The sequence below is a fragment of the Seriola dumerili genome, unplaced genomic scaffold (assembly GCF_002260705.1).
Source record: "Seriola dumerili isolate Sdu_G_001 unplaced genomic scaffold, Sdu_1.0 BDQW01000468.1, whole genome shotgun sequence".
NCBI classification, from domain to species: domain Eukaryota; kingdom Metazoa; phylum Chordata; class Actinopteri; order Carangiformes; family Carangidae; genus Seriola; species Seriola dumerili.
Window position 1 is genome coordinate 718,628 of NW_019174723.1, and position 117,476 is coordinate 836,103.

The following is a 117,476-nucleotide window of genomic DNA, read 5'->3' on the forward strand; positions in this document are numbered from 1 at the left end:
TGGGAGTAGTTCATCCCATAGTAATGATAAGAAGCCTATGTATAGTATAATATGTACATTCAGGTTTATACAGTACAATCTATTCAATAAGTGCAGATATATTCATGCAAGAAGAGTCAAAATGGACAACATAAAAAGAAAAGGCTAGCCAACATATACTTATAAAATCTTCATTTGACATTCACAACTCTCTCCAAATCTCTGGAAAATCCTTATTCTTGAGGATTCAGATCTTCTTGAATTTCTTCATCTCTTTCAGTAGCTTGTTCCATAGATTTCTTTACTTTGTCCTCAGCGATTCATCCTTTCCTGAATCCGAATCTATGAAGTTTTCCCCTGTTAATCAATGGCACTGGAGGTAAACCACATCAGTGCTTCATTTCAACTTCAAAAATTGCAGTAGCAAAAGAAATAACACTTACACAAGGCCCACAGAAAAAAAAGAAAAAGAAAGGGAAATACAGTATGTACCTGTAGGCTATGTTACATTCTTGACTCTTGTTATATTTTTTAAACAAGGAGCCCTCAGCTGGATGCCAAGGCATCAGAAAATATAATAAGCAATTTCTAAAAGTGGGAGGAGAGGGAGGATTAGAAGAAGGCCATTTCTGACTTAAGACATCACGTGTGCAAAACCACAAAACCTCATGTAAAAGCGTGCTTCTTCAAAACATAGAAAAACATAGAATGACTAAATCTGATGACTGCGAGGAAATGAGCATAGGTGACCTGTATAAACACGAGGGAATGGCATCTTCTAAAATCCAGGTCTTTTTAAACCAGCCATGTTTTTTTTTCTTTACTGGGAGCCTCCTCATTAAAAAAAATACATCAAAAATCAATCTTTAGCTCAGATCCATTCTGTAAGTTCAAGTTTTGTTAACCACCCCATTTGAGAAATTGTGCCCCTGTTTGTTCGCATCAAACAAAACAGAAAAGGAGGAATATTGTCGGTGTTCAAATGAATTTGAACAAAACTAAACCTCATTCATTATTTTCAACAATCAATAACACTAATTATTAAAAAAGATGAACTCAATGGAAACCATGGTACTATGGAAATAAATCACACTTCACATATCAGAACACCCTTTAGTCATTATGGCAAACAGAGGGAATTTATATGTGCATATACTCTCTATAACCATGTACAAACATCTGCTGATATAATTAATCACTGATCAAAACAATTATTGGACAATATTCATCATACTCATAGCAGGTATATTATAATATCAATAAAACAGCAAGAAGCTTCAGAAACATTCAAAATATATTATTGATTGTATCATTAATTCCCATACCCCACAAGGAATGCATTACAAAGCCAGGTGGCTCCTGTTGACATGTAAAAGACCATTAAGCAAAAGACTGTCAGGAAACCGTGCACTGGTTTTAAAGTTTAAGACAAAGCAACATATCTGAGGTCTTCTTCTTTAGAAAAAAAAAGATGCCTGTCAGCAAAGCGGAACCCGCAAGATTGGACGGAGACATCATGAAGCCAAGTAAATTATTGCAAGGTCAAGGGACATTTTTTTTTGCAACTCTCTGCTGTTTTTAATGCCAAACTCCGCTGGAATGCATTTGGTGGTTGAGTCTTTATTTACATCCCCATGTAAGCAGCTGTTTTTATATGGTGTCTCCATGTTTTCCAGTGTCACATTATCACATCTTGGTACTATACATGTAAATGGTCTTGTACAGACTCAACTAGACTTCAGACAATTAAAACTGAGGCAAAAATACCAAGATATAGATGTAGCTTCATCTTAGATTATATGGCTATAGACTGTTTTGACATTGTGTGTGGAAATGTGAGGGCTGTTTGTTCCTGTGCATGTGTGTGTTTCTCTGTGTGCAGGTTTCAAGGATGTGTGCACATGCTGTTTAGCTTTAGCTGTGCTTTTTATCTCCACCTACATATGTGGGAAACGGAGGTGAAAGTAACAGAGACGAAGCAAACTGCGTTTCCTCTTGTCACTAGCGCTGCTGCTGTTACTTTCTGTCCTGGCAGACTTGGTTCTAGCCCTAGCTCTGCCCACCTCCCCGACTCTATCATCTGACCTCTGACCCCGGGGGCCCCACATCCTGCTCACACCACGGTACTTATCCGGTTGATAGGCTTGGATTTGGAGCTGCCCCCTGTACCTGTCGCTCCAGCCCCCGTCACCTGCGGCCCCTGCTGAGGCTGCCCGGGGTGCTGGGGGGGGTGAGGGGAGAGAGGTGTAAGAGGGGTAAGGGGGGACGAAGGGGGGGGTAAAGGGGAGTGTGGTGGGGGAGGGGGGATAGAAGAGAGAGGAGGGTACTGGGGCAGATACGGGCCGGCGGAGGCTGCGTGATGCGCATTGACGGAGGCGGATGGTAGGTTGTGGGGCAGAGTGCCGAATATGAAGTGTGTTTGGTGGGTAGAGTGGCTGGCTGGGTGTGGTGTGTGCACGTGTCCGGGGTGGGTTTGGGAGTGTGCGTGGGGGTGCGGGTGGGAGTGTGACAAGGTTAGTGGAGGTTTGGTACCAGGGCCGCCGCCCCCTCTGACAGAGTGTGTGGGCTGCACGTGGTAGAGGGCGAACTGTGGGTTCTGGGAATGTTGGGAGAGAGGAGAAAGGGGGGGGGGACATCCCACCACCATGTTGGCGTAGCGACCCGGAAGCCCATGCTGGGAGAGCTGGGAGAGATGGGCCAGCTGTGGGTGCTGGGCGTGCGGTGGGCCAAGCACAGGACGACAGGGTAGTGGGCCTCTCTGTATAGTATGAGGGGGCACACCTTGCAAAGGAGGAGGGACAGTTTGGATGTGGTAGCGATGGTGATGGTAGTAAGGTGGTGGGGGCTGCACGGTGGCCGCGTGACAGTACTGTGCGTGCAGCGCCTGGATTTTGGAAGGCCCCCCCTCCAACTGGCACAGAGATGAAGGGGAGTGAGGAGGGGGCCCTCCCGTAGTCAGTGGGGGTACAGGTGCGGGGTAGGGTGGCCCCGGTGGAATAAGGGGCCCTGGTGGTTTGGCGCGTTTGCTGCCGAAAAGGGAGCCCAGGAAGGAGCCACTGTTGTTGTTGCTGCTCCCCCCAGGGCCGCTCCCCGCTCCTGCTCTCTCTACACTGCTGGAGACTCCCCCAACTCCTGTCCCAGCAGTGGTATGTTGCTGCCCCGGCCCACCCCCCACCCCCGTTCCGGGGCTCAGGATGGGGCGGTGAGGCCGGAAGTCTTCTGTTCCGTAGCAGCCAGGAACCACACCTGGCACTGGATAGCGCTGGTGAGGCTGTGGGCTGCTAATGATGGAGCCCTGGGAGGATAAAGTATCATCATAATCACTGGAGGATCCCAGTGTAGCCCCTGTTCCCACTTACATCAACATACACAAGACATACCTGTATCTGGAGAGGAAAGACGTGCTCAGGGAAACACGAACGCTCACAGCCATGCAAAGGAGGTCAGTGCAGGACACACGCACATGCATGTACATGCGCACACATCTATATGCACACTGTACACACACTGAGCATGCCTGGGAAGATAAAGCACCACTAAGGGGAAATGGGGGAGGGGGTACTAAAGGTTACAAGTCTACATCTAGTCTTACTGAGACTTACTTCCATGGTACTGTCCAGAGAACCAACACTGTTCCTGCGACCACGTTTCCCTGCACCCCGCCAGGAAGAGTAAGGTTAGCAAAGAGAGGAAAGCCGGGATGTTGGTTCACATGTTTTGTTTTTTTCTTTTTTGAAAAAGATAAGAACTGCATAAGCTGTGTCTGAGTGTCAGTGAGAAAGAAGCACAGGATGTAGCAATAGAAACAGAGAACAAATCATCGTAGGAGTTCTGCCACCAAATTCAAATCAGCTGACAGGAAAGCAAATGGAATTGACCCTGTCTCTGAGGTTCTCTGAGGTTCTGTTGTCTCACCTGTCTCTGATAGGTCCCTGAGAGATGAGCTGAGCGCTGTGCGTTTCAGACCCTCACCCACCGAGCAGTTGTCATCAAAACTTGTCCTTCCCATGGTGCCATTCACAACATCGCTCTTCACACCTACGCCTCCTCCAACCACACCTCCAGTCAGCAAGCTTGGCCGCATCACACCTTTCTGTTTCTCCAGCTCCGCTGTAAATAAACACAGACGACACAGGGGAATTTAAAAGGGGGGTGGGGGGGGTGGGGGGGTGCGCTAAGCCATAAACCAGGAACAACAAACAATTCCGCACCACAACGCCTCTCCAGTTCCTCATAAACAGGCCCATACAGAACAATGATTGCGCCTTCTAAAAGTTATAGTTCACAGTAATGACCAGCAGATGGGGTACTTACATTCAACTCTATATTTTTCCATCTCTTGCACTTCAGCAATACTCTCCCTGAGGTCACTAACAAAGCGGGTGCGGTCTTGCTGACTGGGTGCCATAAAGACGATAAGAACCTTCCTCTCCCCACCCAGGACTGCTGAGGTCAGGCGGACTCCATGAGAGTAGTCTAAATGATGCAAAAACAGAGAAACGAAGGCCTTAATAATCATAAAGGGTTAATTAAGAATAGTTGAAATGCGCAAAAGGACAAATGGTTTCTTACATGAGTTCTGGAACATGTGCACTTGCATCTCAACCAAAGGGAAAGATTGTCTGAAACTATAAGTCACTGAGGTTTTCTTCTTCTGGAAGATTTTGGTCACCTGGTGCACAACATAGATAGATTTTTTAACTGAAGTGCATTATGAAAGTATCTGTATCTTCAAAAGTGATGAGTGTGAGTCTTACCACCAGAAGGTCATTAAAGAGGAAGACCTCTCGTTGGTGTACTCCTGTCCTCTGAGGTCTGTTGGGGTCAGGCACCTCATAGAGCTGGCAGCAACACACCAGCCTACGATGGGGAAGGGACAGCACCTAAATAGACAAAGAATTGAACTTTTAACTAGTATTGACAACATATCACAACAACCTTTATGTTGTCTTATTCAGGTACAAACTGGGTTATAACTCCACACCGTCTTGTCGCAAAAACTGTTATAAATTCACAGTTTGTCCCTGGAAACTTACAGGCTTCTTGCCCACAATGACTCTTTCCACTGCCTGCACTTGGGATACGTGGTCATCATTGGTCCGTAGCTCCCATTTCTGTATCCGCTGGTAGATCCCAACAAGCAGGTCCCTGGGTATATCCTGACCATTGTCTACGCCTTGGGTGGAGACAGGGAAAAGGGAGGGCTTTAGGAAATGATGTTTACCAAAACTGCTTTGTGCAGGTCACAAATTATACAATTAATCTAATGGTGTGTTATTTACAGTTTTCCCACACAAGAGGGAGCAAGACTTACTATAGAACTGATAAAAAAGAAAAACACTACTTACTAACCAAATGCATGCAAATGCATTTCTCTGTAATGACATATATTGTCATTTTTCCAGGTTACCCAGATATCATGTTTAAAAATCCCATTACACACTGAGTAAAACTGTATGATGCATGTTAAAAGGGACATTTACAATAGGTTACATCATTTATACGGCCTGATATGTGTCTCATAAAATTATGTATCAAGTGTATGTGTGTGTTTTTTTCCGTCCAGCAGCACCTCTCAAATTCTTGATGAAATCCTCTAGTTTCATCTTCCTCTCGGCTTTGACGTTGGGACTGTACATGTCTGTGTTCAGGAGGATTATGGCAAAGGCCAAGATGAAGATGGTGTCCGGGTTCTGGAACTGCCGAACCAGGGTTGGATTACACACACAGTATCTCTGACTGCATGAGAGACAGAAACGACATGTTCAAACATTTACGCTTTTCATCCTTCAACCACAGTGGCTGAAACTCAGTGTATCAGTCAGCGATCACCTGGGCTTCTCGCTACAGTTAAACCAATCGTATCCAGCACGGACAAACCTGAAAGCCTCTATGAGCCGCTCCACTTTTTGGGCTTCTCCCTGGACTTTAATCTGAGCCTGGAATTTCCTCAGAGCGTCATCCAGGTCCATACCTGAGAAGTCCATCTCATCCACCACACAGCTGAAACACACACAGCACAGGTCACAGTCTAACCTCTCATATGCCATCAACCTGGAGAGGAGTAATATTCAACCATCCATGCAAGACCGTGAGTCATGTTAAGGTCGATCCATTTAGAGTTGGAATGAAATATGTGAGCTGAAATGTGGTGTGTGTACTCCCATACTCACTCTAAAACATCTTTGTTGAATTGTTTCTGTCTGTTTCCCAGGAACTCTCCGATCATCTGCCTGCTGAGGCCTTTCCTCTCTAGGATGAAGCGAGCAATCCCGACTGGAGTGTCAGATACAAACCCTCTCTCAATCAGGTACTGGATTCCTTTCTCTGGCTTCCTACAGTCAATGAAAAGTTAACACAGACTTCAGACCACCACAGTTTTATTAGTTTAATTGTATGACCACCATCAAAACAGTTCCTCACAGGCTCTTTTGTTTATTAGTGTTTCAACTTACTTGTTGAAGAGGTTGAGACCTATGCGGTACTGGCGTCTCTGCACCACATCACTGTTGAAGGGCGGAGAGTCCCAGCTATGGCGACTCTCTCTCTGGTAGGTCTGCTTGCCCAGAGGAGGCAGAGGCTCCCGCAGGCTGTCCTGAGAGGAGGAGCCCGAGCTGCAGTTGACTGTCTCATTGGAATTGGTTGTGGAGTTGAGTGAGTCATTGTCTCCATCGGAGCAGCACGGCTGCTCCAGACCTCCGGGGGGTAGAGCTGTGGAGGAGGAGGAGGAGAGCGGGGTGGTGGGGGGCTGCTGCGGGGACGAGGAGGATGAAGGTGTGTCAGGGTACTGATGGTGGTGGATAGGATGGTGGTGGTGGTGGTGGTGAGCTGCCACCTGGTGAGGGATGTGTGTTGGTATGGGTCTGCCCGGGGCCCGAGTCTGACCCTGGGCAGCTGCTGTGGAGGACGGGCGGGCGCCTGTGTTGGGGGAGTGTTTTAGGGTTCCCTGAGGGGAGCCAGCTCCTACCCCAGGCTCCTGCTCATAGACCAGCTGTCTGCTCAGAGAGCCCCGGTCTGAACGGTCACTCATGTCCACTGAGCTGTCACTGGGCGGCTCAATAGTGAGAAGGGGCAGATGTGCGCCCCTCAGACGATAGTCCCTGCACTCGGTGCATGGGGTGCTGCGCCGACTGTTACTGCTACCCCCTCCCTCGGTGTCCCTGCTGTCCTCACGTCCTCCGACGCCACCACCGGGGCCCCAGTACTCTGTATCCGTGCTGCTGGGCGCTCGGTCAAGGGACAAGGGCGAGGACGGCATGCCATCATCCATGTAAAGAGTGACGTCACTGTACGAGGTGGCCGTACTGTCGCCGTGCATACTGAGTCCTCCTCCAGCTCCTCTGGCTCTTTCTCCCAAACCTCTTTGGGAGGATGGGTTGCTGCTGCTGCTCCACACACACTCCCCAAAGTCTTCACTTATCCCTCCACCCTCCCTGCTGCCCTCCTGGGAGTCATCGCGACCCGCGCGGCAGGTAAGGGCATCATCTATTGAGTCAGCTAAGGACTTGACCTAGAGGAAACACAAAGTGGGATAGCAGTTAGAAGGACTGAAGACACAGGTGCACTCACTGCTCCTTCCTCCTTCAGCATCTCATGTGTCAGGAAGTAAAACAAATGCACTGTAATACCTACAGTGCATTTGTTACATGTCTGAAATAGATGAGTAACGCAGCAAATCTACACAAACACTTTCTATGTCAGCAGCACGCTTTGGGTCTGAGGTCTCTGTCTGTTTCTCTAAATAAAAACCTTTCAGACTTTCATTGTAACTTTCACATAGGAAAAAGAAAACCCACAACAGTGTTACCTGTTTGGAGAAGGAGTCCTCTAAGTGGGTGTAGTCTCCTGGGCGGTCTGTGTCGGGGGAATGAGGAGGCCCTATGGCCACACTGTGGGTGAAGTTGGTCTGTGTCTGGGCCTGCTGCTGAGGCTGTCGCTCATCAAAGGAATACTGCAGTCTCATGTTGGACAGGATGATGCGCCGTGTCATGCGGCTCTCTGACGCCGAGCTTCTGAGGCGCTCAAAGTTCTTGTTCATGCGATACTGTCTGAAAGCTGTCTGAATGGTCCTCGCTGCTCTGCGACTTACAAAGGAGCCACCGTACTTTCTCTCCAGCATCTCCACCTGGCACAGGTCGGGTGGAGGGGGAAGGGGGAGAAAACAAGGAAGAACTCAGATTACATATTCACTATCTGGATGTTTTGCACCCGTGATTCCTCACTGAAAGGAATCCATTATCTACGCGTATGCTCATGCTCATGGGCTTCTAGGAAACAAACACAAACATTTACAACACAAACCCTCTGGCCAACAGCATCCTCAGCACTGATACCTTCTTATCCTGCAGATCTGTCGAGAGCTCGTAGCTGTCTGAAAGGGCCTTGCACCTCTTGTTCTCCTCTTCCTCTTGCTTGCGGAGGGCCAAACTCGCAGGCTGGTGGCGTGTTCGTAGCGCCCAGGCCAAGCTGGCTGAGCTGGAGGCAGCCACACATGAAGGGCCCCTGCTACCAGAGGGTGCGCTGCTGCTGCTGTCACTGTAGCGTTCTGAGCCGCGCAGGTAAGGTGTCTGGCTGAAAGGGTTGTCTTTGTGGGTGCCCGTCTCTGGACACTGGGACTCCCCTTCCACACTGCAGAGGAAAAGAAGCAGAGGGTATTACAACGAGTCAAATGAGTCATATGTCACCTTGAAGTGTGTTAAGAGCAAACTAGAGAATAAATAATAGAGTAAGTACTGAAGACTTTACATATAAGGACTTACATGTAGAGTTTAGAGCGGCGTGGAACTAGCCATCTCTTAGTGGAACTCATGGTGGACTTATATCAGCAGTAAACTCCTATTGCATCAAGGCAGTGAGACCTGACAACATTCCTTGTCTATATTATGCACTGATGATCCAATAGACTTAAAGGTCTCTGCCCTCTATCTCCTTCCTTTAATGAGTCCAGAGGATGGGTTAATATACTACTACCTTTAGCCTCGTAGTGTCTTCTCACTAGCTAGTTCCTGTCTGTAGCTGTCTGTTTCTCTGTCTATAGCTTGTCTGACAAATGCAGCTGTGATCGTACATTTTGAGGAACCATCAGCCGCTAAAACACACACCTTCACTGTCACATAGCAACAACACCATACTGACAGGAAAGACCAGGTTGTTATATATTCAGAGCAGGTGTAAAACATGCACCTGCAGCTCAGTGTGAAATATCATGAGACAAAACACACGTAATTAACATCCCCTCCCAAATTCTCTCTCTCACGCAGTTTTTTGCAGAGATGTAACAGCAGGCAGCTAAGATTTGCAACCAAATCAACAATTATCGTTTTGTCTGGATACAGAGGGAATCCATCCCAATTGTCAGTCAGTCAGCGTAGTCAGGATTCAAGTAAGTCCAGAAATCCTCCAGCGTCCTGTTGAGCACTTTTGCCCAGGCAAAATCCACACTGAACCAAAAACTCTGGTGAGTGAGTGTCTGGGAGAGCAGTTACAGTCACATGCTCCGGCCTACATTTCCTGCTTGTGTTAGCCGCACCCCCTTCTGTCAGCTGTGCCCTGTCGCATAACAAGGCAGAGAGAAGAGAACTAGGGTCTGGGATGTGTGGGGGCGTTACATTCAGCACATGAAATTGGCAAATGTTGTTTGATAAAGCATTGTGTGTGTGGTTTCTACCTTTTGCATAGTTTAAGCTCTGCATCACTGCTTAATTGGGATTTAAAAAAAAAAAAAAAAAAAAAAAAGACTGAAATGGTGCCCTGTTGACTCTGACCATTGTGGCTTTGAGTGGGTCAGCTAATGTCTGCTTCCGTCCCGCCTTGAGTTGTTGCTGCTCCGTTGGATTGCAGAGATTTCCTGTCCTAGTGTTTAGTCGGTGAAAACAAGACAAGGAAAAAAAAAAAGCCTTCTCCGGGAACAAGGAAATAACTTGTAGGTATTTTAATTATTAGTTTTGATCTTGTAAGTAATAATACTGGAACACAAATGCCAAAGTCAGTTCCTACACCAGCACAAGAGGGGAAAATGTTGTACAATGCAGGGTCTTTCAGCAGGACATCCTGTGCCTTCAAGCAACACATGACCCAGCTAAATTATTGTTGATTCTAACAATAACACTGAGGATAGCTCCATTATGTTGCATAACACGAGTCATGCAAAAGCCCAGTAATAAAGAGACACAATTCTGACATCTGCAGGAAAGCGCATATCACCACAGGCAAGCTAAGTTGTATATTCAACAGCAAATCCATATATTTATATTTATACTATTTGCAAGGAATTCATCATTCAAGGATAACAAGTTGTGCCTTGTTTCCTTTTTAAGCAAATCAGTTAAAATTAACAAGTTTTTGTGCACAAATCCATCTCCCCCGTTTTTTTTTTTTGTTGTTGTTTTTTTTTTCGTAGTTTTTTTTTGTGCAGCATCATTTATCATTCCTCCTCCTCTGCTCCTTAAATAGAGAAACTGAGAAGAGGGAGGGGGTTGCCTGGTGACGGTTGCTGTGGGACCTTTGTGGGCGGTGAGGCAGTTGTTAGGATGAGAAACGTAGTTGCCATGACAATGTATTGACTGTTATCACCACTGAGGTGGGTGTTGAAGATGCTCCACAGGTTGTGAATGACAGTCTACATAATACATGTCTTGTTATGAAAACAGTTAAAACAACAAAATATAACAGTGCAGAGCGAGTCATGCAAATGCAGTATTGTCTGAACTTGTTAGCTTATCAAACAGTTTAAGTCTGAATTCGTTATCTTGCTTTTAGTGGCTCTTTACATATTGTGTTGAATAAACTGTGGGAATAGAAAATTCTTCTGCAGAGGCTGCCTGAAACTGCTCCTTTTAAGGAATGGAAACTAGCCACATGAGCGCCTCTGCACGGAGCCAACAGGTAGACTCAGGCAGGGACACAGCCGCTCTGTTCCTGCCATCCACATCAGCAGGCACAGATGGTATTTTCATTCAACTGAGTCACAGTATCCGAAAATACATGCAACACAATTCACAAGTCTGGTTTCGTAAATTTTTATCTTGAAAATGTATCATTGATTCTTGGACTGATTTTACTTCTACATCCTTGTAAAATTTCAGCTGTCATCTGTTCACCTCTCATAAAGAGGGAAAATCAATAAAGAAAAAATACTTCAGACAAGAGTGGCATTTTCTCTAGAGGCTCAACTACCACTGAATCAGAGATCAACTCTATGGATTATGTGACAGTATCCACAGTGATTTTTTTTTTTTTTTTTTATCTCCAGTCTCTGTGCATATATCACAGATCTGAATTCCTTCTTCTGAGCACTGGGAGACAGATTTTCACATTGAGAGATACCTATTAAAGCTCTCCGACTCTAGTGAAATATAAATTAATTCTTTTTCAGCATTGATTTATTATTTTTTTTCCTATGCAAGGCCCATGCAACCCACTTTCAAGCATGCATGTATTAAACAGGACTTTCAATTGGTTTTGCCTGCAGCAAGAGCCAGGCAGTAATATGCGGTGAGACAAGGTGAGGATGATATCCAGTAAAAAGTTTGTTGTATAAAACATGAGCGTGGCCATATCGCAGCTGACATCTGCACCTCATTACTTATGTAAGAAACCCTGTATTCCTGTTACAGTGCCAGAGAGAGGTGCTCTCCAGAGAGCTCCCTCATAAAGACCAGCCCAGTAGTTTCACTACCTCCAACCATTTAATTGGAGCTGAAACAGATGGTTGGAATCTAATAAACAGGAGAGTGATCGCTGATAGTGTTAAAAGGAAGGAAAAGAAGTGGGCAGAAATCGACAAGGCGAGGGGGTAAACTGAAATGGGTGCAGTAAAGTACAATGTCAACTCCATGCGGTCCTCTGACTCCTGTCCCTCGCTCATATAATATTGATGCGCTGGCAGTGTGTGCGCGTGAGTTTGTGTATGTGCGTGTATGAAGAGAGCAGCAGTAGGTCTAACAGTGCCATCGAACCCCCAGCGGGACATGGAGACTGGGGGATTAACTTCTCTGCCGCCTCATGCCAATAATCGCATCGATCTGTCTGCTGACTCATTTCCACCTGAGAATTGACCCAGCGTCGTTATCTCATATGCTTTCTAATTGCTTCACCGACTGTTCAGTCAATTTTGCCAATTGTTCCAAAGCTTATAATCAAATAGACAGAACTGCAGTGACTCAAATGTGGACTATAAGTGATGAAAGAGGCAGAAAAGCCCTCAGGAAGTTCCCAGCCAATTACTTTGGCCACGTGTGATCTGATAATATTTACCATTAACTTCAGGGCTTGCTGTAAATTTCAGGGGGAAGAGATTGAAAACAAAACCTGAGAAATGTTCTCTCCATCATGAAAATAAAATCTACAACCGGAACAGTCTGGGATCTCTTTGTCACATGTGATCCCACTCTTTCAAACGGCCAAACTGAAAGGAGACAATCAAAATCATTCATGGGTCAGAACGGAGCATTCCTCGACCGCCAACACTCTCCGGCCACTTCAGTGTCTCAAGCTGTGAGCTTCCCATCATACAGTGACACACACACACACACACACACAAACACTGTTCACTTCTTTGCGTGACCCAGACCCTCCAGTTTAAAGCGCAATCAGACTCTGTGGTTTCATCAGCTGATGATGCAGCTTTATGTTAAACAGAAGTACTGAATTAACATTTAAAAGTCATGTAAAACCAACTTGTTTGAAGAGTGATGCAGTTTAAAAAATGGCAGTGTTTTGTAATCGCAAGCTTATCAGACAATCTCTGGCACTGCAGCGAGAAAGAACGAGGAGATAAGTCTTGTGTTTACAGGCGGGTAGAGAAAATAGAGTAAACTTTCATTACAAGTGGACTCCTCCTTCATCCTTTCTTAGGATAGTGATATTTTTGTCTGTATTTGACATCTGCTGCAACTATCTCAATCTCATCAATGACAATCTTTTTTTTTTTGTTGTTGACTGATTCACTTCCAGAGTTTGTTCCCACCTATCAAAACACATGTCCACTGTAGGGGACAAATTCTCCAATCTGACATTCAAACATGACAACCCCTCTGTACTCTGTAGCAGCGTTTGTAATTTGAACTAATGTACATAAGAGTTTAAATCGTTTTTCAAGAAGTGGCTATGGTATTTGTTCTACAGCTGAATGATGTATATGCATTTTCTCAAGACTGACAGCCATGACATGTTGGCAGATTAGCAAGACTTTGAAAGGTATGCGACCTGTCACCTGAACAGCATGTACACTCTGTCACACAGGCACCTGTCATCTATCACTACTTATGTAATTAGTTTCTTTGCAAAAAAAGGTTTTCTTTTCTTTTTCTTTTAAAAACACACGACCTGTTGTACTGCTGGTCGCTTCAGTTACATTGTACCTACACACAGCGCAAACACTGAAGGTATTCTTCTGTTGAAACCACATGACATGTCACTGCAGCGGAGGACGTCGTACAAACACACCAGAGTAACAAGTAACAACATCTTTCAGTGGTGCTGAACTTAATACACTTTTGTAACAGTTTTACAAGTGAAAGAAAAGTGGGAAAAAAAAAAGAAAAAAAAAAAACCAAAAGCTGAGTTCTTACCATGCTGCTACTGTCAGAGGAAGGTCCCACACTAAATGGGGCAGCGTAATAACAAACACACCCTCTCTCTCTCTCTCTCTGTCTCTCTTTCTCTCTCTCTCGCTCACTTCTTTCATACACACTCTTTCACTTTGGCTCTCGTTCGCCCTGCAGAGCCGTACAGGCTACATTCTTGACAGTCTTTTGACAGCTATGAACTTCCCTCACCGTGCCCAGCTTTCCCCCCCCTCCGCCCTCCCTGCACCACATTACTGGCACATTTATTACACAACACCAAACAACAAAAAAACAAAACAAAACACGTCACAACAAAACAGCTTACAGGGATAGACAAAGACACATAGCAGTGCATCATTTATTGAACACAGGGGAGGAGAGATATAACAAATGTGATGTTTCTTCTGTTGCTTCTATGTCTCATTTCTGAGATAAAAAAAAAAAGTATGACAGGACGCATCAGTGGTTCACCTTGATGGACTGTCTGACATAAATGCAGATGAAAGCAAGAACACGTGGGTAGTGTGTTGAAGCAGCTGAGATGGACAACACAGCTTTTAGTCGGAAACAGTTGTTTTTTTTTGGTTTTTTTTAAATGCAATCTAAAATTCATGAGAATATTGTTAAATAATGATTTTCTTATTAGTATTATAGACTGGATCTAAGTCAATTATGTTCTCTGTGGTTCAGTACCTCATATTGCTGCAGTGAAGCCTACACAGAAAATACATGTGCTGAGGAACAACTACAAAAAGTATGCATGATTTACATTCAAATGAAAAATGACACGCTGCTGTGGAAGTTTAGTTTTGGCTGAAAACAAAGCAGATTTTCATCCAAAGTTGGGAGATTTTTGCAAACTGTTAATCAGGTTACCAACAATAATGGGGTATGCGCTGTTGTCGTCTGCAGGGGAAAGCATTAACATTCAGAGATTATACGCACCACACAATCAATATATCGTCGAAAATAGAACGTCTATAATTAATTGTTGTGTGTGGATGAGTACACTGTGCTCGAGGTGCAGATGAGTGAGGTGGGTGTGTACGAGCGGCATTCCAGCGTGACTGAGGCAGCACAGAGCAATTACATTGACAGATATTTCACCTGCACATGCTTTTAAAAGAATGGAATGAAGTGTCTTCAGGAAATAGAATATATCTTTATTTTGCTCAGAGTTAAATCAACAGGATAAATCTCTTCAAGGTGATGAATAAATATGATAATAGACGAGAGAATATTTATCAGATGTGAGGGAACAGGCAAATGCACATGTTAAACAAACATTTGTAATCACACAGGAGGCTATAGCTCTGACTTTGCATAATGGCTGGGGACAGGACTGTATAGTAATTTGCACAGATAACAAATAGTGACTACTGAGCACATCCAAACTGACATGAGTCAACTAGTGGATCTAAAGATAAGCATGAGTGTGACAGTAATGAGCAGACACAGGTGATGCGTTCTGACAGCTTGATATGGCTGCAAGTAAAGAATTAAATAGCAAAGAATACAGAGAGAAGAAGACAACATCAAGATTCCTTAAAACGTAAATTAGCTCACAAACCATATGATACATGAATAAATCAGTGATAGCACACATACAAACTGTCACAAAGACTACAAGATTCATGCATTTCTATTTTTTTTTCCTGCTAAAATGCAGCAAGACTTTCGTCTTTTGTCTTTTTTTTTTGTTGTTTTTTGGTACACAGTGAGGTCTCCGTTTTTCTGGCAGCATAAAGTGTGATAGTCTTTTCACAGGTAAATTGCGAACGAGTCGTTGTGCGGTCAGTTCACACCTCAGCTCAGCGAGAGGAGGGGCTACTGCAGCCCGAGGCAGAGCAACAGAATTGATGGGCACCCTCATCCTCACCCTCCTCTCTTAGAAAGCAACATGGGGCAAGTCACAAAAACACAGAAATATACACAAGGTAGGTGGACAGACAGGACGAGACAGAGAGAAAAGAAAGGAGGACAGAGAGCGAAAAACAGCATGAGACACAAAAAAAAAAAAGCAGAGAGAGCAGAAAGAAAATACTCTAGATGGACACTAGAAAAGGCTACAAATAATGTCTTCTATACATTGGGTATATGGACATCACAGTGGTCTAATGCCATTAGATGGCAGTGTTGGAGCATCATGCACTGATGTGTCTGAAAACAGCATCAGTTGGAGGATAGATGAGGGAAGGAGAGGATAGGCCACTGTTGGAGGAAGAGCTGGAGGTTGTTGACAGGCTTTGGGAGAGTTGCAGGTGGCTTCTTATGGGGTTGGAGGGGTTTTCTTTTATTTTTACTTTTATTTTGTGTCGTACTCACTGTACTCAGGCCCCGCGGCGGCCCTTACCTGTCCTCCTGCTGCGAGCTTTGGTCAGTGGAGGGGCAGCAGTACTGATGGAGACTGACGAAGCTGTGAACGGTCAGACTGGCGGGGAACAGAGCGGCATAGGCAGCGCTGCCCGCTGCTGTGGGAGTAGTGGGAGCCGAGATGGGCTGCCCTGAGATAGACGACGGCTGGACACTGACAGGAAGGACCAGAGACAGACAACACATACATACACACACACACACACACACACACACACACACACACAAACACAGAGAGAGAGAGAGAGAGAGACACACACAGAGACATGGAGAAAAGCAGAGAAACAGACACACAAACAGTCAGCGCCAAAGCGAAGAGGGAGACAGAAAGAGAGAGAGAGAGAGAGAGCATTGATTTGAAGCTGCACATTGATAGTGACAAATCATAGAGTGGCAATGGTTATACAAGGAATGGCACGTTTAAATGGAGAAAAAGATGGCAGTTTGTACAGACTCTGACAACAGCAAGGTGACATATCTGCAAGAGATGGATCCTCACAAACACCACAGCTTTTGTTGAAATCAACTCCCAGCTGATAGGTCACAGGTGGTTTATAGAGTAACATGAAGAAGACAAGGAGAATCGAGCTGAAGGTCAGACAAAAAGAGACCATCTAAAAATTCTCATAGCCAAAGCTGTTTTCTTCCATCCACTGATGGATTATATAAAGCTCCATCGCAGCCTACAGCAGAGTTCTACTGTGGATCATCCTGCATGAAAATGGGAAACCACTTTCTGTAATGCATGCAAAAGTGCACATGTAACACAAAAGCCTCTCTGATACCCCTCTACTGTGGCAGGAATTAGAGATGTTCCATCTGCAGATAGTGAGTGAGCAGCTGAAGAGTGAGCAGTGGTTAAGATTAGCATGTAAATGGCTGGTTTCTCACTGGGGCCAGCTGCTGTCAAGGACACGCAGTCCCTGTCATTTAGCATGGAACAATCTCAGAGAGGCATGGGGACGGAGACCAGCAGCAAAGAGGGCGAGCAAGGAAGTGAGATACTGCAACACTTGAGCTGGTTACTGTAGTCTTACTGCCAGCTGTGGAAGAGGAGGTGACCAAAACAGGATGCGTTATTCACTTGAAAAACAATGGCTTCGTCAAAGAAACCTGATATTATTAGAAGCTTCGGTCAATATACTGTCTTATTGAGTTCATATTCATCTTTGTTCAGATTTGCTCCAGTTTTGTCTAAAAACACATCACTGAACCACTCTGATGAACTGTGTAAAATGTTGCTTCATCCCCATGAACATGGGCACTGTAGTTTTCTTATGAGTGAAACCCACATTCACCGTCCTGCTTGTAAATTCTCACTAGCTCACCCAAATCCACTGCTGAAAATAGTTCCCAACAAATGTGTATTTAATCCTGTTTAAGCACAGATTGCTAAAAACTTCAATGCCCTGCTGTTTTACAAAATTACGAAGCCTTTTTTTAGAATTGAAACGATCCGCTCATGATATTTTCTTAGAGCAGTTTTAGTTGTCGTCTTTACAGTTCCATCCATCAAACAACAAAAAGAGAACAATGGGGCACTGTCCACTACCTGTGCAGCACTAAACAGCCAACAGACAAAAGTTAGCAGCTCGCTCGTGAACACAGTGGAGCATTTAGCAGCTAAGAGAGCCACATATTTCCCTCAGGAGTTGTTTCAGGTGGCCAGAGACGCAACTCCAAATGCATTCTTTAATGTTTCACCTCCACTTGTTCGCCACCAAGTTCTTTATATCAGCTTGAAAGGTGATGAAATGTCAGTGTTGTGTTAAAATTTGTTTTCCGCCTATAACAATTCTCACTATATATTCAGACAGCGCTACAAAATGGCAAACTCGCTATATAGTGGACTATATGATTGTGATAGTGATTTGTGGACAACAACGAAAAAACACAGACCATCACCAGCCTCAGTCTTTCATCCTACTGATCACATACACATACAATTCATGTTTGACAGGATTTCACCTTGACTCTGCGAATGTGAAGAAACAAGTCCTGCACACTCAACAGTGCTGTTAGAGAGAGTTTAAGGGTTTCTAACCAAAGCGGTAAAAATGAGTCTTTAAGGATATCATCATGTAGGCGGAGCGTTTGCTTAGTGCAGATGATAAAAAAAAGTTCCAATTAAAAAAGAGAATAAGCTGGTATGGCTATTTTAATAAAACTGTGTGGAACAAGTGCTACTTGTTCATTCCTATTTATAAAGATTACACAGAGATTACGAGTCCCTGTCATGATGAGACAAGTTTCAGGCTTAAAATTACAAGCAGAGAATTTATATTACCAAATATCCTGTCAAGATGTGACCTGTGACTTGTTAATTTCTCTTCATTAGGACTCTGTAGCAGAGAGAAGGAAAAAAAAAATGTTCTGAACAAGTGAACCCGTTGACCTGTTCAGCTGTGGATGGAGATGTGAGGAGAGGCAGAGGTGCTGTTATGTAAGCTCGAGCCGCGCTTGTACACACTGTGTGGTCTTGCACTGCCAAGATTTGTATTTTACCAGCGGTAACTGATACCTCCTGTGAGAGTATCCCCAGTGTGGCATGTGTTGACAGACTCATCTAGGAACTGAATTCTGTTTCATGAGCAGTTATGCCTGAATCCCAGAGTGCCATAAAAAACACACACACACACACACACACACACTGCCCCAATTGCCCTCCTCCTTCTTCTACTCCTCCATAGAAAAACAAACACACATACTACCCACACACACTCTTAGTACGTGCATCTCTCATTTTGTTAGCATTTCGCCAAAATAATAAAATAACAAGATAATAAAGACAAGAGATGTAGATATGAATCAACACACCACAGGTTGAAAAATATTTGTGAAGAGCAGAGAGGAGCAGGCTGAAAGAAAAAGTGGTACATTGGGAGAATGTGTGAGGTGGCGTATATTTAAAGCAGTGAGTTGACAAAGGCTGGAGGCAGGAAGAAGAGTGGGAGGAGAGAGAGCTACATGAGAGTGGGAGAGGTTGAATACGGAGGAGGGCAAGGGTGAAAATAATCAAGAGAGCAGGAATGGAAGGAAGAAGGACGGCGAGGGGAGGAGGACTGTGAAACGGAGACAGGATGTAGAGTGATGATTGCTGCTGGAGTCAGTGTTTCCTCGAACCTGTGCAGTGGCACGGGGGTGTCGGCGTGTAGGTGAGTCTATGTATAGACGAGCGAGGAGCGTGGGAGCGACGCTCACATGCGGCGATCACAGGAAGACATCACCTGCACTGTGCGTGTGTAGCAGCGATGTGGCAGGTTTTTCCTGTATGCTTACACACCACAACAAACCGTTTTCGTAAAGCACTTCCATTTACATCCACATGGCTATAATCTGAAAAAAAAACAAAACACCGTGGTAGGAGCCACTCCAAATTCTGCTTTCACCATTTTTTACCATTGTCTATGAAATAGGAGTGTGGGAGCGCACTGCGTCATCCCACCTCCAGTGTGTGACCCGCCTGACTCCTGCTGACAAACAAAGACATTTGATAACCACACATGCTGCGTTGTCGCCTATAAGTTTAAGTGTGTTTTTTAATTACAACCCCCCCCCCCCCCCCCATTCCCTTCCACCAGCTCTTCCACAAGCAACCCCTCCCGCTTTCCACTGCGAGCTTGAGTCTCCTGCTGCTTGGCAACAGTGCGGACTGCCTGTGTGGGCGTTTGGCGCTGAGTGCCAGGCGAAAGCACTGACAAGGAGGGGCAACAGTTACAGTTACGATTTAACTACGCAGACCAGGCACCTGCTGTACCCTGTGAGTTTGCATGAGTGTGTGTGTGTGTGTATGTGTGTGTGTGTGCATAGGTGTGTTTGACTTTAACTGGATATGATTCACCCAGTGAAGAACAATTAGACTTCATTTAAATGTGATGTGGGAGACTCAGGAGTAATTCAAGAAAATGATGTCCCCGCAGATCACCAAAGGGATATTCGGTAAAGTCTGGAACAGATCTCGGTCATAAAGCATGACTAATTGTCTGTGGTTCCCGGCCAGAGAGACCGCATTGAAACTTTTCAATGAAAGAGAACCGGTAACCTGCGGTAAATAAAACGTCACAGCACTCATCCGTCTTCAATACGTCTCCTCCATCCCCATCAAGCCATCATTCAATCCTGCTTCTGTCTTTCACCCCGCTCCTGCTCCCACTCCTACCCTCTTTTCTCTTCACTTCTATCCATCTCTCTATTCTGTGTCTCTCGCCCACAGAGTTCTTCACAGAAGAGCTCACAGCGTTCCCACGGTAACCAGTCTCCCTATTCTGCTCCACAGAACGTGTGCATGAGTGTTTGACAAACATCCCGCCTCAAAAGTGCCACTTATCTGCATTTTTTAAAACGGGGAAGGCAATGAATAAAGTCATAGCAACAGCTGGGTGAAAGAGTATGGAGGAGCAGCCGTGTTAATGAAATGCTGACCTACAGTGTCCAGTGTGAATGCTGGGGAGTGTTACGATGTGTGTGTGTGTGTGTGTGTGTGTGTGTGTGTGTGTGTGTGTGTGTGTGTGTGTGTGTGTGTGTGTGTGTGTGTGTTGATGAGTGTGTGGGCTGATTAGATCCACAGTGATGTTTAACCCGCCGAGGAATGGCCAGCAGGCTTAGCGCTCTGCCTTCCTCTCTAATAACAAAGCAGGACCACCAACCCCTGCGCTAATTTACCACGGCTGCTGTTCGGACACAACTGTAATCTGCACACAGCTGCCAATTTAAAAAACAAAACAACAGAGGCCGCTCCAAAATGAAAAGAGGAGAAGGAGTAGAAAGCGGAGCGAGCAGGATCGGGATGTGGAGCTGCTCTCCCTCCACCACCACACCCCTGGATGAGGTGGAGGTGGAGGAAGGCACGGAGGAAGAGTAGATGGAAATGCAATATTGCAACTGCCTTGAGGAAAGCTTTACAGTTTCCACAGCAACTATAACTCTCACAGCACTCCGGGTCCAAGGACATTTCACTCCCTGTGAAAAACTTTACACTGTGGCTACAGAAGTCTCTTGTCTGCTCATCAGGTCTGGTGGTATACACAGATAGATGGTGAATGAAGAATAGCTGTAGACAAGTGGAGTATGATATGACACAGACAAAGTCGTGTGTCTTTGCCTGAGACTCTTCAGGTCAACATATTGTAGATGGTGAACTGAACAAGTCAGAACATGGTTATTTCTGTACAATGTACCGACACAAGGCGGTGTATGCTGCTGCGAGCCTGTTCAAAACAGATAAAACCTAAGCCAAATCAAACTGTAAGCCCTGTGAATCCTTCTGCCTTTACATGTGATATGCATGTTAATGAAAACACTAGAGTTGGTGCATTAATTGCAAAATCCTGAATGCCTCAGTGTGCTGAATATGACCATCTGCAGAGAGAGCCATGGTCACTGGTCAGTCTACTCCCGGGAGGAAACGCAGGCGCTCATTTTGCATCGGGCCACTGTTACTTGAAAATACAAATCCTCATGAATCCTGAGGATCCTGAGGAACCTGTGGCTAAATATAAATGAAAAAAAAAAAAAAAAAAGAGTATGATGATATTTTGTGTGCACACGCTGTATGAAGCCATGAACACTCACTTCACTCAAAAATGGCGAGTAGAAGGTAAAAAAACACCACCCACATACAATTGCCTCCCACACACACACACACACACACACACACACACACACACACACACACACACACACACACATCCATCATTTAAATTTACATCAAGCTAAACTGCATCACAGTAAATCAGCACCGTTGCGATATTACACATTGTTTAATCCACTACGTATCCTGAAATAGAAAAATATAAACAAGACTGAGATCGGGTTCTTGAGAAACACGGCAGCTGCAGCTGTATTACTGTATTCCTGCATTTCTTCGAGAAAGTCCTGGTGAGTCCAGAGGGAATAGATTTCCTCCCATCACATCACACAGACTGTTTGGAGCAGGTCAGTACAGGCTCAGCCGAGCTTACCCACACATTTGCCTGAGGCCAGTTCGTTTCTCTAAGTTCTCTTCACTAGCTTAGCGACTATAGGATGTAAAATAGAAGTGAGAATGCCAAAACTATCACGTATTATGAGCTCGTTATTAGCATTTAAAAAGAATAATAATAAATTGACCTAAATGGGAAAAATAGCTGTGATTTCAGTGACAAGCAGGAAAAAGAGCGGGTGAGAAAAGAGGGGAAGAGAAAGAGAATAGCACAAAAGTAATTTCTGCAGCTTCTCTGAGTCATATCTGCAGCAGTGGGAAACAGAAACGGCGAGGGGGAGAGAGTGAGTATGTGTACGTGGGTATGTGAGAGAGAGAGAGAGAGAGAGAGAGAGAGAGAGGGAAGGAGAAGGAGAAAGAGAGAGAGAAGGGGTGAAGTGGGGGTTGTAAAGGGGATGGGGTTATGTGTAGTAGAGCTTCACAAAATTAGCAAATTAAGCTCCTTCTGAAACAAAAGCCCATTATCGTTCTCCATATTCCCCAAAGAGAATTAATGTCAATCTCAGAGAGAGCAGAGCACATGCCCACAGCGCCCGATAGATGGAGGGATGATGGAACGGAGAGACGAGCGGAGACGCAAGCACCTTCACAGCGCTCTTTGGAGCTTCTGAACACTCCCAGCGTGACAGTCAGAGCCAAGGGAAGAAGGGGAAAGATAGCTCTCTCTCTCTTTCTCTCTCTCTTTTTTTTTTTTTTGCATTATATAATAACCGTGCCCTGACTTTCAGCACCACAGGGGCTGTCGCCAAGACCTCTAGCTGCCCCTGCCTCTCATCCTGTGATCTGCATGAGCACAGCTGCATGTATGTAGCACATAATGAAGGATGCAATCTTTCGCCCATACAGCGACAACTGTCACATCACTGGAGCCTGTATGGCGGGCTGCAGGGTCACATTAGCTGTCTAATAATGGACATCCCAGGTGATGTCCTACAGTGCACACATACACACTCATAAAAAAAAAAAAAAAAAAAAAAAAAAAAAAAAAAAAGGACACACCAATCACACACACACACATATATGCTGAGCAGTAATTATCACCCTTGGGCCAGTGGTAATTATACTCTGGTCACACTAATTAATCTCTCATGCACTCTGTGTGTGCCTCCCTCCCTCTTTCACACATTTTTATGCACTCACACCACCACATACATTATATAAAGATACACATTCTTGCACATACACACACATACATAGGCTCATACAAAAAAATGCACTTGCACGACCTCTCCCGAAATAACAACAAAAAAACATCTGCCGTGCTCACAGCGAGCTGTGGCAATGCCCTCAACCCGGCTGCTACTTGGAGGAGGGACTTGACATCAAATATACTTCACCCCCCCAAGGCCTCAGACTCGCATTGTTCACACTGCCATTAACAGGAGGAGAGGAACGAAACAGGGTAGCATTTGGGACAGCTGTTTACGGCATGCCGCTGGGAGAAACAAGAAGAGAGGGGCAACTTTGTTTTGATGCAGTTGCTGCACGCATGGCAAAAAAAAAAAAAAAAAAAAAAAAAAAAAAAAAAAAAAAGGGACAGTTTATTCAGCTTCCTTGTCCGGAAACAAAATTGCGGTCTATGCGATACGCAGAAAGCATAGGGCAGAGATGAGGACGCCTGCTGGAGGAACAAAAACTAATTGGACAAAAACAAAGACAAGCTCCCTGAGCCTTTGCCTTCTCTGGCCCAGACTCCCCTCTCAGATCTCCCTCCCTCTCTCCCACCCTGTTGACAGATGGCAAACCAGTGTGTGTGTTCCACCTTTTCTCTTTTAGACTGAGGCACGCTGAGTAAGGTCGCTCAGTCACTTTCCTCCCCCTTGTCATCTTTTTCCTCTCCCCATCTCTCTCCCACATCTTCCTTCTGTCTCTATCTCTGATTGGAGCCATATTTAGAGCATCATGGGCACTGACGATGAAGAAATTCATGTTCGTATCTGAACCATTATTAGAGGAGAGGGTATCAGCGCTGACCTAACCTAACAGGCCAGTTTTGGGCCGGGCTGAGTCACAGCCAGACAGGGACAATATGGCTCTACTGTGCGGGCGACTCTTTATTAAATGTGACACTTCATATGATACGCTTGTCTGAACCTGGATCCGAAGTCAGCTACAGGCCATGTTAATTGCTACAGGCAATTAACAAAGGGGGATCAGCAAGATCTACATTTGCAATTCGTCACTGCATTTAACACCCACATAAATAACTAATATGTGCTTCCTGTCTAATGACTAAGTCACCTCCAGGGATGAGGGGAGGAGGCCAGAGAGCCAGACAGCGGAGGAAAAGACAACTCTGATCGATAAGGGATTTTGTCAAGTCTGCATCAATCACTGGTGAGGGAACTGGGACCATAAGAAAAGAAGGCAGCGAGGAAAAATCCAGTGATGATTGCTCAGATGATTGTGCGTGGGGAAATGTTATCATATGCATGAGGCCTGATGGCTTCTGTTGCTAAGACTGCAACAGTATATCTCACTGTGTACTTTTTCACATGAATTACTGCCTACTCACAAAGCTTAATGCTTCCAGAACAAAAGCAAACTCTATCTCGTGTGTGTGTGTGTGTGTGTGTGATGGTAAAAGTGAGGACAGATGCACTTGCTGTTTGCCAAAGCTGTGTTTGCAGCACTCTGACTTCAGGTCAGCCTTGAGTTTTTTGGGGGAAAAAAAAAACAAAAAAACTACTCTTTCTTTGAGACCAACGAGCCCACAGTTCAGAGTGAAGGAGAAAATAATAATTCCTACAGGAGGGCTTCACTGGTCCTGAAAGTTCAGATCACCATAAAAAAAAAAAAGATCCATAACCTTCCCGCCTGGGCTCCAGTTTTCCTCAGCATACTACTATGCAACTCCTACGCACCTCACATAATAGACTGTGATCATTACACAAATCTTACCCTCTGCAGGCCAAATTACACACAGCGTGATGAAATGGACACCTTGAGCACTTATCATTTTACCCATAATCCTCCAGGATTTTGCATATTTCCTCATGGTGGTGTATTAAAATATCCTTCCTGAGGTTTAGTGCCATTACTGTGAGGATTATCTCTGATGACTAGAAAGGCTGCAGCTCCATACAGCCTGTCGTTATGTGGGTTTAGCATACGAATGTTCTGTCATACTTTAGATATTACGCAGACTGTGGTCATCACTACAATTTGGAGCAACCTGGACAAGACATCTGACACTCCTGTAATATGACTTGAAGTCATACTCATTAATTGGCAAAAACTCAAACCAACAGAAGGGGCTTCTGTGTCAGAGGAGAACTTACTTTCTGCGTAAGGTGGAGCTGGTGTTGGTGTCTGTGCTGTCGGTGCGTTCAAGCCGGTCTCGTTCAGTGGTGGAGGAGCCGCAGGAGAGGCCTCTGGTCAGCCTGGTGTGGGTCCTCCTCTCCCTGCTGGGCCCTGGAGTTGTGGTTGATCCAGCAGTCGCCTGAGCAGTCGTGGTGCTACCGTTCCCGCTGCTGCCACCACCACCACCACTGCCGCCACCGCCGCCACCACCGCCACCACTGCCATGATGGATGGGGAGAGACAGAGGCTGGCTGTGGTTGTGGTTCTGCTCCGGGGTGTCCGAACCAGGCGTCCGTGGGCTGCGCTCCTGCCTCAGGTCCTGGTTCTCCTGGCTGACCCGGTCCAGCTGGCCCTCCAGCTCTTCGATGCGCCGGCGCTGGGTCTCCAGGAGCTTGGCCTGGCTCTCAATGATGTTGTTGAGCTCCAGGAGGTACTCCACTGCCCGGTTGGGGCTCTCTGGGCTGGTCTCCATGGTGGGAGCCCTGCCTCTACGGGTATGATCACCACCAGCCACCACCACGGTTTCAACCCCCCCGTGGGGTCGAGATCCGCCCCCCCCACCAGCCCTGATGAGTGGGGGGGAGGGAGGGACTAACAAAGGCTCTGGTGAAGATGAACTATGAGCTTCAGATGTTCAGAAACAGGAAGTCACAGAGATTTAAGAGGTGGAGAAGTTCAGGGTGACTACATATCCCCAAATCTGAGGTCAGACATGAGCATTATAGCATCTTAGTAGCCATTAAAGACGTTGCAATGCCAAGAAGAGAGTAGAAAGCTCAAAGAGAAGCTCAAGACACTGTTGATTGTCTGGTTTCCTGAAGTCACCGTCATCTTGTAAGACCATGCCAAATCAGCACGGAGGAGTTCAAGAGTTGGATGACGAATCATGATGAATTTGAATTCATTAACCAAAATCTTTTTAAAAAAAACAGAAAAACAAACTGAGATTGGATGGGGGAGGGAGTGACAGAGGTAAGTATCTTCTAAATTACTCTGTTCAAGGATCTGTAATTAACTTTAACTTGCCTTGATGACTCTCTGAGCAAAAAAAAAAAAAGAAAAAAAAAAAAAGATTGGCGAGAGGAATAAGTACAATTTTTTTTTATCCACTGACCTGTAACATATCCTGCTCATCTGCTTGAAGAGCTCTGGTATCAGCTTTTAGTTAATTCCAAAACATCTCAGATACATCAACCAACCTTTATGCTTCCTGGACATAGAGGGGAGGGAGGGGGAAGGGGGTAGGGGGTAATGGGGGGGTGGTGCTGGTTATGATCTACCGCTAATTATCAGGCACCGTCAATCATTACATAACACAGAAAATTCTGCTCCCTCCCACGATGAATATCCCCGCAGTCTATCATCGTCGCTTTCAACCCATGGCTCGGTGTGTCTTTAAAGCGCAGAAAGTAAGCAGAGGTGGCTTACGAAGTTCATCGTCGAGGTCCAAAACCTCCCCTCTGCTCCGCCAAAACTACATCCCAGTGCTTTACATTCAGATTAGTTCCCAAAGCGTGTGTCTCTGTGCTTTTTTCATCCAAGAAAAATGCAGAGTTTACTTCCACGACACGCATTCAAAAAGACTGATCTTGGAGCTAAAACTTGACACCTCTTAATGGCCAACAACTATCCGGAATATATATATACTGTCCGAAAAGTGTCAATAGGCTGTATCAGATCTTTAAACTGTACTTTTGTGTTTGCCGCTTTAGACGCCGATCTGAAATCCGTCTAAACAAACAGGTTGAGTTATTTCCTACTTATCTGAGACGAGTTTCCGCTGTGTCAGGTCGGTAATCCATGGTCAACGAGTGAAGCGGTGAATCTTCTTCGCGGTGGTGCAGAAACACAGAGGTTTCGCTCCTTGCGCGTCTGAGCTGCAGCGATGCGTGCGGCTTTTCCTCTGGAGCGCATCACTGTCAAGATAGCCAGAATTATTCAGAACTTCCGTCTAACAGTTTCAAAATAAAAGAGTAATAATAAGACGCATAAACGAGGTGAAAAAACAAAGAATGCATTTGTAGCAAAATGTCAGTGCAAGTAATTGAAAACGCAAACATAATTAAAAAAAACTAATTTAGATTTTGTTTTTTATCATTGTGTCATTCTTATAGCCTGGACGGTCTTACAAGACACCACATATGAGCCAGATCTAAAGTCATGCGTACATTTTCAAACAATAATACAAAGAATATTGAGTCATTTTCACAGATTTTCATGTCTAAAAAACAAATCCTTGACAAAACATGTATCCAAGGCTCTTGGAGTCTCTGTCTCAAAAAGCTTATATTGTACTCATATGGTGCATATTCCTTTAGAAAGCTGTTTATTTTGATTACTTGAAGGTGATATAGGCAATAGAAAGATGGTGGGGTCAAAGGTCCCACAAGTAGGTTAATCCGTACATGCATGTACCGTATATTACTGGAGGAATCAGAATGAGTACTGGTTAAATGACACATCTTCCCTTCTTCTTGCTAACTCCAGACTAGCTACTTCTCCATTCCAACAGTTAAATAAAACTGTATAAAATGGAGCTCAAATCATACAGCGTATTTGTTGTAAGTGTGAGAACACAGTGCAGACGGGGTCGCAGAAGCAGTTTTCAACAAATGTTATAGATAACTATATCTAGTTACAACTTTAAATCCATTTCCATTCAGATCACTGGGGAAGATTGCTTTGTAGAATATGTCACGTGTAAAGATGACATTTTATTTTGAAGGTACAGCCAGACTCTCTTTTTGTATCTTTGTTTGTAACTTTACACACTTCAGGAATCCTGTTGAGCGGCTATGAATCCGGGGTGCACATCTAGAAAACAGCAATTCATTACCTGTCAGACATTGTAGACAGAGGAACATTTCTCTGTAGCAGAAATTCATGCATTGAAGTTGTCTAAATGGCTAAAAATCCACTCCTCCTGCACTCGAGCTAGGAGCAGCGCTGTTGTTAATGCGGTGATATATATATTTTTTTGTAGCTTACGTCTGAGCTGACTTGAACAGAAGGATGCGGCTTAGGACAACATGAGAGAAAGACAGGCCTCAGAGCGATGTTATTTTTAGTGCCAGTACTTAAGTGCTCATATCTGAGCTGAGACCCTATAAATTCCTGTTTCTTTATAACAGCCTATCTCACACAGGTGAAGCTGCTCCCGCTTCACAATATAAGAAACTAATATTAGACTGAGTAGCAAGTGAGAAAATATGGAAAATGTAAAATCCATGTTCTTGCAAAAAGCAGGTTAAATAATTGATCTGTGGAAAATGATCAGACTTTTACCCTCTTGGTGGATCTCATTCATCCGTAACCAGTTTTACAGTTACTACTATCTTCTGGTGTACTCTTTATGCATCTCACCCTTTTTGTGAATACATATCTAATGGGATCCCTAAAATAATCTCTCTCTCTCATCATCATCATCATCACGTAAAATCCCATTTCTGCTTAACATACTATAGCCTACAATTTTGCTGCCATCTGCTGTCCATAACTGAGGTTTTTCTGCTGTTCAAAAAAGCAATAACAGAAAGACATGCATGACCACTGAGGAAATTGGTTCAGCAGTTTATTTGTAGTTTTATTAGAACGTGTTTACAGTTCAGCCACATAATCCCCCCGTAGGAAATGAAAGTCTAAAAAAAGAACATTAGCAAACGTTATAAAATAAGTCATACATATAGGCTACCAAGCTACTCTGTATGGTCACTGGTTGGGGAATGCAGTGCATTGGTTTGGTCACCGTACCACCACTTCTGGACAGCACAGTGATGCAAACAAATGGACAGGGCACAGCAAGCAGTTCATTTTATTCCTGTGGTTTGTGAATGGTGGGCACACATGAAGGAATGGCTTACAGCATCAACCTTTACATAATTATGGGCTGGTAAAAAAAAAGCTTTAACAGTCTGCGTCTCCAAATGCTGCCGTAAAGGATCAATGTAACGTTGCTTTAACATCGAAATAATATGAATCCTACTCTGCATTATGAACATGATGTGAAATCACTCTGTAACTTTTCCTCCTCATGGCTTATCTAGAGCAAAGTATCTGAAAACCTGAGTATTTCAAAAAAGATTATTTCATAGAAAAATAACATCTCACAGTATCCATTCAGCTTGGCTCCTGTTTTTTTCCCCCATAACAGAATGTTTAAAAAATAGAGCAAAACAAAATTATGTGCTATTTTTCATCTCAGACGCAACACTGAGCTCAGATTCTGCAGAGGCTTATGATTTTTATTTTTGTGAATTTACAGTAAGGGCCTTTTTTTTTTGTTTTTTTTGTTTTTTTTTGGCATGACTGAAATTACTAAACGGCCTGCCCACCTCTCCTGTTAGAGACCTCGGAGCAAGGGTTTTCACAGTAAGAAAATCAGTGGTTAGGATAAAGTGGTTTATGTTACCAAGGCAACTGTACGTGGCACGATGGGCACAGCACTCTCTAGAATCTAGACAGTGGTTTTTGTTCTGACTGCACATACACCATATTAACAGTACTTGAAATATGCACGCTGAATGCATATTTTTGGCATCTTTTGCTGACTTCTGAAGTAGGGTACGACACAGAGCATCCTAATCCACACTCAAGCAGCATATTACAAAACATTCATTTATGAATAGGGCAGGTACAATATAGTTCTTAATCTGTTTACACGTTGAGCCTTCACAAAAGCTATATAGCAATTTTCATGTCATTTCTCATCACACAATAATAAATAATCTGAATGTGTAGCTGTTGTACATAATATATAGATATACTGCATATATTTATATATAGAGACTTATCATGATGTATTACAATACAGCAATACATATCAGGGCTTGGCTCCAGTTAGTATAGTATTTACAATAGGTTCTGTCATTTATTTCTCTACAAATATTTACAGACTATATATTTCACACCTGCTGTCAAAAAGGGGTTTGCATTATCACAATCATATATTCAGTTATATAGAACAACATTACAAGTTGAGGCAAGTGTCCACATAAGACAAAGAGGATATTGTACAAACACGTTACACTGTTTCCTCTCAGACCAGATCGACGTGGTGCAGTGGATATGAATGGCTGACAGTCTTGGACTGTTGCATTATTATTGCTCAGTATCTTCATGAGGTATAAGTGAAAGTCTCTGTACATTGGGGGGGGGGGGGGGGGGTGTAGTTAAGAGAGGACACTGTGCTGAAGTAGCCAGAGAGAAGCAGAAAGGTGAGTGAGAGATAGGAGGTGGGTCAAACGAAGGTGTCAGAAATACCTTGCTGTCCTGGAAATATCTATCACAAATGCTGCAAACGTGAATAAAGAAGTGCAACATAATGAGGGCAATAGTGCCCCAGAAAAAAAACGACAATGTCGTTGTTGTTTCACCAGCGAAAAACACATAACTTTACCACGTTGGTGTCATTTACAAGTTAAAATGTGATCTCGACATTTAACGTCAGCCAGAGGTCAGCTGTAAAAAGGCACAAAGAATATGACTTCATACTACTGTAGATATCAAAGTGACTGAGAGAAAATGTTGGTCGTGTGGGTAGCTGCAGAAAACAAGTGGAGGTCTAACAGTGTGAGATGGACAGAATCTGATACAGTGTCATTCAGCTGCTGCATTCTCTACTTCCTGTCAAAAGTTAAGAGACAGCGCTTCCCCCTCCCCCCTGTCCTGTTTGCCTGTTCCCCTCTACATCCTGTGCCACCCTCTGTTGGCTGGGTGTGAGCCAAGGGCCTGGCAGCACCGCGGCCCTGCGCCCGCCTGCCATAGAAAGGCCTGAGATGCTGGCAGCAGACACGCTGCCATCAGACTGGCTGTTTCCAGAATCTGACTCATCATCTCCCAGCTGCTGCACGGACAGTGTGGAGGTGAGGAAGGAGAAGGGCTTTCTCTGTGACACTGGATCCATCACAGCAACGCTTGGTAAAGGCCTCTTGATGCGCCCGTTCAGTGCATCCTCGTCTTTCTCATTCTCATTCAGCTCCGTCTCTTTATTTTCACCTCTGTCATCATCCCATGACCTCTCCTGCTCCTGCTCGCTCTCCGGCTCCTTCTCTTTCCTCAGTTCCCTGTAATTTGCTGCCATGTCCCAGTTTTCATCATTCACCGCCTCCCAGTTTTCTTTGGGACTGGGAAGCTTTTGGTTTGGACTTGGAATGGGTAGGATAATATTCTCATCACTTGCTCCGCTCTCTAAATTAACTCTCTCCTCCACCTCCACCTCCACCTCCACCTCCACCTCCTCATCTTTCTCTTCCACCCTCTCCTCAACAGCAGCTACCTCCTGCTGTCCCTCAGGCTCCTCCTTGCCCTCTGCCTTCCCCACCCTCTCCTCGCTCCTGCTTTTCCTCGGTCTGCTTCTACTCCTCCTCTTCCTCTCCCTCTCCCTTTTTCTTCCCCTCACTGTTCCTTTTTCTGTGTCACTATCATCATAATTCCTGAGGGCATCTCTGGGTAAACTCTGAGCCCCTCTTTTCCTCCTTCTCCTCCTGCTGCTGTCCCTGGTTTCCCGAGACCTCTCCCCCAGCTCAGAGACAGGGCTTTGCAAACCTGAGCGTCCCTCTCCCTCTGAGGCCCGTCTTCTTCTTCTTCTCCTTTCAGTCCCTTTTCCTTTCTCGCGTCCATCTGAAGACTTGCTCCTCCTCTGCTTAGAGCTGCTACGCCCCCTCCGCCCAGTGGAGTCTACTGCAGCCAAACCCTGCTCCTTGGGGTGACGCAGGAGGGAGGGGGAGGTGATTCTGTGCTCACGGCCTGGAGGGGGGTGGAGGAGAAAGGAAGAGAAAACAAGACTGAATAGGCAGGTAATTGAGAGGAAGAGCAAAATCTTGGGCAGAGGACATTATGTAATCTGTTATTAAAGAGCTCTGACATCCAGAAAGTTTTTTTTTTTTTTTTTGTAAGAGGTACATTAGGTTATCTTGTGTAACAACAGATGCTTTTCTGTTTGAGTGTAACCTTCGGATAACCCTTCATTAGAAATACAACACATATCTGATTATCAGCATGCTCTATAATAGTGCAATTATGCAGTTTTCTATGTGTGTTTAGAAGGTGGTGAATTCTGTTCAGAGGTAGGTATGAGGGGAACTAAATTGGACAAGAAGCATAAAGTTACAGCTACATCACTACATAAACCGATAATCGAGATTATCTTAGAATGAGGAGGTCCAACACACAGGCTTGTTTCACTACACGTGAAGACAGCAGTGGTGAGTGAGCAGAGGAATGTAGAGAGACAGAAAATGGGAGAACTAACAGGAACCATTACCAACCGCGTATTCTCTGTCCGTCCAATGACATAGAAGCAAGGCTCGCCTAGCTTGGAGTTGGTCATACATAGAGACAAACTGGAGAGCTCCACTGAGAGAGAGAGAAAAAAAGGAAAAGAAAAGAAAGGAGTGGGGCAGAAAGGAGGAGGAGAAAGGGAGGAAAACCGAGACAGACCCAAATGGAGAGAGAAAATGTAGTGTGGGTGTGTTAAAAAGCAAAAAATATTGAATTAACCAGAAATGTGGATGAGTTAAAGGAGGGAAAACACCAAAAAGAAAAAAGAGATTAAAAAGGTAGAAAGTATTTTCGTTAGAATCAAAGCCACGGAAAAAAGAAGAAAGAAGATTTTATACCCAAGACAAATGCATCACATGCCAAACACAGATTCCCTGATTTTTAAAAAATGTTTTCTCCCACTCTCCCGCTGTGTCTTACCATAGTCAGGCACGTAGCCGTTTCCTCTCTTGAGCACCAGGTGGATGCGGTGGCCTCCCCTGCGGATCTGCTCGACGGCCTGGCTGTGCGTCATCCCTGCTGTACTGTCGCCATTGATCTCCACAAGCTGATCGCTCACCTGCAGCCACAACACGCACAAACACAGCATCCACATTACTTTAAATGTTGTAATCTATTCCAGTAACTCATTAAAACAGCACAACACTCAGTAACAGTAACTAAGACGGGCCTTTTTCACAGCAGACATTTTGACACGTCACTGTAGGAGAAGCTCAGGTGTTACTAATAACACTAACGATGCCTGTGAGCCAGAAGTCACAAAACAGCCATGATTCATTTTTATTATGTACAGCTGTGCTACTGCGACAGGTCAAGATTATAGTGTGGTGACTACTTTCTTTACTTGAGGTGGGGAAATTAGAAACAAGACTTTAAAGTTTACAGGCACATTAGTAGCTCTGTGACGTTGTTCTAATTGCTAACGCTACCATGACAACATCCTCACAAGGACAATGCTACCATGGTGATATTTAGCGGATATTAGCAAGTTACTGTTTGACAATTGGCGCGAAAAAAAGTAAAGCTGATGCGAATGACAAGATTTAACGTTGGCATTGCTTTCCAACAGTGGAGACAACTCTTGGAGCGTAAAGAAATTAAGTCTGATGCTGAACTCATGTTTCTTCTAAACTGGCAAGTAAACAGCTGTTAATGCTAATGTTGGCTATGTAGCAATAGCAACACTAGGTCCTTCAAAACTTAACTAATTTTTTTTTAACTTTAACTTGTTTTCATAGGCATTGAGTTCCTTGCTCTGATGTTACCAAAGCATCATCTGGATTTTGTTTTATATCTATCTGTAATAACAGGACATTGTTTGGCAAGAAAACCCAACGGAGGTGTATGTCTTTTGTATTTTGAAGTCTATGGTACATCATTACAAGTATCCTGTTATTAATCATCCCTGACAACATCAGGTGTGTGTTGGAAGCAGTGCTGTGAATTAGTTAGTTAATTAGTAAAAAAAAAAAAAAAAAAAAAAGGTTTTAGGAATTGTACACACACAGAACAGCAATGACATTTACACAGACAAGATGATACACTCAAATGGAGATTATACATAAATGGGTAACAGTAATGGAGTATACTGAGTAGTATATGTATATAAACAAATTGCCAAACACACCTGCATTTTCTGGCTCCGTGAGGCTGGTCCCCCCTCCATCAGTCCCAGGACGTAGAGGCCCATGTTGTACTCACTGCCCCCTCGGAGGCTGAAGCCGAAGCCTGAGGGTCCACGATCCAGGTCCACACTGTAATACCTGGAGTCACGCTGGGAGACAAGGGCGGAGAGAGTCAGAGGGAAGACTGATAATCATCACTGCAGGATGGATCACATACTGGCAGTGGATAAGATATGCTTATGACTATGACACGCACCTTTGGACGTGACCTCTGACCTTTTCTGCTTTTGTGACCGGGGTCATATTCATTTGCTTCTGAAAGGCTAGAAGTGTCTGGAGGAGATGAAGTTTGAGATTAGATTATAAATTGAGAGCCAGCCTACTGTATATATTTGTGTGTATGTGTTCACTGGATGTTTATGTCTATGCTTACAGGTGCTTGGACGGGGGACAATGGTGAGCCGTAGAGTATTTCCAACTCTGCGAAGTATCTGAGCAAGCTCTCGATGAGGCAGAGTCACCACTGAGTGTCCTTCTACCGCCTCCAGTCGATCTCCAGGCCGGATCTGCCCACTCTTGGCTGCTGGGCTGCCTCGACGGACCGTCACAAACCGGTGAGGGAGAAGAGAGGCAGCTGAGGAGAGGACAAAAGATATCAAACTGTTACTTACTCCTACTTTTAATGACATGTTGCTTGAATTAGTTGTTGAGTTGTTCATACTGGACTCAACTACAGCTGCAGCAGGAACATGAAACTCCAGCTCCAGCTCCAAAACTTTGCTTTTAACTGAAGGCAGTTAGTAATAAGAGGGGTGAAATGTAGATACATTTAAAAACAGGAAGCTTTATCTCACTTGTATATATGCCAGATTTCCTAGAACAAGCCGTAATTAAGCTTTGGATTGTTTTTGGCAGGGTTTACTTTATAAATTACTTTCCACAGAAGCTTTTATATACACCTCCCCCAACTATCTCCTTGAACTACTCTCCTTTTCTCCTTCATCTTCTGATCTATCAATCTATCTCTCCATCTGCTGACACACTGTCAGATGAACTGTTGTTCGCTGTTCAATAATTTGTCTTGCTCCTCTAGAGCAAACTGCCATGAAGCGCGAGATTTCCAGCAATATTTTCCTGTCCTGAATCTGTCAAACTCCACATAACAACAGACTTTAGATGTTTACACTTCGGTTTATACAGCGTCAGTGATTCTTACTCTTGCTCTTCTAAGATCCCCAAACTTGCAGACTGTCTGCACTGGTATGCCACTGGAATACAAAACACACACTCACACAGCAATACTTGCTGGCACCACAAAATATCTTTTTCTCTGTGTGGGAAGAGGCTGGCCGTTCTCTCCCTGCCCTTGCACCACTAACACCAAGAAAACACACCACATATAGTAACTCCAACAGGAGTGTGAAGCAGATAATGTGCAAGAGTGTTCTGGTCTTTTGTGCAATTCAACTGACTTTTGAATTGAAGAGAAGATACAAAACACAATGTGAGGATGGAGAATTAGCCTCATCATTAACTCACTTTGTCTTATCTTCTGTACAAAGAGATCACTCACAATTAAGCTGAGCGGTCAGTATCTAAGGTTGATGAGAAAGATATTAAACAGCCTAAAAATAAATTTGCTTCCATTAATCTTCTGCACCAACTAAAAAAGCTTCTTACAGTTTTTAGCTGGACAGTCTGTCTCTGTCTGCTTAGACTTCAAATTCTATCTTCTGCTCCTCTCTCTGTGTCTTAGTAAACCTATTACTCTCCCCATGACCCCTCTTTCAGGGTATGCTGTGCTTTGGTGACAGCTGGCCCCTCTAGAGTCTTGCCAGTGGCCTTATGTAACCCATCAGGCAGTATAAACATTTTGAGACTCTCATTCAGCCTAGGTACATGACTGTCCCTTCAGTCTACATCCCTCCAGGATAAAAATAGCATGTTTAAATTACCTCATAGAGTGAATTGAAATGATTGTTAACAGATTAAAATAGCAATTAGGGGGTTAGGACTATGTCATATGACATGGAGTGTATGTCACATTGGGATGATGATCCCATTAAAAGGTACAGCCTATAATTCAAAGCCCAGAGACACATCTCCAATCTGTCTGGGCGTAATCTGGGTGACCCAGGCAGAAACGGCAATCAGGTCAAATCAAAGCCAAGGCAGCTTTGCAAATAGTCTTCTTATCATGCATAATACATCACTCGAACATCAACAGTCGCCAAACACATGAATACACATGCAACAGCCATGCTCACACGCACACAGCACCGTTTTAGCACACACACACACAGACACACGGTGACTCACACGCAGAGGGATTGGGACAGATGTACTCAGCCACACATGCACAAACACACATGCTTAAACTACACACAGATGCATCCAAATGGACTGCTTTATATTGTTGTGTCTTTTCCTCTGGCTCTCCATGTTCTCCTGTCCAGAGTAATCCCACTGCGGTATGCCCAGCAGCCAGCGAGCCAGCCTCTGACGCGCTGCACTGATCACTGCTCCGGAGTGGTAGCAGTACCCCCCCCCCCTTCCCTCCCTGCCATCGTAAAATCCCCCTCTGCAGCTCAGATGCATCGGCCCGTGCAGACATCCCCACAGCAGCCTGCAGATGCCTACTACATGTCGGAGAGAGTGGGGGAGAGAGCACTGTTGATCTTTGGCAGGATCATTCACACAGCAGTGTATGTGCAGGTTAGTAATGCTGGAGTCAGCATTGCTAAAACTATCTGATAAATCCATTCATGTGGCTCACTAATGGCTCTAATACACAGACCATTACCACATCATGTCATGTGCTGCTTTAAGCCAGGCTGGGTTAAAAAAAAACAAAAAAAAACATGTTATATTCTCTCTCTCATCTCTCGTTGTCTCTGCAGACATCAGTGAGAATAACAGGAAAAATAATCATACTACAAACCTCTCACAGCATCAGCTTCTGAGATCTAGAAACGTGTGAGCTCGTGGAGCTAACTTTCATACAGCCAAAGTCAACACACCTGACCGAGCAAACTTCAGAGTGCAACACAGATTATAAAACCTCTCACTCATGCAAAAAGCTAAACGTGAAACACTGCACCAAACCGGTACCCTCCCCATTTTTGGTAAATATAAAAATAAGAATTGGAGCAAATAATTACGTTTGGACTCCTTCACAGTTTTCAAAGCAGACTGTAGTCTCTCCAGCATGGCTCTTTCATTAGCAGAATGAAAAACAAACAAAAAAAAGATAAAAAAGTCCTATATTCCGTTTCAGGAGGATTCAAAGGTGTTGAGATTCACATATGACGGTCAACAGGAACTAAAACGCAGGTTTGCTGTCCCCTCTGTTGATCCTATGCGAGGGAAATGCTCAGCATAGCATTTCTATTAGGCATTCAGAGAACGATGGGGAGAGTGGGAAGTGGGAGGGAGGGAGAGGGAGAGATAGAGAGAGAGAGAGAGAGAGAGAGAGAGAGGGAGAGTTTTAATCTTTTGAAAAACCAGACTGGACGCTTTTACTGCAGAGTAAAAGGAGTGTGTGAGAGAGAGAGAATGAGGGAGAGGGTGGGCGGGAGCTCGTGAGGGAGAGAGGGAGAGAAGAGCGGTGGAAGGAAAGACTGATGAGTGGAGGAGAAAGAGAGAGATGGGAGGAGGAAATGATAGAGGAAAAAGGGGGATATGAAGAGACAAAGGGGACGTGTTTCTGAGAAATGAAGAGGGAGCATAAGGACACGATGGAGAGGTTTGAGGAGGGAAGGTTGGAGGGAAGGAGGTTCTCTGTGCTGCGGACACAGGTGCACCAATAACCTTAATCTCACCATGAAAACATCAATGTGTGTTCGCTCAGGCCATAAAGCAAATTGAACTGCATCAAAATAAAACAGCGCAGCATATACAAGACATGGGAAGGAGAGAGGGGGTAATACATCATAGGGATGTTGCAGTTATCCTCCTATCCTCCTATATCCTCCTACAGGATGTGTTCACTTCCCACACAGAACATAAACAAGCATCAATGACCAGTCAGGTCAGAATGAATGGAGAAGCATGAAGCACAGAGTGAGACAGACTTTAAACAAAAGAGACATCACAGCTCATAAATTGAATTATAAAAGAGCACAGACACTTTCAAAACCTGTAAATAACCTGTAAACTTCTCAAAGAAATACTCTCATTTGTTTTCATGCCAAGAGTTAGATAAGAAGATCGATACCACTCTCATGTCTGTATGATTATTATGGTTTGTTTGTTTAATCAATACAAAAATTCAAGTGTAAAAATGACACATAGATTAATGAGGTAGTTAGCTTTAAAGGTGCTAGTAGGGGGATCTTTTATCGTTGGACAGAGCTAGGCTAGCTGTTTCCCACTGTCTCCAGTCTTTATGCTAGGCTAAGCTAATCAGCTGATGTCTCCAGTGTCATATTTACAGTACCGAATAGTATCAATCCTCTCATCTAACTCTAGGCAAAAAAGTGAACAAGCAAACTTCCCAAAATGTACAACTATTTATTCAATAAGTCAGGCCATCAGACATTTTGCATGAGATTCTGAATATTGATCCCAAAGACAATCACCCTCTTCCTCTGGAACAAAATGTTAAACTGTGGGCACAGTAACAAAGGTACAAATGTTTGTATAAGTGAAACATGAGGCACTGCAAGATCCTCAGAGAGAGACTCAGAACTCTTCCAGACTCTTCACTAGCTTCCAATGAAGAGAGAATAGACTGCTTATAAATCTCTTAATGGCTTATTACCAAAATACATCTCTTGACTATTTTTTACCCATATGAACACTCTCTGCCTCTCAGGTCATCAGGTAGAGGGGCTGCTAACTGTTCCCAGAGTGCAGGGTTTTTTAATGGTTTTACAGGTGGTTAACTGAAGTAATGAGATGCAAATGAGATCAGATGAGATCAAGATATGCAACTTTGAAGATGGTTTCTTAATCTTAGTGGTAGGATTTTTCAAAAAGGAAACTAAGTTGTGGCCACCAAACAAACACCCAAATGCCTCATGGGTAGTGTATTTGTGTTTAGATTTTCAGAAAACAGAAAATGTACACTCAAACATTGTGCCCTAAGTTCAGTTCATGATAAGCAAGTCATGGAAAAATAGTAGATGCCAAGATTGATTTCCTTCAACAATGTAAATAAAACCAACCTGGGATAAAAACAAGAAGAAGAGGGTTAATGCATCGTGACTCATCTGGTGGCATGTGGCCATGGTGCCCACTTTTTAATCTGTAATTAGCTAATGGTGCATCAGTCCACAAGGGCATCCAAATGAAACGTGTTTCCCTGGGCAGGTAACCAAATGGTTCTATTGGGCCAGAAAAGTTCAGCTAATGTCCCTCAAGCTTTACTTAAGATTCTTTGATGGAAAACATTCAGTCTTATAAAACCAAAGTGTGTTATATTCAAAACATTTTAACTTAATACACATGGTGAAAAATACAATTCATCACTTGTTGGCTCTCACCTTTGCCATTCTCCACATCCTGAGAAGCAATGACGAACCCAAAGCCCTCTCCCGGCTTTCTCCTGAGCTCCACATCAAACCCTCGTAGTGGCCGAGTTCGTTCACCACCCTGCCTCACTGCACCTGAATCAGGCACTGTGACACCACCCGCCTCATCCTCCAGGCCCGTGTTGATCCAGTCTTTGGGCTCCATCGTCAGTGTCACCGGAATCGACTCCAGGAAACTGGTGCTCTGAATCAGCGAGGAATGTGTTGGGGCTGGGGAGGGAGGAGTGCTGATGGAAGTGCGGGGCATAGGCAACGCTTCTGGGAGCACACTGGAGTCATCTGAGCCAACAGGTGGAGGAGGGGGGCGGAGAAGAGGCGGGGGAAGTCTCCGAATAGAGCCGGGGGAGATGGCTGAATGACAGACGCCTAATGATGAGAGAAAAAATAACCATGAGATGAAAACAAAACATGGCTGTCAGTTACTAAAAATCAGTGACTCTGAAACGAAAGTGAATCATTTACCTCCTCTGTAAACCAATAAGATGACTTCTCCCTGTTTGGTGTGTTCTTGGAGGACTGTTTGTACCTGTGAACAAACATACAAGTATGTTGTGATTAATTCTTTCATTGAACTGATTACAACTCATGCACCCTGTGACAAAGGCTTACTTCCATCCTATTTAGTCCCCAGTTACCTGTGCAAAGCTAAGACTCTGGACATCAGCTCCATTGATTTTGACAATAGCATCCCCTGGCTGCAGAGAGTTGCACTGCTTCCGGTCCCAGACTCTCTTCACTATAGTTATCCTGCCTCCCGGACCACCAGCCGTAACGCTGAAGCCGAGGCCTCTGTCTCCTTCAATCTGGGCCAAGGCCACCGGTACCAGCTCGCCTCCGCTGCCAAGTCCACTGCCCACACTCATCGCCCCAGGAGAGGACACACTGCTGGGACTCGCAGTGGGGCTGGTGTTGCTATGGAAACCGTTGAAGGTGCGGTGATGGGGGTTGTCAGGGGTGGGAGGGGGTCTGAGGTGCGAGGTCTGCGGTGTAAAAAGGCGGGAGTGAGCGCTGCGGGGGCCTCCGGGAGAGGATGACGGCCTCCTGGGCGACTGAGGCAGGGGCAGCCGTGACCCCGAGAGGGTGCAGGTGGACAGGTCGCTCTCTGACGACTTGGATGTGCCGTAACGTAAAGGATGAGGGGGTGCTGAGAGGGAGTTATTGTTGTGATTACGAATCATTGATGCCCTGATGAGGAAGAGGAAGGCAAATTAAAATCAATAGGTAATAAGTCTTTGCTTTGACACATATTCTTATCCTGAAATGAGTTGCAACTAATGATTATCTTCATTTTCGATAAATCAATTATCCAAATAGTTGCTGAACAATTGTTGCAGCTCTAAAGGGATGAACGTGTAGGATACATTAGATTCTTCTGGTACTGGTACTCCCATTTCTGCCCTGCCACCTCAGCCTGGTACAGTATAACTCTGCAGTTATAAATAAGAACAAAAGGGAACTAGTAAAAATGCAACCACCAGAATCCTTTGATCATTATTGGGTTAAATCTCATGTCTCACTGAGTCACATTTAAGACAGACAGATCTGTCTTAATTTGAAAAAGTGAATTTTAAATACAGGTGAACTCTCAAATGATACTTAAATCCAATACTAATCAGAATTGCTTCCAATTCACTGCAATCAACCACTAATTATTTTAATTGAACACTTAAAAAAGAGGCATTAAAAATTCAAATTAATGCTGTTCAGTCTCTGCAGGCACTGATCCATGTCTGTGTTGGTGTTACCTGTGTGAACCAATCGCAGAGACAACTTCACTGTCACTCTGGCTGGCCAGGGTTTGATCGAGTGACTGCAGCCTGGCTAAACTTCTCAGGGAACGTGGTGGGCGCACGGGGGGTGAAGAGGCGGCATTGCTCATGCTGGAGCGTCTGTATGAGGGCGGCTGTCTGATGGCGAAAGACATTGCATTTCCATTTGCATCTAGAGTCACCCCTGGTTCCATGTAGCTTCCGTCACTGTGGACCCCATTAAAGTTAAAGTGCTGCTGGGTACGGGGAGTGGGTGTTGGGAGGCGAGGCAGCTGGTGAAGAGGCTGAGGCTGGGTGGTGGTGGGTGGTAGGATGGGGTCCCCGCTGTCCAGTAGCCTTGGCGGGGGCTGCTTGGGACAACCGTCAGGGTTGTAGAGCATGGGATAGCCTCTTCTAACCTCGACATCCACGCTGTGGCCCACAGGCACAGACTTGAGCATCTCTACCACCTCTTTGTGAGACACTCCCAACACACAGACGTCATTGATGTACACCAGGAGGTCCGCTAATAAACCACAATAAACCATAAAGGAAAGCACATGGATAGACATCATTAAAACACATTTATTACAACCCTTTGCATTTTTATTTATCTGTAGCAAACGTACACACCTTTGTACCTGTTTTAACTTTTTTGACCATTTTCATATGCTTGAGTGTGCAGATGAGTGTAGTTTGCAAATGAATAAACGTCTGTGTTTTGTGTGGGTGTGGACTAATCCAACCAACTAATCCCTCTAAACCAGCCTATTAACATATATGAACTAGATCAGTCCCCGCAGAGACAGCCTGTGCTCTGGCTTCCTAGGGTGGTGATATCTGCCTGTAGTGTGTGTGTTTGTGTGCATGTTTGTGTATGTGTGTGTGCTAATGCATGTGTTATGATAGTTAGATTTTGTTGTGCTAGCCTTGAGGATTAAGCAGCGTTTGTGATATACACTTGCAGTGGGAGATCAGAAGATACCCGAATAATCCCAAAGAGTGGAGACAGAGGACTAGAGACATGACTATTAAAACAGATTTCTGATTAAAATATTTTCTGTTTCTATGTTTTGCAAGATTTAGCATAATTACAGTCTGCAGCTATAACAAGTCTATTATTATCACTAATAACATGCCAGAAGTTAATAACTTTTAGCTTGAGATGGATATCTTATTTCAAAGGATTCATCTCACGTATCTTTCTGTACAGCAATACATTTCTGCTAGCTTTCCTGTAAGTGATTGCCCCCAGTTCATTGTATTTTTACCTGTCTTGAGTGCTGAAGGTCCACTTGCAGTCACACTGTAGACCTGGAGGAACTCTCTTGGCCTGCTGCCCCCCACGATATTGAAACCAAACCCTCTGGAGCCCTTAGTCAAGTGTGTGTGCACAGGGAAACCCCGCAGCTCCACAGGCTGGTCTGTGAACCCTGGCAGTCACGGAAATATACAGAAACGGAGAGTCAGACAGAGAGAGAGAGAGAGGATGCGAAAATGATGATGCTTTACAGTCCTGTGTGTTTATACCACTTAATGGTTAGAACTGATGGAAAAGAGAGAGAGTCAGAACACTGCAAACCAATCGCCAGATGGCTTTTAACAAAAAATACTTAATCGACACACACACAAACCAAAGTGTTTGGTGGGAAGATTGCATTAAAAGCAGAATCCATTACAGACTAAAATCAGCAGCCTAATCCATTACACTGACCCAACTCAGTGCTGTAATCTGGGCATTTTTATTTACTGTTTACTGTTACTTTGCGTCATCAAATGTGTGGAAAATGTTACTACACTGATTTTATTTTTCCTTCCTATTTTAGCCCCGTATTAGTAAAGTGGCTGTAGGACCAGCAGTTATCTCAAGCTGTAGTAATTTACACATTGGTCCACACTGGCACATTATGACAGTGTAGCTTTGGGTTTGACTTGTAGCAGATTTCACACAGTCATCCTTTCACATGCAGGCACCTCTGGCCATAATGGCGATTATATCACCGTCTGCTGGTGAGAGGAGTGTACTGCACTTTACTCAGGCTGGAATCACAGCACAATAACAGATGGGTTTCTTACACTTTGCAATCAGCCATGTCAGACAGACACCAGAAACTGCATGATGCCCTTGTTCTTTTAACATTGAGTCATGTGACCAAATTATAAAATGAAGTTACCAGTCACATGCCATCCACGTGTCGACTATGCCAGCCTCAGCAGTGAGTCTGGCTCTTTGCCAGCGGCTCCGAGCTTTAGGCTTTAATCACTTACACATCTCTGTTCAGCTGGAAGCTCATTCCATCTCATTTGACTCGAACAAGCCGGCTGCGTCTGTTACTTCCGTTCTTAACAAATACGTAGCTTCACTGAGGCTGTTCAGCAGTCAAATGTGTCACCACTGTTCAAATAATTACATCCAGAAAGAGAGAAAGAAAGAAACAAAAGAGGCTCACATTCATTTTTATAGACGGTCTCCCTGCTTGAGGCTCGAGGACTCTGCCAGCTGGTCCTCTTTGGGTTGCGACTTGGAGAGACAAACGGGGGAAAAGAAAAGAAAAGACACCCTCTTCAGAAACATCGTAGTATTGGATGTAATATGACAGCATCAGAGTATATCACTGTCAGAACAGAGATGAGCCTACATGCAGCTGATAGTCATGACAACTTTTCACAGCAGCTCTACTGTATTCAGAGCATGTTTGGTTTGACATCTTTCCGAGAGTTAAACGAGAAGATCGATACTGCTCCACTACCTGTCCATCAAAAATGAAGCTGGGGCCAGGAGACAATTAGCTAAGCTTAGCATAAAGACTGTGAACAGAGGGAAACAGGATCTGTGTGCAGATAGGAAAATCTGCCTATCTGCACCTCTAAAGCTCAGTAACTAACATGCTATAGCTTCTTTTGTTAATCCATACAAAAGCTAAGAGCAAAGACAACAAGTTGCAGTCTAGGAAGAGTTATGTTCCTGTGAAACAGTGTTTTCTTACCATTCAAATACTGTTTCCTTGAGCTCAGTGGTTAGGCTTAGAGCTTAGGTAGACTGACTGATTGAGTAAGGGTACAGTTGGGTTCGGGTTAAACATAGCAGAAAGTGTCTGGTCGGGGATACGAATACATTTGGGCTCAGGTCACAAATGGGGAAACACAAATTGGTGGCGAAACAAACATAACAATAGCACACACCACAACTTTTTGTTTTTACATTTTTTTTCTTTGAGCGGAATAAACAAATAAAATGTTAAATCAGTGAGCTTTACACATGCTGGTAGGTTTTACCTCCAGATAGAGCCAGGCTAGCTGTTTCCCCGTTTTCAGTCTTTATGCTAAGCTATGCTAACTATCCCCTCGCTTCAGCTTCATATTTAGTGAACAGACAGCGGTATCAATCTCTTCTCATTTAGCTCTGTGCAAGAAAGCGAATGAGCGCATATCCTAAAATGTTGAATTGTTCCTTTAACTGACTTGTGAAGACCAGGTAGACACTCACTCTATGTAATGAGAGTCTCCTGGGTCACTGAAGGCCTGCTCCCAGTGATCAGGCATCACAGCTCTCACCCTGGCACCACTTCTGATGCCAATGATCCCGTTCTCTATGGCACAACCATCCCCGCCGTTGCTGTATGCCCGGGGCCGACCAGGGGAGCGGTGGGTAGGAAGGATGCTGCCGCTGATGCCCGCAGAGCCTCCTGATTATGATAGTGATAAGAAGGAGTGTTAAAAATCTAAACCAAACAGTGACATGTTACCGAGCAGATGCAGAAGGGGAAAAAGTTTCTCCTGCAGTTCATAATGACCTGATGCTGGGAATTCCATTGGGGGTTGTCAGGGAAAAAGTCCTGAGGTCAGCATCTTAGCCCGCTTTGTCCTCCCTCTAAGGAGGCAGAGTGTGTGCCTGTGCATGCCGTGCCACCAGAGGAAGAAAAACAAGCACATTTTCTGCCTCGCTGTCCTTGTAGCTGTCCTTCAGCCGTGAGCTCCAGCATGAATCTGAGCGACGTCGGACATCACATGGGGCGTCCTAAGTCCTGCTGCACACGACGAACCCATCCACCCACACAGTTTCACTTCAGCAAATGACTCAGCAGAGGTCAGAGTGTTGGATGGCTCTCTCCCACTCCTTCCAGCCTGCATCCTGGATTCCCCCCCCCCCCCCCCCCCCCACCCCCAAAAAGTCCTGGCTGCCTGCTGCCCTACCTGCCTGTTTGAAGCACGTCCCTAACTATCTGGATCTCTGCCTGCCTGTGTTCCTCACCTCCCACTCTGCCTACCTCTCTCTTATCTTCTGTACCATTCTGGCTCCCTGCCTCTACCTTTCCTAACACTCAGCCTCCCTACCTACCTCCATCCCCACAACCCTGTGTCGCTGCCTTGCTCTCTTACCCCACTCATCTAATCTCACACCCTCCTTCTGTTCAGCTCTTGTGCTCTAGTTTCTTGCTACGATCACTTCTCCAACACTGCCTTCATAAGTAATAACTACATAACATGAAGGTAACTAAGTAGAACAAACACCGTACCTGTACTTGGTACTTGAACTTTACTGTTTCCATTTTATACTTTATACTACACTAATACTGTACATTTATTTGACTGAGTTACTTGACTGAGTTACTTTGCAGATCAAGATTAAAATCTATATAAAACAACATATCATAACCTCATGAAATACAATGCATCAATGTCTGTGAGTTTTAGCATTAACATCAGCATCAGCAGTAAAATACTGCTCTCACACCGATCGATTTTAACAACCAAAAAATATAAATTAATATATCAGTCACAGGGGACATTTACATTGATACTAGCCATTTTGCTAATAATAATTCTGTACTTTTACTACAGAAGGATTTTGAGTGAATGGCTTTAATAACTTTAAATGGAGAATTTTTTTTTCTTGAGTAAAGGAAATGAATACTTCTTCCACCACTGGTGAGTAATAAGCCTTTAAAGCCATTTAGTTAACATATCTGGTATCTGAGTCATCCATCACATCTAAAATTAAAAGGTTTCTTTATCACAGAGAAAAAAAATTTCTCTGACAACCCTGTGTTGGCTATTCCAGTATTAGGAGAGCTTAGTGACTTAATTCAAACACTTTCTACATCCTTATCACACGATTTCCTCAGTTTTTTCCCTCTCACCTCCCCGTGTGCAAATTTGCCTATCAGCTTACATCCTCGCCTGCTCGACCTAAGGCATGCTGACCTTCCTTTGGATTTGAACCAGCAATCGATGAGGCCACAGCCCCTCTGAGAGTTTAGAGCATACTAATCGTGCTAAAGATTGATTAATTTGTGTATCAGAGACTGGAGCTATAGATAGGGGGACAATGCAGCATTTAGCTGCTGGCCACTATGCAGGGCTTAACAGACACGTCTCCTACTGTCAATATGCCTTTCAATCTTCAACCACAACGAAGGCCCCAGTAGCTATGTAAAAATCCATCTATGCTATTATAAATCACTGTATTTGCAACTTTATAAACCAATTACCTCTTGGTTTGTCTTCTAATTTATATTTGTGCCTTTGCCCACACATGCTGTCATATAAAACAGGTTTCAGAGACACTTGCCTGAGAGGCCGGAGTCGTCCTCGCTGTTTTCTCCGTCCTCTGCAGCCTTCTCCAGGTTGCTGAGCGATTTGCTGCGTGTGCGGAAGTTTCTGAGCAGGTTGCGGTGTTCCTGGTAGGTGATGGGGGGGCTGTCTGCGCTGATGTGAACGGGCCGAGGTGTGCCGTAGTAATTCCCTGAGACAGAGAAGGGCAGGAGAAAGACATCTTGCATTAAGAAATGGAAACCGCATGAACATATCAGACAATACAGTGAGTGAACTTTTCATTTGGTCATAACATCACAACTGATATGTAAAGTGGAAATGCCCTTTGTTGCAAACAAAATCTATTGCCATATAAATCTAAGGAGCCATAACAGTGCACAGTCTGCATTAACATGTTACTGAGATACAAATTGAGTTAAACAAAAGATTTAATATTCAAATATTCAGGAGCAGAGCAGGGTTATGTTATTATAGACAAAACAGCACATACTACATGCCTGTATGTATGTGCATTATGTATTCCCCTGAGATCACAGACTGTATAAGTTCTATAGTGTCAATTTGAGCCATCTGCTCCAGCTGCTTAAGAAGAAATGAAATTACCTCCACCCCTCCATTTGGCTCACGGAGCTCAAAATGGGTTGAGGAGAAACATTAGATTAGTGAACTCGGCAACAAGGTCACCAGCCGTCACCATTTACTGCAGTTTCTGCAGGCTACTGCATGCACGGTGCAGCCGATACTCCTGATTGCTTTGCTTTGGCGATGTGTCTGTCAATGTCACATGTAAGGCAGGGGAGGATGACATTTATTGCTCCCATTAAACTCTTATAAATTATGGATGCTAATGTATGGAGGCTTTTTAATCAGAGGCACCACTCTGACCCTTACGAGGGGAGGAGTCTGCAGGGTAGATACGAGGTGAGCAACACCTGATGGCATTAATATGCCAGGCAGGGCTTTAGACTTTGCAACTGACTGCCCCCCCTATCATTAATTATGTAAACCTCATTAATCACAGGAAAAGTATTCTTTAAAAGGAGCAGTTTGACATTTTGGGAAATATGCTTATTCAATTTCTTGGCAGGAGTTACATTAGAACATCGATACCACTGCATGGTAAATATGAAGCTACAGCTAGCAGCCTGTTGGCTTAGCTTAGCATTAAGATTGGAATCAAGGGGAAACAGCTAGCCTGGCTCAGTCCAAAAGTAACAAAAGCGGTTTCCCTCTTTTTCCGGTCTTTATGATAAGCTAAGCTAACTGGTCGCCAGCTGTAGCATCATATTTACGGCTACACATGAGAGTGAGACAGGAAATATGTTCTTTTCTAGCTCTTGCCAAGAAAGTGAATTAGCATGTTTCCCAAACGATCAAACTATTTCTTTCACGTACTTTCAGGTTGCCAGGTCAGTTAGTTAAAATGTTCAACTCATTCACCTTTGAACTTGCCACTCTCAAGCAGTGCTCCTGACTCCTCCAAGGAGAAGAACTCCTCAATGGAGACAAAGTTGTAGTCCACCCCTGAGATTTCCCCGTCTCTGGGCTGCCTCGTTGTACCTGGGAGAAGGAGACAACAGGACATACTGTGTCAGACGTCAGAGCCATGAGGTTAGAAATACTGCCAGCTCCACTGTGGATAATATGTCAATTAATCAAGGTCTTTTCCTCTCATTGGGAGTTATCAATCTGAGTTCAGTGTTTAAACAAAGCGGCAACTCAGCAAACTATAAATAGTCCAAGCATTAGTTTGACAAATTACATAGCGATAGTCCAGCAAAACATAACACCCTAATGGCTCTGTAGTGGCTGTATTTAATGTAATAAACAATCCCAAGAAGACAAAACAAATTTAAGTAGAGCATAAATTCATAGCAACAATTAACAAGTGAGCGCTTTAATTACAGCACTTACAAAATTTACTCTTTGTTGTGAAGAGCATGATGATGTGTGGCAGTGGTATTTACCAAAGCCTCTTTAATATGAACAGATCAGTAAGAACAAAATTAAACATTAATGGGGCAGTGTGAAAGTCTTAAAGTCTTTCTATCACTATTGCAAAGATGGAGCACTCAGATGATCAATGATCTGTCATCATAATTGATTCACACTGACCTTGGCCTGGAAGAGAGCAGTGAGTCCAAACCACAGCAGGAAAAGCATACAACATCATCACAGGCTAAGGAAAGTATTTTGACCCAGGCTTCCAAGATCTCCTAACCATTAAATATATGTGCATGTACAGGCATGTAGTGTGAAATATGTCACATTTTTATAGTACAAGTCTGGTGGAATAATTTAATTTGCAAACTAGACGACAAGGCGCCCGTTCTGACCTTAAGACAAGTAATTCCTCTCCCAAGACAAAATCCACACCAAGCCCAAACTAAGGACAAATCTCTGTCCTTCTCCTGGAGGACCACATGTGATGTCAGTGTGAAGCCGGCAGGAGGGAGTCACACCCAGCTACCCAATAAAACCCATGATTAATGCACTGCTGTCCTGGGAGCAGCTCTCCCAGCCACAATGACACATGCAGGACTGTACAGAGCATGCACACACACACTGCTGAAAAAACTCACTACACTACAGTCAACACACAAACACACATACGTAGACACAGAGGACTGGACACACATAAACATTGGAGAGAATGAGACATCCCCCTCAGCCTGACCTCATCTTTCTGTAAAACAAAGTGTGTTTACTGTACAGTGTCCTGATCATTTTGTCCCAGCAGTTGTAATACTATTTTTGTTGGGCTGAATCCTGCATTCTCTGACCACTTTGCATCACAAAAGTAAATGCAAAAAGCAATAGTCATGGCTTTAGTGTATGTTTATACACAGACCTATGAAAAACCGCAAAAACATTCATAGATGTTGAGTTTGGGGCTGTTTTTTTATTATTGATTAAGATGATCAAGCTTAAGCTGACTGGATGACCGACCCAAGGATATTCAGTTCATCACAGAAGCAAACAACAAATATTGGGATTGAGATGGTGGAATCGCAGATTTTTTGGCAATTTTCCTTTAAAAGTTCGATATTTAACACTTTTCTGGTGTTTTATTTGATGTTTTGATATCCATAAGAAGATATATTTGTGGTTTTAAGTACCAAAAGCAATCTCAGTATAGTTGTAGATCTCATCTCTCATGCTTGCTAGCTAAGCAACGGAATGACTGTTTGGTGTTGTGTTGTTAATAAAGTTAAAACAACAGCAAGAAAATAAAGAGCTGCTTTTTACTCAAAAAAGACATGGAAATCTCACTTTCTACAATATATTACCAAAAACAAGTAAATCAATTATCAAAATTGCAGTTGACTAATTTTCTGTTCATCGACTCATCGATTGATCAACCAATCAATCAGGTTTTCCTGTGTGGGACAGTTTTCTCCAGAGAAGTTTGACGCTCACTTCCTGGCTAATTATGAAACTGTCTTTTGTGCTTTTAAAAGACAATGAGGAGAGCTGATGTGATTGGCTCTTCTAAACTCCACCTGCTGATACTATAATGTAACAGTGCAGCCTTTTTTTCCCCATGCAGCACCAAGGTTGCATTCACACCTCTGGTCCCCAGAAATTGCAAACATGGACTGTCCACACCCATCTCTGCTTGCAACCCAATTTTGTGCTTGCACCCAGTTAAAAGGAAATTAGAGGTCTCTATGTCTAATTAAAGATCGGATAGTAAATCTCCTGACGACACCTGACATGTGTGTAATTCTTCTCCTCCCCTCAGGACACACAGTATCTCTCTAGCTGATATGGTGTGAGGCAGGGATTCATTATCTATGCACCCTCCTTGGAGATATATATGACATGTCAGTGCAGGGGGGGGGGGGCAGGATGGATTATTGACATCTTCTTCTTCCCCGCCTGTCCCTGTAGGCGCCGCACACTGATCCCCTGGGACTGTGGCTGAGCTCGGGAGTGAGAAGGTAATTACACAGAACTCTGTATCAACACCCAGAGAGAGCTGTCTGTCAAGATCACCGCACACAAATAACTAACAATGAATCCCATAGTTGAAAAGGCCACAGACGGTCTGCCTGACGGCGCAGCGGCGAGCATATCAGAATAACTAAATGATGATGTTTCTTATCTCTGACTCACTCTGAAGACAATTAGAAAAGTCTTTTGTGGAGGAGACGGAGACACAGTCAGTCTTGATGACATTGGCTCCGAATCATCCAAGGGCACATGTACAAATGGTTACTGCGATTATACAAATATGGATGGGAAAGTTCAGGAGGGTAATGTGATGTCTGCAAACCCTGCACACAGAAAATAATGATACGACTGAAGAGAGAGAAAAGAGGGTAATTTTCAAATGCTTGAAATAGAAAGCTGTTATATAAGACTTACGGTACACTAGTTTACACATATAGCTGCTCCACAAGCTACACAGTAAGCCCTCTATCTGCCTCGGTATGAGCGTACAAAGCCATTAGACTGCAGTCAGCCCCTCCTCCACTTTGGCACTGATAGACATTTGCTTTTAATTTAATTCCCCCTCTAGATTATTGATACAGTAGCCTGCATTTACTTAATTCTGTCATTCATTTCCATTTTTATGCACTGCCCTCCTGACTGAGCCTTTGTAATGATATTTCTTGCTCCAGTGCCAGCTCCAACATCAGAGAACATTGTCTCATCAAAAGGATTCAGCGATTGAGATACTCTCTAAATAGCACAGTGGTACGAAGCCACAGTTTCAGAGGAAGACATAGTATCTAAATTTTAAAAAAATGAATCAAACTGAAGCCTTGTCATTTTATCTTTGCAGTTTTGCAATGAAAAACATTTTAAAAAGTTGAACTACAAGCTTCATGAGCCTCTGAGACTAATAAATCTATGTTATGTAATTTAAAGATATAATTATCAACAACTACAAAAAAAAAACAAACAAAAAAAACACTACGACAAAGAGTCTCCTGAAACAGAAGGAAACATACATATGATCCTGAAGGGGGCCACAATGAGCCACTGATGAAAACTCCTCAGCTTTAAGTTCCTGTTACATCACGCACAGCTGCCTCCTCCAAGGAAAAAACAATAAAAGGAAGACAATTCTGCTTCTACACACATGTATCTACAAATGGTCTGAAATGAGACGTGATGGTCTCCGAGCCGTCTTGGGATCAGGGTGGCATGCGTGTGCTGGTATCAGCATGAGAACAACAGCATCTTACTGTGTCATCTCCTGCAGATCAGAGGATTACACACCCAAGGGCTGAGCCTGCCTTGTTGTCACTCTTACTAAAAGAAAGCACTCAGAGATGGGGAGTTGGTAAAAGTTGGACACCAACAGCAAGGGAAGGCTGGACTGCTTTATGTAATATAATACAATATCTTGTCAATGAATATAATTCATCTCTGACAACCCTCCACTATCATGCTATTCTGATTAGAAAATGACTGAAAGCAGAATTTATTTTGGCAATTCACTCTCTGAGCAGCTGCTTGTACACGTAACAGGATGCTACGCAATCATGGCTAAGTAATGAGGAAGCTTACTATGCATACAGCTGCAATTACACCATCATATGAATATGCATATTGTTTACTAAGAGAGCCTGTTTTAGCTTCCTCGCACCATCCCTGTGAGTTTTGACCTGTGCCTTGTTCTCTCAGCGAGTGTGTTGGTGGCGTTGTGGCAGACTGTCCCGTATGACCTACTTCCCGGACTAAAGGAGAGATTAGCAACAACTCCACACACTCACAGCAAGGTTAAGACTACAGACACACTTGGTGGTCTATCTCTTTTACACCCCCACCTGAAAAAGAAAAAAAAACACACACACACATCAGACAACAGACACAATGCAAGCCAGAGAATTACATTGCAAAACCCACAGGCATCCTCCCAGAAACACACTACTCTGCTGTTATAACCTCTAGCTGTTTCCAGTGACGTCATATTATAGAGGATTAAGATAGCAACAGATGTACTACAACTAGCTGCCTTTGGCTGCCATTGTGCTTGATTTTATTCATAAGCATCAAAATGAAACTGGCTGTGCGGACGACAGGCCTCCTTTTCAGGGCGATCATACAGAAACTGTGAGAATAAAAAGAATGTGTCAAACAGAGCTACCATCAGATGCACCACCACCCTACCACCACCCAAACAAAAAGAGAAATAGCCTGGAGCACGGGGGTGAGGATTGTAAGGGGGGAGACTGCAACTGAGGATAAACCCAGTGTTGTGACAATACAGGCTGTTGCTATGGAAATGTCCAAACTGATTGCACTTTTGGCATTTTCTGTCTCGCTCAACACCCTGATAGTGTTTTTTTTTGTTTTTTTTAATTATTACATTAAATCACCTCAGGTCTGCTTGCATACATTGACAGAGGAAAGTGTGGAAAACAGCTCTATCGCCAATTAACACCCAGATATTTGCATAGGCAACCATGAAATGTGTTACCAAAGAATTAATGTAGTCAGTAACATGCAGAGGAGGTCTGCACAGGAGGACTGAAGAACATGAAACTGGAGCAGATGAGACAAGATACACAAAGGCAAGGTGTGCAGTGAAACGCAGTAGCTTATATTGAAGGTGAGAGCAGAAGCACAAAACAGGACTTACAAGGTACAGCGCGGAGGTAGAGGTTCTCTCGGATGACCTGCTGAAGCTGGCTGTCCACTGAGCCAGGTGTGAAGCACTTACTCAGATACAACCTGAGATCCTTGCACAATGTGGAGCCTGAGGGAAGGGCAAAAGTAACAAGTAAAGCATGGGGAGGGCGGGCAGAGACAGAATGGCATCAGCTCTGTAAGCACAAACAGTCTGATGGTGTATGTTTACTCTTTAGATTTGTTTGTAGAGGCTGAAATTTATTTTAACTGATAACATTTACTTCTGCCGGGCTCGATTTAACACCATCACTTTACGACCTTAGACTTTCACATTCACACCTATACTGATGTTTCTGTATCACTTCATATACTGTAGATCCTGAGTGTGTTTTCCCTGAGTACCTCATGCATACATAACAACCAGCTGAGGTTAATTGCTCCAGACAAAACAGTTGAGGCTGTCACCAGGAGAGGCAGAGCTGATCACTGGGGCTCAGTTCCTTCTCTCTGATCTCTTAATATCATCTCAAGTGCTTTATGGCCTCTGATGACAGGCCACTTGCTGTTATGGATGGGCTGAGCGCATCTACAGCTTGTCACTCTGACAGACAACCATTCTGTCGGTGCTTCCCCTGCAGGCTGCAGCCCGCAGTCTGCACCCCTGCCACCCCATACCCCCGCCGTCTGTTACATGGGTTCTGCCCAGTACTGGACTGAATTTGCTGTGTGCTATTAAAAAAAAAAAAAATAAAATAAATAAAAAAACCATCACAGTGATATAACTTTATTAGCGGAGGCAGTCAACCGCATGTACGTATAACTGGCCACATATGGCTGCTGCCTGTAAAGGGAAATGAAACTTGCCGGCTGCTTTTTGGGAGAAGTGATGGGCTTTTGCTCATCATGTCATGAAACAGCTGCTGTTTTCTTGTCTATTGAAGAGCAAAATTCAGACATGAATATCAGCTCAATATCAGATTTTATAACAATTGTTAAATTCATTGTAGATTGTGCAAAAATACTGTATCACATACAAGATCCCATTAAAGTGAAGCAGTCAGATATCAAGGTTAATAGCAATACAAAGAATACCATCTGATGGACAGATCATATCGCTACTATGTGGTTTTCTCCACAGAGCACCAGCATTAGTGCTAAAACCTTTAAACTGCTTCCTGCCTCTGGGGAATGTGGTCTAGTGTCCTGTATTTGAGGGCTGGAGCACAGGGAGTTGTAGTAGTAGTAGTAGTAGGAGTAGGAGGAGGTGTGATACAGCAAGCCGGCGCATCAGCTCATCCATCACTGTCCACACTACATGCAGTCAAGCTGCCCAGGGAGGGCCAGGCAGACTTCAGAAATGATAATGGATCTACCAGCGGCAGAGGGACCAGGAGCAAAGGTCCCCATTTACACCCCTGTGGCCAAATCAGCTATCAATCTAGCGAGCAAGGCCATCGGGAGCCGCAGTCAGGTGACACTCCGGTGACATATTGCTCTGTTCTGAGCCAACAAAGACATCCGTTTCCCCAGCCCCCTGTTCTTAACATCAAGGCCCTTCATGGGTGACAGACAACGTTATCACCACACTCTTGTCATGTGTCATCAGCAATTTTGACCTCCTACCCACATATTGACCGATCGCCTTGACATATCCAGACTAATTGACGAGTGCAAATCAGCATCAGAATGCTACAGGCTGCAGATCTGGCTTGTGAGAGTCAGAGGAGGGTTATTGAGCAAGATTATTATGGATGACAGCTTGGACGCCAGTGTAACAGATTGTTTGGGTGTAGCCTGATGAAGCAAGTGCAATGGTGTGCGACATAAACAGCAACAAGTTAAACTGCCTGCAGGATTAGGGAGAAAATTAAAGATTGAATGAATTATTGTGGGTGACGTGTAATACATAAATGCCAGAAGAAATGAGCACCTATTGTATAATAAGACCTTCTCTTGCCTGTGTGGTGATCATTTACACATCTACCAAAACAATGAGCTGCAGACTAATTTATAGAGGGGTGAGTTAGCATGCTGAATCATACCTGGTGACACAGTTTTAATGCGGATAGGATGGGGGCAGGAGTTGAGAACACCACGGACATCTCCTAATGTCATCCCTAATACAGGTGTCCCCCCAATTTCAAGGATGATATCACCCACTGTGAGTCCGCCCCCGGGAGCCGACGTGACAAAAGGAAACTCTCCATAATCTGCTCCTCCACCAATGGCGATCCCCAGTTCCCCCGACGAGCCTAGCAAGGGGACGAAGCTGTCCTGCACCTTGGAACGCCAGTGCAGCTTCTTCACCGCTGTCTTAGACATGGCAAATGAGCTGGAGAGAAAAGGAAATGGTATCAGAGGGTGAGCAGAAAGTGTGAGACAGTAAAAAAAAGGGTAGCTAGGGAAAGATCCTGTGACTTCAGATAGGAGGGTGTTTTGTTATTTAACCTTTGTCAGCTGTCAGCATCTGAGGACTGGGGAGTTGCAGTGTTTCAGAGCAGAATGTGTAAAAGTCATGAATAATTCCACCTTCACAGGTTAGGATATTTTCTCTGAGACCAAGGTTTGAGGTTTGAACGTCAGAACACAACATGGGAGCTGGTCCTTTGTTTTATGCAAACATACTATGGCACAGTGCATGACTGTCCAACCAAAAGACACAGGGACATGGCTGACGTTTTATTGTCATGTACACACACATGATGGAGTTTGCGCACATTCCACCACATCCTCTGTCACATGGGAAAATCTAGTTTGCGTTCGATAAAGGTACGGGTCATTGAATGCACACACATTTTGACAGGCAATCTGAGAACCTGTACGGCTGAACACCAGAGTCATTTCTGTATCTACAGAGATGCATGACGCTTTCACTGGAAAATGGATTTTTATAGATTTGTCTGGACAGTGACTAATTACCTTGTTTGTCTGCCTACTGTATTCCTCAGGACAGACTCTCCTATTGTCTGCTCACAGACACAGCATGTTGCGTGAACAAAAAGGTGAGATGCCTCACGGCAAAGCTGTTCTGAAAATAATGTTCTTCTGCAGCATGCTTTCCGGTGAGCAGCTGTGTGTCTGTGTGTGTGGGCTGAGGATGTAGCTGACACATTTGAGACGTCCGTGATGTGACAGCGGTGATGTCCGGAGAGAGCGGTCAATGTTGCTCTGACATTATCAGAGCAGTTCTGTCACCTTTACAGACACGACAACAGAGACACACAAGACAGAGTAACAGAACCACAACATGTAGACAATATGACAGGAAAAGCTTATTATTGAATAAATAGTTCTAAATTTTAGGAGATACACTAATTAATTTTCTTGTGGAGAGTAAGATGAAAAGATTGATACTATTCTCATGTCTGTCGGCTCAATATGAAGCTGGAGACAGGAGATAGTTAGCTTAGCTTAGCTTAGCTTAGCTTAGCTTAGCTTAGCATAAAGACTGGAAACTGGAAACAACTAGCCTGGCTCTGTCTAAAGGTAACAAAATGAGATGGGCTAGCTAGCTGGTTAACATGCTAATTTCAGTAGAAGAAAAGATGTGATAGAGAGAAGAGTTGACATTGGCATTGCTTTTCACCACTGGAGACAGCTCTAGGTGAGTAAAGGAATGAAGTTTGATGCTGAACTTGCAATGTTTCTTCTAGAGCAGACTGATAATGCTAATGCTAGCTATGTAGCAATAGCAAAGCTTTCAAAAAGCTCCTTTAAATGTCCTGGTAGGCAGATTTCATTACCTTTGGACAGAGCCAGGCTTGTTGATCCCCGTTTCCATTCTTTATGCCAAGCAAAGGTAACTGACTCCTAACTCATTCTTAATTTTTAGCATACAGACATGGTAGTGATAGGCTATCAGTCTTCACAACAGCTAATAGGTTCATTTCCCAAAATGTCTCCTATTCCTTGTATCTTACTTTGTAACACCTATGCTAATACAAACTAGCTCAAATACATGGAATGAATGGAAAATAGAGATCTCCAGTTCCATTGTGGTCAGGAGATTAGCAATTACACATCACGATGCAATCCTCTTAAATGACTGTACGACTATGATAACCCTCGGCTGGATGGGGATAACACGCCCAGGGCTTTCCTCAGTGCAAGGCCAGCCCTTTCGGGAGCACCCTGAATCCTTTGGCCCAGCAGGCCTAATGAGACTGCTTTAAAGTGTGAGAGAAGGACAGGATGTAAGTAATCCTTTCCACTTGACTGGTCATTCGACTGGCAGATCTGACAGAGAGCCTCTTCTTCTATCCTCTCTCCAACTGCCCAGCCAAAAGAGGGGGTCTCTGGTGGGGTTTTTTTATGTAAAGAGATGGACAAATGAGGAAGAGGAAGGCAGAGAGTGGACATTTTAAAAGATAAAAGCAGAAGTAGAGTGAAGGTAAAATGTTTAACAATTAAATACAGATAAAATTGTGCATGATTTTTCTCCCATTCTTTGAGAGTAGTGGAGAAAAAAGGAAAGTACAGATAGAGACAGAGAGGCGCCACACAGCCTGTGGTTGGCGTAAGACTCACTTGTTTGACCTTGCAGGACTTCAGCTCAGGCGACATGAGTCAGATTTTGGAAAACGGTTGAGTTGGTTGCCACAACATTGAGAACCCAAAAACCCACAACCTGCATTTTAAGCCTTGGTTCAAAGCCAACGGCCGTCACCATTGCTCTACTGCATTCGAGTAAACACGATCAAACAAGTGATGTTATTTACACCACTATGTTTAAACCTGAAATTGTGCTTATCGTTTCATCCTTGCCAAACAGTGCCCCCAGTCCCTCTCAGTCTACCCCACTGTGAAACCTTCTGCAGCAACATTGTCGACCTGCTTCCCCAAAGCCAGCCAGCCAGCCATCCACCCACACAGAAAACACAGTAATACAACATGCATTTATTATGTTGTGAAAAGAGAACAAAAAAACAAAAGCATCTACTCTTTCCATTTAATCATACAAAACATACTCCAATGTGAATCAATCCAGAATCATAATTCTATAAGCCGTTAGTCTCTTTATGCTTTATCTAAAGATTTCTCTGAACTTCTCAGCAGTAATGATTAAAATGCTAAAAATAAAACTACTGAGGGTATTATCCTATGCTGTTGGGCCTACAGAGTTGCATTGTGTGTCTACATTATACTCATGGAGGCAGAGAGTTTTGCCCGAGTGGTAGCTGTTGTCTTGACCTCGTGCGTCTGATGGGGGTTTAATGAGCCACAGCCTGTCAAGTCTGCTGAAGCCTGGACTCGTCCCGCTGCAGACACACACCCTGACACTGCTTTGGTCTCGCTCTGCTGTTGGTGTTGATGCTACAAACTGGCCCTGCACACTCATCTTACTGTGTCCACTAAAAACAGAGGGCTCGGTTGGCATTAAGGCAGGAGAGGAATGTACTGTTTGTGAGGTTATACAATGTGTGATTCAGTGGATTATATTAAGCAATCAGCCATTTGCGATGAATACAATTTTTAAGCTGTCCTACTGCACTTTTTTACTTCAAAATGGCAATATTTGCCAGTAAACTGATGTACTGAGGTAAAATGATGACTCTTCACTCATGCTAGTGGCTCTGTGAGTCTGCACCTAGGCACAGTGATGCTTTGAGCTAAATGCTAGCGTCAGCATGCTAACATGGTCGCAGTGATGATGCTAACATTCTGATGTTTAGCAGGTCTAATATTCACCATGTTTACTGTTCATCCTATCATTTACTAATTATCAATAAAAAAAGAAGCTGAGGCAGATTTTTTCACCAGTAGTAATTGAGGTATTTCACTAAAAACCATGACAACCTCATCATGGCTTAGGAAAAGCCAGAGGATCATTAAAAATATTAAGATTCATGGGAACCATGAATGTTCATCTGGAGCAAAGTTGTGGACTGATCGACTCACTGGTGCTGCCATCTGTAGAGACACACTGCTAGAAACATGCATGGCTAGAAACACTATATATCACCCCAGACTAACTATTATACAGAGAGGAGGACACAATATACGGATTCAAGGATATCTAACCCTATAAAAAGAATGCTCTATTGAGATTTCTGACCTTAAGGTCAGGAAAGAGCTGACCAATACATATCCTGTTTCACTGACTTCCTCTCCACCAGCGACCTGCTCAGGATCTCTACAACTTGCAACCCTGGCCTTTCAGTGTAATTTCAAACCACAGCAATCTGTCAATGGCAAAACATACATCCTCTTGTATAGGAGTCTATTCTTAGATGTAATTTTTTCATTCCCTCACCGTAGCTGTTTATTCAGAAAGCATAAAGCATATGCTCAAGGCTATTATGACTCAGTGTACAGTATAAACAGCTGCGCCCCTCAGTGCTTTCTGTTTGAAATATGCCTTTTCACCCTAAATTGCATGAATACTCACGCTTGTATTATCCAGTGAACATCCATTGTTATTAGTTAATTAACCATAATAATTCATTTTTTCCTCTAAAGAGACTCAAACTTAATTTAAGCATTATCTTAATAAACTTAACATCCCAGTGTAATAATAACTTATGGTGTAGCAGCGCCAATGCTAAAGTTTCAGGTCCTGTGCAATTAAATTCTTCCCAGTGATTAGTATAAAAAGGCTGGGGCCATTTTACTGCTGGCAGCTCATAGTCATGAGCAGAATGTCTTTATTACAGGACAAATTAAGTAAGCAGTTATTTCAGGTTGGATCTCGGGGGTATTAATTTATTAAAGTTACACAGATGAGCTTTGCCATGAAGCTTAATAATTCAAATTCAGCTTCAAGCAACGAATCAAGGACAAGAGGGGATAGCACTTGACATTGGGCTGGAGAGAGTACTGAAAGACCTTCATGAAAAAGGGTGTAAGCCAAACACATCAATTATGAAAAGTGAATAATTGAATTGCTTTGTATAAAGCAGCTCTGGCAAGGCTAACAAAACAACAACAGCTTGTCTTGACAGATTTATGCAGCAGGTTGAGGTCCACGGTGCACACACTTCCATTTGAAAGGCCACTTAAAAACAATTTCATTGACCAAACAACTGTTAGCTATGACTTTAAACTTCATCTTGGCAGCTTCAACGCCTACTCTAACATTCCTCCTGTATCAATAACGTGAGTGAGGCTTTGTGGTGAAAGCAGTGACTGTCAGCTCTCGTGATTCTCCCCCATGTTCCTGATGTCTATCTAGATGCCGGCCCTCATCCTCATCAAAGCCATCTCTGAGCTGGTAGATCACTCCCTGACATAATCGGCTTTGACCACAGCAAAGTTTGTTAAACTTCTGCAAAGACAAGGAAACTTTTAACACAATCAGCTTTTGCCGTGAGATGTCGCTCTAATCTAACTTCAATGCTCTCAGTCTGATTGCCTGCTTGTGAATTTTCATGTCACTGAGCAGCTTTCCTGCACTACATGAGCAGCAGAGTCAGTTTGCACTCACAAAAGCTTCTGTTGGTTTGACTTGGTGGAGCCAAGCTTGTTCGCTCTGTTGTCCACATTCTGTTTCCGCTCTAAATGAGGTCTATGATAATGAAATTAGCCTTTTCAATTAGCTCAGCTAGAATGCTCTATGAACTTATGTAAGTTTATTTGGTATTTTATGCATGCACATCCCACAGTGCAGTAACAGTGCATTTGGTTAACTTCAACAGAGCAATCATCACTGCACAGTGGCCAATATGAATAAGCAGAGCTCAAACTATTCATATTAATTCTAATTATTTGATGCACAGAAAATTAATTGCCAACAATTTTGATAATCATTCATAAATGAAAATTACCAAATATTTTCTGGTTCAGATTTCTCTTCTGTCTTTATGTCACTGTAAATTGAATCAGGGCTGCGACTACTCATCATTTTCATTATCAATTTAAGTGCTTAAATTCTGTTCTTTTTCTGGTTGATTGTCTCTAAATGTCTTGTTTATCCAGTCAAGAGTCCAAAACGCAAAGATATTAATGAACTATCATGACAAATCCTCTAATTTAACAAGCTGCAGGTGTTTGGCATTTTCTACTTTAGAATGACTGAATGATTCATTGACTATCAAAAAACTACTAATTTTTTTGCTAATTGACAAATCGATTGAGTATTTTGAGGTTCTGGCTGATCGGTCAGACCAAACAATCTATATGATTCTGCTATATTCAGTTCAATTAACAAGAGGTGGGCACTTATGACTAATTTTCTCTTTTTCACCTGCATATTGGTACATTGATTAAAATCTTTTAAATTTACATTAACTAATTAGTTTAAAACAACAGACACATCATTTGATGGGAAAGCATTATATTGGGCCACAACCAACAATTATTTTTCATTATTAATTAATCCGATAATTCGTTTGGTCTAAAAAATGTCAGATTGTGAAAAATGCAGTTAAAAAAAAACAGTTTCCTGAAGCCAAAGATGATGTCTTCATTTGTCTTGTTTTGTCCAACCAACAACAACCCAAAGATTTTCAATTTACTGTCACATAAGACGAAGAAAAGCAGCAAATCCTCACAGCTGAGAAGCTTCAACAGTGGAATGTCTGGTATTGATGATTAATCAATTATTAAAACAGTTGCAGATGACTTACTGATTTAATTGATTTGATTTAATTGATTCATGGACTAAATGTTTCCGCTCTACTTTATACAACATTGATCTGTTTAAGCTTAAAAATCATCAAACTTTCAAACATTTCCACCAACGATGTTGAAAACAAACATGAAATCATGAAAATCTCGGACTGTTGCAAAGGTGAGGAAAACAGACCTTCCTGTTGAATCTATCCCACACACTGAGCTCATCTCCTCACTCTAACCTGTAGTGAAGCACATTGCTCCTAATCTTACAGCATCCTCCCACGGGTGGTGTTGGAGGTCAGCCAAGTAAGGCATCTTAAATAACCAGTGACCTTAAATTCAACTGAACCAATATTCTGGTGGAGTGGCAGACAGATGGAAAATGCACAAGAGCCTCTCCCGGCTCCGGCTCCGGCTCCGACTCCACCGTCTTATCTGATATGTGTGCCCTGACCTCTCCTTCCGAACTGTTACACCAAACTGTGCGAGCAACATGGGGTGTACTAAAGCTCCCTGATGCTCACTCACTTTCGAATCTAGGGCACGGGAGTGCTCAACACAAACAGACAACAGTGGCAGATTTAAAAATAAAAGATTAAATGCTTGTGGGTTGAAAAACACAAAATATCTCTCTCTGTCATACACGCTTGGCACAGACACGCACGGACACATTACTCTCTCTTACACACTGAATAAAACTCAATACATGAAAAAGCTGATAAGAAAACGGAATGAAAAGCACATTCACTATTCTCTGCACGCCATCAATAAATCCAAAATCTATTCCATTGTGTGGTTTTATTAAAGCTGCTCTTGAGTTGCCTGCATCCAAAGGGACTTAGTGTAAGATTACAACATTGTTGAGCACTGGAGTGACACCCATACACACACACAGACAGACACACAGACACACAGACACACAGACACACACACACACACACACATAGGATAACACCAGCTCAGTGATGTTCCCTTTGGTGAAACTGTATCTTTAACGTCACAGGATCAAGGTCAAGGCAGGGGGCACATTAGTGGGGAATGTTGTGTTGTGTACACTCCGCTCCTCTGAGGAATACCACTGTGACAACAGGTCCTCTTAGTCAGTTCGCCAGGATAGATCACAGCCCTCGCTGCGATCAGAGATGAGCTCTCATCGGGAGGGGAGAGCAGTTTAATTAAACAGAGCAGATCAGCTCCTCAACAATGGTGATGGGTAAGAGAGAGAGAGGGAGGGAGAGATAGAGAGATGAGAAAGGCAGGGAGAAATTAGGCACATTAAGAGTGGATGATACAGAAAATAGTGCCGGTACCAGCTATAAAGGAAAATGGAATAAAAATAGTAGAATCAACAGAGAGGAGGGTGCTGGAACCTTTTGAAAGAATGGCTGAAATCATAATAACATCATACATTATTCATGAGGAAAGGGAGGGGCTGCTCAGTTCACTATAATGAGCATTTTTGTGAGGTCGCAGTTTGGTAACCTAAGCAGGCCTTCAAGTGTGTGTGTCGGTGTGTGTGTGAGCAAGAGTGTATGAGAGATACTGCTGATTCAGTAGGGATGGGTGAAGGTGACCCTTGCCTGCTCCCGCTGCCTGTCTCACCACCTGATATTGATCCCAGTTGTCCAACTCAGATCTGACTCAAGGATACATGGATTCATTGCCTTCTTGACATTTCAAATATGGCACTGTGTAAATCGTGACTCCACACACTATCATTGATTAGTTATTGATTTGCTACCTAAGTCAGAGTCTAACCATTTAACAGCGGCTTATCCGATCCAAACTGGATCTCAATGTATATACCAGGCAGGGATGTGAGCAATAGGCCCCCAGCATGGGAATGTTGTTGTTGTTGAAAATTCATATCAGACTCCACATGAACTGTTGAGAACTAAGAATAGAGCAGGCTACAACTGCAGAATCCAAATGCAGTGGCTGGGAGCAAAGGTTTGGACCACAGATGGGAGAATGTGCCTGCGTAGCCCTGCCCTGTCAAGGGTAAACTGCCTTGCACACATGCACACATAACACGGCCCACACACACATGCATACTTTGTTTTCATCACACCTTAAAACAGCAGCATGAATATGCATGATGCCGAAGGACACAGGAGGTACATAATTAGACAATCAACAACTCCCAGACGACATGCATTACTACAACAGAGGAGAAATGCACCTCACTTCATCCTCTCCCCTTGTCAGCAGTGAAAGTGGACTCATGTTAGTTCGTTGACATGCATTTCCACTTACTGGTGGTTTAATTTTGGGCTGGGAGTTGGACTCAAAGAAGGACACGTGCAGAATAAAACCCAAAGGCCTTTCTTAGTTATAGTGCAAAACAGGTGCCGGGCTCATAGATGAGACTGAGGAAAAACAAACAGTGTGAGGACCAGAGCAGAATGAGAGCGTGTGTGCGGACAGTCTTAACACCACATGTCTCCTCTTCTCTTCCAACGAATCAATGATTCATAGTAACAACGGCATAACCTTGACTGCTCTCCAAACCCACACCAATGCACGCTGTTAAGTCAGGGTCACACATCCATCACTTCTAAACAAGCTCCCTGTATCAAGCAGGGACACACCCTAAACAAACAGCAACAACAACACACACACAGCCACCAGGCACTCCTGCACAGTCCTACACACATCCGTGCACGCACACACCTGGTTGTCAATACAGAGTGCATTTTGCAAGTCAGTCTGTTTCATATGGCAAAATGCGCACAGGTGCATTGAACATGGGCTTGTGATAACATTTCATTACGACAATTTATACAGCAGGAGATTGGAAAAGTGGGGGGAGAAAACATCATTGCGGATTTACAACAAACTTTTCAGATCTAATCATGAGTTTATGTACACAACACACAGAGACATACACAGAAACACACACACACACACACACACACACACACACACACCTGCTGTTAAAGAAGGTAAACTTCATCTATCAATATGACACTCCTATCCCTAAGATCAGCCACCATCATGACAAACCCACACTCTTCACTCTCTCTTACACACACTGGCTGACTAGTTTACATGCACACACACTCCCTCACTCACTCCCTTTCTCGTTCTCTCTCTCTCTCTCTCTCTCTCTCTCTCACACACACACACACACACACACACACACACACACACTTAGGTTACACACAACAGATTCTCAGATTTCTCATATTTAGGGAAAATACTGACCTGCCCTGGCGCTGACACACACACATTCTTTTCAAGCAGTTCAGCCTTTCAAAGAGGATCCGTTTGAACGCGTCTATATACATTGACCCGACTGAAGTTAAATAATAAACCTGTACTTAAATAAATACGAGTTGTTTGATTTTTTTTAAAAAAGAAAAGCAGCAGCCGCCTGGTGTGTGATTTAAAAAAAGCAGCGTGGGGGATTCAGTGATGGATAGATATGGTATCACCGTATCCCAAAGAAAGTCAGAGACGATGTGCACGGCTGACGGGATATTTGGACTCTAGTGATGCTCCGAGAGCCGTGGTGATCTTGTAGAGAGGGAGAGAGAGAGAGGGGAGAGAGAGGGAACACACACACACACACACACACACACCATCAGGCAAATCTGACAGCGGCCGCTTATAAATTTAGCAGCTGCTGCACTGCTATAGGCGATGCAACGTGGGGAACGGAAAAAAAACGTCATGGTCAAAACGTGCTGTTTTAACTTGTGCAGACTCAAGTCTTTGCCTACTGAGCAATAAGTCCTGGACTTTGATTTGACTAGGGAAGAATTTCTTACCGTCATTTTCGTTTTCTCCTCGTCAAATCCTTCCTAATAGTCTTCGTTTGGCAGACCGGGCAACTTCATTACTTACGGATACATAATGTGGTTGTTGTATTACACCAAAAGACAAACGTCGGTAACATCAATCTGACCGGGCTGAGGTGTCATTGAACTGCAGGCGCGGCGATTTCAGGGCGCGGGGCGTCAATTGCAGAAGATCAGATTAGATAGGCTATAGGCTGAGCTACCCCGTAGAGAGTACGGTTAGACTGGTGTTGCTGCTCCTAAAAGGCACTTTTCTATCAAAGAAACAATGATAAAAGGCAAATGTGAAGGTTTACCTTGGGAAGTTAAGAGGCACAAAGGGGAGGGTATAAAAAGAGTTAAAAGTACCGCCCCTTATTATTCTCAGTCCCTCTACCTGCATCAGCAGCATCACTTTTCGCTTACAACCTGGATTTAAAGGCGTGAGAACCAGATTAAAACGTGAGTGTTTCCTGCCTAATTTGCAATATTCAGTCAGATGTGACAAGGTCACAACAACTACACAATAACAACTTCAAGTTATAATGCCGCGAATTTAGCGCAAATACAACTTTAATGAGCCCCATAGGGAAAAAGGGCCTTATGTTGCAAGTAATGTATATTTTTGGGTATAAGATATACTCATGTCAGCCTGAACACTACGACAATTCCTGCTTTTCAAAAACCAAACCAGAGACAGAATGCCCGTGCAATTGCGCATAATGTCAAAAAAGACATTAATAAACCTAAATTGGAATATATTCTCCAATAAATGTAAAATGAACTCAAAATGTAAAAATTAGTTGTAATAAAACTACCACCTTGCAATTACTACTCTGACAATATAATCCACAACATTAAAGTTAATTGAATATTATCAAGGACACGTATTATTTCCTTTCATTTGAAAACATATGTAAACCATATTTGTCGCCTATCTCGGTTTGCTTTCTCCTCCACACTCTGCTAACTGGTCGTGGTGCCTTTAACACTGACGCATTATGGGAATTTGAGTCATTTGCAACAATGGAATAGAATGAAATATAGTGAAATAAAACTACAACTACCAGAAGCACTTTCTGCTACTTCTTTCGGTTACAAACAATGATGGCATCGCACGGAGAAGACACGGGAGCATCAAAGTCTGAGGAGCAAAGGGAGAGAAAAACAACCGCGGTGTCGTTTGGTTTTACTAAAACAGTTAGCAAATTTAAACCTCCTGGTGGTGACGCTGTGACCAAGAAAGAAGACAGAGATTACTTGACTGGAATTGATAGAAATGAATTGCAGAGGTAGGGTTGGTACGCTAATGCTAACTAATATAGCTAATTTAAACATTAGCTTTAACGTAACTCCTACGTTTCCACGCTGATATAGCTAACTAGTACTTGAAATATTATGCTTTGTTAGCAGGCGTGAAGTATGTGTATACGTTACTGGGCCTCAGCTAGTAAATCTTGTGTTGAAGCGGCCCTGGCTGCTAGCTCGCTAACTTCTGTCTGTCGTGCAGTTCAAAACCATCTGAGAAGCCCAAAGAGCTCATCATCCCTCTGATCCAGAAGAACCGCTGGCACAGACAGGACCGAGCGGGCCAGAGCGAGGAGAGTAGCGGCAAAACACAGGAAACAACCCAAGATAAAGACTCTGTGGATTCTCAAGCTGTCAAAGAACTCATCGAAGGTGTGCAGATGTTTGGTTATTCTTGGGTACATTACATATGTTGTTGATTTGTATTTTGAAGTGTAAAGAAGAAAATGCAACCACAACAAACAGATATTTAAAAAGTTGCCTGTCTTCTTTAAATAGTTATTGGAGGAAATATTCTGCTTTGGGGTTGTGTGGCAGCCAGTGGCACAGGAGACTTTGCACATATCGAAGGAAGAATGGATTTCACTATATATCAGGAAATGTCCTGCAGTCAGTCAAGAAAGTTATAATGGAGAGAGGCTGGCTTCTATAACAGGACAATGATCTAAAGAAGACCTCAAAATCCACCATGAATTAGTTCAAGAGACACAAGCTGAAGCTTATGGAAAGGCCTTCACAGCCTTCTGAGTTGAACATCACTGAAAAGCTCTGGATAGATCTTAAACACTGTGTGAGCAAGACATCCTAAAAGTATCTCGGCTTGAAGTCATCTGCCGAGTGGCTGAAAACTCTTCAGAATAAAAGACTCTTAGCTTGCTACAAAAGTATTATGAATATAATACCATGGCATACAATTGTACATGGATAGCATTGTTTAGTGTGTGTAACTGTGTATTGCATGCTTGGTGGGAAGGCAGAGGTTATAAGTAACTCTCATAACAACGGTCCTTATACTTCTCTAACTTATGTTTGTAGAATCACGGAGGCAGCTTGATCAGTGGCAGAATGGCCCCCAGTCAAAAAGTACCTTGAACCTTACCATCCCCTTGTTGATGCAAAACAAAGTGCCAGAGGGCTTTGAGGATGGAGACCATGTAAAGGTGGATCTACGGCCTGAATCTGTAAGTATGACAACCAGCACAGGGACAGATATTCTCTCTAATCTGCAGCTGAGAATGTGAGTTTATTCAGTGGTTAGGTTTGAAGAGAACATTATTGATTTGATGTTTTGGATGAAGTTTTGATGAAACAATTGCATTAAAAAATCTTTCCAGCGCACTGTTTAAACACAAGTGTTGGAAACATATTTTGCAGTGTTTGGCCACTTTTCTGTCTTGTCTGTTTTTGTCATTCCCATGACATTACATCAGGATCTTTTCACTGAAGTTCCACTAATTTTAATCCATCAGTTTTAACTATATATTTTATTAGTGTTAGGCGAACTAGATTGCAGTCAAGTCATAGAAAGTTCAGCCAAACATGAGAGAGGTTTGAAGAGGTGAAGGAAATAAGGTGATTAGCTGTCTGTTGGAATTCTGATATTAGAGGATGTCACAGAAATAACTAATGTAACGAACAGCAAGGTCAAGTTGATGAGTTAGATCAGTTAGAGTAATTGAATAAAGTGTCCTATCGATGATCATAACACGAACAAACGTTTTCCTAGTCGTAGGGTCTGTGGTAGAATTTTTATTCTACTGTACTATATTAAAAAAAAATAAACTCATCCCAGTATCCAGATAATGGTAGGTGATAGCAAGTTGTTCTCCAGCTTGCTATCATAAACATTCACGTAAATACACCTACTTTGACACCAGGGAGTTGCTTATTGCTTTTATTTAGTAAGCTTTCTACTGTTCGTGGTTAATTTGCTCAAATGCATTTATGTAATATTTGTTTGGAGAGGGATTGCTTTATCAAATGCTTTATCAAATATGTGGAAATGATATCAAATGTGAGGATCACAATATAATCTGCTAGAGAGGCATTTCACTGAGCATATGAAAATGCCTGACAGTACAAAATGTCTGGTAGACTGGCTACTTTGAGTCAGATTGAAATTTGAGTGTGTGAAAGTGCTGACTGTCATCTGAGTAGAATAACACCCCGTGTGCATACTCAGTTATGCGCATGTGTGTATGGGGGACACTGTCAGTACAGTAAGACTTTGGTGGCAGACGGGCGTCAAACATTCTCCCCAGAGACATGCAGGCAACCAATCAGATCTCTTTCTGCTACTTTTCATCAGAGGCCTTGCACACCTCGTCACTGTCATCCCATATCTGCTCTCAATCACTGCAGATGTGACTGTCAGAACATGAGAGTCAGGGGAAACTTGCTCACTGTGGCCCACAGCTCATTTTAATGCAGTCCAGCCTGTGAGAGTGGACTCCCAGCTGCCCTCAGAGGGAAGCCTTCAGTGGAGAGAGATGAGCAGGGCCACTGCTCTGATGAGGGCTGCTGCCTGGTGACTTAAGTCAGCCTGGGCTGAGTCTGACAGCCTGAAGCCAAAAGGCTGAGTAAGACCGACATGACAAACTGCTTCTCTCTGTCCGTTGCCACAAACAATTTTTTTGTGTTTCACAACTCAAAAGATTACATAAGTGCCTCCTTTCAAGCACACATTTTAATGCAGACTGGTTTTTGTTTTTCTTTGGTTGCTTGAGCATTTAATGTATGTCTCTGGATTTCCAAATATATAATATCACTGTTTGTGTTGTCAGTCAACAGAGGCCGATTATGATACCGTTCCTGTTGAGGCTTATGGACTCGCTATGCTGAAGGGGATGGGGTGGAAGAAAGGGGAAGGCATTGGACGCACCTTTAAACAGTAAGTAAAAAAAATAACCCCTTGCTTTACCATTTCCTCTCCTAATTTAACATTACGCTGACCTTGCACCACTGTGGTGTTCAGATTTGAGCTGAAACAATCAATAAGTCTACTGAAAAAATTAATTTGCAACAATTTTGTTAATAAATCAGTTCCCTGAGTCTTTTAATCAAGCAAATGTGCCAAAAAAAAAACCTGACGTTCAGCTTCTCAAATGTGAGCTTTGGTGGGTTTTCAGTGATTTCTATTATTGTGAAGTGAATATATCTGAGTTTTGAATTGTTTGTCAAACCATGCAAGATTTTTGAAGATGTCACCATGAACTCTAAAATCATTGGATGAGCATCAACCACAATTGTGTAAAAGCAGCAATACTCTCTTGTTTCTCTTTTTATCTTACACATTTGTACTCATTTTTACTATATTAACTTCACCCACACAGCTCAACCTGTATCCACCTGTAGCCTATTTTACATCCTGCATGTCCTTCCCTCTGTTTATTGAATGCTGATGTTCCCTGTCTGCTACAGAGATGTGAAGCCAATCGAACACCAGCTTCGTCCAAAAGGCTTGGGTCTAGGAGCAGATCGCTCAGCGATAAAGGACCTGGAACCGACCAGACATAAGCGTCCCCCTAAGCCAGGCGAGGAGCGAGAGAAGGAGGAGGAACTAGTGATGGGTCCTGGGGGCTGTGTGCTGGTGGAGTCAGGGGCACATAAAGACCTGTATGGCAAGGTATAGTAGATTTGCAATGTCTGTTTACACACTCTATACACAGTACCAGTTCTAGATTATGTTTTCTCTGACTTCTCTCATGAGTTTCGTTCATGTGCTGCAGATCGAAGGCGTTGATCCAGACAACGCTCGAGTTATGGTGAAGCTGGCTATTGGCGGCAAGACTGTGACAATCAGCCAGTACGCTATTAAACTGGTTGGGTGCAAGGAATACGACAAATACAGCAAAGACCTCAGTGAGTAAATCTGAAGAAATGAAACAGAAAAGGGCAACATTTCTAGAAAAAGATCTGGAGGCTAATGCACAATGATTTTGTGTCCCTGGGTGCTAAATTAGATAATATTTCCAGTCCATTCTGGTCACATTTGATGTCATCAAAATTCAGTTTGACCTCTTTACATTGTAACTTTTTATCATGTGTGTTTTTTTTTTTTTTTTTAAAGTATATTTTTTGGGCTTTTATGCCTTTAATGGACAGCACAGTGGAGAGTGACAGGAAACGGGGAGGCAGAAGAGAGGGGGAATGACATGCAGTGAAAGGCCGTCCGATGCGGGATTCGAACCGGGGCCGACTGCAGCGAGGACTGTAGCCTCTACACATGGGGCGCCTGCTTAAACCACTACGCTACACGACGCCCCATGTGTGTTTTTTTGTTTTGTTTTTTTTTTGTTTTTGAATTAACTAGTTATATGTAACAATAGCAATATGATAGTCTAATTAAACAGAAATGACCAGTAACAAATTTTAAGTTGTTTGTTACTATTTGTTACTTTAAGTAATCATCACATTAGGATGATGGAAGTTTCCAGTTGAAGGAACAAGTTTGGAACAGCCTACTGTTTTGTGTAAAGCTAGATTGCTTAGCTGATTGACTGAAAATTAATCAATAATTATGATAATCTATTAATTGTTTAACTCATTTTCTAAGCAAAAATTCCACGGAATTCACACGTTGCTACTTCTATGTTGTTAAAGTGGATATTTTTCAGTTTGGGACTCTTGAAACAAAATGAATAACTTCAATATGTCAACCAAGGATTTGGGAAATTGTGTGGGAAAATTTTCACTATTTATAGACCAAACTCTAATTAAGAAAATAACTGACAGGTTAATCTATAATGACATGAGTAACTGGGCTAAACAGGTTTTCTGCTAGTCTAATGACGTTTCAGCTTTCACATGGGGGACAAAAGCACAAAACATTGATTCAGCTCTACTCCAAGTATAAAAACCCAACTAAGAATCGCACACACACAACACTGCAGTACCCGTGTTTCTGTGTGTGCCACATTTTACTCAATGCCATGCTAGTAACACTGTTTATTCACTGACCAGGTCGCCTCAGTAAAGCTCACAAAGACAAGGAAAAGGAAAAGGAGAAAGAGAAGGAAAAAGAGCGAGAGAAGGAGCGCCGGAGACGGGAGGAGAAAGAGAGGCAAGGTAATGGTGACGAGGTGAAACACAAGTCTTCAGATAGAGATGGAGGAAAAGATGAGCGGAAGAGGAAACACAGAGAATCAAGTCAAGACAGGTATGTATCCACTAAAAGATGAAGATCCAACAATATGCTTTTCATTTTGGTTCTTATCAACCAGTATTTAAAATTTTAATGTTTTATACATTTTTCCACACTGCATTTACTCATTTCAATTCATTGGTCAATATCTTTTCAATGTTCCCTTTGAGTAAACATACTGTATATTGGTTTCCTCTCTAGAGAGAAGCCTCCAGTGAAAGAAGCGAGGCGGCCACCAGCTCCCCCCTCCTGGCTCCAGAGAGACTTAAAAGTTCGCTTTATAGACAAAGCTTTCAAAGGGGGCAGGTACTACAACTCAAAGGTACTAATAGATATGGCATGATCGCCATATGTTCTATATCTTTGGCTGCACAGTATTTATCATAAATGTTGGCTTCCTGTCAGCTCTTAAGTCAGTCTGGTTTTCTTCTAGATGTGTGTGGAGGATGTCTTGACACCAACTACCTGTGTGTGTCGAACTGAAGAGGGAAGACTGCTAGACGGTGAGTCATTAGTGCAATCCCCGTCTCTCTTGGTGTTGGTCTCTGTCTCTCTGCAGTAGCTTTATTCCCTAATTAAAGTTGCACAAGAAATGTGGTGTGCAAAGTATGTGTTGTAACTATTTCTGTTCATTTTTATAATACATCTGAGTAGCTCAGGTATTATGGTGAAAAACATGGAGCCAGGCAGTTCCTACTGCTCATAGATGTTGTTCGTCATGCCTCTGGTTAAAGCGGAGGATATTTAGATGACAAATACTATAAAACAAAAAAAGCATTTGTAGTGTTAATGTAAGGAATAGACAGATAATGTGGTTTTCATATCCAGTACAGACAGGAATTTAAAGGAATAGACAGTGAGAAGAGCAATACCACTCCCCTGTCTGACTGTTAACTATAGAGCTACAGCTAGCTTAGCATAAAGACTGGCAGTGGAGGAAACAACATACCTGGCTCTGTCCAAAAGTTTTTTGTTTTTTTTTAAAAATCCACAAAACTAGAACAACTCATTTTTTATTTCACTTCAGTTCTTGTACAGATTTAATAAAATATAACATGAAACCTGGTGAGCCTTAGGGATTTTTTTTTTTTTTTTTTTACCTCTGAACAAAGCCAGGCTAGCGTTTTCCCTTTGCTGCCAGTTTTACGCTGAGGGAACGGTCTCCTGTGTAGCTTTGAGTGGCATCAATCATCTCATCTAAGTCTGAGCAAGAAAGCAAGTATTTCCTGAAATGTCAAACCCCTGACATTCTGATAATGCATCTTCTAATATACACCATACTGATGTTCCTTGTTGGCAAATATTTTATGTATACATTGATCATTGATTGGGTTTATGTACTATTCCTTGATACTGTGGATTTTGTGGGATTTCTTATCTGAAATTATTATGTGTCTTATTGGCTAAGACTGTAGAAATATCATATCTGCTGAATTAAGATGAACAGGTAATCACCTCTGACTGACACTATATTAACTGTTACTGTAAAAAGTCTTAGGTAAATAACCCACTGTTTCTTCTTGTGGTGACAGATGTGACGCAGGACATGCTGGAAACCATTGTCCCAAAAAGTGAATATGACTCTATAATGGTTGTACTGGGTGAACACAGGGGTCAGGTGAGTAAAGGATCATCTTCCCTGCAGCACATGTGTACTTGTTTGAATGTGATGACCTGTTACTAATAACTGCATTTACATTTGTCTGTTCAGGTTGGCCGTATTCTCCAACGGGACAAGAACAAGTGCAGAGCAATGGTTCAGCTCGACCGATACGAGGAGAAAGTGTTCACACTGGACTATGACTCTATTTGTCACTATGTAGGATCAGCGGACCACTGATCTACATATTTTTGATTTTTATTCAGATATTTCCATCATTTTTCATGCCATCTGTCCCTGAATGTTGGTTTTTGTAATATTCAGAAAATAATGGATTTAACATTTTAACACGTTGCAATTTTGTAATAAAACATTGTCAAGGAAAGTTGCAATGAGTCATTTTCACAGTAATCTTTAAATTTATTAGCAAATGATGCCCACCAATTGCCCTAATAACAATAAGAGGGTCAATCTTTAGGTCATATAAAAACATATTTACAACTGTTCTACACATTTCACAAGTATGAATGCACTGGTGGTACAAAAGCTGAGCACTCCACTCTCTGACACGGTCACAAATTTCACAATGAAAAGAAAACTTGTCAACGATGTCAGTCTGTTACGGCAAATGTAAAGATGTGAGCAAAGGGAAAACAAGCTGCTTCTTTGTTGTTTGTTCTCTTCCTGGGAGCACAGCTTACTCCTTGGGTATTTGGTTTGCTGCGTTAGCCCGAAGCACGGCTCCTGGACTGGGGTATGGCCGCTGCTGGAAGAGAGGCCCCGCCGCTGTGGTATCTGCACCCGTCTTTGCTTCATTACGCTTGGGAAGGCCACTTGACCACGTACCCCTGTAAAGATGAATGTTTGCTTTCAGTAAGTGTCTGACTCAGTACATTATGGTTGCACCTTAAAGGGGAATCCATCAATTTTAAACAATCAAAATCATCTTACTGGGCATGATTAGTACGACTGCTTTGTCAAGTCTATGAAATAAACCCTGATGATGTCACAATGATGTAATTAGGGTTATTTCGGTTTGATCTTGGAAGGTGTGGAGTTTGAAAGACAAGGGCATTTATCAGGAAGGGAGGGTCAAATGAAAAGATTAAGAAGCATTATGGGAAATGTTGGCAATGGCAATGTTTTTCAAGCTTAACCCATATGAATAGTACAAGATGTGCAAAGTATGTATGGTAACCATGCTTGTTGATTCTTATAATGCATCTGTCTACCTGAGGTGTCATCATTCCTCCTGTTTATAAATCTTGTGTATAGATGCCTCTGGATGAAGCTTTCTATATAGTTTATTTACATTATATGACAGATTACAGTGTGTTTGATCTTAATACAGACTAGTGACAGAGACTAGTGACATACTAGCACCAGCACTGGTACGGTACTTATGGAAGTGCAGTACTAAACTGTTGGAGATACTGTACCTTGGGGCATCAGAATAAGCACTTGGATCCATTGGGTCCATCTCATCATCTTTTCTACCTGAAAAGGAAAATAAACACCCAGTCATATAAATAGCATCATCAGTTTGAAAATGCTTGTATAGTATGTAACAGACGTAAACATTACCTCTTTTGCTCTTGCCGTATGGTGCCATGTCTTCCCTCCTCTGCTTTCTTCTGTCTCTGTCCCTCCCGTCATCCCTCTCTCGGTCTCTGTCCCGGTCCCTTTCCCGATCTCTGTCTCTGTCGCGCTCTCGCTCCCTGTCTGGCTTCTCAAACTGCCTCTCAACTCGTTCATCTCCTCCATCAGCTAAAAAATAGTCACATAATAAACCATTACCTGAGTTTGGCCAAAAAAAAAAACCTGCATTCTGAGATTACTTGCCAAATGATGATCAAACCAGCAATGATTTTTGAGAAGTGTAACAGATATCCATGGTGACAGGTCAGGAATGAGGATGATCATTGCCTCATCAAAATATTAATTTATAATTAACACTACAGAGTTAAACAGTTGGGTGAACATTCCTATGAAAGCCCAGCATTCATGTTAAATGATGTTTTGACCCATCACTGGGCCGAGCAGTGGGTGTCAGCCTGTGCCGTCATAAATCTGCTAGGTCCCATGACAGGCGACACAATTCTCTGGCCCTCAACTACAGTACCTTTAAACTGACCTAACATACTTTTAAGCTGCTTTTAACTCCCACCCTCACCCAAGGAAAGTGTAAATACTCTGTGGCTTACACACAGCCCTATGTTCGCATATTATTTGCTCCCCTCTGAATGAATTATGGCCCTTCACCTATTTTACCAAATAAAGTAAGATGGTGTCAAAAACGTATTTGTGTGTGAGTGTGCAGGCAAGTCCTGCACACTCAGGCCCATCGCACAGAAAAGGCTCAACAGTGTGTTCCAGTGTCCCAGAACCAACCCCCTCTTTACCTGCACATGCACGCACACGCACACACACACACACTTGTAATAGGATAAATTCACTCCAATATTACCAGATTATAACCAGTTAAATCTGTGTCAAGCTACGCAGCATGTTGCTCAAACCACCAAGCAACAGCCAAGAAGTCGCCCTTAGCTACCTCATCTTGGCAAGCAACACACCATACCCCTCTGCTTAAAGCATCACAACTTCACACTACAAGTTAGAGAGTAAAGAGGTTTTTATAATATCATACCTCTTAGTTTCTTGGCAGCTTTTGTGACCACTGCAGACGGGTCATTTGGGGACAGCCAGGCCACCAAATCTGTCTCCACGTTCCAGTAATAAGGAAGACCACTGTGGTTTGAAGGGAGAATGAAACAAAATGGATGAATTTGCAGCCATAATGTAAATAATGTGATGTGATACATATTAATGAGTAACGTCATGAGGAAAGTGATTGATTGAATTTATTTGATGACTGAAATACAGCTCGTTGGTTAGTGTAATAGTAATACATCACTGAAGATCAAACTACAGTAAGAGAGAATTGGCTTATTTCCAACAACACAGTACTAAACGATGACATAAAGCAGCGGAGCGGCTAAATTTACATGTATGGAGACAAAGTGTTAAATATGAAATAAATAATACATTATGCCAAAAATAATCATGAATAACCATTCAATTATTCAACATATTTTTGAAACTCCCTTTCTTTTCACAATAACAGTGAAAGTGAGTTTATTTTTATTTGATTCCAGCAGGTGTTATTGCAAAATGTCCCTTGTCAAAGTCTGTCTTTATTTAACCAAGTCATTTCAACCACTTTTCATCACAAAGTCCCTTAATAATAATTCAGGCTACAAATTACTGAGAAACCATATTTTCAAGGCCATGCTTATCTCATAATAATGTAGCCTAACTGGCCAGAAAAACAGTCACATATTTTTAAATAAACTCAGATAGGTGAGTGGCAGAATGAGGTTGATGTTCCTGTGTAATTTGTTATAAAAAAAAATCTGCTGTGTTTGAATCTCAGTTTAACCCCATAATAAAGACACCTGAGCGAAAACAGATACGATTTTATAGGTCTTCAATCTCTGTTACCAAAGTTACAAAGTCAAAATGTTAGGTATGTAAATATATCAGTCACAAGTAACAACATATTGTACAAATCAAGTATACATACCAAGCAGGGTCGAAAACTTTGTACCAGTTTGGTGGTAGATTCTCTATTCTGGTGGCTTCATAATCTACGTTGTTGTCATCATAATCTTCAGCAATAATCTCCTCATCTGCCTCTGGATGAATTGAAGGAGAAATGTTATTACATGACACGGGAAAGTATGAAGCATAAGGAAAAAATGTCTAAATTCTGTCGACACAGTGTGTTCACAAAGCATGCTTCCTACTACCTTGATCTGTAGGTTTAACAATCCCTCTCTTGGCCAAGCGGGCCAGCAGTGCCGGAGGTAGAGGCATCCTGAAACACAGAGGAGGGAGGATTAAGTCATGATGCACAGGATGGGAAGCCTTTATCTACTGACTAGAGCAGGTGGTGCTCAATCACCCAAACAGTGAAAGTGAAAATAATAATGGACTGATGCCAACATTAATTTTTGATATGCACATATCCTGAATTTACAGCTGGTAGTTTCTTTAAAATTTCAAACATTTACCACTACAGTGATTTGAAAAAACTAAATCCAAACTATAGTCTTTGGTTTGAAGCTGAAACAATTAGTTGACTGACCGATTTATCAATCAACAGAAAAAGTATCAGCAACCATTGTGATAATCTATTAATCACTTCAGTCAAACGAAAATTGAAACATTCTTTGGCACCACTTTCTTGAATGTGACAATCTGGTGTCTTTTTTTTTGTCATACATTACAGTAAATTAAAATATCTTACATCTTTAGCAAGTGGTTGTGGAAAAATGGTTGTTTTGTATTAGTTGCCAGTATTTTACATGTCCTACTTTGCTTGGTGCTTGCCTCACTCTTCTAAGCTTTTTATCCTGTTCTGTTGCTTCATTTTTTCACTGGCTTTCTACTTTTCTAATCTTACATGTTTTGTGCTTTATAGTTGCTTTAATGGCTTATTTAACATCAGGCTTTTTGCTGACACTGGCACATTTAAAGTGATGCTGATCGATGTACATTGTCCATGCAAAAATTAACAAATACAATAAATGATATATAAAATCAAACAATGAATGTAGGTTACAGATCTAGTGTTATGGATAGCTTGAAATACTAAACCCCAAATTTTACAACCTTCGTGCAACAATGTAAAGTACAGGTAAAGTCAGTTAAAGTGCAACAGGGCTAAACACATGCAACAATAAGACTATGATCCTACAGCAACACCGCTGTGGCTCTCCTGAAAGTGATCGTACAGCCACACATTTTAGAAGAGAGTATGAACCGGTTGTCCATAGGTCTTTTCATCTGAATTTCTGTATAATATCAAACTTCAAACTGATTTTACTATGGTACTAACGCCTTTTTTTGCATTTTCACAAATAGAATAAATGTAATTTATAGAGACTTTAGCGTCTCTGTGATAATCTAGTCCAGATTTGAGAAGTCTTCGTGTAGTGGTTTTTGGAATCTGGATCTGGTCTGATGTGATCTAAATTTGAAAGAAGTAACTTTCCCCTTAAAACTGCCGAATCGGAAACAGGCGTCGTGTAGGTCATCCTCCCCCCTGCATGCTGCTTTATTACTTTTGAGGCTCCTGGTGAAACGTTTGATTTTAGCTTGTATAGAGCTACTTTTACCTTTTCGGGTATGAACGAGGTTAGCTTCATAAAAAGGGAGATAATGTGCAGTCTGAGTTCATACAACATTTATTTTAACAAAATTATTCTACGTCTGCTCGGTAGCTCCGTGTCAACAGCTGAAAAATTAAACCAGCAAACACACATATGCGTTTAGGAGATAACACATAAACTACACAAACCATAAACCTACACCTTTCTATAAAAACTAATGAATTAAACCTATTTCATCTTTACCTGGTTTAGGAAAATCCAAAGAATGGACGATACGACTTCCCAAAACAGCACACGGCGCGCACAATGATGACGCAACACCGTTTGTCTTGACGACAACAAACATGGAGGAGTATGCCCGTGAACCTTGGTGAGATTAGTTTTTAAAACCTTTTTCTTTCTCTACTTGACAAACGTTTGCCAAGCTCGGACATGGATTTGTCTTTTTAATGTTTTATTTAAGTTACTGTTAGAGAAAAGAGGCTCTGTGAGTTTGAGTTAGCCGGCTAGCTTAGTAAAGGGTTAGGGATATAAAGAGATAAAGCTGTGGTCAGTATGTTCCCACAGCAACTAGTGTAAGCCACAGCAGCATCTTGCATAAATATGTCAGTGGGTTTTTTTTTTTTTAAATTCAAGTTATGGTAAACCGAAAAAGAAAAAAATGGTTATATTTTCATATTGACTGTTTTGTCCATTAAACATTGTACCTCAAAGAGACTGAATGAACAATAATATAAAATAGGGATTAGCAGCACATGCTTAGTTTCAGAAGGGGATGTCTGATATTTTTGCTGGATAAATGACTGAAGTTATTAAATACGTTGTTGGTTATTATTCTGTTGATTGTTTCAGCATCATAGTACAGCAACAATATAAATCAATTGGATGGGATGGCACAAACAAAAATAATGTCACTAATTTGCTGTCAATTAGCAAATTGGGTGTTTGTATCACAATCCAAAATCATTGCAATAGCACAATTTGAACTCTGTTGTGATACCGGTTTTCTCTCCAAAATAATCTATGTTGGAACTGCTTTTTGGTGTGCTGCTGAACATGCACATCACACAACAACGCCTAGGTGTTCATACTTTTGACGTCAAATGATTTATCCCATCTTTACATGTACTTCCTCCCTCCTCTGAATGCCTTCTTGTAGTCCCTGGAGGATAGTGGATGACTGTGGAGGAGCTTTCACTATGGGTGCAATTGGAGGAGGGGTGTTCCAGGCGATCAAGGGCTTTCGTAATGCCCCTGCGGTGAGTTCAAAAGATAATTGTTTGCTCTCAGACTCAGACATCAGGTTTTCAAACTCAGAACTGAACAATGCTCTAATGTTTCAGGGTGTGGGACACCGCCTGAGAGGTAGTGCAAATGCAGTGAGAATAAGAGCTCCACAGATTGGAGGTGAGGAGGTGCCTTTTGGTTTTATTCAGTGGCTTCAGTGTATTCAGACCCCTTCACTTTTTGTACATTTTAGGGGAATATGAGGGGGCTCCTCAGTGGCAGGGATAGAGAGACTGATCAAAATGGAGGGAAGGATGAATGAAGCCGAATGAAGCCAAATAAAGAGAGGTTCTCGAAAAAAAAATCTGCTCCAGAGTGCATGTGAGTTGAGCAAAGGTTCATCTTTTAGAACAACAATGACCTGAAGCAAACAACCAAGACACCACTGGAGTGGTTTCAGGACAAAGAGTGGCCCAGCAAAAGCCCAGACATGTTTTCTCTTTTTCATTATGAATTATTGAGTGTAGATTTATGGGCCAAAAATGTAAATTTTATCCATTTACAATTAAATCTACAACACAATAAAGTGTGCAAAAAGTGAACGGGTCTAAATACTTTCTGAACTGTATATGATTATGGTACATACTACAACACGATCAAGTCATTTATCTAAAAAAAATGTTTATTTATTTAATTATATTTGGGTGCTCAAAGGCCTCTCTCAGAATTGTTGAGGGTCATAATTTCATTGTCTGAGAATGAAAGCACATATTCAACCGAACTATGCCACCCTCACAGGTTTGTTTTCGTGGTTTTACAGGTAGCTTTGCTGTATGGGGAGGCCTCTTCTCCACAATCGACTGTGGTCTAGTTCGGGTCAGAGGGAAAGAAGATCCCTGGAACTCCATTACAAGTGGTGCGCTGACTGGAGCTATCCTGGCAGCACGCAGTAAGAACAAGTCCATGTAGTACTGATCTTACCAATGAGCTTGACACCACCTTTCTGTGTCATCATGTGCATCAGATTGATTGAATGAATGAGTTTTGTGTTTTCTCCAGGTGGACCTTTAGCTATGATGGGCTCCGCCATGATGGGGGGGATTTTGCTCGCTCTCATTGAGGGTTTTGGGATCCTCCTAACCAGATACACAGCGCAGCAGTTTCAGAATCGTGAGTGAAGCTGATTGAGTTTAGCAAAAATAATAAAATCATTTAGTCACCCCATAGAAAATGTGGCGTCACATTCAGGTGGTTCTAGCGCTATGATGGTTTGTAATTACAGAAGATTTCTGAACAATCTATTACATCAGTTTAACAGCAGCATGAAATCCATCACAGAATAGAAGGAGATTCCTTTACTGAAGGTAGTTCAACTGTTTCAGACCATCATTAGATCTAATTGTAAATTTGCTTTCAAAATCACAATTGGGTGCATCTCGAACCTATACGTAATGAGTGAAAAAAGATGAAACCTTTTCTCTGTGAAATCATGGAAATCAGTAACTGGAGAAGTGGATGTGATAGGCTGAAGGAAGGTTAGAACACCAAGCAGATGAATTCAACAGGGGAAATTGACTACAAGCCACTAAATGACCTGGGCCCTAAATATATTTCAGAAATGTTCCATATATATGAGCCAAATAGGTCTCTAAGTTCTGCAGGAGCTGGTCAGTTAGTGGTGCCTAGAGTTAAAACTAAACAGGATGAATTGGCTTTCAGCCATTATGCTGCCCACTGCTGGACCAGCTCCCTCTGGAGATCTGATCAAATCTTCCCAAACTGTAACTGGCTTTAAAAAGAAGCTAAAAACTGCTCTATTTTCTTCTGCCTTCATCTAAATATTAATCTTGCACTTTGATGAGATATTACCTGTTTTCTAATCTGTGTTTTTATTTTGTTTTTATACTGTTTTCTTATTGTGCTTTTTACTTCTATTTTTATGCTTCTTTTATTTCTGTTTAGCACATTGAATGACCTCTGTGTATGATAATGTGCTATAATAATACATTTGCCTTACCTTGCCTCTATAGAGTATAATTGTGTAGGTGTAGAGACACATACATTTTTGTTGCTATGGAAGACTATGCTGCCACAGAAGCCTGACAACCAAACCTTTTTTGTGTTTTCCTCTTCCTCTTTCTCCTCCAGCTATTCCCTTTGCGGACGACCCCAGTCAGTTACCTCCAAAGGATGGAGGTCAGCAGCAGGGTGCAAAGGGGCAGTTTCAGTAGAGAGCAGTAAGGACTGACACCAGCTGTGGACAGAGTGAGTCAGACCAGAGAACAGGATACTATAGCAGGTATCAGGATGAATGGGAGACACTGGTCCCTGCGGTGGTGTCAAGTAGTTGCACTATGTGCTTATAAACCTCAGGGGCAAATTACTGTGAGTTTTAGTTATTTATGAGTCAATTTGATAAACCTCATGTTTGCACCTTCAGCATCTCATTCAACACTATCTGTATCAGGGGTCATTGTTTCATTGCTGTGACCTTTTTGGGTTAAATATGCAATTCTAAAATTTATATATAAAACAAATGTGATTGTACAACATCTTAGGAACATTTAATAATTAAGCATCCAAATATTTTATAATTGTATGCATAGACTTATAAATAAATATTAAAGCCATTGTTTAAATGGCTGAAAAGTATAAAAGTAGTTGTGTGTGAGTAGTAAAGAAGATGAGACTTTACAAGATCACATTTGTTCAGTGAGGTTTTACCATGGAGGATGGTATGGTGCGAGTCTGTTTCTAAGTATGAATTATATGTCAGCTGAGACAATCACTCAAAAGACCTTTTCATGTTTTTAGATAATGCGTGTGCTTAAGAAAACCTCATTCCTTCTTTGTTTGCAGTTTTATCCTCCCCTGGCAGCTTTTGTAACTTTGAATCTTTGTTGAACAATTATCATCTTACACACTAGAATGGATTAGCTCAAGTCATGTCTGTAATACTGAAAAGACACGGATGAGCTCCTGGAAATTATAGCTTGTATCAGTATACTTAGACAGTTCACTTAGCTGGTTATCAAGCACCCTCCTCACTTTGATTTCTCCATTATCCCTCAAGCAACCAAGCACTTTTTAAACTCTGTCTCTCTGTTCTGTTGAAACAGCAGAGAGACAGTGCAGCATGATCCAGTGTTTTGCTGTCAAACTATGTATAGAGAGAATGTTTATTTTATTTATTGTCATAATATATTGATAGTTGATAAAGAAAAAAAACAATAAAGACATCAAATGTTCTTGAATTGATTGGTGTTTTTTTCTCATGATATTGTAGGTGAATAACAGGTGATATTATAAACATTACATATGCCTGAGCGCCATCAGTGTCTTGCTATTTACTGTGGACGCGCGCCCCCTAGCCGCCTCTCTCGGTACCGCATCGGGCTGGTTCTCTCCAAGGTTCTGAAATGCGTATCTGCAACTTGCTGTAGTGAACCATCCCATCTTTCCATCCTGACAGTAACTTCTTAATATTCCTCTCTTCTTATTAACTTGAACTCCGCAACAAAATCCCAGAGGGCCAGAGAGTTTCGCCTGAGTTTATCTCCACCTTCCCCTTGAAAGATTTCCACTGTCATCCTTTTAAACGGCTCAGCTCGTTTAATCCTGACGGCTGACCACCGAGGATATGGGGACGCGTTTGTTTTAATATTCCTCGTCGTTATGTACCTGCATAGATAAACAAAACCAAAAAAAAAAAAAAACATTTGCAGTTTTCATTTCCACGCAGTTAGAACTTACCAGAAAGCGGCTTTAATTGGATTTCTAGGCTACAAGCAGGCGGTGAGCAGGATGGCCCGGTGCCTCTGAGCTGCACCGACGCGCTGCTTGTGGATATGAAATGACAGGCTGCACATGGTCCTATCTTTTTGAAAACTCCGAGAAAGTTCTCTTTCTTTTGAGGGGGGTCAAATTTATATCTGTGATCCGTCACGCATCGCAGATCCCCTGAGGAGTGGATGGTGGGATTTCTGAAGTGATTTCGTGGTGTTAAACTGCGAACATGGACGCGGCAAAGAAAGGTAGGTACTCCTCACAATGTCTGAAGTTTTACCTGCACAAATAGCATTGCAAGAATATGCACGTTGTACATTTACATGAATGTTCATTGGCTCATTACACTGTAAAGCCATATGCTGAAATCATAGAAAATTGAAAGTAGCCACGGATGAACCATTTTATTGAAACAGTAGATAAAGATATTCAGTGTAGGTGCCAAGAATGGTTAAACATAACTGCTCTGATAGGTAAGCTTGTTTTATACAAGTGAAATTAAAGCATATACTTTTACATTAATGCACAACTGGCATCATATTCAATGTTTTTATAATAGGACAGTCACTTTAATCTCTTATCTGCCCATATTTATGGCTCCTCTGTAGTTTTTAAATGGGTGAGATAATACATGTAGCCACAGGCTTATTCTCAGTGCAGGGCCTTGTCAACAGGTGTTCATGTGCCTACTTGGGGATAGTGCTGGGCTAAGTGCCACACTGCTCCCAATAAAGAAGTAGGTCACATCTGGTCTTATAATATGAGGCCTTCAGGACAGAATACCTGTCTACTGCCACAGCCTCCTGTCAAATCCTCTCCTAATAATGGTGGATAATAAAATGTGTGCAGATATTAGCAATGGAATAATTACATGGTTTGAGACAGTTTGTTTTGTTTGTTTGTTTGTTTGTTTGTTTGTTTTTGATTACATAACAGTAAAGGTGTCTACCAATATGACAGACCCAGCAAATAACTTATCTGTGTCAGTTACCTCTGATGTATCATATATTTTCTCTGTAAGAATGAAACAACTCACACCTCAGTCGTCATGTAATACCCATATTTTTGATCCCATTAACATCATTAATATATGTGTGTTTTACAACAGATGCCCCCCCTGGGGGCGATGCAGGCAAATCAGACACCCTCGGGTCAACTGGCTCGGCCAGAAAAAGAGGGGGGGGGGCCAAGAAGGCGATGCAGGCGAACAAGTCCGCCCTCAGGGCCCCCCGAGCCCTCTGCTGCCTCACCCTCAGCAACCCCATCCGCATGGCAGCACTGGCCCTAGTGGAGTGGAAATATCCTTTTTCCTGAGTGTGTTAGGACGTTTGTGTGCGTTTATGCAAACAGTCCTGTTTGTGATGCAAATGTGTAATGAGTGAATGAGTTAATGTTGGATTGTTTAGATGAGTTGAAGTTTTATTATGCAGTTGTGTGCGTTTCCGTTTCATGAGGCCTTTTGTATCCTTAACTTCAATCTTCAAGCCCTTTGATATTTTCATTCTACTTGCCATTTTTGCCAACTGTGTGGCCATGGGCGTTACCAAGCCGTACCCCGATGATGACTCCAACGCTACCAATCACCAACTGGTGAGTTTCCAGTGGAGAGATGCAGTATACGGCTTTTACATATTTTGAAATGTCAGAAAAGATAAGTAAGGTTCAAGCATACTGTAAGTTGTGATGATATGGTATCACATGACCTGATTTAATCACCACATTATTACACATGGAGGAAAATGTCAAAAACCTGACTTACTGGAAGAATCTTCTTTATTTCACCGTGTTTCGACACAGGGGCTTCGTGATTTAAAGAATGTGTAAAAACACAATCTATATAATCCTGGATCTTTGTCAGTGAACCAATGAGAACACGGCCAGCCTCTAAAGGATACTGTGCTTATTACATAAAAGTACACAACTAAATGTAACATAAGCAACAATCATCAAAAAACATGGAAAAAAATCTGGGTGAATCTGAATTCTTCTTATATAGAAATGAAAAAAAGAACTGAAAAAACAAAAGTTCTGCAGATGTTTCATCCAACCATTCATTCATCTATGAATTTGTGTCACTGATGTTTTGGCGATCTTGGAGGGGCTCAGACTGAGAATATCACATGAAGTCTCTTCAAATAGATGCTGGCAACTTTGATCATCCAGTTTTCTAAATCAGACCACTAAAGGAGCACACAGTCCTTGGAAATATAACATCTTATTGAAACTACAAAATGTTTATGATTATGAAGTGAAGCAGCTCCTTTTATATTTTGCATGTTTCTACATTTCTATTTTCCAAGGTTTGACTTTCTTTAGAAATATTTCTGACTCTCCTGAGCTGTCTCTCTTTCCCAGGTTCTCTAGGTCATTTAAAGACACTGATAGACATGTGAATGATACATGACACAAGTTTTAATGGTTTAATGGTTTAAGGACAGTAGTCAGTAGGTATACTGAAGGTAGCAACAATTAGTGAGAAATAAATAGTGTTCTTTAGGGTGGTAATGGTATTAGAGGGGAAAAAATTGTGCTGTGACCTTCGCGAGGTGACCCTGTCAGGGATCATGACTTACTTAAACGCCAACCATCTGCCTCATCTCACTTCTCCACCTCTCTGTCTCTCTCTTTATTTCTCTGTCTCTGATCATTCTTCTCTGTTAATTCCAAAATACGCAGATTTCAAACCAAAAATGAGTCTTTTTCTTTCTCAACAACAGCTTTGTATATTTACAAGTCACACTGATGTTAATGTCATTGCATTGTTCTAAGTGATGCTTAGATAGTTTGCAGAGAGTAAAAGTGATCAAATATTTGAGTTTGATTGGAGGTGATTTTAGTTAAGAGTGGCAGGGACACACACACACACACACACACACACACACACACACACACTGAGGGACTTGCAGCAGGATAGATGTTTATCCCTTTATTGGATTCACAGAGGACGTAGGCTGACACTTTAAGATTCTCTTCCTTACAGAGACCTACTAAAGTTAATATCATCAATTCTTGGACTAAGTTTGGTGAATATTACAGTTCTTTTGTGAATATCAGTCATCTTACACTAAAGCACACGATGCATGGATTATTGTTGGCTGCCCCAGGTGAAGTCCTGGGGACAGTGGTGACAGTGATTAGAAGCATTAAGCTGAAGTTACAGAAAAAGGATTCAGTGACAGGCTTAAGCATGTGTCAGGCACTGGGTTAAGAGGTTAGAAAGCCACTGCAATCGGCCCTTAACGATGATACATGTGATGTAAAGATATAAGCATTAAAAAGACAATTAATGCCACTTATTGGAAGGCCTATATGCAGTGAATAGGAATCAACAGCTTCTGAATGTCTTTATTTTACTGTGACAATCACTTGACATTTTCTTCAGCACTCTTCCATATTCATTCCTTTCAGACACACTCACTAACATTTAAAGAAAAAGGTCATTCCAATTTTGCATAACCATCCCTACGCCACCTTTTCTTCTTAGGAACAAGTCGAGTACGTCTTCCTCGTCATCTTCACCATCGAGACCTTCACTAAAATTCTTGCCTACGGCTTAGTCATGCACCCCAGCGCCTACATACGCAGCGGATGGAACTTGCTTGATTTCGTTATCGTCATTGTCGGGTATTTTGGTGCTTCACGTAGTCATGATTTTCCATCTCCAAATGTTCTGTCATTAAAAAAAAAAAAAAAAAAAGTAAAGTGCAAACAGCTAGAGTCTGTGTCTGTGCAGGTTGTTCAGTGTGATAGCAGAGGCCATGACAGATCATAAGCCAGGAGAGGCCCATCATGCTGCAGGAAAACCCGGAGGCCTGGACGTCAAAGCACTCAGAGCGTTCAGGGTGTTACGACCACTTCGACTCGTATCGGGAGTGCCAAGTGCGTTTTATCATTTGTAGTTTGTTTGTGTGTTTTTTGCATCTGTGCTTCATCCCACATGCACCACTGAAAAGTATGTTTTTGTTCTCATCAGGTTTACAAATTGTGTTGAACTCCATCATGAAAGCCATGGTCCCCCTTCTCCACATCGGTATGTTGGTCATGTTCGTCATCATCATCTACGCTATCATCGGCTTGGAGCTCTTCATCGGCAGGATGCACAAGACGTGCTACTTCATGAGCACAGGTATCTGCTCTCTGCACTAAAATAGTTATTTCTACGCTCTCCATATTTCATGGATGTGTAGACCCACTGCCTGTTTTTCTTCCCTGCTGTCCTCTGCTCCAGGTCTCATGGTGGAGGATGACCCTTCACCCTGTGCGTTTGCTGGGAATGGGCGCTTTTGTGTCGGCAATGGCAGTGAGTGCAGGGGCAAGTGGGAGGGCCCCAACGGCGGGATCACAAACTTTGACAATATTTTCTTCGCCATGCTGACTGTTTTCCAGTGCATCACTATGGAGGGCTGGACAGACGTGCTCTACTGGGTACACAGACATGTTCTTATATCCCCCGTAGTTTATTTCCGACTCCAAATTGAAATTGCTGATCCACACTCTGTCCCTCTGTCTCTCTGCGCAGATGAACGATGCCATCGGTCACGAGATTCCATGGATCTATTTTGTGTCTCTTGTCATCTTTGGATCATTTTTCATTATCAATCTTGTATTGGGTGTGTTGAGCGGGTGGGTAGTCACTGCGCGGCAGGTCTCAACTTTCTGTCGCATTAAGACAAAAGAAAACTGAATCCCTTACATTTCTCCTTTTTGTTTTTCTTAGTTTTTTTTAAGCTTGTGTGTGTGTGTGCTTTTGCACAGAGAGTTCTCCAAAGAAAGAGAAAAGGCTGTGGCGCGTGGTGAGCTGCAGAAGGCGCAGGAGAGCAAACAGATGGAGGAGGACATGATTGGCTACATGGATTGGCTCATAGAGGCCGAGGATGTGGACGAAGAAGGAAACAAACGTTAGTCTAACACACATTTACACTTCCATACACAGACTGTGTAGCTTTACGTTTATACATAATCTGTGTGTATTTGTCTTCAAAGGTGCTGCAATTGCAAAGAAAAAGATGATGAAGAAGTTTGGCTGGTACAAACACAGCGAGGATGGCGGAGGTATGTCAGCTGTCACTGTTACTATGTTTGTTTTATATGATTCTCTCTAACACCTTGTCTCTGTGTTGAACAGAGTCAGACTCTGATGATGATATAGCATACCTCGATGATGACAATGGCTGCTGCGCTTCTCTCATGTAAGACAACAGAGAAATAACAACATAGTTTCAATTTATTACTGGCACACAGGAGGTGATTATGTCAATTTATTAATCCCTCTCCCTCTCACTCTCTCTCTCTCTCGTTGTCTCAGGGCAAAGATGATGGCCAATAGCTTCTGGTAAGATTTGCATCATTACACACTGCATGTGAAATGTTTATGTGATGAAGAGCGGCTGCTTTCAGACAGAGTTTGTTCTTCCAGTTGGGAAATAATAATAGAGTATATTGTTTGCATCATGTTATGCATTCATAACATTTGATTTTGTTAATCATTACATTTGTCAAAATCAATAGAATGATGCAGTGCTGTTGTCAAATTGATATAGTAAAATTAAAAAAAATATGGAAGAATTATGATTGTGTAGTGCAACACAGGGTAAGCATGGCTCCATTCCTATAACATATGGATGTAATTACCAGTTGTTTTTTGTGAGCATATTATACCATTAATTACAATCAACAATAGTGTTTTGTTGCAGCTTTATATATAGTATATATGAGACACAAACCTACACCTGGACAAATCATGAACTTGGTGGTTTTGGAGGGGATGACTCCCTGGCGCTCCGTATGGCACTTTCTTAATTCAAAATACTGTGTCCACTCTTTCTTTAGCGACCAGCTGTGTCAGCTGAATCATACCATGAGGAAGAATTGCCGTGTGGCTGTTAAGACCACAAACTTCTACTGGCTGGTGCTTCTCCTGGTGTTTCTCAACACAGTGGCCAGTGCCTCCGAGCATTACGGACAGCCTAAGTGGCTCACAGAAATGCAAGGTAAGAGCGCAGACCTTTTAATCTTAACCTATGCTGAGTAGACCTAATTTTTTGATCCCAACACTATGTATAGTTTGATTAAGAGGGAATCAGTAGAGAAAAATAAAACCATGACTCCACCTCTTCTTCTCTGTTTCCCACAGAGCGAGCCAACAAGATCCTGCTGCTGCTGTTCACTCTGGAGATGTTGATGAAGATGTACGCCTTTGGCCTGCAGATCTACTTCATGGCGTTGTTCAACCGCTTTGATTGCTTCGTGGTGTGCGGCGGTATCCTCGAGACCCTGCTCGTAGAGATGGAGGTCATCCCGCCTATCGGCATCTCCGTGCTGCGCTGCATCCGACTGCTCAGGATATTTAAGATGACGCGGTAACTGATAACGGAGCTTAAGGAGGACAACTGTCAACTTTTGTTTTAGGCATTTGATGCATCTTGTGTGTAATTTCCTGAAGTGTATCCATGCTCTCTCGTTGTTTCCAGGCACTGGGCGGCCTTATCTGACCTGGTCAACTCCCTGCTCAACTCCATGAAAGCTATCTGCTCCCTGCTGCTCCTGCTCTTCCTCTTCCTCATCATCTTCGCCTTGCTGGGCATGCAGTTGTTTGGAGGCAAATTCAACTTTGATGAGACTCAGATGAAGAGAAGTACCTTTGACTCCTTCCCCCAGGCTCTGCTCACTTGTTTCCAGGTGATTTACATCTCCACAATATCTCACATGCTACTATCCATGTTTTTATTTATCAGCAGTTCTGTGTAGTGTGGTATGAGTTACACCTCTCTCACTCCACCTGTCTCCTTGTGTTTCTCTTTTCTTTCCTCTCTGACGGACCATCATTGCAGATACTCACTGGAGAGGACTGGAACGCTGTGATGTATGATGGCATTATGGCCTATGGAGGGCCCATCTTCCCTAACATGGTGGTGTGCGTTTACTTTGTCATCCTCTTTGTCTGTGGTAATTGTATCCTTTTCCTAGAAGTGATCAATAGTTCAAACATATTTCCGCTCCAACTGCTGAACATTAAGTTTAGTCTTTAGGACCCAGTGGAAAAAATATGACTCCTTAATGATGTGATCAGACATCCTGCTCAATGTCTTCTTGGCTATCGCTGTGGACAACTTAGCAGGAGGCGGCGGAAAGAAAGATGTCGAGTAAGTTTGCCATAAGAGAAGGTGATAGTGAGCAATAGTGTCAGACACATTTATAAGTGACTTATCCTTGTATTTCCTGCTGCGTTTACACTCATCAGTGTACTAAGTGTGTGCAAAAATGTGATTTAAACTTCGATTAACTGTTGTTTCCTGGTACTTGTTATTTCAGAGAGAAAAAGGAAGAGGAGGAAGAGTGGGATGAGGATGAAGATAAAGAAGATGAGGATGCAGGGGTAGATAATGTTTTAACGTTTTCCTGCAGATTTTATAAAAAGTGAGATGCCAGAGTTACAACAGCTGATCATGTGTTCTGTCTGTAGAACGAAGAGGACGACTGGCAGGAAAACGAGGAGCTGAGGGCCATTGAGGGATTAGAGGGTGAGGGTGACGGACATCACACCCTGCAGAGGAAACATTAGACATGCTGATTAAGATGTAAACTGTCTCTTATACCTTTCTTGTTTGCTCTTTATTTTACTGTAGGAGTTGCTCCATTAAAGCCAGAGTTCTCCGGGCCTAAAGAGAAGATTGTACCAATCCCGGATGGAAGCTCCTTCTTCATTCTTGGAAAGAAAAACTGGTAATCTGAGAACATATTTGTGCCCAATGAACCCAAATCTACTAAAATTCTATGATCTTACTCTTTAAAGGAGCTTTTTGTATGTTTTGCTATTGCTACACAGCCAGCGTTAGCATTAACAGCTGTTCACTTACGAGTCTTCGCAAGAGCTTCAACCATCGTTGCCTTTACGATATAAGAGGTTATAATACACTCTCTGAGCAACGTTACATCTTCAGGGCAGACTGGACACACAGTGACTCAGTATCGGAAAGTGACAGTCTGACCGAGCCGGGGCTAGATGGTTAGCATGCTAACTTCAGTACAAGAAATAGAAGCAAAACAAAAGGGTTGTTTCCACCATTGGAGACAGCTGAAAACATTTCGTCTGGACAGGTAAATAAACAGCTGTTAATGCTAAAGTTGGCTTTGTAGTGATAGCAAAACTTAAAACCAGCTCCTTTAAATTCCTACTAATTTAGGACTACGTTGTGTGACTAACGCCAAGACGTTGCTGAAACTCCATTTCTCTAATTCTTTTGTCTAATTTCCTTCCAAACCTCAGTTTGCGAGTCGCCTGCCATAACCTCATCCATCACCCCTACTTCACCAACTTCATCCTCATCTTCATCATCCTCAGTAGTATTTCCCTGGCTGCTGAGGATCCAATTAAATCCCACTCATTCAGGAACATAGTAAGACCAACTACATCAGATCACATCACATCTGCTTTTCCTCGTGCAAGCAGAATGTCATATCCCCTTCATCCCTACCTGCTCATAATTGACCATCAGTCATGACAACAAAAATTAATACTCGTACTAATTTTTGGTTTTCCTCAGGTGCTCGGTTATGCAGATTATGTATTCACATCCGTTTTCACAGTGGAGATCGTACTGAAGGTAATTGTTAATCTGGCTGAAACAGACACAGTGAAATGGAAGGTGATGTGTTCACTGGATAGAAGTTTCTAACTTTGCCTCCTCACTTCCTCACTTCCTCACTTCGTGCCTAGATGACAGTCTACGGAGCTTTTCTGCACACCGGCTCCTTCTGCAGAAATGCCTTCAACCTCCTCGACCTGCTGGTTGTCAGTGTGTCGCTCACATCCTTCTTTCTGCAGTGAGTAGACGCCTGCGTAATGCAAACTGAACACTTTGGACAGAAGAACTGACAGGAGTCACTGTTGCGTAGCTGTGACCTGACGTCTCATTAATGTGTCGAGGCTTGAGGGCAGCACTTTTTAGAGTTCAGTTTAAGAAAGGGATTTTCTTTTCACATTTGTTCCATTTTCCAAGTAAAACCTGCTTTCATTATTAGACATTTCATTATTTTTAATTTCTCTAAATCCTTGTTGCTCCCAGTTCAAGTGCGATCTCTGTGGTGAAGATTCTCAGAGTGTTGCGTGTGCTCAGGCCTCTTCGAGCCATTAACAGAGCCAAGGGGCTAAAGGTAAATTCTCTTGTTTATCTTTCTTTTTTATTTTATTAAAACTATATATTAAGGAAGTTAGCATTTACTTCAAGGTTGTTCTGTTACATTGTACATTGTTGCCATTTTTCTGGTCACTCAGTGTATATTTGATGTTTGTTAGTTCAAGTACAGTTTGTTGCTATTTAAAGCTAACACATGTGCTTCTTTGCTTTTATGTTCACAGAATGTGGTGCAGTGTGTGTTCGTGGCAATCCGCACTATCGGTAACATCTTGATTGTCACAACACTCCTTCAGTTCATGTTTGCGTGTATCGGAGTGCAGCTCTTCAAGGTACATGTTCACATTTGGATCACCATTTGAACAGTTTTTTTTTTTTTCTTTTACTCACTGAAATTAAAAGGCAAATAGCTGCTGGTGTTTTTAAATGGTTTAACTTTTCTGTGTTTCATGCTATAGGGCAGATTCTACAGCTGCACAGATGAAGCCAAACACACTCCAGTCGAGTGCAAGTCAGTTTTCTTGTATCATTTCTCTACTCAATAAAAAACACCTAACAGTCTCTTAACATGCTGTGTATGTCATAAAATGTGTGTATGTGTTTGATTTTAGGGGAACGTTTGTGGTCTATAAAGACGGAGACATGAACCACCCCATGGTGAGAGAGAGGATTTGGGAAAACAGTGATTTCAACTTCGACAATGTGCTGATGGGCATGCTGGCTTTGTTCACTGTATCAACATTTGAAGGCTGGCCACAGTGAGTAGCCACTTTACACTGTTTTCATTTTAAAGGATGCAGTTTTGCAGTTTTTGTTATTGACAAATCCCATGAAAAAACTATTGTTTCATAAAAAAAAAAAAAATTGTTTAAAAATTTCTTCAAAAAGAGATTAAATAGAGAGCGTTACTCAAATAGGAGTAACAGTGAGTTTGCTGGGGACTGTCTGCATTTACTGTAGTTCTCTATTGATCGTGTAAATGGGATTAACTCAAAATAAACTGCAGAGTTCATCTTCATCAGAATGAGGGAACCTCACAAAACATACTTTTGGCCTTGTCAACACAGTATCTCTGGAGCTTAGATTAGATTTTGGTGGTCAAAGGTCAAAGGTCACTGTGACCACACAAAACACATTTTTAGCAATAACTCAAGGGTTCACTCAGAACTTATGACAAATGTTCACACAAATGGTTTATATTTATATGACTCTGGATAAACAGATTTGATTTTTGACCAGGAAATGTTTTCTCACCGTTGTTTCTTTTTGTATTAAGGCTTCTTTACCGGGCTGTGGACGCCAACGCTGTAGACCGAGGGCCCATTTACAACTACAGAGTAGAGATCTCCATCTTTTTCATCATCTACATCATCATCATTGCCTTCTTCATGATGAACATCTTTGTGGGTTTTGTCATCATCACATTTCGAGAACAAGGAGAGGCTGAGTTTAAAAACTGTGAACTCAACAAAAATCAAGTTAGTTGATTTACAAAATCTCGATTTATACTTTTGGTTTTAGTGTCACTGTAATTTTCATCCATGCTTTGTTTCATTATTTCAAAGTCAATACCATTCGTTCTTCTCTTTTTGCCCTGTCCAGCGGCAGTGTGTGTACTACGCACTGAAAGCTCAACCTATAAAGATTTACATTCCCAAAAACCCTTCCCAGCTCAAATTCTGGAAGATAATCAACTCCAGCCAGTTTGAATATGTTATGTTTGTGCTGATTCTGGGAAACACCCTCACTCTGGCTATTCAGGTACCATTTCACACATATCACTCAAATGTTTTGAGTATGAATGTACATTATTACAGTGTTTGATGTGAAGTTTTGTGGGGGGGGGGTTTCTCTCTCAGCATTACGAGCAATCGAAACTCTTCACCTCCGTCATGGACATCCTCAACATGATCTTCACTGTGGTTTTCACTATAGAGATGATCATCAAGTTACTGGCTCTGCGGGCTCATGTGAGGCTTTTTTTTTTTTTTTTTAACTCACAAAATTCACAACTGCCACGACTCTTTTTTGTTAAGTCTCACTTTGCTTATTTCTTTTTGTGCAGCATTATTTCATCGATCCTTGGAATTCATTCGATGCTTTGATTGTCGTGGGGAGTGTGTTGGACATTGCAGTCTCTGAATTTAGTGTAAGTTACAAAATCCCTGTGTCATTGCTACGTACTGCATTATATTCCTGACAAGAGGCTGTAGTGGCGCTCTACTAGAGTACTCTACTCTAAGTTAAAGTCTGTGCACAAGCAATGAATTTAATATGAAATGAATCTCCGGAGGCTGGCTATGAAATTTTTTATGTTTTACTGTGAAAATTTTTTTTTAAAGTTTCAAGATCCATTTGTTAATGTTGTTTCTTGTCTCAGTCAAACAGAAAAAGAAATATCCAATTAACTCCAACTTAGAGCCGCATGGAGCATCTAAAAAACAGACATGTTAACTGCTGCTATTTTTGCTATATTTAAATATCGATTTGTACATCCTATAATATTATTATCTATTATTAATCTTTTTAACTTTGCTGCTGTAACACTGCAAATTTCCCGTCTGTGGGACTAATAAACTACTAATCTTATTTTACAACATTAACAGCAATTATTCAGTTCTCAATTTTCACAGAAGAATCCAGGTGCCAGAATGAAAATGTTTCACTACAACTAACATCAAGATAATGAAGTTGTGTTTTCTGTAATTTTTCCTGGGAATTTTCAGGTGTTTAGTGACCAACTTACACATGGCTGGCATGTTATAGGCTCATTCCAGTATTGTTATAATAAATATATTGAAATTTGACCACCCAGCATCCTTGAGGGAACTTCAAAACAGTACTACAGTGAATATAACTGAACAGTTAACTGAATAAATGCGATATGAAAAGTTCAAATAATACAGAAAAAGACTGGGTGACACTGAATTGAACTCACAACCTCAGTGTTTCTAAAATGACTTTACACAACAAGCTTTGTGTTAGTTAGCTTGTTGTTCAGTGAGATGCTTTGTTGACTGATATATCACTCTGATAATTAAACCCTTTGTGCCTGATCCTGACGGCTTTTTAATCTCTTCCCTCCTACATGTTGTCTCTGCTTGTTGTTGATTGCCCGAAATATTGATCCAGGGAGGAGGCGGCCATGGTGAGGTGAGAGCTGAACACGACCGCTGGAGCTTCAAATATGTCTTAGGTTTCAGATTTATACTTCAAAACATGTGTAAGCAATGTAACAGATGTACGTATTTACCTGTCTGTTGTCTCAACTCATTATGTCAAGGGTGGTAGTAAAGGAGAAAGTGGAAAAGTGTCCATCACCTTCTTCCGGTTGTTCAGAGTGTTGAGGCTGGTCAAACTGCTCAGCAAAGGAGAGGGTATTCGAACTCTTCTCTGGACTTTTGTCAAGTCCCTCCAGGTCAGTGCAGCACAGAGCAAATAATGTACATGATGCCAAAAATGATTAAATAAAGGGTTGATTTCAGTGCACCGTCATGAATCGAGCTCTTGACTTGTATCCGCTCAGGCCCTGCCTTATGTCGGTCTGCTCATCGCCATGATCTTTTTCATCTATGCTGTGATTGGCATGCAGGTGAGTGAGCCCTGCGCTTTTAAATTGTTTCATTTTCACCACCTAAAATGAATCAACTACAAATGAATGATAAGTAAAACAGCGTAAAACGATCAGGACACCCTGCGCACAATGCACTAAATTATCAGTCAAACTGCTCCTCTGGTTGCAGCTGTCTGTGTCTCACCCAGTGCGCTGCTCTCTTTGCAGACGTTTGGGAAAGTGGCCGTCGATGATGATACACATATCAACAGAAACTGCAACTTCCAGACTTTCTTCATGGCAGTTCTGGTGCTTTTTAGGTGAGCTATTTGATCCAGACACAGACAGATGCTAAACTTGTTGTCACGGTTTTTCTTATAATTACATCACTCTTGTTTCTTCATGTATCAGAAATGGATAGAAAATTCACTTTCCTTCATTAATTAAAGGATAATCTGAATCATTTAAAACCAGATTTTAAATCAAATTTCTGAGTGATCTAAATAAGATTACGAGATTAGCTGCTTTTAATCATTAGCAATGCCATTTGATAATAGATTGTAAGTCTGTATGGTGCTGAGAATTATTTTTTTGTAATTATTTATGAGTTACACCCCAACACAACATTTCTTCTCTCCGGCATTAATTAGTAGTAAATAAATAATTTTCTTCTCCTCCTTTTAAACAACGATTTTGAAGATCTTGATAAACTGAATGAATGAGGGACAAATGACAGTACAGCTCTGTCTCCGTGTCCTTGTAGGTGTGCCACTGGAGAGCAGTGGCAGGAGATCATGTTGGCAGCTCTCCCCGGCAGACGCTGTGACCCAGAGAGCGACACTGAACCTGGTGAAGAGTTCAGCTGCGGTAGCAACTTGTCCTACATCTACTTCATCAGCTTCTTCATGCTGTGCGCTTACCTGGTGAGCGAGGCCAAGGAGGATTAAGGATCACATCGTTCTGGTTTCTAAAAGACTTTGCCTGCTTAGATATAAATGAATAGAGCTGCCTGACTCCAAATTAAATTTAGGTATAATTAATTCAGACTTGTTTTACAGACCATGAGGTCTGTGGGATCAAAGTCAGATGGAAGCAGAGAGGATAATATTACACCAGCAGTGTAGTAGCAGTTTTAAAAGCTTAACCCTGTCTTCTCCAGTCTCCAGCTCCTCAGAGAACTCCCACATCTGTGGATTTTGTTAATCCAGACAGCAGACCCGGATCACAAAATTCTGATTTAGAAGGGTGCAAATATTTGACTTCAGTGCTATTTTAAGACAGGTTGAATGAAGGTGATTTTAAACATGGAAACTGTGTGAGAAAAGAACAGGGTCAGATCTGAAGTTGTGAGAGAAAGTACATTTGTACAGAGGCAACAATTTCAAGCATGTACAATATTTTAATCCAAACAATTCTATGATTTTCATGTTTTTAGAGCCCGAAAGACATCCCAATATTAACCCCCTTTTGCCCCTGCGCTCCCATTTGATGCACTCTATTTATTTTATGGGCCTTTAATCTCCTCCTCCGTTGGACCATTTCCTCATTCTAAACTGTTTCCTTGTTCCTTGAAGTCTGATTTACAACCACAGAGTCCAAGTTCATGTTCAGCCCTGCTCTTCATGTGTTTCTTGCATTCCTTCTATGGTGTCTTTTCCTTTGGACAGCTGACGTCCATCAGTCTGTGTGTGGTCTGCGACCTTTAGCAGAAACCCACTGAGACCCTCCAAGCTGCTAAAAGTAGACCCGGACCCCTGAGTCCTTCTGGGGTCATTTACTATATTAGAACTGGATGGACTGACATATAAATGTTCACTCATTATGAAAAGACCATTAAACACAGGCATATAAAAGCAAACAATGTCACCCTAATGCAAAATGTTGACTTTTAGACTACTCTATTCAAACTATATTTATTCACTTTTATACAAATATAATACCTTCATTTTACTTGATGTTGTATTTCAACTTACAGATTTCTTTAAGGGTGTATTATATATCATAATGATCAACCATTAATAATGGGTCTTTGTGTCAATCAAAATTCACACTCTTTAATAATCACACTTTAAGCAGTCAATCAATCAAATATTGTTTTATAAGTGATGTGTTGGTCACAAACACACAAATAGTTGTTATGTTTCTGTCCTTGTCTCTGTCAGATCATCAACTTGTTCATTGCTGTCATCATGGACAACTTTGAATACCTGACACGAGACTGGACTGTGCTCGGTACTCACCACCTGGACGAGTTCAAGAGAGTTTGGTCAGACTACGATCCAGAGGCCACGTAAGTCTCGTTCCTCATTTCTCTTTCATCCTATTTTGTTCCCTCAGAAAATGTGTAGTTATACACAAATCACTTTCAGGTGCAAGGCTATTGGAAATCATCATAGATGAAAGGAGAATTGTGCAGCAACATGCAGATATTACTCCTACCACAGTTTCCAATATGTAACTTTTCACTTTTATCTCTCAGTAAACGTCTGTTTTGTGTTTGTCTGCTTCATGCAGCGGTCGTATAAAGCACATTGACGTCGTCACTATGCTGCGAAGGATTCAGCCGCCTCTCGGTTTTGGAAAGCTGTGTCCTCATCGTGTTGCTTGCAAGGTAACTAAACGCATTCAGTGCCTCACATTAGGTGTTAGGGTGCAGGAACAAATCGATCTCACTCCTTCCGTCTCATCTTATCCTCTCAGAGACTTGTTGCTATGAATGTCCCCCTGCACGCTGATGGGACAGTCACCTTCAATGCTACGCTGTTTGCTCTTGTGCGAACCTCACTGAAGATCAAGACTGAAGGTAAGGTGACCTCCAACACGTAAAAAACACAGAATCTCATTTGCAGCTGTTGTACTTGTATGAGATTACCCTGCTGAGTGTGGTCAGGCTACTGGTTTCCTTAAAGGATTTGTTGTTGCCCTCAGGCCCCATCGACCAGCAGAATGAAGAGCTGAAGCTGATTATTAAGAAGCTCTGGAAGCGCACTAAGCCCAAGCTCATCGATGAAGTCATTCCTCCACCTAGAGGTACATCAAAAAATTACATAGCTGCCTCCCATGATGAAAAAAAATTTAGAAAGTAATTTTACTGGAGTTTATTCAGTTCCTCTTTCCCTCCAACACCTATCACAACAGTTTTTTTTCCTTCTCAGGCGATGAGGTGACTTGTGGGAAGTTTTATGCCAGCTTCTTGATTCAGGACTATTTCAAAAAGTTCCGCAAGAGAAAGGAGAGGGAGAGGAAATCCAAAAGGAAGGACAAGGCGGCTTCTCTTCAGGTGAATTTATGCTTTTTAGTTTAAAAACCAATTCCAGATATGTGTTATGACACAGGAAAAATACCCTGATTTGAGTAATTATTTGGCTGTGATATGGTTTTTCTATAAAGTCAGTTACTTTTGTTTTGTGTACATCCTCTGTTTTCCCTCATTGGAAAATCCACCATCTGTGAATATGCAAATATTGTTTAATCAACTATTAGACACAGATGTCTCTTCACTACTTCACTAAAACTTTCCCCACTTTAGCAGATGAGTGAGAAAACAGCTGTCCACTGTCAAACACGCATGATATGCACAAACATGATTTTGCATAGTGATGCTCAAACAGCCAAATTAAATAATAAAATGAGCAAACCACTTTTTTGTGTAATGGGGAACTTAAACTTTGTTGTTGCTTTATAGAAATGTGCTAGACAATCACTATTAACATAATGATCGGGGTTTACGTGTGTGTTCTTAGCAAGGGCTGCGGACGCTGCAGGACCTGGCTCCAGAGATGCGTCTGGCGATGGCCTGTGACCTGGAAGAAGAGGAAGCTGCGGACGGAGAGATGACAGGTGATGAGATATTCGACAGTGAGGCTGGGACCTCAGCGACCAATACACCCGCCAGCACGCCAATGCCGCCCATAGACATGTTCATGGAGCAGACGACTGTGATTGTTGAACCCGAGCCCAATATAGCCAACGGGGGCGTGATCACAGAGCAGGTGACGGGCCTAGAGGAGCACCAAAGACCAGGATCAGAGCTGGCAGGTGTCAGCGTTGTAACGGAGCAGCCTGTGAGGTCTGGGCCCCTGCCCATCAGGTGTGTTTCTCTGATTTGTGTACTGTAATTTTCGGTGAAAATCACAACGATTTGTTTCCTCACTCGCCTGCTCTCTACGAACAGGATGGACTCCATCACTGAGTTGCCTCCTCCTCCTACCCCGGAGATATCAGTTGGAGGAGAGGTTGTAGCTGAAGAACCAGTTGTGGTGGCTACACCTGTTGCAGCAGAGCAACCGGAGCAGGTTTATAACAGTGAACTTGACGCTGCAAGTCTAGCATCAGTAGACAGGTAAGAAACAAGAACCAAAGTGAGGAGAGAGCAACAGTATGTAATAAATGATGGACAGTGAAGAAGGGAGTGTGCGATATTTTGCCAAATGTACATATTCACATTCTTGCCAACAGTAAGATGAGAAGATCAATATACCACAGAGGGTACAGAGGGTTATGCGGGGGACTATTTCTTGCCTGGCAGCCTCAAGATGACGACAACACTCCAGGAAGTCACTGCTCCCGGCCAGCAAATAGTCCCCTATATAAGCCGCCATAAAGCCACCGTTTGTTGTTTGTACACTTTGGTTTTTCTACAGATTAAACAAACAAAATATATAACATTTTAATCAGTGAGCTTTAGAGTCGGTGGTCGGCTTCATATTTAATTGACAGATGTGAGAGACGTGTCAATCTTCTCATCCAACTCTCAGCAAGAAAGTGAGGAAGCATTTTTCTCAAAGTGCCAGACTATTCCTTTAGAAACATGAACTCATGCTTAAAGTCTTGATTTGGATCTTGCAGGTACGTTTATCCAGAAGCTGTTTCTCCTGAACCAACTGAGACCGGCTACAATGGACAGAGCCTGGACAGAGCTAACAGCATTGGGGAGATACCCTATGACACTGATATGAACGGCTTCATTAGTAATGGTTACAATAACACCAGCATGAATGGAGGGAGCGTTGCTACAAGCCCCACCCCCTATAATGAAAATGGGTATAACGGGAATGGATACGCAGGCTACAATGAGAACGGCAGCATCATCAGCACCAATGGTAATGGAAGTATGGTGAGCGGCTGCCATGAAAATGGCAGCACTATGAGTGGTTATGCTGGGAATGGCTACAGTGGGAATGAAAACAGCGGCTCACGGTTTGTCAGGAGACGGCTACTTCCTGCCATACCTAAAGGTGAGGAACATCTTCTTCTTCTTCTTCTCAGGGTTGGTTCTGAGAAGAGATTTTATTAACTGATATCCCATCCCTCTTATATATGATACATTATTTTCCATTGAGTATCATTCTTACAATTACAGTCAAAGTTTCTGACTTAATTATGAGAGGCACAAGGGGTCTAACAAAAAGATGCCACTGGTTGCATTATGGGATATGTAGGATCCAGTGTGCTGGAGCATGACCCGTATTTGGGACTAAAAATCTCTTCAATTTTGACCATTGTTTTTAAAATATGACTTTGTAAAACTCGTTTGTTTTCTACTTGAATAATCAGAGAAATTTCACAAAAGATAACAGGTTATTTACCTTGTAATATGCTGTGGAATAATCATAAATGATATATTTCAGAGATTGAAGTCGTATACTTTCACTGCTGATGCGTGGTTATAGTCATCCATCCTGACCAGTCTCCTAACACTTCCTTACCTATTGTTTCAGGTCATAAGCCCGCCTTTAACTTCCAGTGTCTGAGGCCTCAGAGCAGTGTGGACGACCCAGGAAACTATACGAGGAGCACATCCCCGTCCAGATCCCGTCTACAGGTAAAAACATGGCACGTACGCTCTCTCAAACTCTCTCTCTCAACAGCCACAGAGAGTTTCTCATCTGGTTTCCTTGGTCTTCTCCTGCTCGTGCTTTCTTGTGACAGGTCCAGCACAGTCTGGACTCCCGGCCCAGCAGCGTGTCCTCAATGTCGTCCGCCTCGTGGGCAAACACAGCAGCAGCTGGCACCACTCCTGTTCCAGGAATAATCAACCCTTCAGCGCGCAGGGGCAAGCTCATCTACACTCCTATGATCCTGGTGGACGATGCCACCGGCAACAGCCAGCCGCTGTGGAGCGACGGCTCCGCCAGCCTCCCTGTAGGGAGCCGTCCCGGCTGGTACCCCGGTCAGACAAGGACCTTCACCAGCGTCAGGATGCCGCCGGTCAACCAGGGCTTCGTAGACAAAGGGAGTGCAGACAGTCTGGTTGAGTCGGTGAGTAATCATGGTACCTAGTACCTGACTGTGGTTTTAAGACAGATCAGAAAACATACTCACTCCACCTCGTTTTTTTCTTTCTAACATCAGATCTTGATCTCCGAGGGTCTCGGCGTCTACGCCAGGGACCCAAAGTTTGTGAGCTTTGCCAAGCGAGAGATTGCTGAGGCCTGTCGCATGAGCCTGGATGAAATGGAGAACGCTGCTGCTGACCTGATAGCCCGCGGAGCCAGTCAGTCCATTTCTCGGTTTGAGGAAGAACTGGCCGATGAAATGAACTGTGTCATTTCTTACTGAGATCAGCAAAATTGAAATTAGAAAGTGAAGTATGAAGTTTGTAAGAAAAAAAGAAAGAAAAAAAAGGTCTTTTATGTGGGGTGTGTTTATATCTTCTTTGGAGAACAAAGAAATGATGGGATGGGATACAAATGGGACACGACTTTTTCCTACTTTGTTGTCCTGAGAGTGTGATATGCTTTTGTTTGTGAATGCCAAAACACACATGCACTTATTTTAAGAACATGTCAGTATGTGGACTCGACAAGGTTTCCGGTGAACACTGACTGCAGTGTTTTGCAGAAGAGCCTGCTGAATATGAGTGCAAACAGTAGCTCTAAGTATTATAACAAAGGACCACTTTGCATTGTATTTTTATTTTATACTGTACTTGAATTGTTGTCACTTTATACAAGTGTATATTCAGTTGCAATCATGGCACATAAACTGTAAAATTAGAATATGGTAAAACTATTAGATCAATAAAAACCTTTATACTTTGTCACACAGATGACGAGATCCAGTGTGTGAGTGCCCAACAGCGTTCACTGTTTTAGAGAAATATTTAAATATATTGAATATCCTCTAAGATGAAATAAACTCATAGGAAAAATGTATAAATATGTCTTTTTTCGGTCAAAATGTTGGCGGTGGGGTATCCACAGTGCACAAATAAAACACATTTTCTCAAATGCATTTTATTCTTGTCGTTGTAATTATTATTTTGTGCCGTAAGTAATAAGGTATCGTTGAAAACAGTGTCATTTAGCTGAAAACTCCTTTAGTTTTTGTTTATTTTGTTTACGGCAGTGTTACAATGGATGTTGAAAACTGCAATGAAACACAAAGGGGTGAATTATATAATCAGCCATTAATGGACCAGCAGATGGACAACATCTGGGTTTCACTTCTCCTTTTAGAGAAAAAAAGCACGCAAAACAATGACTTATGTGTGTGCTGTTCAGCGCTACATCACACACCGTTTATTCATGTTCGATGCTATTTTGGATGGATCTGCATGACTTGAACTCCTCCTGAACCTCCCCCAACTCGCTCTCTGCAGAGTTAGGGTTTGAGAGAAAATGTGTTATTCTAAAAATACAACTGTTTGTGGTGTCAGGTGATGTTGCTGCCTGCTAATGACCAGCAACAGTTCTTCACTGACCTTTTTTACCCCCCCCCCCCCCACCAGCCACCCGAAGGACGGCCACCAACCTTCTCTACATCTCTCCTCCTGTCTACTAAAGCGTGAACTGTCTCCATGCCTCTCTTTTCTTCATTAGAATAACCCCCTGCAGGCAATCTCAGCTCCCCTTAGAATAAAGCAGCGCTGTGATTGGACAGATGCCTCGACTCGCCTACTCCTTACTCCACGTCCAGCGATTTATCTGACGTCACGACGCTTCCCACGTCCTCGCACCAGCTCGTGACGCAGTCCGGCTCTTCCTCCTGGGCGTCTTCCTCCCCTGGGCTGTTCCGGATGAGACGCCTCCCTCCCACCGCCCCTCTGATCCTCTTATCAGCTAGTAAGCGGCCAAGATGGATGTTGCAAACCAGGTAAGGCTTTGGAGAGGGAAAATTATCTATTTCATTATAGTTGCGTTATGTGACTGACTATTTATTTAATTTGCTAATTTTCCTTTGTCGTGCGCTTGAATGAAGATATTTTTGTCACAAACCGCCGACCTTTAGGTTTAAATGCAGCGTTTTCGATCCCTTGGAGTCGAAATAGTAATGTTGCATTTATCTAAAAAGGATGCATTTGAGTAAAGGCGCGACAGAGCACGACGGAACCGGATCATTTTCCACTACTGATGCTGCAGTCGATGTGATGGAGTGGCCCGCTGACAGTCCAAAAAATGTGTAGGATGTCCACAGACTGCTGCAGCAATGACATTTAGCAAAGTAAGGGGAGAGGATGTAGCCTATCATCTCAAGAGATTGAGCTAATTGATTCAGATTGCTCAAGTCTCAATTAGCCTGCTGTTGCTAAGATAACAAACGGGAATTTGATTAATTTCCAAGGCCCTCGGTGTTTTCGGATAGCCGCAGTAGGCCCGACACAGGGAACGGTCTCCTGCATCTCTATGGCCACTATAGGCTCCAGCTCATCTCTCAGAGAGCTGTGTGGTTTGTGACAAAGCCAATAAGGTTTAACCCGGGAAAGAAGCGGACAATCAGGCTGCCAATCTCTGAACATGACTATTTCTTTCTCTCAGTTCATGCGTCATCTGTTTAATATGGATGTTTGGCTTCCGTGGCGGCTGGAGACACAACGAGCGTCAGGGTGAAAGTATCCCCATCACTGCTGCTTATTCCTGTGCGGCCATTTATTGATGCACACAGGGACACACCGCCTTCTTTGCGGTGTCGCATTCACCTGCGCACAAATGCCTCCACCTTTCGCTTCCTCGGCTACACACGTTTCTCATAAATGAATTTAAAAAAAAAAAAAAAGAAAAAAAAAAGGCTGCTGTGAGGTGTGTGGCAAGAGAGCAGAGAGGAGAGTCAGTTAATCAGCTTTGTGTAATTGTAATGCTGGCAGGAGCTCTCTCTCTCTCTCACTCACTCACTCTCTCTCACACACACACACACACACACACACACACACACACACACCCAGCATTTGAAGTCAATATCAAAATGAATATACTGTAGTTGTGCAGCATCTAGTATGCCACTAAAGGCACCAGCTGTGACAGTTGACTCACTTTATTCACAGGCAGATATTTGCTAAATAAACACCTGCAGGTGCCAGCACTGGGCCCGGCCTGTGGGCTGTGAGGCCGAGGTAGTTAGGTTTATGTTTTTTAACCAGCATCATCATATCATCATCACCACGCCTGGTCTGGTATACCGAGACTTCTCACAGCGAGAGACATGAAAATGAAAATGTTATTAAAAAAAAAGAAAAAAAACTCTAGAGCTGATTTTGTGATTTTTGTGTTTTGACAGTTGGTGGCCCAAGGGCAGTTCACGGTAGTCAAACAACCTTTGGGATTTATAAAAGTTCTTCAGTGGGTAAGTCATCAATTTTACATTATCAGTGACTGCAACGAACAGCAATAATGCATGAATATTTTCAATTTTAATAAAAAAAAAGAAGAAAATGTTAATAAGGATAAAGTGCTTGGGACTAGTATTGTTGTTTGTATTAAATAATAATGCCATGTCTCTTACTGACAGATTTGTGACCTTCTGTCACACAGAGGTCATAAAGCTGCACGGAGCTTAATAATGGATGTGACTGTACACTCTCAGAAAAAAAAGCTTCACAGCTGAAGCCTCTATCAGCACTTTTTATTTTCACGTGTCTTTATTTTTTTCCTCCTGAAACATGAACTCCTCCTCAGGGCTAATGATTAATAATAGTAAAATTTCAAATAATAACTGAGGTTAATACAGACGGGTCTGTTGTATCCTGATGGTGGTTGTGATGATGACACTGCCCCAGCAGCCCTGAGCAGGAGACACCAGCAGGATGTATTACGTCACTGTTGTAGTAACACAGTGTCAGTTCACCGAGGAATATAATGACAATTTGTCAAATGCTTCTCAGAGGACGTGACCTCTGCATACTAGAGCAGTTTATTAATGTGTTTTAATGTGCACAGTCTCCTCCACCAGATGATGGAGCCAGCAATCTATTCACATATTAGTATATAGAGGAAGAAGAGAGAAGCATATATGAATTATTTATTTAATTTGGCTCAAGGATTATAGATCTTCTGCATTTTAAGGAGAAAGATTTTTTTGCTTTTATTTTTTTTTTTTTGGGGGGTTGGGGGAGGGGGCGTCATTAAATAGTGCCTATTAGGACGTTTACAGATGGGATACAGTGACACAGACTTTCACTGATTAATTCATCCACTTCCATTTAGGGCAGAAACAATTAGTTGATTAATAAATTAGCAGCTACTGCAACTATTTTACTACTCAATTACTCACTGTCATTTTTCAAGATAAAGTGCCAAATATTCCCACGCTCCAGTTGTGAAGAGTTACTGCTTTTCTTTGTCTTATTCAATCATAAACTCCATATCTTTGGGCTTTGGTCTGTTGACTGGACACAGCAACCATTACGATGACACTACTTGGGCCGTTCTCACTACTTCCTGTTATTTCATAGACCAAACGAGAAGATAATCAGCAGATTGATCTATAATGACAAGAATTGTTAGTTACATCCATGTAGATCTATCCAAGATCATTTTTAGGGTTTTTTTTTTTTTTTAGAAGATGACACATCAAGGATGGTCGCACATATCCTCATATTATACGTTGTCATCCACACTGTTTGTCCTCCATCAGCAGCAGCAGCATGTTCAAGCTGCAGGGTTAACAGCAGTGCTTCTTTATTGCTGTTTTTTTTTCCCTCTACAGCTGGGGCACCACAGTGGTGGGAATAGTGGTACTAATTACCCGTGTAGACCCCGCAGCTAAGTGAAGGCCTCTCAGATGTGTGGAGTCAAGTGTCTTTTCTTTTCCTTTCTCTTATGTTAAAGCCCTGATGTGATGTTATGAACTGGTTTGTGGTTGTGGTTACAGCGGCCGGTTATTGTTATCAACACAGTGAGTAAAATTAGTTAATAAATTAATTAATCAGCAACTATTTTGATAATCGATTCATCATGTTAGTCATTGTTGAAACAATAAACTCACAAGCTACCTTAGGAGGTCACCTTGGGCTGGTGAAAATCATAATCATGAAAATAATCAATAGATTTATCAATAATGAAATGCTCAGTTTCAGACCTAATTAGCTATGTTTTCTTGATAACATATAAGGAAATTGAGGAGGGGGTTCCTCTCTTGTGCACCGATCCCATAATTCTTAGCTACACCCCTGCTCCTCAGCCTGAGAACATAACAGTCCAGATGAAAACGTGCGTGCCAAAGCAGTCCCGCTCTGTAATGGGTTCTGCAGATATACCAGAGAACAGTCAGCGGCACGAGTGTACCGCATGACTCTGTAGTCCTTCCCTGGAGCTGTGTGAGTGTGCCAGCACCTCATCACGGCCTCCCTGGGTCACAGCAAGCCAACCACCAATCAGCAGCCACGCTCAGGAAGCCAGGGCCCATGAATCATCTGTCAGAGGGCCTGCGTGCCTCAGCGTCAGTCTAGAGGAGGAGCTGCTGGAGCTGCTGCTCTTTCTGGATTAATATGGGCATGCACCACCAGCAACACAGTGTTTTCAGGAGGGGAGAGAGGAGCCACCCCTCAAAAGTATTTTTCCAGTTTCTAAAGCAGGATTCAGTGGAAACAGGCAGCAGTGAAAGAAATGTTTATGTGTAATACAAACAAACCTGTTTTTTTTTTTTGTTTTTTAGCAGCCTTCATGTTACAAAGCAGCAATTTGTCAGCAGGGAGAGATAATAGTTTATAGAAAGGGACTGGATCACTTTGGATCAGTCATGTATGTGGGTTGAAGGTGTGAGATCTTGTTTTCTACATCTGAGCATTACAGGAATCTGTGAAAGCGTCTCAGCGCAAGTGTTCACTAAATGTGTGAGATTTAAGCAACATCTTGTATGTGTGAAACATGTAGCTTCCTCCCCTCCCCTCCCTTCCCCTCCCCTCCCCCTCCCTCCCGCCCCTCCTCACCCAACCCCACCTCTCCCAACCTCACCTCACCCGCCCTGTCTCTCTCTCCCTCTCCCTCTCTCCCTGTCTCTGGGGAATAGTGCTGACAAAGCCTAGATTTGATGGATGTTGGAAGACATTGAGTTCCCAGATACAGCTGATGTAGTGCTCGACCACAGAGTAGGCAAACAAGTCTCCTGCCTCTGCTGCTACAGGATGGCACTACTATGTTGAATTTCATCCGCATTCAAATTTCACTCTCTGACTCACACCCGGCAAGAATAAAATGGCTGTTTGTGAGAACATGAAGTGAGAGCCTTATTCACTTTGGTGCAGTCCCTAATGTGTAATAAAGGCTGTTGATTTTGTTGTAGCTCAGGGGGCTTTTGCTGTACAGGCACTCTCTGTGGTTATTACTCCAGGGCCTCCCATGAAGGCTTACACAGCTTGTGTTTATTTTTGCACTTTTGTGGTTTTGGCTAAATGCTGGCATGTATTTTAATTTTTTAATATGATGCTATACAGTACAGTACAGCCACTACAGATATGAGAGAGGTTGCTGTCCGAACATAGATACTATACATACAGCAATCTCTATTTATGATGTTCATCGTAAAGTATTTTTACATTTCCATGAACTGTTTTATTCTGATAAGGATGGGTTTTAAAAGAACAAGTTTAACAAAAATCTAAAATCTAAACACTTTTTTGTGTTTATGTAAAATATATATATATATATATATATATATTAGCTAAAATATCATTTTGATTTGGTAATTCCCAAATATGAAAAATCAGGCTTTAATACTGACTACTTTTATTTATGTATGGATCAGTTTTAATGGATAGGGACAGAGAAAGAAAAACAGAAAAGCAGTAGCAGACAGATTGTTTGTCTGAGTGTGTAGGATTATGTATCATCTCGGCACAGAAGAGCTGACAACCATCCAGCATACCAGGAGGGGTAGAAACCAGCCTCTGCCTCCTCGCTGTGTGATGCTGCCAGCAGTGTTACCATGGCACTTAACACTCAGTGTGCCACCATTTCTTTTCTCAGCCTGGCTGTGCCTCTCCTCCTCCTCCTCCTTCACCCCTCCCTCCACTCATCTGTCACCATAAAAGTACAGCTCTCAATTGTGCCACGGTGCCGTCTTTTTACGATTCTGTTTCCATGATGCTACTGGTTTTTTAGCCATGCTAGCGGTGTGGCTCTAGGGGATGGGCAGTGTTGGTCAGTCCACCACTTTGGTCCAGACTGAAATATATTAAGAACTACTAGTCATTCATGGTTCCTACACGATGACACTCCCATCATAAGGCTGACATTTGTGCTTTGGAGTAAAATGTCTCCAAAACTATTGGGTGGCTGTGAAATGTAGCACACACATACATGACCCTAACACTCCATCAGTTTCAGCTGTGCTTTGTGTTCAGTGCTAATTAGCAAATGTTAGCAGGCTTACACACTAAGGTAAGATGGTGAACATGCTGACATTAGCATGTAGCTCATGTCTCACAGAGCTGCTGAGATGACTGCAGACTCCTTTTACTTTACTTTGACATGTGTCTCATTATATTTAAACATGACAGCACACGTGATTATTCCTACATTTCTACCTTATTATACATTTACATCAGGGTCTGTATTTTATGTTATAATAAGGCAATAATGTTCTAAAACGCTACATTTCCATCTAGAAGTAAATGTGCTGCCTCCCTCGATTAATTCCTCCCATCATATCAGTGTGATTCAAATCACTTTATGATGATCCAGATGAAGCAGCAGTGTGGTTTAATCATTTCTTTCTCATTAGAGTGAATTTTCTTTTTCTTCAAAATGCCACCGCAGAAGAAGAAGAAGAAGAAGAAGATGACAAGAAAGCCAAACGTACAGCTGGGGCACCAAATGTTGATCTCCATATTGATCCGTCTCATGAAATCTGAACTGCTAACTGTCTCAGAGGGATAGTGTAAGAATGATATGGACACTGGGAGCTCTTAAACCATTTAATGTCCTCATAATAAAAAGATAGTATCATAAGGCAGCTATAATAAACAAAATAAGATGGATGACTTATCTTTTAGGATAAAATATACCATTATACGCACTGTGTGAAGGATTGTGCCGACACTGCAGGTGTGATACACTGCACGTGCTGTAGGTATTGATCGATTGTGCAGCTGCTGCAGCAGTACATCCTGTTATATGGGTTTCAAAGGGAAAACACAACTCACATTTTTCAGCCTTGTCTTTTTGTTTTTGCATTTGTTACCTCGAACTTGACTCTTTTAAGGTTGATACGGCAGAGTTGAGACTCGCTGCCAATTTGAACTTAGAGTGATATTTGGTGGTTCATGAATGCAGCCATAAAAACATGACGAAGCTCAAATGTTCTGAAGATTTGAGTTTCTGTATTTCCAGCTAAGATTATAAAAATAATATGACATTATTTGTATTTTAGGGTGGATTATAGCTGTAAATTTACGCTCCAGATGGCAAATTATTTTTTTTCCCCCCTTTCTTCAAATTTGTAATGAGCTAACTCTGCAACTTTCATCATGTTTATAGCCATTTGCATTGATTACTAATACGTGTTGATTAGCCTTTTAGCAACGACAGTGAGAGAAGACCTGCAGGAGGAGAGGAGGATGAATAAAAGTGATCACAATGAGGCTCGCTCTAGGCGGCCACTGTGTGTAAATCCAACAAACGAGCCTCTGACTCACATTAGCTTAAAGATTACTGTAAATAGTTAAGTGTGTTGATGCCTGCAGCAGGTAGACTGTACTACAAGACTAGACTTAAGAAGGAGGTGACATTCCTTTGTGTATTTGTGTGTACAAGCTCACATGTGTAGGTGTGGCTCTGAGTGTGTGTGTGTTGTGACTCTCTGTACAATCGCTTGTAGTTGAGTATTTGGTGACAGATGGTAGAGCACCTCAGTCAGATTAATAGCTGGATTTTCCATCCAATCGGATCTGGCCTGCAGCGTAGGGAGGGTGTGGTAAAAATAGTCTGACGTGTCTAATCTGCTGTGCGTTTGTGTGTGTGTGTGTGTGTGTGTGTGGTGTGAGAGTGTGAGTTTATGTCCATGCATGTCTGTTTGTGCTGTTTACGCGACTAGAGGCGGGAGCTGGGGAACACGACTGAGCCGTTTGTACCTGAATTAACAGACTCTGAATGAATTCACTATCACTCTTGTACCACAAAGTACAAAAAATAATACTATAAAAACATCTGCAGGAAAGCCACATCAACCAAAAGTAATGGTAACCATGGCAACAGGTACGGGCCTTGCTGTGTAACCTGGTGATAACGCTGCATTGATCTGCACTCTGTGTGCATTTTCCAGCGGCTCACCATGATTGGTGGAGATGTCAGTCTGCTTGAGACACTGCAGGTGGTGAAAGCAGAGTCTGCAGCTCTCAGTGGAAATGGAGCTGTCACCTGTTTTACAGTCTAGCTCTTTGTTTACACGGTTACATCATCTGAGCTGAACTGGAATATAAAGCTTGTATGTGATCAGTGAGTCAGGGAAGAAAGTGTGACATAAAAAAACAAATCGCTCTGAGTATTCTCTGTTTCTCCCGGTTTGTCTGACTGGTGCCTTCATTCTTCTCTCTCCTGCAGATCTTTGCAATCTTCGCCTTCTCGACATGTGGCAGTTACTCTGGCATGTTCAAGATGAGCGTGGAGTGTAAAAACCGGTCGGAGAGTGACCTGGGCATAGAAGTAGAATTTGAATATCCATTCAGGTATGTATTCTGTCTTCACTGTCTCCACTGGAAAACTAGCTCGTCTGCCTCTGTTCAAAGGTAGAAAAGAAAAATAATGATAAAATAATTGCCTACCCATGTGTTAAAGTAACAAGTTATAATATGGATTAAGAAGCTGTGACTTGGATATGATTTGGGCTGAGCCAGGCTAGCTGTTTCCTCCTGTTTCCAGTCTTTATGCTAAGCTAAGCTAATGTACAGACAGACATGAGAGTGGTATTGATCTTCTCATCTAAATCCTCCCAAGAAAACAAATAATAGCATTTCCCATAATGTCACACTATTCCTTAATTATACAGATCCTAACTCATCTTTACACAAATACATACCTAAAATAAATATAAGAGACACATTGTATTCACATGTACAACTGTATCTTTTCCTTTGCTCCTCTTGCACTTTCATCATTTAATTTCTGTCTCTCCTTCTCTTGCTTTTCTCAGGCTCCATCAGGTTTACTTTGATGCCCCCACCTGCAAGGGAGGAAACCCCGAGCGTCTATTCCTGGTTGGGGACTACTCCTCCTCAGCTGAGTTCTTCGTCACCATCGGTGTCTTCTCCTTCCTTTACTCCATGGCAGCCCTCGCTGTTTACTGTTTCATGCTGGAGAAGTACCGTGAAAACACCAAAGGGGCCCAGATCGTGAGTTAATTTACCTCTTATACCTTCTTGGCGTACAAGTCCTATAACTACACTCTACACTGTAATGTGAAAGTAAACTTCTTGTCTTGTTGATTCCCAGGACTTTGTTGTGACGGCGGTATTTGCCTTCATGTGGCTGGTGTCTTCATGTGCTTGGGCTAAAGGCCTATCAGACGTGAAAACAAACACTGATCCAGAGAAGGTCATCACTTTTATCTCAGCCTGTGATGAACAAGAGAATCGCTGCCGTGAGGTCTACGACCCCAAGGTCTCCGGCCTCAACACTTCCGTGGTAGGTCCTGGATACTGAGGAGCTGTGTGAGAACAGTTACAGTAAATTTCTGCTAGAACAAACACTCATCTCCTTTCTGCTCCACAGGCTTTTGGCTTCATCAACCTCATCCTGTGGATAGGAAACCTGTGGTTCGTCTTCAAGGAGACCGGCTGGATGGCTGCCTTCGCTGGAACATACGTCCCATCGCAGGAGAAGCAGCCCGCCCCCGACTCCTTCGGCCAGGGAGGCTACGGTCAGCAGGACCCCTACGCCGGCTCCCAGGGAGGCTACCAGCCCGACTACGGCCAGCAGGGAGGCTACAATGAGGAAGGAGGTTACAGCCAGGGCTATGAGCAGCAGCCCACCTCTTACTCTAATCAAATGTGAGCCTGTCCAGCTAAACCACAGCTGTAGGATGGTGAGTGCATGGACTTCACATCACATTATTGAATGTCTTAGAGGTAGTGATCTAATCGTATCTTTAATTTGAGCACAAATTAATTGTAATGGCAGTGTTTAGTAGGTTTATATCAATATCTGCTGAATATCAGCTGAACTCTAATGTCACTATTTTGGTCTGTTAGTCTCTTGGGCATATGATCGGCAAGAATGAGTTGAGGTATTATTGCTATGCAAATGACAAACAAACCATTTCCTGAGCCTCTTTGCTCCCTTGAATGATATTCAAATATGGACGCATTGTCACATCCTAACACATCACTGATGATCAAACACTGGGTTTTTTAGCTAAATAGAGCATGTAACCTGACTGAACCTTCTTGTTGAAAAAGTTTTTCTTATCATCTCAGCGGCAAATTCTGACATTGTGTTTAGAAACATATTACAAAATGAGACTGGTAAAACAGCAGCATTGATTGTTTGTTTAGATAGTTGAGGGGCCATGAGGAGATTCCTTCTTAACGTCATTCCCATGTAAGCGGTGGGTTGCCAAAATCTGAGGCTTTACCAGTCTGAGTGTGTAAGTGTCTTTTTGATATGAGATTCCCTCTGTTGTATTTCTATCCTTTGAAAAAAACTGTCTTGGGAAACACAAAAAGGGACTTTTGAGCTAAAAACTCTAACTGTGGAAGATACGGGATTTGTCTACTGCTGAAAGCTCATATTATTGTCAGCTGAACTTAAAGCAGCTATAATCAATTTTTTTTTTTAATAACAATAATGTATCAAATGATAAGATGAAAACAATTTGACAATGTGGAAGGGGTTGCTCATAGTGATGAAACTTCAGAGAATGATCACAAGAATCTCCTTTGTATTGGTCAGCTGTCCCGGCCTACATCTTTATTTTTTTGGTTTCACTCTCACTGCTCCTATAGCATCATTTTCACCTGCAGCAGACAGCTTTAAGCTCTAAGCTCTAAGCTCCAAAAACCCAGTGCACACTGCCTGCTCAGCACCAATCAACGGACAGACACAGTTAGCAACTAGCTGGCTTTATGGTCAGGAGGAACGATCACAGCGACTGTTAACTCTAAAAAAAGCATTATTTTATATACAGTAAATAGACATGAAAAAGATGTAAAAATGTCAACCTATTCTTTAAAAACAACCTGTATTTATATTTTCCTGACAAGAGAAGCAGTTGTTCATTGACACAACATGTCTTTATGCTGAGTAGCAGGTGCATCCCCCTGTTACAGTTATCCGGTAAAGCTATATTCATATACCTGCTCTATTTAGTCATGGCTTCCTCTATTCCCCAGCAACCCAGTAACAAACCTAATAACACTGGCTGAGAGAGCTTTTTGATGTAGTGTTTCGATACCATAAGAGTACTGAAGAATACTGAGCCTGACTGGTTAAAATTGCTCTCAGTCTTCAAAGATTTAGAAATGTCCAGCCCGAGCTTATAGCAACATTTGATCGGGTTCACTGGTTTTAATCTCTCTAAAATGAATACCTTATTTTATGACTTGAAGGTCCTGAAGATCTACTTTCTCAGTCATCTTTTCACAAGGACCAATGGGATTCTACATGACCACAAAACTTTCTGCCAAAGTTACAATACATTTGGTTGTTTCTCTTCACGTATTTCTGTATTTCTGTTTTTCTCTCTGCTGTTCTCACTGGTTTGAAGTGGGAGGTGCTCAATGGGGAAAAGGTGTTGTCATGTATTTCCACGCACCAATAAGATTTTAGCATTTTAAATAATGGCAGGTGGGTTGCTTATGTTGCCAGTCCAGTGACTGAGTGTTTGAATATAACTAAGGATGTTTTCAGAATTAATTTTTATGGGGCTTTTCAGTTTATGTCCTCGCTCTAATAACTTGTACTACCTTGAACTTTTACACATTATAGATCAACACATTACATAAACTATAAAATACAACATTGACACTTCTAACTATGTGTATAACTCTAACTATAACACATATAAATATATACAGTGTCATTTTCTGACTTGACTGTGGTTACGTAACATTTGCTAAATATCATCACAGAGTAGGCAACTTCAAAAATAATTTCAATATCAGCTTGTGATATCTCATATTTATTGAATCGTCGTTTTGCTTATATATTCAACATGTAATTTATGTGATCATACGTTTTCTGTTCGTTTAATATTGTCTTCCCCTCTGTCTCTTGCCTGTCTACTCTTTTTCCCTTCTTCCCAGGGTGACCTTGTGATTTCGGAGTGTGGCTGTTGACCACCACCTGCATTTCCACACTCCTCAGTTTGTCTGTTTGTGTATCTGTGAGTTGACAGGCGGAGGGAGGCAGGCATGGAGGGCAGAAACTGGTGGGTCCTGGGGAAGGGAGCACCACTGGGGAGCAGGATCTGGAGGGGGTTGGGGGGGGGCGGGGGTAAAAAAAAGTGGGAAATGGGTCTTTGCTAGTAACATGATGTTTATTCTCGTGATGTATTTAACTGTAGAAGACAACAGAGGATTGTCTGTTTGCGTTATACGAGAAAAACTGAATAACAAGATACCACCAAACAATTTCGTGTACGACAACATTTAAGAGAAATCTTGTAATGGAAAAGACATTTAATGAAAAAAAAAAATAGTTTGTGAGTAAATATTTAACTTGAGAGAATGTATTTGTCTGTCTGCTGTTGTAAATATTCAACATGCTGATATATAGCGTATGTATTATATTGTACACAGTTGATAACTTGCTGCACTCCATATTAGTTGTTATACAACAAATGTTGAGCGAGCAGAGTTATTCAATTGCAATTACTTGGTTCCTGTTTAGAGGCTACAATAGTGTTAGCCTAGTTGCCTCTTAATTCCCGTTGATTATCATGCCCTACAATGATCGTGCGGTTTTATGCATTCATCTCAGAATCTGTGAAAATCTTTTTTTCTTTTTTTATTACGTCCATGTGATTTACACAACTCTAGATAGGCGAAACAGAAGAGAATTATTGGCATATATAAGTGGAGCACAGAAAAAGAGTGATAATTATGAGTAGTAGCAGTGAATATATGATACAGAAGGTTATAAGTAGTGTTGTTTCAACTTTATTTATGTTTTTTTATATGTATTTTCCATCAAATATCAATGTCTGAGATGAGGGTGAACTCTTGTGATACACAGAAAATTTTGAAGGTTCTGACATACAAATCAAAACTAGCATAAAGGTTAAGAAAATTAGTGAGCAATGGTTGCATCCCATATTTGCTGTGCTTTAGTGTGCTTTTATCTCAGTATGAATATATTGTTGAGTCGGGGGAGAGAACAACAGTTTAGCGGTCGGTTTTACTCTGTGTTTTGTTATTTTTTCAGATTTATGTATAATGGCATCAACAGAGATTTGTCAGTGAACCTCTTCATGTTTTTTGAGTCGCCTTTTACTGTGGTCCAGAAAGTTGTAAAGACAGAGTATCTTCTCTT

General features: G+C 42.4%; 7 protein-coding genes across 9 annotated transcripts; 4 read left to right on the top strand and 3 right to left on the bottom strand.

The window, feature by feature from the left end:
- Positions 1 to 3,179: 3,179 nt before the first annotated feature.
- Positions 3,180 to 8,822, bottom strand: LOC111234905 (IQ motif and SEC7 domain-containing protein 2-like). Its single transcript, XM_022763107.1, has 13 exons — positions 8,739 to 8,822; positions 8,313 to 8,607; positions 7,787 to 8,104; positions 6,435 to 7,489; positions 6,153 to 6,314; positions 5,860 to 5,982; positions 5,552 to 5,718; positions 5,016 to 5,155; positions 4,737 to 4,862; positions 4,552 to 4,651; positions 4,294 to 4,455; positions 3,895 to 4,089; positions 3,180 to 3,274 (listed from the first exon to the last, which is right to left on the bottom strand). Exons 1-13 carry the CDS (start codon positions 8,786 to 8,788, stop codon positions 3,261 to 3,263), a joined length of 2,907 nt encoding a protein of 968 aa, XP_022618828.1. The 5' UTR covers positions 8,789 to 8,822; the 3' UTR covers positions 3,180 to 3,260.
- Positions 8,823 to 31,863: 23,041 nt separating this feature from the next.
- Positions 31,864 to 55,854, bottom strand: LOC111234856 (membrane-associated guanylate kinase, WW and PDZ domain-containing protein 2-like). Its single transcript, XM_022763053.1, has 17 exons — positions 55,575 to 55,854; positions 53,543 to 53,659; positions 48,385 to 48,504; positions 46,961 to 47,134; positions 44,876 to 45,074; positions 43,839 to 43,909; positions 42,660 to 42,821; positions 41,386 to 41,914; positions 40,276 to 40,825; positions 40,103 to 40,166; positions 39,593 to 40,006; positions 34,540 to 34,740; positions 34,363 to 34,439; positions 34,109 to 34,255; positions 32,902 to 33,040; positions 32,469 to 32,556; positions 31,864 to 31,947 (listed from the first exon to the last, which is right to left on the bottom strand). The coding sequence occupies exons 1-17, from the start codon at positions 55,852 to 55,854 to the stop codon at positions 31,941 to 31,943; spliced, it is 3,339 nt and encodes a 1,112-aa protein (XP_022618774.1). The 3' UTR covers positions 31,864 to 31,940.
- An 11,115-nt stretch (positions 55,855 to 66,969) lies between these two features.
- gpkow (G-patch domain and KOW motifs) lies at positions 66,970 to 74,303 on the top strand. 2 transcript variants are annotated; one of them, XM_022763376.1, is made up of 11 exons: positions 66,970 to 67,159; positions 67,378 to 67,547; positions 68,211 to 68,356; positions 69,959 to 70,065; positions 70,596 to 70,800; positions 70,904 to 71,036; positions 72,138 to 72,333; positions 72,520 to 72,640; positions 72,752 to 72,821; positions 73,851 to 73,936; positions 74,030 to 74,303. In XM_022763376.1, exons 1-11 carry the CDS (start codon positions 66,972 to 66,974, stop codon positions 74,156 to 74,158), a joined length of 1,551 nt encoding a protein of 516 aa, XP_022619097.1. In that variant the 5' UTR covers positions 66,970 to 66,971; the 3' UTR covers positions 74,159 to 74,303. The 2 variants fall into 2 exon arrangements, with proteins under 2 accessions (XP_022619097.1, XP_022619098.1); XM_022763377.1 differs by lacking the exons at positions 73,851 to 73,936; positions 74,030 to 74,303 and adding an exon at positions 73,460 to 73,840.
- Positions 74,304 to 74,361: 58 nt separating this feature from the next.
- On the bottom strand, positions 74,362 to 79,409 carry pqbp1 (polyglutamine binding protein 1). Its single transcript, XM_022763378.1, has 7 exons — positions 79,339 to 79,409; positions 77,731 to 77,798; positions 77,505 to 77,616; positions 76,569 to 76,669; positions 75,503 to 75,685; positions 75,358 to 75,415; positions 74,362 to 74,766 (listed from the first exon to the last, which is right to left on the bottom strand). Exons 2-7 carry the CDS (start codon positions 77,795 to 77,797, stop codon positions 74,616 to 74,618), a joined length of 672 nt encoding a protein of 223 aa, XP_022619099.1. The 5' UTR covers position 77,798; positions 79,339 to 79,409; the 3' UTR covers positions 74,362 to 74,615.
- Positions 79,377 to 83,491, top strand: timm17b (translocase of inner mitochondrial membrane 17B). 2 transcript variants are annotated; one of them, XM_022763381.1, is made up of 6 exons: positions 79,377 to 79,465; positions 80,255 to 80,354; positions 80,439 to 80,502; positions 81,143 to 81,271; positions 81,382 to 81,492; positions 82,471 to 83,491. In XM_022763381.1, exons 1-6 carry the CDS (start codon positions 79,440 to 79,442, stop codon positions 82,551 to 82,553), a joined length of 513 nt encoding a protein of 170 aa, XP_022619102.1. In that variant the 5' UTR covers positions 79,377 to 79,439; the 3' UTR covers positions 82,554 to 83,491. The 2 variants fall into 2 exon arrangements, with proteins under 2 accessions (XP_022619102.1, XP_022619101.1); XM_022763380.1 differs by having other exon boundaries at positions 80,255 to 80,502.
- A 666-nt stretch (positions 83,492 to 84,157) lies between these two features.
- On the top strand, positions 84,158 to 103,962 carry LOC111234857 (voltage-dependent L-type calcium channel subunit alpha-1D-like). Its single transcript, XM_022763054.1, is given in 47 exon segments — positions 84,158 to 84,356; positions 85,217 to 85,422; positions 85,594 to 85,698; positions 87,593 to 87,732; positions 87,842 to 87,987; positions 88,082 to 88,234; positions 88,337 to 88,533; positions 88,628 to 88,731; positions 88,864 to 89,006; positions 89,092 to 89,160; positions 89,234 to 89,297; positions 89,414 to 89,440; positions 89,938 to 90,098; positions 90,242 to 90,467; positions 90,579 to 90,786; positions 90,939 to 91,059; positions 91,178 to 91,250; positions 91,420 to 91,483; positions 91,571 to 91,634; positions 91,737 to 91,830; positions 92,375 to 92,504; positions 92,652 to 92,711; positions 92,825 to 92,931; positions 93,174 to 93,261; positions 93,467 to 93,574; positions 93,701 to 93,753; positions 93,854 to 94,000; positions 94,519 to 94,720; positions 94,845 to 95,003; positions 95,102 to 95,212; positions 95,308 to 95,391; positions 96,375 to 96,395; positions 96,526 to 96,660; positions 96,769 to 96,834; positions 97,024 to 97,115; positions 97,559 to 97,718; positions 98,958 to 99,085; positions 99,310 to 99,406; positions 99,496 to 99,598; positions 99,724 to 99,825; positions 99,951 to 100,075; positions 100,539 to 100,885; positions 100,970 to 101,137; positions 101,644 to 102,032; positions 102,516 to 102,619; positions 102,727 to 103,056; positions 103,150 to 103,962. Coding segments are annotated over 47 exon segments (6,207 nt in total). The 5' UTR covers positions 84,158 to 84,337; the 3' UTR covers positions 103,357 to 103,962.
- An 849-nt stretch (positions 103,963 to 104,811) lies between these two features.
- Positions 104,812 to 116,404, top strand: LOC111235026 (synaptophysin-like). The gene is made up of 7 exons (XM_022763314.1): positions 104,812 to 104,892; positions 106,291 to 106,356; positions 112,551 to 112,675; positions 113,140 to 113,338; positions 113,439 to 113,630; positions 113,718 to 114,030; positions 116,249 to 116,404. The coding sequence occupies exons 1-6, from the start codon at positions 104,875 to 104,877 to the stop codon at positions 113,997 to 113,999; spliced, it is 882 nt and encodes a 293-aa protein (XP_022619035.1). The 5' UTR covers positions 104,812 to 104,874; the 3' UTR covers positions 114,000 to 114,030; positions 116,249 to 116,404.
- Positions 116,405 to 117,476: the final 1,072 nt, after the last annotated feature.

Coding starts and splice junctions, on each gene's coding strand:
- LOC111234905 (XM_022763107.1), bottom strand. CDS start 8,788: ATGAGTTCCACTAAGAGATGGCTAGTTCCACGCCGCTCTAAACTCTAC. Junction 8,105..8,312: donor CAGATCTGCAGGATAAGAAG/GTATCAGTGCTG, acceptor GACCTGTGCCAG/GTGGAGATGCTGGAGAGAAA. Junction 5,983..6,152: donor TTCAACAAAGATGTTTTAGA/GTGAGTATGGGA, acceptor TGTGTGTTTCAG/CTGTGTGGTGGATGAGATGG.
- LOC111234856 (XM_022763053.1), bottom strand. CDS start 55,854: ATGTCTAAGACAGCGGTGAAGAAGCTGCACTGGCGTTCCAAGGTGCAG. Junction 34,440..34,539: donor TGTCCCCCGTCCAAGCACCT/GTAAGCATAGAC, acceptor CATCTCCTCCAG/ACACTTCTAGCCTTTCAGAA. Junction 33,041..34,108: donor CACGGAGCCAGAAAATGCAG/GTGTGTTTGGCA, acceptor TTGTGGCTGCAG/GTGAGCGATCAGCTTGTGGA.
- gpkow (XM_022763376.1), top strand. CDS start 66,972: ATGATGGCATCGCACGGAGAAGACACGGGAGCATCAAAGTCTGAGGAG. Junction 67,548..68,210: donor TGTCAAAGAACTCATCGAAG/GTGTGCAGATGT, acceptor TTATGTTTGTAG/AATCACGGAGGCAGCTTGAT. Junction 73,937..74,029: donor TGGGTGAACACAGGGGTCAG/GTGAGTAAAGGA, acceptor TTGTCTGTTCAG/GTTGGCCGTATTCTCCAACG.
- pqbp1 (XM_022763378.1), bottom strand. CDS start 77,797: ATGCCTCTACCTCCGGCACTGCTGGCCCGCTTGGCCAAGAGAGGGATT. Junction 75,686..76,568: donor AGCTGCCAAGAAACTAAGAG/GTATGATATTAT, acceptor ACTATTTTTTAG/CTGATGGAGGAGATGAACGA. Junction 75,416..75,502: donor ATACGGCAAGAGCAAAAGAG/GTAATGTTTACG, acceptor TTTCCTTTTCAG/GTAGAAAAGATGATGAGATG.
- timm17b (XM_022763380.1), top strand. CDS start 79,440: ATGGAGGAGTATGCCCGTGAACCTTG. Junction 81,272..81,381: donor AGCTATCCTGGCAGCACGCA/GTAAGAACAAGT, acceptor TGTTTTCTCCAG/GTGGACCTTTAGCTATGATG. Junction 81,493..82,470: donor AGCGCAGCAGTTTCAGAATC/GTGAGTGAAGCT, acceptor TTTCTCCTCCAG/CTATTCCCTTTGCGGACGAC.
- LOC111235026 (XM_022763314.1), top strand. Junction 112,676..113,139: donor GAATTTGAATATCCATTCAG/GTATGTATTCTG, acceptor TGCTTTTCTCAG/GCTCCATCAGGTTTACTTTG. Junction 113,339..113,438: donor ACACCAAAGGGGCCCAGATC/GTGAGTTAATTT, acceptor GTTGATTCCCAG/GACTTTGTTGTGACGGCGGT.